Genomic DNA, 119,128 nt, shown 5'->3' with positions numbered 1-119,128 from the left:
TCAGCCAAGACTACACAGAGAAACCCTGTCTCAAACAAAACAAAACAAAACAAAAACCCAACAAAACAAATCTTTTATTTTACCAATAAAGACTCAGGAGCCAGATGCTGGGGTGAAAGGCCGCTAGCCCAGAGAGGCAGAAAGAAAGCACCCAGCTGGCCTTCCTCCTCAGCTCATGTCCTGATGGAAAAGGCCCAAAAGGCTCATTAGCTTAGCTGACAGCCCAGGAGGAAAAGGCCAAAACCCCTAAGGCCAAAGGCTTGCTAGCTCAAAGCTCAAAAAACCCAAAGGCCAAGGAGCTCAGGAACTGCAACTCCTGCTACTTCTACCAGTTGTCCTAACTACCCTTCAACTCACAGCCCCTCCTTTAATCCCTGTCAGGTGGTTTCCTGCTCAGCCTCTTGACCTAGGGCTAATTTTATCAAATCCTTGTGTTCAGAAAGCTCTTGGATTAAAAGTGGGTGTTAAAGCTTGGCCACACCAAACAAAAGACAAGTTTTTACAGTTCACAAACTCAGGGATCACAACAGAATCTCAGATCGTACAACAGTATAGATTATACAGTAAGATGTTATCTCGGAGGGGCAAAATAGAAAAATGGAACTACTAACAAATATGTAAAGGAACTGGCTCTGAAAAATAATTTCAAAATAAAAAGAATTTAAGCCAGTTAAAGAAATAAAATCCTCAATAACAAGGAAATCTTGACATTTGCAGGCAAATGGATGGAACTAGGAAAGATCATCCTAAGTGAGGTAACCCAGACCCAGGCAGACACACATGGTATATATTCATAAGTGGCTATTAGCCTGACTTAGATGTCCTCTGAGAGACTTCACCCAGCAGGGGTCGGGACAGATACTAGGACTCACACCCAGACTCTGGGGGAAGCACTGCAGTTGTATGGAAGATTGGGGCATGGAAGGTAGTGGGGTTGTCAGGAGCTCCACAAGGAGACGATCAAGCTGGTGGATCTGAACCCACGGGGGCTGCACAAACTCAAGCACCAACCGAGGACTTTGTAAGCAGAGGACCTAGACCCCCTGTTCAGTTGTAGCTGATGGACAGCTCTTTCTCCATGTGTGTGTGTGTCTGACATGAACCCTGATGCCCTTGATTTGATCACTGCTCCTTAGGGGAGAGGCCCTGTGGAAACACAGAGGAAGAGGATGCAGGCTGTCCTGATGAGACCTGACAGGCTGTGGTCAGACAGTGGGGGAGGAGGACCCCACCTGTCAGAGGGCTATGGGAGGGGAACAGAAAGGAAAAGGGAGGGAGGGAAGGAACAGGAGGATAAGAGTGAGGAGGTTAGCCGGGCGTGGTGGTGCACGCCTTTAATCCCAGCACTCGGGAGGCAGAGGCAGGTGGATCGCTGTGAGTTCGAGGCCAGCCTGGTCTACAAAGTGAGTCCAGGACAGCCAAGGCTACATAGAGAAACCCTGTCTCGAAAAACCAAAAAAAAAAAAAAAAAAAAGAGTGAGGAGGTTACAATGGAGATATAATGCGAGTAACTTATAATAAAACAAACAAAATTTTTAAAAAAGAATAAAATCCTAAACTGGATCTGGTGGCACATGCCTTTAATCCCAGCATGTGGGAGGGAGAGACAGGTGGATCTCTGTGAATTCTCTGTAAGTCCAGACTGATCTACAAAGTGAGTTCAGGACAGCCAGGGCTACACAGAGAGACCCTGTTTTGAAAAACAAAAGAACAAAAAGAAAATCCTATCTTTCCAATCAAACCAAAATGAAAAATATACAGAATGTCATAGTTCTTTGGGCTGTTAAGATGGTTTAATGGGCAATGGTACTTGCATTAGTCCTGAGGACTTAAGTTCCATCCGCAGGACCACACTGCAAGAACCCATGCTGCTGCTCAGTTGCCGTCTGATTCCCATTCCCTGGCCCCTACACCTAAATAAAATGTAATGAAATACAGCTTCGGGGCCAGGTGTGGTGGTGCACGCCTTTAATCCCAGCACTCAGGAGGCAGAGGCAGGCGGATCACTGTGAGTTCAAGGTCAGCCTGGTCTACAAACCGAGTCCAGGACAGCCAGGGCTACACAGAGAAACTGTGTCTCAAAAAACCAAAAACCAAGCCGGGTGTGGTGGCACACACCTTTAATCCCAGCGCTCGGGAGGCAGAGGCAGGCGGATCGCTGTGAGTTCAAGGTCAGCCTGGTCTACAAAGTGAGTCCAGGACAGCCAAGGCTACACAGAGAAACCCTGTCTTGGGAAAAAAACAAACAAACAAACCAAAAAACTGAAACACACACACACACACCCCAGAAACAGACAAACAAAAATCTGGTTTCATATTTATTTAAGATTTATTTTTAATTATTGTTATTTGTCTGTGTTTGTGTATGTGGGTACAGGTGCCTGTGGAGTCTCGAATTCTATGTCAGATCCCTTGGAGCAGGAGGTACAGGTAGCTGTGAGCTGCCTGAAACAGGCCGTAGGAACTGAGCTCAGGACCTCTATGAGAGTAGTACTTGCTCTTGACCATGAGCCAACTTTCCAGCCTCTGGTTCCACTTATAATAAGATTTAATGACCTGGTACATCACTTTTCAATGGAGTACATCTCTGTAGTCTACCTTTCTTTCACAACTCCAGCCCACTCCCTCCAGAGGCTGCACTTCAATTTTCTTTCTTCAGATCTCTTCCTTCAGAGCTTTACAAGATGTTTGTTCCTCACATGAGTGTTGTCAAGGAGGTTTGACTAGGAGGCCAGTGAGAGACCTCAGGCAGTAAACTCCTTGCTAACACAAGCGTGAAGACCTGAGCTTGGATCTCCCGAAAGCTACGTATAAGGCCGGGCCTGGTGTGGCACACTTCTAATCTTGGCACTGGCGTGAGAAAGGGACAGGCGGGTTCCTGGAACTTGCTGCCCCACTGGCCTAAACCAATTGATAGAGCTCTAAGTTCAGTGAGAGACCTGTTTCAAAAACTAAGGTAAGTGTTCTGATGAGGTGGCCTGGCAGGCAAAGGCTCCACCAAGCTCCCCTCAAGTTTGACCCCCAGCGCCCCCCCCCATGGTGGAAGGAAAGACCCAACTCCTACAAGTTGGTCTCTGACCTCCACACAAACACTGCGGTACATATGCACCCACTTATCCCTCCCAAACACACAAGTGCACAAATAAATAAATGTAAGAAACAAATTGAAAATAAGGTAGAAAATGATTGAAGGAGACATTCAACATCAACACCCATAGGCATACGTGCACACATAAACATATATATTCAGTCAGTACATATGCACACAGATTTGGGGTGAGTAGCTTAGTAGCTTGATCTCTTAGGATATATAATTGTTACACGAATACACACATATTAAAAACAATAGTATATAGTTAAATAAAAACAACTCTGACTTGGCACTCACTAGGAATTGACTATGACCTCTTCCTAGCCTCCTTGGTATAGCCCTGGCTGTCCTGGACTTGTTTTGTGGGCTAGCTCGAACTCGGAGATCTGCCTGCCTCTGTCTCCCTGAGTGCTGGGCTTACAGGCGTGCCCCACTGCCCCTGGCTTCTTCCTAGCCTTTTAAAGGGCCCCTTACTACAACTATATCATTTAGGGTTTTCTAATTTCTCTCAGAAATGCGTATGTATCTATCTTCTACCCCTACCTAGTCCCGAGGAGCAAAATTATTTTTTCCTGACCTGTTCAGTCTCTAACTAGATGCCGTTTACTTCACTTCAGAATGACAACCACTAGAGGGTTCAGAACCAAGTCTGAGAGTTACAAGCATCATTGAAATAAGCAAATAAAGCAATCAGGTAGGCAGTGGTGGCACACTTTTAATCTCAGCACTTGGGAGACAGAGGCAGGAGGATCTCTGTGAGTTTGAGGCCAGCATGGTCTCCAGAGTGAGTCCAGGACAGCTAGGGCTACACAGAGGAAACCCTGCCTCAAAAATGCAAAAACAAACAACAACAAAAACAAAACAAACTACAATAGAATTTAGGAGAAAACATCAACCCACACCGCACCAGTCCTTATTTAGAACTTAGAGTACAGCTGTTGAGACTAGGGTATAGGGCAATTAGGCATGGCTTCATGAGAGGCAAGTCCTTGGTATTCATGGGACAGACAGCCCAATTTTGCATTATCACAATGCCCTGCCACATATATAACTAAGCACATGAGACTATTGTTTGCTGACAGAAATCTCAAATTTTTCTATTGAGTTTCAGGGGGGAAACTATGTTTTTTGGAAAAGATGCCATTAATATCATATGTATATGTCAATAATATTATTCAAGATACTAGAAATTGCTCTCAAAGAGGATGTTTTATTACAAAAAGAATACAAGTCAGGTACAGTGGCATATGCCTTGAGACAGGGTTTCCCTGTGCAGTCCTGGCTGCCCTTGAACTCTCTCTGTAGACCAGGCTGGCCTTGAACTGACAGAGATCCGCCTGCCCCTGCCTCCTGAGTGCTGGGATTAAAGGCACAGCCACCAGGCAAAGCTTATACTTTCAAAATTCATAAGATAGCTTGGTGTGGAGGGGTATATCTATAATGACCTCATCACCTAGAAGGTGAGCTGGAGTGGTCAGAATTTCAGGAGCAGTCTTAGCTATACAAGTCTGAAAGGAAAGTAAAACACACCTATAACTTCATTAGGATGAGACTTTCAATAGGTCCTTTAGATAGGTTCTTAAAATGTAAAGTCATTGGTATAACTTCTCAGGTAACGTAAATCTTAAAATGACAGTATTAATTGCCTGCTGATGTAGCAAAAGAAAAATGGATCATATTAAGGGTTGAAAACCAGCCAGGTATGTTGGTACATGTCTTTAATCCCAGCACTAGGGCAGCAGAGGCAAAAGGATCTCTGAGTTCAAGTCCAGCCTGGTCTACATATTGAGTTCCAGGACAACCAACTTGTTGAGAGCCTGTCTCAAAGAGAAAAGCAAAATAAAACAAGAGCAACTTCTTCATTCAGCACTGATGGATATGGTGAATATGGTACATATGTTTTTTGCCAAATAAACTAGTCAAAGACTTGTTCTTGGTGACATCACAATCTAAACTGTTACTTCAGAGCAGTAACAATGAAAAAATATCAAACACGTTTATGAATATATATATATATATATATATATATATATATATATCAAACCAATTTTATGTAATTATTACTGTCTGTGTAGGGAAACATATTCACAACTAGAAATTAGCATTCAAACAATTCCAGGTCAACAATATGATTCCTTAGATACAGGCACTGGCTATGCAAGCCTGGCCACCAGGAAGAACAGACTCCAGAAAGTTGTCCTTTGACTTCCATCATTGTTTTTACTCTATGCTACACAGTAAGGTACATTATAGTGTGTGTGTGTTGGTTTTTCGAGACAGGGTTTGTGTGTGTGTGTGTGTGTGTGTGTGTGTGTGTGTGTGTGTGTGTGTGTAGCCTTGGCTGTCCTGGAATCGCTTTGTAGACCAGGCTGGCCTCGAACTGAAAGTAATGTGCCTGCCTCTACCTCTCAAGTGCCGGGATTGAAGGTGTGTGTCACCACTACCCAGCTCTCTGTGTGTGTTTACATACTGGGTTCTAGTTGTTTTCTGAGACAGGGTTTCATTCCTTAGCTCTGGCTGTCCTAGAACTCACTCTATAGACCAGGCTGGCCTCACACTCACAGAGACCCACCTGCCTCGAGTGCTGATATGAACAGGTTATGCCACCAATCAGAATCTACTTCTTACTGTAGTCTGAGGTCCAAATTATTGGGATGCACCCAGCAGATGGTGTTGGGTGAGGGTATACCCCAGAAGAGCTTGGCTCAGGGACAGACTGCAATCTCTGGGATGAACTGCAGAAACTGAATACAGGTTTAGTGCTCATGTTGCAGGTCAATTGGAAATGAGATAGAGAATGATACAACAGAAAGTGTTTCAGGAACAATTATCCCACTGTAAATCTGGCAGAAGCAGAGTCTAAGGGCACAAAGGTCACTTAAGTACTACTAAGTCCAAAATATGAGACCTCAATCAGAGTCAGTAGTGGAAGGAATGATGAAAGTAAAACATGGCGTCAAGGAAGTATTGCAGCATCTTAAAGCTAGAAGAGAGTTTCCATCATCTTCTTCTTGTTGTTTTCATACAGGGTCTACCTGTATAGATCTGGCTGGCTTGGAACTCACTAGGTAGATCCCCTCTGTTTCCAGGGTGCCACCTGGCACCATTAAGTGCTAGCTGGCCTGGGGCTGGTTATGTAGACCCTGTTGAACAGTTTGCCTCTTCCTGAGATTAAAAGCGTGCACTTCCACACCTGGCTTAGAGCTGGGGGGGGGGGGGGGGAGGGGAGATTCGGAATAACATTGCATCACCGTTTGCTACACGTTTGGAAAGGAACAGAAGAGCAAATACCAACCTATTAAAAATGTCTATGACGTCTCTTTGACTCAGCTCCTCAACATCCAATATAGCTAATGCAATTAACGAGCTTGGGTTTCCTTAAGGATGTGTACAGGGATCCTTAAAATTCACTTTCTACTGAATAGACTAAAAGGGCCTGTAAATCTCATCCGTTAAAATCTGAACTCCAATTCGTTGCCCACAGATGCTCCAAAAAAGCCTAACCAGCGCTCCTTCCCACTCAGAAATGAGCCATCTAACAGTTTTTTTTCCCCCGTGCGTTCGCTAAAACAACACCAAACCCTGCTGAAACGTTCACGTCTTCGCGAACTGTTTGTTCGTTTGCCAGTTCGGTTTCCCAATTGAGAGTCTCCCCGCCGTGCGCAAAGCGGCTAGGGAAAAGAGTGGGTGGCAGCGGTGTGGGCGGCAGCGTGGCACTTTCGGGAGGGGTCTGGGGCTGGCATAGTCTTCGCCTTTCTACCCTGGACACCTCAGGCGACTGGGCACCGCATGGGCAGGCCCAGGGGCCGGCGGCGAGTCCTTCACCCCTTTCCAGGGTCCTCAGCTGACAACCCTGCTCCCCAGCGCTAAGAGCCAGAGGCCGACGTCGGGCGGGACCCGGCGCCATGACTGGGTCGGTCCCAGGCACATCGCAGCGCTCACCCTGAGGGATCCGTGAGCGTGCCTCGGTTTCCGGGCGAGAAGAGGAAATCACTCCGGGAACCCCAAACCCCTCCTTTGAAGCCAAAGCCTAGCTAGCGTCCCCGTCGCCACGGAGACGGGGCTGTCGGTGACGTCACTTCCGCCGGGCTGTCTGGACTCCAGACTGTTGAGGGGAAAACTGAGCAACAGCCACGACTGTGGACGCGAGCGTCTCCGGTGTGCGCATGCGCCCGCTCAGCGGCCTGGTTCTATTTATGTGGGGGATCCAACATGGCGGCCGCGGCGACCCTGGCGATGGTGGCGGAGCCCGTCAGAACGTAGTAGCAGGCGCGGGGACCGGGTCCGCGCTCACGGTGGCGTCCACGGAGACGGCTGAGGGTGCTGGAGGGAAGAATAGTGACGGAGAGCGGAAGGGAAGGCGGGCAGGCACACCGTGCGGCGTCGAGGAGAGAGCCGCCGGCTCGAGCGAGCGCAGAGGGCCAGGACAGTGGGGATGGCGGAGCCGCGCAGAGTCGCGTTCATTAGCCTGTCACCGGTGAGGCGGCGCGAGGCCGACTTCGCGGGCGCCGAGCGCGAGCCCCCCCGGCTGGAGCCGCAGCCGTACCGCGAGCCGGCCCGGGCGGAGCCGGCCCCCCGCGCTGACGCGCAGCCCCCGGCGCGCGACAAGCCGCTCCCCCAGCGCGAGGTGAGCCGCGCCGAGCCGCCCATGGCGCTGCAGCGCGAGCCCCCGCGGCCCGAGCCGCCGCCGCCGCCGCTGCCGCCGCTGCTGCTGCCGCCCCTGCAGGCTCCCCCTCCGCGGGAGTCGGCTTCCCGGGCGGAGCCGCCGCCGCAGCCGCCGCGACCCCCGAAGGAGACGGTTCGCCTGGAGCTGGTGCTCAAGGACCCCACGGACGAAAGCTGCGTGGAGTTCAGCTACCCGGAGCTGCTGCTGTGCGGAGAACAACGGGTACAGAGGGTCCCTCCCTCCGGGCCGCCCCACAACCCGGGCGCCACCGGACCCGCCGCCTGCCCGGGCTGCTCTGCACTTGGCTCCCCCCGGGGGTGGGGTAGCGGGGGGGCCGGGCGGCTAGACCGGGTGGGAGCTGCGCGGCTCGGCCCACCTAGGTGGCTGAGGCTGCCCCCTCCACACCGCGCCGAGCCGGTTTTCCTGTGCACCTTTCGAAACCTCAGTGTTTTTTTTTTTCCCCCTCCTTTTCCTTTCTGATTCCCCCCCCTTCACCAAATCCCGAGGCCCCGCGAGCCGTGCGGCTAGCTTCTTGTGGCACTCCATCTGTCGTTCCGGTAGGAGGGAAGCGAAAAAACCTTGGGGGACACGCCCCCCGGTCTGAAGCGGAGAGATTGTGTGACCCCGGCTCATCCTCATCCTTCCTCAACCCAGCTGTACCGGGCGCCAGGGATGCTGAGTGGGCTCGTGGCCGGGTGGTTTAACTATTCCTTGATTGAAATTAAACATTTTCAGAAACTAAAAATTACACGTTAGAATGAAAAAGTGGGTTCGTTAATGTGGTTACACTCGTGTTGGTAAATATTGTTAGCTTTGTGTGTGCTGAGTTTGTGCGTATTGCCTTTGAATGGAAAGGTCTCCTGTTTTACCCGGTGGCTGTCCAATCATATTTTTTTTTTTTTTTTTTTTGCCTCTCATTAGTTTGAATTGGGGTTATTTGTCCGTTGTGGTCTTTTGGAGAATGATGGAAAAACGTTGGCTTTGAATTAAAAAAAAAAAAACTTAGGAAAATACATAGGTATGCCTTCTGAAGAAAGCGGTGAACAATGGGGATTAGGACAGCGGTTTGTCGGTGACTGTAATTTTTATTGTTGTGGGTTGGTGATCTTTAGGAGGGGGATGGGGGCAGACAGACAGACATTGCCCTCTTGTTTAGCGACTGTGCTCTTTAGTGGGCTCGGCTTTCGAGCAGGTCTAATGGACTCTAGAATTCATTAGTTCCTTTCATCAACTATCTTTGTTGTTGCAGTGAAGGACTCTTTAGTCAAAAGTCTCACATTGAATAATATCATTAGTTTGTGGTCATTTTGTGCCAGATAATCCTTTGATGGCTAGTTCCAAGTATTATTGTGTGGCCATCATTACAAAATGTTTTCAGGGAAATTGAATTGTTAGTGGCAGAGACCATTTTCGTCACTTTCACATAACATTTTGCCTGTCTACTCAGTTCATTCAGAACTCACATATGTCATCTTTTGTTTATTAAATTGGAGCATTTTTCAAAAGAAAATTAAACTTGACCTGCTAATATAAGTAGGTGCGCAATTTTTTTTTTATAATTTTCATAAGTTACAGATGTAGAACATTTTGTAGATGGGCATGCTAGTCTGTAACCTCAGCACTCTGGAGGCTGGGGTGGGAGGATGGCGAGTTGGGGGCCACATATGAGACCCCGCGTCAAAAAACCAAAACAGAATGAAGGACTCACGTGGTGGAAGGAGAGCCATCTTCTGCAAGTTGTTCACATGCACACCAGTTAATAAGTGTAATAAAACCGCAGGACAAAGCCATCTTTAGGTAAAAATACATAATGCAAGTTAGTGTTTTGTCATTGTACAAGCACCAAAGAAAAGTACCTACACTGACCTAGGTGTGTTTTGGTTTGGTTTTTTGAGATAGGGGTTATCTGTGTAGCCCTGGCTGTCCTAGAATTCACTCTGTAGTGAGTTTGTCTCAAACTCAGATCCCTCTGCCTGTGCCTACTGAGTGCTGGGATCAAAGGTGTGCGCCATCATGCGAGGTGTTTTAATACATTATATGATACTTACCATTTAACTTGCTCTCTAGTTAGGCTTTGTGGTACTTACCAGTGTGTATGTGATCTTTACCTGACCCTTAAAGCAGTGTTTGGTATATGGCTATACTTTTATGTTCTAGGAAACAGATGAATTGGGTTTAATTTTTTGTTTGCTTCTTACATACTGTCAACTTAGGGATTTATGTACTATCAATTTAGCGATTTTTTTTTGGTCCATTTTTCTCATTGTATATTTAACCATATATCTTTTGTAATTCCACAAAAGAATATATTCTGTTTTTAATGTGGTATACTTTTATAGGAAACATTTGCCACATTTTCCTATGACTAGTCCTACTTAATATATTTATCACCAAAGAATGTATAAATAACAACTCTGTAAGTGACCAACTGGAGAATGTGTGGAAGTGGTTTTCCTCTTCTGGGAAGTCTTTTTTCTTTTTTCAGTGCTGAGTACGTGTTCAAGGTTCTTCAACACGATAGACCAGCGATATGTTGTATTACTGACAAGCCTCCAAGTAACAACCCAGTTCTTTGTTTTTGAGACAAGATAATGTTAAGTTGGGCAGGCTGGGCTTGAACTTACTTTGTAGCTATATTGGCCTTGAATTCATAATCTTGTTGTTTCAGAATACTGAGTAGCTGGGATTATAGTCCTGTACCACCAGGCCTGGCTCAGATGAATTTAGTTTAGAGTTATACTTTTTCCAAAATAATTTTAATTTTGAGCTACTGTACTTGAATACTCTACCTGTCTGTGGTAGGCTAAGTAAAATTAGGAGAGAAAGTTTCAATTTTTAAATATGTCCGTGAACAAGGTTTGTCAACTGGAAGTTGTTGAAAGCAGCAATATGCGTAAATACCCTCTGCACTGAATAAGCCCCTCCCACCTGTAATATGTGTAAATACCCTCTGCACTGAATAAGCACCTCCCACCTGCAATATGCGTAAATACCCTCTGCACTGAATAAGCTCCTCCCACCTGCAATATGCGTAAATACCCTCTGCACTGAATAAGCCCCTCCCACCTGCAATATGTGTAAATACCCTCTGCACTAAATAAGCCCCTCCCACCTGCTAAATGAAGTATGCAACCCCAGTGAACAGAAATTCAGTTGGAATGTTTCTGTATGTATGAGCAAAAATATAGTTTGGCCGGCTCTTAAAAAGCAAGATTACAGCTTGAGCTGGGTGGTGGTGGCGCCTGCCTTTAATCCCAGCACTTTGGGAGGCAGAGGCAGGTGGATCACTGCGAGTTTGAGGCCAGCCTGATCTACAAAGTCCAGGACAACCCTCCCACCCCCACCAAAAAAAAGCAAGATCTCCTTGCAGGTTAGATTAGCCCTTTGCCTTGCTCCATGTGGTATGATGTCATGCTGGGGTTCAGGTGGTGAAGGTGGCATCGTAGTCACCCCTGAGAGATTAGTCTGCTCACCATTGCTGTCAGTAGTGCACTGTGAAGTAAGTTTTGGATGTGACCAATACATAAGAAAAAAGTTCATTTCTTAGCAAGCCAAGAAATCAGATAACCTGAGCACCCATTTGAGAACATAATGAATGAAATGGTTCCTGTAAAGAGAAAAAGGAGTGACACCGGCGGTGATGTAACCATCCTGTTACAGAGCTCTGTGGTATTCTCTTGCTTGTCACTTGCATGTGTTGGAGAAGACTTGGGAAGATTTGAACATGCTACTAAGATCAAAGGAGAAAATCATTGCATTGACTTCACACATAGGCAGCTCATAATTTGCAGTTTGTTTCACCTGAGGGTGGGGTTTCTTCTTGAGTTTTTATTGGGAAAAGAGATGATTATTTGTGGGTGCTTGTTAATTTGAGGTAAGGTCTCTTGTGTAGCCCAGGTTGGCCTCAAACTTCTGTCAGACTTCATACCTGAGCTTCCTGAGTGTTGAGAGTGCCACCATTATTCTTAACTGTAAAGGAGGGGTGCGTCCATTTTAATTTTGTAGACCATATCTCAACAAGAGATATGCCTGTACTAAGTACCCAAGATACTTTAAAACAGCCTGGGTATGGTGATAGGTCTATTTATCAGTTACTAAGGTAGGGTTGTGAGTTTGAGGCCAGCCTAGACTGTGTAGTGAAATCCTGTCTTGAAAAAAAGTTTAGAATGACATTTAAAGGTGATTCTTAGTAAAACAAAGCAAAAACCCCAGAAATCTTCGTGTTTATATTTATATATGTAAAATGAGTCTGGCTGGATTGGGGATAAAGCTCAGTGGGAGAGCTCTTGACTAGTGTGTGAAAGGTTCAGGGTTCAATAAAACTCATAAGATCCCCATCAGATTGGTAATAAGGACCTAGTATTTGGACTACACAGTGATGGGAGGGAACAATCTATAACAACAAAATATGTTGTTTGCTTGCAGTCCTTTGCATTAGATTTAGGGGACTGCTGTACCCGTAATTTAGTGTTTACCTTCTTTACCAGTCTGATTTTGCTAGTTTGTTTCCCCATGGGTTATTTATGCTTTTCATTGATAATGCAATCAGGATAAGAAATTCTATGAATATTTATTATTACATCTAAAAATTGATTCTAAAATTAACTCCTTAAAATCTTAAGGAGTCTGTCTCCCTCTATTCTGCTGTGCTGGGCAGGGTGAACCTTTCTGTCTTTATCCTGTTCATGTTTCCCTGTCATGTTTTAGGCTGATTATGTGTGTTGGTCTTCAGATCTAGGGTGAAGTGCCTAAATTCCAGATTCAGGTCTTTGTCCTGGTTGTAATATTTTTAAATTTATTTATCATTTTTTATTTATTTAAAGCTGCTCTATCAGTTTTAAAAAATTAACCCTTTAAAAATTTACTTTCAGATGGGTGTGGTTGTACACACATTTAATCCCAGCACTAGGGAGGCAGAATCAGAAGGATCTCTGAGTTCGATGCCATCCTGGTCTACATAGTGAGTTCCAGGTCATCCAAGACTACATAGTAAGACCCTGTCTCCAAAAAACAAAACAAGCAAACAACAAAACCAAATTTACTTTTAAAGTAAAATTCTAAAATTGGATAAAAATAGTATTTTTAAAAGTAGCTTTTCAATTTTTTTTTAATTTTTTACACTGAGAAGCATACGTATAAAATTTGTCTGCTGAAATAGTAAGCTGAGGTCGATGCAAGATTGGCCACATGAGTTCTATCCCCTGAATCCACAGAAAGGTGCAAGAGAGAACAGACCTCACAATATTGCCCTATAACCTCCACATGGATGCATATGCCTACCCACCCCCATCATGCAGCACACAATAATAAAGAATTTTTTAATAATGGAAAACGTAGTAACATCAGAAAAGGATATAAGTTTATCTGTTTTGGCAAGTGGGTGGTGAATGGAAGATTCTCACTTATTGTGTGCGCATGTGTCTATGTGTTTTAGACTGTATTTTAGAACAGTGTTTCATTCTGCACTGTTATAAGGAAGCTATGATGAGCTCTTGCACATTTTTTAGCTTTGTGTATTCCTTGAATGGATATGCATTGATTGGAGACAGGTGATAAACTATTGATTCTAAGTCTCAGCAGAAAGCCAAGACCACTGCAGAATCTCAAGTAATAATGTAGAAGCATATGATGAGTCTTAATAATTTGAATACTTTTTAAGGGATATATCATGACTGAACCAATTAGTCCTTTTTAGGGATAATATCAAAATAAAATTTATATTTTCATTTTTACCTAATGTTGGCCTGGAGGAGAGATTGCTTTATTTTGGATGGGGCCATTTTGCAAGTGGAGTAAATACAGATTGCTGAATTCTTGGCCATAAAAAAACTGTACAATGTGTAAGTATTAACTGCAGAAACTTTCCTAATGTGAACCATTATTATTTTTTAAAGGCTTTTAATGCTTTTGGCCTGTTTGTTTACATTAGGAAAAATTGACTGATTGAAATTTAAAGGTATATTCAAGTCTGGAAAATAATACAATAGGTAAAGTTATATAATATTTAATACCTATTTGATACACTATCAAATATACATTTGGCTATACTAAATTGTGGTTGATACATGATTAGTATATAGCAGTGTAGTTGAAGTAGTGCTAACTTGTGTTTCTTTCCCCATTTCCTTTGAATCAGAAGAAGCTTGTTCATACAGAAGACCCATTTACTGATGAGCATAAGGAGAGGCAAGAAGTGGAAATGTTGGCTAAGAAGTTTGAAATGAAATATGTGAGTATAATAGTGTCCACCTAGGTAATTTTACCCCGCTGGCCTGTTTTCTCTGTGCAGTTCGTTGGGAGGGCCTATAAATAGCAACTGCTTACTTATCTTGATCTCACAAATTGAAGCTGAATGAATGGTTTTGACAGCCAGACAGTTTTACAGGTTTGTCCTGACTGTGTTAATAGGCTGTGTTCACTATAGTCAGTCCTTCTAGAATCTAGGCAGTTTGCTTAACAAATTTTACAATTAAAACACACACACACACACACACCTCTAAGGTAAGTAATAGTTACCATATTTATAGGTGAAGAGAATGAAGCTCTAAGCCCAAGGTTAAGTGACTGGTCCGTGGTCATGCAAGGTCAAGGACAGGCAACACCTCCGGCTGTGTGGCACTCTGACCCTGCTCCCCTCCCACTGCTGAAGAGAACTGTGCTCCTGGCGTGGCAGTTCATCACCCTTCTTCCCTTTCATGAGAGTTTACAGACTGTACTTTTAAGAATTCATCAGAATCAGTATATCATATGTATATCTCTCTTTTAATTTTATTTTTATTTTATTATTATTATTATTTATTATTATTATTATTATTATTATTATTTTTTTGCTTTTTTGAGACAGGGTTTCTCTGTGTAGCCTTGGCTGTCCTAGACTCGCTTTTATAGTCCAGGCTGGCCTCGAATTCACAGCGATCCGCCTGCCTCTGCCTCCCGAGTGCTGGGATTAAAGGCGTGCGCTACCACGCCCAGCTATTTTTTTGCTTTTTCGAGACAGGGTTTCTCTTTGTAGCCTTGGCTGTCCTAGACTCACTTTGTAGACCAGGCTAGCCTCGAACTCACAGAGATCCGCCTGCCTCTGCCTCCCAAGTGCTGGGATTAAAGGCACGCACCACCATGCCCGGCTCTCTTTTATTTTTTATTATTTTTCGAGACAGGGTCTCTCTGTGTAGCCTTGGCTTTCTTGGACTCACTTTGTAGACCAGGCTGTCCTCGAACTCACAGAGATCTGCCTGTTTCTGCCTCCCGAGTGCTGGGATTAAAGGTGTGTGCCACCACGCCCTGCTGTCATACTCATCTTAAATATTCATGTATATCCTATATTATATGCAACAATATATCAGTTCTTATTTTAATAGAAAATATATAAATAATATATTATAAAAGTATAATATAATTTTCATATTGCATTTTTCTCCAATTTTTAGCATAGTTGTCTGTAGAAAGCTCTTAGTTCAAAGCCCTGATGTCCTATGGCTTTAACTGCTCTTGCTGAGTTGAGGAGTGAGGTTGCATTGTTTCCACTCTGAGCATCAGAAGTGCTTCACAGAGCCAGGACACCAGCATTCACTCCTTGCCTCCCCTGTTATCCTCAAAGTGCAACTCAAATTAGAGTTGACACTTGGCTCCTGCATGAGACAAATACCAGAATACAGTGGAAATCGAGTTGGGCTTTAGGCTTCTCTTTGCCACCAACAAATTATGCCCTTTGGGTGAAGTTATTTTGCTCTTTAAACCCCAGCTTTCATATCTGTGAACTGAGATTTTTTTTTTTAAGAGTCCTTCTGGGTATATGTTCTGTGGCTCTTCACTAAAGCAGATGAACTGGTAGGTGTTCTAAAAAAAAAAGATATCCCCCGCCCAAAAAATTATGCTTATTTGTAGTGAGGTGTTTCTCTGTTGGTTTTTGGTCTGTCTGTTTTGTTGCTTTAAGATGGTCTCACTCTGTAGCACTGAAACTCATGGTCTTCCTGTCTCTTACCTCCTGGCTCAGGTTGTAGGTGTTAAGGGTAAACATACCAGCTTCTGGCTAGGTTTTAAGATAGTTTCTAGGTGGTGTATGCCAGAGCAGGGAACAAAGTTTTAATTTTAGTGGATTTAGATTTGGTGTAGGACACAATGTAACTTGTGATGCCCAAAAGATTACTCTTGGTAATTTCCCTAGCTTTGTTACACTACATGTCTGCAGAACTTCTATGTCTAGGATTGGGCATAAATTTAGTCATCTCTGTGAAGGTGACCAGCACAATGCCTGGTGCCTCACTTGGGACTCAGCTAACTTTGATTCTGAGCAATTCCGTGCCAAGCAGTTACTACCACTGATGAATTGCACCTTTAAAGTTGGTGTACTTAAAAAGAAAAACATCTGCGTCCTCTACCTACCTTAGAGACTTGAGTACCAATGTTCATGCTTATGTCAGAGTCCTACGTAGCTTCAGGATATGTGTGTGTGTGTGTGTGTGTGTGTGTGTGTGTGTATGTATGTATGTATTTAGGGTCTTTTATGTAGCCTTGGTGGCCGGAACTTACCTCACAGACTAGCTAGCCTGCCTATGCTTCCCAAATTCTGGAATTAAAGTTACATGCCACCATGCCTAACAACAACAAAAAAGAATTGAGTAAACACAATCAATACTTTCAACAGTTCCCTTGGATATGGCACTGGGAAGTGGATATTGCAAATACATGTAATTGTTTTAAGACTTGCATCACTCACTGGTCCATTAGTGAGCTGTAACAAGGCGGGATGTGGTGGCTCTCTACTAGTTTCAAACTGGTCTAATAGCAGCACTAGGACACCCAGAAATACATAGAGAGACCCTGTGTTCAAAACAAAACAAAACAAAACATAAAATGAAAAAATAGTAGTGTGGAACAAGCTCATCATAGTTGTAGATTCTGCCTCCATGGATTCAAACAACTGAAGATTAGAAATACTCAAAAAGAAAGAAAGAAAGAAAGAAATGTATACTCTATTATACATGGGAAGACTTTTTTCTTAGTATTACTCCCTAAAAATACAGGTTTATAGCTACAGACCATTCACATTGTATTAGATGTTATAAATACCTAGAGATAGAGTAGAAAGCAGGATACAAGTGAGTTATATATAAAGATATGATGTTTTATATGGATAGTTGAACATCTGGAGATTTTTGAACCAATCTAGGGTCGAGTGTATATTAAAATTATAAAATTATCTTTTAAAATCTTTCAAGGAAAACCAGGTGTGCACCCTAGCACTCAGGAGGCAAAGGCAGGTGGATCACCATGAGTTTGAGGCCAACCTGGTCTACAAAGTAAGTCTAGGATAGTCAAGGCTACAAACAAACAAACAAACAAACAAACCCTCTTAAGAGGATAGGATAGTTTTGTTTTTGTTTTTGTTTTTTTAAGGACAGGGTTTCTTTTGTGGTCCTGGCTGTCCTGGCTTCACTTTGTAGACCAGGCTGGCCTCAAACTCACAGAAATCCGCCTATCCCGGTCTCCTGAATGCTGGGCTTAAAGGTGTGGGCCACTGCACCTGGCTGATAGGATAGTCTTAAAGGAAAATGAAATTCTTTTTCAAAGAGCACTTTTTTGTTTAATTCTGATCATTTGTTTTGTTGAGCCTTTAAAAGAATTTTTTTTTTTTGAGATAGGGTTTCTCTGTGTAGCCTTGGCTGTCCTAGACTTACTTTGTAGACCAGCCTGGCTTTGAACTCACATCAATATGCCTGCCTCTGCCTCCCAAGTGCTGGGATTACAGGCGTGCGTCACTGTGTCTGGCTGCTGAGCCATTTTTATCCTGTGGCCTCTGAGCTAAATAAATTTTCAACCTCCCTGCAGACCTGTTGTGAAACAGCAGTTTTAGGACATGTGGAAGATCTGACACCCATTTAAGGATGGCTGTCAAAGTGTGTGTTAGTGTTTCTGTCCTGGTAACTGTCTCCACTGATGGAAAACTGTAGGCTTTTTATTAGAAGGCTGAAATCAGCATAGATATAAAAAGATGTAATTGTAGAGGGCTGTGGTACAAATTGAGAAGCTTTGTAACCAGGGTGTTTTCTTCTCAGCTGTAGGACCAGAGTCTTACTATTTAATGTCATACTTACTCTCTCTGCCAAAAGTGACCAGTGGGTGTTGATGCTTTGCTCCATTTGCTGTCACAGAGGCAATGGGGTCCTGTCCTAGGAAAATCTTGTTTTTAGTTTACTAATGCTGTCATCACTCAGCATTGGCTTGAGATACTGATTATCAGGTTAAGCCAGTACTAATGACTCAGTACTGATGGCTGAGTCATCATGAAGGAATACTTAGAACTTTAAGACATTCTTCAGTTGAGATGGGACAAAATGGAAGATTTTTTTTAATTCTATGCAAGTAAAAATTGATTTTTATAAGGTCTATTTAGTGTGTAAACTGTACAGTTTTAAAAGGTTCAGAAAATTGTGAATTAAGACTGATTCTGTTGTAGGGAACAGTCTTGCTAAAGATACTGAAAAAGAGAGTGATTCAGAATAGGTCTGTCTAGTAGGGAGGACACATGGCCAGTCTGTCTTGAGTTCCTTTAGGTAAAATTCTAATATTTAAAATTTGCATTGCATATGCTCCTTTTAGGCATTTGTTGAATGTGTTGTTCCAAGGCAGACATGGTGCTACATGCCTTTCATCTTGCATGCTGAGGCAGGGAGATTACAAGTTTTGAGAAGAGCGTAGGCTACATAGCAAGTTCTAACTGTGGGCCTGAAGTACAGATGAGCGTAAACTGCTATATGGTTGCTAGAATCAAACCCCAAGGGTCCTCTGCAAGTCAACAGTTGCTCTTAACTGTCTGAGCTATCTCTACAGCCACCTGCTTTTAAATTTTAAAAATTACTTATTTATGTATTTTATGTGGTGTCTGCTTGGGTGTGTATATGCACATTACATGTGTGGATATCCGAGGACAACTTTTGGGTGTCTGTTTTCTCATTCTGCTATGTAGATCTTGGGGAATCAAGCTTTGTTGTCTGGCTTGGCAGCAAGTGTCTTTACCACTGAACCATCATTGTTGGGCTAAAATGTTTAATAAACACTCATAGTAACCTTTCTGTGATTAACCTGAATGTAAATAAGGTTTAACAAACTGCTTTTCTTACTCCTTATATACCCTTTTGGGTTTTTGTTTTGTAGTTTTTCAAGATAAGGTTTCTCTCTGTGTAGCCTTGGCTGTCCTGGATCAGGCTGGCCTCAAACTCACAGAGATCTGCCTTCCTTTGCCTCCTTAAGTGCTGGGATTGCAGGCGTGTGCCACAGTGCGTGGCTGCCTTTTGTTTTGAAATGGCTGTTAACATTGAATGGTTTGAGATTATACACACACACACACACACACACACACACACACAATTTGATGCTTATTGATAGGATTTTTAGTGAGATTATAGATTAATATTATAATAAAAGCTTTAGTTAGTTCTTTTTGATAATCTCTTTAAGATTCACACTTAAATTTAAAAAATTCACACCTATTTAACAGCACTACTATTTTGCTCCATTGAGTGCCAACAATAACAGTCAATTTTAGTGGCAACAAGCTGGTAACCTTGACTAGACACATATGTTCCTATATTTAATTACAAATAAGCTATATTTGCTCATCACAACAGACTGAATTTGTTGTTTGTTTTGTTTTAGATTTCCCCCAGCAAATTATAATCAGCTAATTAATTGTACCTTGTGCCTCTTCCTGAAAGTATTCGATGAACAGAAAAGAGTGGTTGTGATTTTAATTACCATCCTAGAGAAGAATTTAATTCAGGCTGAGCTATGAGAGACAGTAGGATTCAGTGAAGAGTAAGATTCCGTATAAAGTGAAAGCCTGAGGAAAGATGAGCACATGTGCCTAGGGAGGGGATCTCAGTGCACCAGAAAGTTCACGTTAGAAAGTCAGGGATGAAAGGTGGGCAGCCAGGCACACGTGCAGAAAGCCTTGAACTTGTAATGTTAGTGCTTTTGCAGGTTTTGTAATAAGGATTCTTCTGAGGCAGAAGGCTATTATTTTTGAAATATTCATTAGATACAGTAAGATACAATAATAGACTTGAGGGAAGTGAGGCTAGCCAAGGGATAGAATACATTTAGGTAAAAACAATGATCAGCTTTCTAGACCTGGAAAGGAAGCTGGAGATGTGACCAAACTGAAGCAAAGGGTCGTGGGAGACAGACTTGAAGTAGAAATAATAATTCTTAGTTTGATTCCCTCCCTCCCCAAGCTCTGGCAAAAATTTTACAATTAAAAGGGGAGAGATTGAGGAGGAAGGAAAGTAGAGAAGAAAGAAATGAACGACAGACTTTGAAGGTTATAATTTAACTACAACTCATCAATTTTAATTGTGCAACTTGAGTTTTAATAAATGCATGCAGTCTTTAAGCGTGAATGTACAGTCTTGGTGTAGGCCAATTTTATCTCCCCACAGAGTTTGTTTGGATATCTTGGTAGGCAGTCCTCTCTACCACTAGCCGAAGCCCTAGAAACTTCTGGTCTGTTTTTGTTTCTGTAGGTTTTTTGTTTTTCTAGACTTTGCTGTAAATGAACCTTGTCTCTGTGAGTCTTTGGTTTAGCATGGTGGCTTTGAGAGTCATGCATGTGTCTCCTGTGTCAGTGGGTCTCCCAGTGTCATACTCATTCAGCACATGCAGGACATTGTACTCTTCTCAAAGCTTGGAGGTTTTATTATTTTTATAAAAGTGTTTTTCTATTTTCTCCTCATGTCGAGGTGAGAGGAGAGCATGCAGAAGTCGGTTTTCCTCCTCTACCTTGTAAGTTCCAGGGACCAAACTCAAGTCATCAGACATGGCTGCAGAGCCTCCACCATCAGAGCCATCTCACTGGCCCCAGGTTTTAGTTTTTGACTATTACACATAAAGCTGCTCTTTAAAAAAAAAAATCACAGCATATATTTTATATTAATATATATTTTCAACCTGGGTGTAGCGACTCAGGCCTGTAACCTCAGCACTTGGGAGGCTGAGGCAGGAGGATTGTCCCAGGTGTTTAGGTCACCCTTGTCAGGTAGGGTTTCTCTGTGTAGTCCTGGCTGTTGTGGAATCTAAACCAGGCTGGCCTTGAACTCAGAGATCAGCCTGCCTCCGCCTCCAGTGCACTGCCTGGTGAGATAACTTTTTCTTTTTTTAATGTGGGGACTGGGCGAGGAGGGCAACAGGGGTGGGAAGCACTTGCTGACAAGCCAGATGGCCTGAGTTTGACCCCTAGAACCTGCATGGTAGAAGAAGAAAGCCAACTTTTGAGGTTGTCCTCTGGCTTCCACATGTGTATTATGTTGTGGACCCACACAGAAATAGTAAATGTAAAAGGAAAAAGCCATACATTTTTATTGTGTGTATGCTCTTTCATGTGCATGTTTGTGTTTGTTGTGTACACAAGTGTGCTCTCAGGTGTGCGTGAAGGCTAGAGAATCTTTTTTTTTAAAGATTTATTTATTTTTATTTTATGTACAGTGGCGTTTTGCCTGCATGTACGTCTATGAGGGTGTCAGGTCCCACGGAACTGGAGTTACAGATGACCATGTGGGTGCTGGGAATTAACCCAGGTCCTCTGGAAGAACAGCCAGTGCCCTTAACCACTGAGCCATCTCTCCAGCCCCCCCCCTCCCCTTTTGAGATGAGATCTTTCACTGTATTGGCTACACTGGGTGACCAGTGAGTGCTGAGATCTGTCTCCCCCTCTCCACCCTGCTCTGGTGTTACATACATCACCACTGTGCCCATTCTTACAAAGTGATTGTTGGGTTTGCTCCCTTTAAAAATTTTTTTGTTTTGAGACAGGGCTTTTCTATGTCCTATGGTTGTCCTGGAGCTTCCTATGTAGACCAGGCTGGCCTCAAACTCAGAGATCTTCCTCTTTCTGAGTGCTGGGATTAAAGGCAGGTGCCACCAGGCCTGGCCTGTTTGGGTGTTTGTTTCTGAGGCAGTATCTTACTCTGTAGTCAAGGATAATCTCAACTCATGATCTTCCTGCCCCAGCTTTCCCAAGTGCTGGGATTATAAGTGTAGGATTTCACACTGGGCTATTATATCCCTTTGTGTCTCCACAAGAGAAATGGGAGATGTTTAGTTCCTCTGCATTCTTGTTAACACGGGCTATTATCACTTTAATTGTGTCAGGTAATGAAGTGTGTGTGCTCCTGAGTAGATAACTGCATGCTATACCATGTATTGTGGAGGTCAGAGGACAACACTTAGGAGTTCTGTTTCTCCTGCCATGAATGGGATCTAGGGACTGAATTTGTGTGTAAGTGCCTCTAAGCTCTGAGCTGTCTTGCTAGCTCAGTAGAGTAAGTGTGAAACTGGGTACTGTGTGGGAGAAGCTAATCTGAAGACATGTGACAATGTGGGCACTGATTAGAATTCTGACACTGAGTGGAAGGCTTTAGCTGAAAAATGACCCCACAGGCTCTGTAACATCTCTTAACCATTTTTCTAGGTAGAAATGAGTCTTTTTAACTGTCTTAGTTTGGCTTTTATTGCTGTAAAGAGACACTATGACCACAGCAACTTTCACTATTGAGTACAAATCTTTTTGTGTTGTTTTGGTGTTTGGTTTTTCTTTTCTTTTCTTTTTTTAAGGTTTATTATGTATACAGTGCTCGATCTGCATGTACACCTACATGCCAGAAGACGGCATTAGATCATATTACAGAGGGTTGTGAGCCACCATGTGGTTGCTGGGAATTGAACTCAGGACCTCTGGAAAGGCAGTCAGCGTTCTTAACCTGAGCCATCTCTCCAGCCCAGGTTTTTGGTTTTTCAAGGCAACGTTTGTGTAGTCTTCGCTGTTCTGGACTTACTTTGTAGACCAGATTGGCCTCAAACTCAGAGAGATCGGCCTGCTTCTGCCTCCTGAGTGCTGGGATTACTGGTGTGTGCCAGCTTATAATGGGTGTTCAGTTGAGGCTGGCTGACAGTTTGAGAGGTTTAGTCCATTGTCATCGTCATAGTGGGAAGGATGGCAGTGTGCAGGGAGACATGGTGCTGAGCGCTCTACATCATGATACACAGCAGCAGAAGGAAGACTGTTCTTACACTGGCCAGACTTGAACTTGTGAGACCTCACAGCCCTCCACCAGTGACATACTTCCTCCAACAAGGCCACATCTCCTAATAGTGCCACTCGCTATGGGCCACATATTCAAACACATGCGTCTCTGGGGTCCACATATGTTCAAACCACTGCAGTAATCATTGATGCGTTACCTCTCTTTCCTAAGCATTGGTATTTTTTCATTTGTGGAATGTGAGATAAGATGGAAGTGCTTAGTGTCAGATGCAGGGCAGATCTGCACTCTGTGAGTAGTAGCTGTCCTCATCATGATCTATCTAATTACAGAATTAGGGGAGTTAAATACAGATTTTATGCCTCCAGTAACTGGTGATATTGAGATTGCTGCACTTATTCCTTTTAAACTAGTTAAATTGGGTTTATTTCCCGTGTATTAGCCAAGTGATTTCTATTAAACTTTTATCTTGGAATTACTCAAGAGCTCCCACAAGTGTTTCGCTGCATGTGTTTTATCTAAGAATAAATGTCTTAGGAAAAACTTGGTTAGATCATCTGTTAAAAAGGACTCCATACAACCTTCATGTAATTTCCCTTTTTACTGTTTATCATTAGTGTAGTCATTAATCTTTCTGGCTGCAGTACTATACAGTCCTCAAAGGCTGGTGCAGTGTAGGTGCTTGGCAAATTTCTTAAGCAGATTATCTTGCTTTTAGTTCTTTGGGAATAAGAACTTAAATTCTGGGGTGGTGGAGGAGGAGGGGGAGGAAAGGTGGCTCCGTAGTTAAGCTAATCTTGAGGAGGACCTGGGCTCAGTTCCAGCACCAGTATGACAGTTTACAGCTGTCCAGAACTCCAGTTCCAGAGGGTTCAGTACCACCTTCTGCACTTCATGGGCACCAGGCGTGCACATGGTATACCTATCTAAATGCAAGCAAAATACTCTATGCAGAAAATAATAATAAAAAATTTTAAAAGAGCTTAAGTAACTTCTGCTATTTTAACATATTGCATCTTTTGGGGGGTGTTCCTCCACCACCCCCCAGACAGGGTTTTTCTGTGCAGCCGTGGATGTCCTAGACTCGTTTTGTAGACCAGGCTGGCCTCGAACATACAGCCTGCCTCTGCGTCGAGGGTGCTGGATTAAAGGGTGCGCCACCATGGCTGGCCAGCATATTATGTTCTTAAACTCACTGTGGAGAAGCGTGTCGTTGACTTTTCAGTTGTCTTATCTCAGCCTCCTAAGAACTGGAGTTGCAGGCGTGGTCTCCGTAGCTTCAATTCTTGACATATGTTTTGGGAAGACTGCTAGAAAGAGAATCCAGGACTGCACATATGCTAAGCATGCACTTGGTCTTTGAGCTAAGCCCCAAGCCCTTAGTAGATACTTTAAAATCTTAAATACTGGCGTAAGATAATGTATGTAATTCTTAGTAGACTTTTACAAGTTGTTTGTTTTTTTTTTATTTAGCTTTATTTTATGTGCTTTGATGTGAGGGTGTCAGATCCCTTGGAATTAGAGTTACAGAGTTGTGAGCTGTCATGTCGGTGCTGGGAATTGAACCCAGGTCCTTTGGAAGAGCAGACAGTGCTCTTAATCACTGAGCCATCTCTCCAGTCCCTGAATTTAAAAGTTATAACATCTCTCTTTTTTCATTTACTTTTACTTTCTTTTTGTTTTTTTAAGACAGGGTTTCTCTTTGTAGCGTTGGCTGCCCTGAACTCACACTTTGTAGACCAGGCTAGCCTCGAACTCATAGAGATCTGCCTGCCTCTGCCTTTTGAGTACTGGGATTAAAGGGGTGTGCCACCACAGCCCAGCACCCATTTAGTTATTCCCCACCTGAGGGTTTATTTGGAGGGAGGCATGGATTGAGGCAGGGTAGATGTTTCAGTATTAGTGTATATGGCAAACAGAGTTGCCTTTGGAAGTTACTCTGAAGAGAGGGTACTGCCTTAGAGACATTGTTTATAATTCTGATGTAGCCCTTCTGGCCCTCAAGTATCATTTTCTTTGCATTTGGTTTTTATTTAAAGATACATTGGATTAAATGTATCCCTCTTTATAAACACTAGACTTAATTTGCATTAAAGTGGGCCCTGTGAGAACTGGAACCAAGTGACAGTAGAGAGTCATATCTTCCTCTTCCTCTTTCTACAAAGCCCACTGTGGCTTGGAAGTAAGTAGTTTACCAGCCAGATGCTTAGTAGCTCTCTCTTCCTCCTCCTCCCTCTTCACAGGATGAGGGGATGGTGCAGGGATGCTTAGAAATCATAGTTGTGTTTGAGTCTGTAAATGGAAATATCCGTAATGAGGCTCAGAAGCAGAATTCACACTTGGTTTTGTGGTACAGAGAAAGGTTGCTTCCTGTTTAAACTCCTTATCCCAAGCTTCTGTGAAACTTGTATCTGAGATACAATGAGCTCCTTAAGCTGTCATCAGCGAGGGACAAAGTAAGGTATAAATTGAATAATGCAATCAACAACTGGTTTGTGTTTGCCATTGTTTTGCTTTAGAAATACTGCATTTAAAAACACTTATAGGTTCACAAGTTTCAAAGACAGCAGAAGGGGCTCTTGCGGTCATCACCCAGCTACACACTCAACAGGAGTTCTACTTCACGTAACTGCAGTCACCAAAACTGGAGCGGGGACCTTGCCACTGTACACGTGAGAGCAGGTTAGACAACAGGCCATGATCTGTCTTCACCAGTTCCTGTGTGTGCTTGGTTTCATATTCTTGAATGTCTGTGTGTACAATTATATAGCATTTATGTATAGCTTTTAATAATAGGTTTTGGGGGCTGGAGAGATGGCTGGGTGACTAAGTGCATGTAGTGCTCTTGCAGAGGACCCGAGTGTGGTTCCCAGCACCATGGCAGGTAGCTCACCACTCTAACACCAGCTCCAGGGTATCTGATGCCCTCTTCTGGCTCCTGAGGGTGTGTGTGTGTGTGTGTACACAGTACACACATGCATGCATATATGTGTATATTTACATATATGTGCACACACAACTAAAATTTTAAATAGTTCTTTTTTTCTTTTTCAAGACAGGGTTTCTCTGTGTAGCTCTGGCTGTCCTGGATTCACTTTGTAGACCTGGCTGGCCTCAAACTCACAGAGATCACCTGCCTCTGCCTCTGCTGAGATTACAGGCGTGTACCACTGTTCCTGGTCAAAAAAGAAGTCTTAAATAATAAAAAGGCATGACATGGTGGTGCACGCCTTTAATCCCAGCACGGAGGAGGCAGAGGCAGATGGATCTCTTTGAGTTTAAGGTCAGCCTGGCCTACAAAGTGAGTCCAGGAGAGTCAAGGCTACACAAAGAAACCCTGCCTCGAAAAACAAACACCAGAGGGGATGGGAGAGAATAAATAAAATCTATAAAGGAGAGAAATGGCTTAGTAGTAATTAAAATCACTTATTGGTGTTACACACAACACAGGTTTGGTTCCCAGCACCTATCATTAACTCCAGTTTCAGGGAATCCAGTGTTCTCTTTTGACTTCTGAGGGAACCGGCATGCACCTATGCACATACACATATGCAAGCAATACTCATATATATAAGATATAATAGATATTATTTTTAAAAATAAATTATTTTATTTGCATTGGTGTGTAAGAGGGTGATGGATCCTATGAAACTGGAGTTACAGACAGTTACAGTTGGTGCTGGGAATTGAACTCAGGACCTCTAGAAGAGCAACTAGTGCTCTTAACCTCTGAGCCATCTCTCCAGCCCCCATAATAATAAAATTTTAATTTAGTGTGCGTATGTGCATACTCATACATGAGACACATTCACATGCCCATGACACATATGTGGCGGTCAGAGGATAACTTTGGGGGTGGTCCTTGCCTTTGGCTTATCTAGAGTTATTGTTTTTTGTTTTAAATATAGAGTACTTCTGGCTGTTTTAGAACTCACTATATACACCAGGCTGACCTTGAACTCACAGAAACCCACCTGCTTTTACTTCCCAAGTGCTTGAATTAAAAGCATGTGCTACCATGCCCAGCAAGAGTGATTTTTTGTTTTCCTTGGCTTTTGTAATCATGATGGCTTTGCAGAACATGGATCACTTATTTTATAGATTCATGGCTGAGCAAAGGTCACAGGTTTTTGAAAAGAAGATCAGAGTTTGAAAGTAACTTTTATTATGTCAAAGATAAATGCCATCGATTTGACTTACTAGTGACAATTATTAGTGTTGATTATTCAGTTGAGGAAGCGTTGACAGATTTTCTACTTTACAGCTACTTTGTCTGGCTTATTCTACTCTGAAGAAGCAGTCACTAAGTTTACGTGCAGGATATAGGGAGATCCAGTTGCCTACAGAGGGCTTCTCTACAAAAATTATGTGTATTCTTCTAACAGGTCTTTTTCCTTGTAATTTATGCAAACAGCACAGTTACTGAGTAAGTCTAACATATCTCTCTTTGCAGGGTGGGAAAGCCCGTAAACATCGGAAGGATCGGCTACAAGATTTAATTGATATAGGCTTTGGCTATGATGAGACAGATCCATTTATTGATAACTCAGAGGCTGTGAGTAATATATCTTTAATATGGCAGTAAGCTTTTGGCAGTAGAAATCAGGCATAGTAACTAAAATATTTCAGTGAATGTTTATTTGTGTTTTCTAAAGCTGTTTGTATAGCTTGAAGAATTTTTTTAGTACTGTAGATTTACATTTTTGTAATGTTGGCTTGTTCATGGTAAGTTGTTACTATATTCCTGTCATAGGCCAGGTTTTGGCAAACTCTATAAAAGGCCATGTGGTAAATATTTTAGACTGTGGCCATATGGTGTCTCTTACAGCTCTTCTACTGTAGCTGCAGCATGAGAGCAGTCACAGAGAATATATAAAACTGAATTAGTGCAGCAATGTTAAGAGTAAAACTACTGATAGACTGTGAAATTTAAACTCATGTAATTTTCATGCATCACAGAATATTTAATTTGATGTTTTCCCTACCACTTAAAAAACGCAAAATTTATTCCTGGCAGGCTTGGTAACAAACTGTTAGGCTGAGCTTGGCCAGGAAGTCCTGGTTTGCCACAAGGTAGTTTGTTGTGCTTTCAGTCCTTCAAGCATCTTTTGAGGAGCCCAGTGGTGGTGCTGCTGCTGGAGGTGCTGGTGGTGCTGGTGGTGCTGGACACTTTTAGTCCCAGCACTCGGGAGGCAGAGGCAGGCAGATTTCTGTGAGTTCGAGGCCAACCTGGTCTGCAAATTGAGTCCAGGGCAGGCAAGGCTACACACAGAGAAACCCTGTCTCGGAAATAAAAAAGAAAAGGAAAGAAAAAAAAAAAAGAATGTTTTGAGGTTAAAGTTGCTTATTTTCAGGTGCATAATTATCATTAGTTCCTGGAAAAAAATCATTACTCCTTGCCCACACTGAGAAAGTTTTTAAAAGGCATGATATTGTATACCTGCAGTCCCAACATTGGTGAGGTAAAGACTGGACTCAGGAACTCAAGGTCACTCTTGAGTACATAGCAAATTGAGGGTAGTCGGGAATATATGAGACTCTATTTAAAAATATGAGCACACACAAGCACACACTGTCATAAGCACAAAAGCACATGTACTCACACAAGCACGTGCACGCTCTCCAAGATGTGCCCTTTTGCTTCTACACCTGTCTTAAATACCCCTCAACCAAAAGTCCCTCCTACTGTTTAATCCCTGTCAGCTAGTTTCTTGCTCCACCTCTTGACCTAGGGTTAACGTAATTGAATCCTGTGTACAGAAAAGTGTTGGATTAAAGGTGTGTGTTAGGACTGAGCCACACCAAATGACAGATTTTTAGAGTTCACAGTCTCAGGGATCACAATGGGATCAAATATCCTGCAACAACTTAGCAATTGCCAAGTTAAAATTGAAATGTTTCTATCTAGAGTATTAACTGTTATTTGGAACTCAGTGTAAAAGTCCTGGGTTCAGGTTTTTTTCCTTCCCCGCCCCCTCCAGGTTCAGTTCTTAATTTTGTCATCTGATCAAGAAAGCATGTCAGTGTTACCCAGTTTTCTGTGCAATTACTATCTCCCAGAGTTGCTTTGAGATTCAAATAAAGTGAATTTAAATATGTTGAAGAGCATTAACAAGTATCAAACATTGGTAATAATGCTAATATGTAGTTTGAAATTCTGACTTAGTCAAAAGGAAATTCAGCCATGGCCATTGCATGGACTCATACTTTTACATAAATAGCCTTTTGGGTTAATACACTGTATTTTATAATAGGGATGTGTGTGTGTGTGTGTGTGTGTGTGTGTGTGTGTGTGTGTGTGTGTGTGTGTCTGTCTGTGTCTCTGTGTCTCTGTCTGTGTCTATGTCTGTGTATGCATGTAGGTGTGTATGTATGTATGTGAGGCAACATTTTGTGTAGCCTGGCTGTGTTGGAACTCACTTTGTAGAACAGATTGGCCTTGATCTCTGAGTTCTGCCTGCCTCTGCCTCTGGTGTGTGCCATCCCCAACCCGGCTTTTTTTTTTTTTTTTTTTTAAGACAGGGTCTTACTGTATAGCCTCGAACTCAGAGATCCATCTGCCTCTGCCTCCCGAGTGCTGGGATTACAGGTATGTGCCACTGCACCTGGCTTTTAAAAATCACCTTGTTCTTTTTTTTGTTTTGTTTTGTTTTTTTTTTTTTTGGTTTTTTTCGAGACAGGGTTTCTCTGTGTAGCCTTGGCTGTCCTGGACTCGCTTTGTAGACCAGGCTGGCCTTGAACTCACAGCGATCCGCCTGCCTCTGCCTCCCAAGTGCTGGGATTAAAGGCGTGCGCCACCACGCTCGGCTACCTTGTTCTTTTATAATTCAAACATAAAACAATTATAATACAATCAAATGACTTTATTGGTTTGTTTCAGTAAGCTGTTCATGTTAATAAATTATTTCATAGAGACTAAAAAAATCATCTATTCCAAGTGAATATATAGAGTCTTCTGCTACCTAAAGGCCTACAGTCAGTCTCACCTTTATCTTTCCAAATTGTAAAAGGACTGAACTTGTGTAACTGCCAAAAGTTAATATTCAGAGATTTTTCCAGGTTCTTTTTGGTCTCTGGCAAGGATCTAGAACTAGGATATCCTAAGTTCCTTCTTTGCCTCTTAAATTTGTTCCACTTGAATGGCTCAGTTACGTATGTGTACGTTTATTCTGAGCAGTCAGATAGAGAGAGCTCAGCAGAAAGCTTGGAGCCCTGAATCTCTGGGTGAGTGTTTCCCTCATGAAGAAGTGCTTTGCTTTAGCAGATGGTTAAGGAGTTGGCTGGTGACTTTACTATGTGCATAAAATGGCTTTGGATAGATTCTTACCTGTTTCCACTGGCAAAACAGGAATAATGTTTGCCTTCCCTGCCTTGCAAGGGTGTCATGAGGACCAGAGAGAAGCATCCATGTGAAGAAGCATTGAGAACTAGCAGTATTTTTCTGTATATGGAATCAAAGATACAGGGATGTTCATCTCATCATGTGATGATTTTTACTCTTTCACTTGTCAGTAATACCAGCCTTTTTCTGTGGGATATGAAGAGTAATGTGTCTAGTAAATCAAAAGAGTAGTTCATTTCTCTTTTCTTCATTTCTCTTTTTAAGAGTTAAGCATAATTAAATCCCTTTCTATAACTTTTTAAAAGAATCAGCTTAAAATCACATCTTTTATGCTTAGCCTTAATAATTTTGTTTCTTTTCTGTGTAGCTCTGGGTGTCCTGGTACACTCTATGTAAACCAGGTTGACCTTGAACTCACAGAGTTCCAATTTCCTTTACCCCCTGAATGCTGGTGCGTGCCATGGTGCTTTATATTTTTATAGTGACCAATAGAATATGGATTTTTCTTGCCTGTGACATGATGTTTTCTTTGTTTTTAAGATTTATTTAAGGTTTTATTATATACATAATATATAAGATTTTAATATGTACATTTATACATACGGAAGAGTGTTTTGCCTGAATGTGTGCTTGTGCATCACATGTGTTCCTCGTGCCCACATAGGTCAAAAGAGGGTATTGGGTCCCTTGAAACTTGAGTTAGGGATGGTTGTGAGCTGCCATGTGGGTGATAGGAATTGAACCAAACTGCTAACCCATCATCACTCTACCCCCAAGAATGTTTTCTTTAAAAATAAACAGAGTGGGGCTGGAGAGATGGCTCAGAGGTTAAGAGCACTGCCTGCTCTTCCAAAGGTCCTGAGTTCAATTCCCAGCAACCACATGGGAGATCTGGTGGTGCCCTCTTCTGGTGTACAAGCATACATACAGACAAAACACTGTAAACTAAGTAAATAAATAGATATTTTAATAAAATAAAATAAAACAAACTGTAATCTGAAGAATCCCAGGAGTAGAGTAGAAAGGTGCTCTGGTTACAGGTATCTTAGTACTGCTCAGTACAGGATGTTTTCTCAAATAAATACTTTGATTGTTTACGATTGCCCTTCATTCATTAGCCAGGTGTGGTGGCGCACGCCTTTCATCTTAGCGCTTGGGAGCAGAGGCAGGCGGATCTCTAAAGTTGAAGGCCAGCCTGGTTTACAAAGTGAGTCTAGGACAGCCAGACAGCCAGGGCTGCACAGAGAGACCCTGTCTCAAAAAACCACACACACACACACACACACACACACACAAAAAAAAAAAAAAAAAAGAAAGAAAAAAAGAAAGAAAGAAAAGGAAAAAATTGGCTTCTTTTACAATTTTGCTGTTTGTCCATCATACTGGGTGAAATAATGATAAGCCTTAGACTATGGGATTCTGGGGACACGGTATAAGATTCCCAGCACAGTGTCAGGCTCATGCTGAATCTTCAAGTATATCTTTATTGACTGTGTAGTCGGTTTTCTTTCCTTAAAGATGTATGCTTTTTTCTTATAAGTACTTAAAGATATGTTTCTACTTATACATAGAGCGAAAATAGAATTTTATTATTTTGTATTATCTCCTTATTAATACGATCACACATGGATGGAGTTTTTAAAGACTTGCTTCTTAGCTGAGTGTTTAGTTCTCTGCTTTAGTTTGTTTTGGCTTCTCAAAGAACTGTTGTCATGAAGGATAGAGCAAGGTATTCTATAACCCTTGGTTTGTATGAGATGCTTATAAAGGCCACAGGTAAAAATAATTTTTTTCTTTGTCTATGAAGCTACTGTTTATTTCCTGTTTATTTTTGGCTTGTTGGATATGTGTTTAGAACATCATCCAACGATTTCGGGTCTTGGCTCCAAGATGACCAAAAAAAGGAGAAAAATGGCCGTGCTAAAAAGGGCTGTGGCCACGTGCAGCCAATTAGCTGCACGAACTGCGCCCGCCTTGTGTCCAAAGACAAGGCCCTTAAGCAGTTTGTCATCCGGAACACTGTGGAGGCCTCTGCTGTCAGAGACATCTCTGAAGCCAGCATCTTTGACGCTTATGTGCTTCCCCAGCTCCACGTCAGGCTGCATTGCTGCGTGAGCTGTGCTGTTCACAGCAAGGTGGTCAGGAACCGATCCCGGGAGGCTGGAAGGACCGAACACCGCCACCACGGTTTAGACCTGCTGGTGCTGTACCATGACCTCCATCAAAGCCCGTGTAAAGGCAGGACGGAAGAAAACAATACTTAAGACAAATAAAATGAGAGTTACACTTTAAAAAAGAAAAAACATCATCCAACAAATAAACTGGAATTTTGTTTTGCTGACTTATAACAAAAAACAAAAGAATGGTAGCAAAGGGAAGGGAGATAAAGAATAGTAGTCCCCTTGGTCCTAACTCTTTATCAGCTAGCATCAGTCAGAATTCTTCCAAAATTCAAGTCTGCTGAATGATCACAACTACCTTTTATTTCAGATCTGAACTTTTTCTAAACTTATTCTGTGAACAGCATTCTTAGAGTTTTGATTTCATATATTTTAAATTAACCAAAACTAATTGTACATATTTATATGGTACAGTGTAACACTTTTTTGGTGAGAACATTATAAAAACTTCTCCTAGCTATTTTGAAATACAAAGTTTTTTAAACCAGTATCTTCTTCATCCCAAACCTCTGGTATCTAACGTTGTGCTTTGTACTTTAATCAATTCAGCATATTTAGAGTCCAGATACAAAGGATAGTGTATGGTATTGGTCTCTCTGTGCTGGCTTATTTCACGTAACATGTCTTCTACATACGTTTTTTGGTTGGTTGGTTTTCTGAGACAAGGTCTCACTGTCTAGCCTGGCTATCCTGGAACTCTCTATGTAAATCTGGCTGGCCATGAACTCAGAGATACACCTACCTTTCCTTCCATGTTGTGGGATTAAAGCTGTGTACCACCACCACCCTGCTTGGCTTTCTTTTTTTAATGGCAAATAGTGTTTCACTATATAAATAAATGTACCACATTTTAATATTCCATTCATTTATTGATGGACACTTAGGTTGCTCTAGTGCCTTGACTTTTGCTAATGATGCTGTAGTAAGCTAAGAAGCACAGCATCTCTTTGTCATACTGATTTCATGCTCTTTGGGAGTGTGCAGAGTAGTGGGATTGCAGTTAGTATTTAAGGAAATTGTCGGTAAGTGCTGTTCTTTGACCTTTGTAGAATTAATAGACATCAGAGTATATTTGAAACTTTTTTTGCTCTAGTATGACGAATTAGTTCCTGCTTCTCTAACAACAAAATATGGAGGCTTCTATATCAACACTGGCACTCTGCAGTTTCGCCAAGCTTCAGATACTGAAGAAGATGATATTACAGATAACCAAAAGCACAAGCCACCCAAGGTGAGTTTGACATCTCAGCAGTAAGGAGAGCATAGAATTACTGTTATGCCTTCTGTTTTATTCTGTTTATTTTTTGCTGTGCTTGCTAAAAATTGAGCCCAGGAGTTCCTGCATGCTAAATGATCATTCCACTGCTGAGCTGAACTCCCACACCAGGGTAGTGCTTTTTGATTATTCACTTTTTAAAAAAGATTTATTTATTTATTTATTAAGTATACAGTGTTTTGCCTGCATTTACACCAGAAGAGGGCACCAGATCTCATTATAGATGGTTGTGAGCTACCATGTGTTTGCTGGGAATTGAACTCAGGACCTTTGGAAGAGCAGCCAGTGCTCTTAACCTCTGAGCCACCTCTGCAGCCCTTGATTATTCACTTTTTATTACTACTCTATGTGTATACATGATGTGTGTGTACAAGTATAGGCATGTGTATACCATACTTTTGAGAGTTGGATTTCTCCTTCCACTATGAGCTCTGGGGATTGAACGTGGGCCATTAGGCTTGCATAGCAGGCACTTTTACCTGCTGAGCCATTTTGCTGATTACAGGATATACTTGTATCACTGACTGGCCTGGAATTTGCTATGCAGATCATGCTGACTTGAAATTCACAGAGATATACCTGCTTTTGCCTCCTGAGAGCTGGTATTAAAAGCATGGGCCACCATACCTGGACTTAGGATAGGCTTTTTCAATATTATTTGTGCCACAGACTAGAACATGAGGAAAAGTAAAATACTGTTGTTTAGTGAAATGTTACTTAATTACATTTTGAAATTATATTGTGTGGGCAGGGGACATAGCTCTATGCTCGAGTGCTTGTTTCCTATGCATAAGACCCTGGATTTGATCTGCACATTATTTAAAAGAAAAAAAAAACCAACCAAACAAACAAAATCTTTAATGTCAGCATTTGAGAGGCAGAGACATGTGGATCTTAGCCTGGTTTTTATAGCCAGTCAGGGCTACAGAGTGAGACTTTGTCTCCAAAAATAAAAAACAAAGCTGGCAAACAAACAAGAAAGTAAGATTTTCTATACAAGAGCCATTCATAACCATTAACTTCTCTCAGGCCTAATCTGTAACAACTTCTGTTGTTGTGCTATAGCCGTAAAATGAATATTGTCCATAGCTGTGGGCCAAAAAGACTTCATCACTAAAATCCTTATTCAAAGTGTCAACTTAAAGGCCCAGTGAGCTGAATCAAAACCACAGTTGAGATGGCTCAATTGGTAGAGTTGATATCATTGTATGAGGAACTGAGCTTGGATTCCCAGCTCCTATTTAAGAAGCCTAGTGTGGTGGCGCATTCCTGTAATTCTAGCACCCATGTAAAAAGCCTAACATGGTAGCGTACACCTGTAATCCAAACACTGGCATGGCACAGGCGGAAGGATATCTGGGCTTGCCCACAAGCTAGTCTAGCCTAATTGGTGAGTTGCATGTTCAGTGAGAAACCCTGCTTGAAATAAGGTAAACAACTGAAGGACGTACCCATTGTCCCCCTGCCTTCACATCATCTGCACGCACACACCTACACACCAGCAGCAACAACAAGAACCAGGCAGGAGTGCACATAGACCCCAGGAACACATACTTTCAGCAAGTAATAGCAACACTGACATGTTAAAACCTCAGATGCTGCGTTACCAACATCAAAGAGGAGAATATTGGTATATTGATAAATGATACCTTCACTTATCATTTTGTAGGTTCCCAAAATAAAAGAAGATGATATTGAAGTAAAGAAGCGGAAGCGGAAAGAGGAAGGGGAAAAAGAGAAGAAGCCAAGGAAGAAAGTACCCAAACAGCTGGGGTATGCTAAGTTAAGCCTGTTAGGAAATTAGGACCATGAACATTGCAGTTTCCTTTTAAAAACATATATTCACCACTAATGTATTTACTTACATCTAATTTGATAATGACCTACTGCATTTTAATTCTATTGTATTTATTATTAATAAGCAGGAGGCTTTGTCATCTTAAGAGACTCAGGGTGTTTCAGATTACACTTAGAGAGTTTTCATTGACTGTTTTGTTCATTATAGCTTTTTTTTTTTTGAGGGAATTTGATTTTATTTAAAACCATTTTAAGAAAATGTAGGTTGAGGTGAAACTGAATATTCATCAAGGTTAACAATAGTCCAGTTTTATGATAAAATTTAAACTACTTTCTTATTAAATAGTTTTTATTTTTTACATATAGATTTGTATTATTACACATATATACAATAACTACCTACAGCAAGAAGAACCATGACACAATCAGGAAAAAGTATGGAACACTTCATGAATTTGCATGTCATCCTTGCAAAGGGGCCATTCTAATCTTCTCTGTATGGTTCCAATTTTAGTATATGTGCTGCCAAAGCGAGCACTCAGTACAACTTTTTAACCTGGAAGAATTAGTGCTGGTCCATATCTAATTCTAGGACTTGGGAGGTTGAAGCAGTTGAAGCACATCCAGAGGATGGGACTTAAGGAGCTGGAGGCCAGCATAGGCTCTGTGAAACCTTGACGTATCATCTAGAAGATGGTGAAAAAGATGCTGTCATGAAAATATAATTTAATAAGAAACTAAGAAGACAATTTTGTTCTGCCATCTCCCACATGATTTAATTATCTTACTTACTAACTTATAAAATGATGCAGCCTAACCAGTTTTCCCCCCCTCCACAGAGTTGTGGCTCTCAATTCACACAAGTCTGAAAAAAAGAAGAAACGATATAAAGATTCCCTTTCTCTGGCTGCCATGATACGAAAATTTCAAAAAGAGAAGGATGCATTGAAGAAGGAATCTACTCCTAAAGTCCCAGTGACCCCATCCACTTCCTCTCTGCCTAAGCCCCCTTGTGCCGCCACAGCCTTGGGGGATGACATCCCGGACTTAAGTCTGAACAGTGCTGATCCAGATCTCCCTATTTTTGTTAGCACAAACGAACATGAATTGTTTCAGGAAGCTGAAAGTGCCCTAGAGATGCTAGATGATTTTGACTTTGACAGATTACTGGATGCTACTTCTGACGGGAGTCCCCTCTCGGAGTCAGGGGGAGAAAATGGAAACACCACCCAGCCCACCTTCGCCCCTCAGGCCACACCCAAGGTGGCACCTACACTTCCCGATGGTCTGCCTTTGCTTCTTGAGAAACGCATTGAGGACCTTCGTGTAGTAAGTGTAATGATGCTTTTGGTTTTTATTGCTACACAAACATGTAGTTTAAAGTTTTAAGACAAAAACAGCCCACAGTCCCAACAACTTGTCATTTTCCATAGTCTCTTTCAGACGTTGGCTATATATACATGGTAGCATTGTGGAAGTGTAACTGAACTTACTTGGTCCAAACTGTTTCATCATGCAGCTAGCTGTTCTGTTGTACTTACTTACTTTTGCAGTTCTAAGGGATGAAATCCTGGGCTTCATATAACCTACCTAAGGCTCTACTACTAGCCAGGTGGTAGTGGCACACACCTTTAGTTCTGTCACTAAAGAGGCAGAGGCATGGTGGATCCCTGTTAGGTTGAGGCCAGCCTGGTCTACAGAGCAAGTTCTAGGATAGCCAGGGCTACACAGAGATATTCTGTTTTGAAAAAGAGTTCTACCTCAGAGCCATTTCGAGACCCTAGTTATTTTCTGGTCTATTTTTCTAGTTCATCAGATGCTATCGTAAGCATTAGCTGTATTGGCACTGTGGCAGCTGTCACATTACGTCTCTTGTCATATTGGACTCATTTGTTAGTTAACTAGCTGAAAAACCCAGTCTCATACATCCCCTTTCTTCTGAGATACAGAATAGTCTGTGTTCAAATTTGGCAGGCCTGGCTTAAATTGATTTTTGATTACTTTAGCATGCATGCCTAAATCCATGCCTTATTTTGGTCATTTTGAATTTTCTTCCTGTGATTATAAAAATAATATAAACCAGATGTGGTAGTGGATAATTACAGTCTCAGCAATGGAGGCTGAGACTGGCTCATCTACTATAAACAATATAGACTGTACTTCATACATAAGGAAAAATTTGAATTACTTACCCCTACCAGAAGTATCCATTATTAAACTAGAGGGGTTTATGGACTTTAATTCATGAATTTGAAGATAGGTTTTTGCTAAGAATCATTCTTGGTAACCTAATGTATGAGCTCCCCTCTATTCTGTGTTTTTCTCCTAAGACTTCTCCATTTAAGTCACCCGTATGTTGTGTTTATTCTCTTGTTCCCTTAACTGTCCTGTGTAGGGGGGCAGAAGGGTTCTCTTCTTTTGTCAACTGGCCCTTTAGTTTTATTGATTGATTGTTTTGTAAACTCTTTTTCTTGTTATTTAATGTTTCTAAGGTTGTGATTTACTAATTAGCTGCTTTCTGTTTTTACTTATTTGAATTTCTTTCCTCACTCCAGGTTTAGAGGAACTGTGTTAAAAGAGCTCATTGTCAGTGTTAACTATATTTCTAAAAGTGTTCCCCCCTGCCCCCCCCCCATTCCCCCCTCAGAGACAGGGTTTCTCTGTGTAGCCTTGGCTATCCTGAGCTTTGTAGACCAGGGTGGCCTCAAACGCACAGAGATCCACTTGCTTCTGCCTCCTGAGTCCTGAGATTAAAGGCATGGGCCACCATGCCTGGCCTCAGTTCATTTTTTTTTTACAGCTGAATTTTTTTTACGGTTAAAAGTACCGTGGTTTTACTCCTCATTCATTGTTGATTGACATTAGGCTATCTGCTGGCTAGTATGAAGAGGAGCAATAGCTGGTTGCTTGTTTTCCTGTTGTTCAGATTTCTCTTTATTTGAATGATGGTGTTCTTGGCTATAAAGAGAATTTTAGTTTCATGAGGTCCCATTTGTTAGTTGTTGGTCTTAATTCCTGAGCCTCCAAAGTTGTACAAGTCTTTTACTTCTTTTCTTTATTTTTAAAGGTTTATTATTTATTAAGTATATAGTGTTTTGCCTGCCTGTACACCTGAATGCGCGTGGCAGTTTTGCGGTTTGCACAAAAGGCCTTAGTCTAAATCTTGGCTGCGCAACTTACTGGCAGTTTGATTTGGGGGAGTCTTGTGTAACTTTTCTAAGTTTTTGGCTCCTTATTTGTAAGATTGGGGAGCAGATATAATACCAGCATCTAGTTGTTTATGCAGATCTATATGATAATGAATATAAAGTATATAGACTACAAACCAAAATAAATAGAAAATAGAAAATTAATTAGTTCATAGACACACCATCAAGGGCATTCTATAGGAAGCAAAAATAATCTTGTTTTTAAAATATTGTGGTTTGAGGGCTGCTTAGCTTGGGAACTTGCTTAATATGTACAGGGTCATGGTTTTGCTCAGCACAGAAAAATATGATGCAGGTTGTCTTTTCATTAGGTAAAACCCAGCAGTTTAAGCAATGAAATAAAATGAAAGTCCTAACATTATCAAAGACAAGAGAAGAAAATACTATTGCCTGGCATGTTTGTGACATTTAATATTAAGTTGGATTTTTGGCTAAGTTTACTTTATTTATTTATTTATTTATTTTAGCTTTTTTAGATAGGGTTTCTCTGTGTAGTCTTGGATTTCCTGGACTCACTTTTGTAGACCAAGCTGGCCTCAAACTCACAGTGATTCACCTGCCTTTGCCTCTTGAGTGTTGAGATTACAGGCGTGCGCCACCGTGCCCAGCCTAAGTCTAATTTTTAATCACATTAAAGCTCTTAAGATTACAAAGTTTGGGCTGGAGAGATGGCTCAGTGGTTAAGAGCACTGTCTGCTCTTCCAGAGATCCTGAGTTCAATTCCCAGCAACCACATGGATGCCCTCTTCTGGCCTGCAGATATGTATGCAGATACTCATCTACATAAAATAAATAAGTCTTTTAAGAAAAAAGGTGATAAAGTTTAAGGTAGACATGTGGCAAATGCCTGTAATCCCAGGAGGATCACCAAACTCAAGATTAGCCTGGAAGCGCGCATGCGCGTGTGTTCGCACGCGCACCACACATTCTTACATGTTTTCACTCAAAGGAAATGTTCATTCTGTACTTTAGGCATTTTGGCAAGGAGACAGGATTGATAGTTTTTAGTGTCATTCTTTTTGTGATCTTTGATGATTAAGTCTAAAAATAGGTAGTACTAGTGTATTTTCGAGTTGCTGCTTCTTTTGTTTTTTTAAGTTTTTCAAGACAGAGTTTTTCTGTGTTATCTTGGCTGTCCTGTACTTGAACTCACAGCAATAGTGATCCACCTGCCTCTGCCTCCCAAGTGCTGGGACTACAGGTGTGAACAACGCACTTCTTCTTTTTAAGTACAGTATGTCCCTTTGGTTGTCATGTAGTGGCCCTAGCAGGCTGCTTTATTTTAGGCGGTACTTCAGTTCCATGTGCCATTCTTACCCACTGTGTGCTTTGCCTTTAACTTTTTGGAGCATTTATCTTTCTCTTTTTAAAAAATTCTCTCGGAAAGAAACTATACCTGCTGTCACTTTGATTTTAGCATACCACTACTGATTTTGAATATCCAGGTGAGAGAAAAGTCTCTTAAGCCACTAAGTCTGTGTTGGCTATTACAGCCACTGCAGAAAACATACATGATAGCCTCTTTGATTTGGATCTCAAATGGCTTTGCTTGACTCTAGGTCCAAGTTTGTGGTAATTTACTGATATTGAAGTTTATTATTATTGTTGTTAGATAATTCATGTCAGTAATTGTGAATTATGTTGTCTGCTTTTCTTATGTTTTTCTAGGCTGCCAAACTTTTTGATGAAGAAGGAAGGAAAAAATTCTTTACACAGGATATGAATAATATTCTTCTGGAGTAAGTGATTTTTATCTTTTTCTTTTTAAACCTGGCCTGGGAGTAAGTCCTAATAATAGAATATTCGCCTAGTGTTTGTGAGGCCCTAAGTTCAATTCCTACCTCAAAAGAAAGAAAAGAGAACCAGTGGCTAACCCTGCAGGCTGCTGAGCATTGTCAGGAAAGTGCTAGCCTGGCCTGCGTGAAGCCCTGGATTTGGGTGAGCTGGGTGTGGTGGCCCCATCTGCAGTTCTAGCACTTCAGAATGAGAGATGAACAGCTGAAGGCCAGCCTCAGCTGCATTGTGAGTGGAAGGCCAGCCTGGGCTACTTGATACGCTATCTCAAATAAACAAACCAATTCATTAATAAAAACCTTGCAGAGAGTGGTGGTGCCTGCTTTTAATCGCAGCACCAAGAGGCTGAAGCAAGAGAACTACAAATTTGAAGCTAGCTTGGGATGCAAGTTGAGAGCCAATGAGATGATTCAGTGGGTAAAAAACACTTGCTATGCAAGGTTGTTCTTAGCTTGAACCCCAGAACCCAGATGAAAGGAGAGAACCCACTCCCAATGTAACTTGCCCCTTGAGCTCCACACACTGCAGCTTGCATTCACTCACATCTGCACACATCATACACACATTATAATAATTATAAGTCGGTGGTTAAGGGGCTGAGGATATAGTTCAACTGGAACAGTTCCAGATGCCCTAGGACCGCACAAAACTGCCAGTGGTACTTTATACCTGTTATCCCAGCACTGTAGAGGTGGAGGCAAGAGAGCCAGGAAATTCAAAGTCACCCCCAGGAATAATACTAAGTTATAGGCTAGCCTGAGTTATATGAGACTTTGACTTTAAAAACAGACAACAACAACAACAAAAAAAACTACATACATACACATAATTGACCTGTGAAAACCAACAGATGGCTCAATGGATAAAGTGCTTACCATCAAATCTGATGACCTGAAGGAGAGAGCCTCCTTACAGGTACTCCATAGTACCATATGTATACATATACACACATGGTATCAGATGTATACACACACACACGCACGTGTACGCACACCTACGTAAATGTTAAATATTTTATTAATTGACCTGTAAGACAGATGATATTTGTTTGCCATACAACTTAAGATAGTTACAGCCTTTGATATTCCTAGTTTTTAAAGCCAGGGACCACTGTGTAGACTTATTGATTATTCAGCTATTTCTAGGTGTATTTTGTGTCACCTTATATGAAAACGCCTGTGAGTTTAGAATATTTACTCAAATTGGTATAATTGTCCACCTATTTCCATTACTTAGAATTGAGACATGATTCTGTGGTTATAGTGAGGTTAATTATAATTCATACAAAATTTATAGCCAAATGGAAACTATAGTTCAAGGAAGAAATCTTGGAGTCAGGTGTGGTGGTACAGGTGGGAGGCAAAGGCAAGCCTAGTTTACAGAGTGAGTTCCAGGACAACCAGGGCCACACCAAGAAACCCTGTCAAAAAAGAAAAACAAACAAATCTTGCCTGTAAGTTTATATTAACTTTTATAAGTTTATATTAACTTTTAGAAATCAGATAAGGAGAAAAAGGTGAAGGCTCATATATGACATGGATTATACTTAAATGAGCAGATGTTTAGCTTTAGTGTCAGTTTTATATGCAGAGTCTGATACTAATGAAGCTTCAAATTTGATGGTTGTAGCAAAATAAGATGTAAGTGGTTGTCCGAGATTTTACCTGTTGATTATAGGGTATAAGCATATAATTGACTGCAGACAGAACTAGACAAAAGTGTAACCAGGAGGAAAGAAACACATTATACTTGTGTGGTGAAAATAATTGATCTGGCTGCTCATGGTGATGCACACCTGTAATCCCAGCACTCAGGAGGCAGAGGCAAGCAGATCTCTATGAGTTGAAGGCCAGCCTGGTGTACAAAGCAAGCCCAGGACAGCCAGGACTACAAGAGAATGCCTGTCTTTAACCCTCCCCATCCCTCATCCCCACCCCCCAAAAATTGGTCTGCTCTGGTATTACATAGTATCAGAAAGATACAAGCAAGCAATGTTTCTGTGGCTCCTGTCTTTTAAAGCGCCATAACAGAAATATTAGATATAAAGTTTGTTTTTTCATTATTTATAATTAGTTGCAGTCTCTGCTATCCTGATACTTAAAAAATAGACTCCTGGAACACAAGTGTGCTTCCTTCCAGTGCAGCTGCAGAAGAGCTCTTTGTTTCAGCCAGGGATTTTCAGGTTGAATGCAGGTGCCTGGAAGAGATCCATGGTTCTTCAAGTCTGTGCTGCCACCTTTACTGACTACCTCTAAACTCCAGGTTCATGAGCCAGTGCTGCTGGCACTCATCATCTTCAGGCTTGTCCCCAATTCATAATCAGATCTCACTAGCCATTTTTCTCTTTCCCTGTACACTAGTTCTTTCCTCGTGGCTAATACTGGCCTTTTTGCTCTCTCCCTCTTCCCCTCCCCCCTCCTTTCCTCTGTTTCACTCTTCTATAAGAGGGGAAATCTATTTTTACCCTGGGAGAGCCAGTAGCCCATCCTTTCGCTTCGGCAGAGCAGGTAAACGCACTATTGTTGTTCCATTAATTGACTTCTCTTTTCATTCTTTCCCCATCTGTCACAAAACAAATCTCTTCATTGGGGAGCTCATCTACTCTTGTTTCTCTTTTATGAATGTTTTTATTTTTATTTTATATGTATGGGTATTTTGCCTGCACATATGTAACTGTATCATGCATGTGCCTGGTGCCCAGTGAGGTCAGAAGAGGGTGTCAGATCCCTTGGAATTAGAATTACACAGTTGTTAGGCTCCATATGAGCATTGGGAATCACACCTGGGTCTTCCAGAAGAGGGGCAGTGCCCTTAACTGCTGAACCATCTCTCCAGTGCCACTCTCCAACCCCTTCTACCTTTTAGTTCTTCAAGCCCTTAGGCTCAGAGTTGAGATTTCCTCCTCCTAGTCACTTTATTACCGTTTTTGCCCCTCTTTTTCCCCCTCTCCTCACGCTTTTACTCTTCTGGACAGAGTTGGTGCTGTAATAGCATGTGATGGTGATTGACGTAGTAATCCTATGACATTACCCAGGTATAGTAGCCTCATTATGTCTTCCTTTTGTTGAAGAGGAAAACATTGGTTTCTCAATTCACTTTTTTAAAAAAAAATCTGAATTTGACCTGAATTAAGAAGTATACAATATACTCGCTTGATTTTCTTTCCCGGTACCTGAAGCATGCATTCCTAAAAGGTAATAGGCTTCTGACTGCAGTTCCACTCAGTGCACTAGGCAGGCACTCAGTTTGCTGAACCCCCCACGCCCTCACGAGACCTTCAAGCTAGCTCTTTGGTGCTTTTTGAATGAGTAAGGACTTAGCAGAGGACTTAACACTTGGCTTCTCTCCAAGGAGTCAGCTTTTCCCTTATCTGAGGTAATATTTTTGGAAACCAATAACTTTTTAAACTGTCTCCTTGAGTCACTAGACTTACGTGGAATTTCTTAGTACTTGGAGAGTTTGTATTTTATTTTTAATCGCAGCTAACTTTTTAACAATAAGGCAAGTCCAGAAGTCCTTCTACTAGGAGTCTAGGCCCTTAGTAACTGTCTAGCCAAATGCGACCAACCAAGCATTTCTGCATAGCATTCATGACTATGATGTTGTTTTGCTGTGTGGGCTCTTGAATTTAACCTTCTATTAGCTATCTAGTTTTTCTAATACTGGTAATCTTTCTTTTTACCAATTCTAAAGAGTGTGATTTTGTCTGTTCTGTTTTGTTTTGTTTTGTTTTTCTGAAATTACAGTTTTTTTGTTTTTTGTTTTTTCAAGACAGGGCTTTTCTCTGTAGCCCTGGCTGTCTTGGAACTTGCTTTGTAGAGCAGGCTGACCTCGAACTCAGAGATCTGCCTGACTCTGCCCCCTAAGCACTGGAATTAAGGGTGTGTGCCTCCACTGCCACTACCACCACCCGGTTGAAATTAATAGTATATCTTAGAGGTGATAAATTCATTTGATATAGAGGGTTTTCTAATCTCCCTGTATGTTGTCCTATGTCCTATAATTATCTGTGGTGACTTGACCATAATTTGTTATCAAGAGCCCCAATTTGCTTTAATTTGTTGGTTTTGTTTTGATACAAGGTCTCGCTCTGTAGCCTTGGCTGGCCTGGACCTCCTATATAGAACAGGCTAGCCTCAAATTCAGAGAGATCCATGCCTCTTCTTTCCAAGTAGGATCAAGTGTGCACCACCAACCCAGCTAAGAGCCTTCAATAATGGCTGACATCTGTTGTTATTTTTCTTCAGTAGCACCTGTAGATAGTAATCTTTTTCATTTTGAGAGACACCTTATTGTTTCTCTATGCAACTTGTTACAAGCTTTGCTGCTTTATTTAAAAGTGAAATCAAGAGAGAAGAGAAAAAAAAATGTTAATTTCAGTGAATGAGACTTAAGACCACTGACCCAAATTTTTTGGTCAAGGTACGCAAGCTTTATTTTCTGTCAGACAGGGCTAGCTCCCTAGAGCGAGGTTTGAGAAAAATAGCATTGAACACAGGAGAAAGCCAGGCATATGTAGCCTAAAAATCTACAAGACTAGAAGGTTTTGGCTACATGGGAACTTGGCAGAACATCTCCAGATTATTTGGCAGAACGTTTTATCATGAAGGAGGTCAGGCTATAGGGTGTGGAACATGTCAAATTCTAGAAAAATGGGTCAAGACATGGTCAAATTTAAGTCTTAAAGAACAGGAAGGAGCCGGTGGTGCATGTGTATAATCCCAGCACTCAGGGAGGCAGAGGCAGGTGGATTTCTGTGAGTTCAAGGCCAGCCTGGTCTACAAAGTGAGTCCAGGACAGCCAAGACTACCACAGAGAAACTTGTCTCAGAAAAAGAAAAAAAGAAAAGAAAAGAAAAAGAAAACAGGAAGGACCCTATTTTGACCTTGTAACAAGATGGCTTCTAATCTTAGATGGAGTCAGGCTGGTCCATCATTTCCCCTTATTTTATGTGTCCCTTTCAAATCCTTGATAAGGGATGGTCATTTCTATCTGTTGTATAGACTGATAATGCTGACAGGAGCAAGTATTTGCAGTTTTTATATGTTGAGGAACCAAATATGTATCATGGCTAGGTCTCTCTAATTATTTTTGATGTTAGTTTAGGACATAAGCATTTCTTAAGCTTCTTCTTTTTGTTCTGTATAGAGCAGGTGGAGTCCCCTATCATATTGTAGAACTATTTCAGGTAGTGAATCTACCTGTTGATAAATCTTGGTCTGTTTGGTTTTAACAGGCACCTTTTTGACAATGAAGGAGCCAGGAATGTCAATAGGCATTATATGTTGCCATTTTGTCACTTTTGCCAGGAAATTTCCTTTGGACCTAACATCCCAACCTTTGTTGAGGATAAGTAACAATGTATTCTTTCCTGTAACAGCTTCTCAGCTGAAATTGTCAGGGCCCAGGAAGGCTGGGCAGATAGTCAAAGGCCAGGAGGAGATTTAGGCAGTGGGGCACTTGTTAGAAGTGTCTGGCTTATTGACCCAGCTGAAGAGACAGAGAGCTGTCCTGTCTGCTGGACTGATTCAAATCAGCTTTCAGCAAGTCCAGGGCTCTCAAGTTTTGTAGAACTACTTGGGTCCAGCATGTGTAGATCATCCTCAGAACAATTTGTAGTGCACAGTTTGGCCTCAAAGTAATTCCAGCAATCTGCTCTACTCTGGCTTCTCATTTACTGGCTAGCTTGGTCTTCACCTGAGTTCTCTCTCTCTTGCAACCTGTCAGTCCATTACTATCCTGGTAAAACTGCCTCCGCCCTGTCCCTTCTCTCTCTGTATTGCCCCTTGACCCTTACCCTTAAGTACTACCTTCTCTCTCCTCTCTCTTCTCGTGAGAGTTGGCTGTATCCTATTTTGTCTAGTCTTTCTCTAGTTCATCATGTTTTCTGCCACATTACTAGACATCACTTTCAAACGTGGGTGCTTCCTTCTACAGACTAACTTTACCTTCATTGTTTGGGATTAGAGGCATGTACCACTACACCTGGACCTTTTCTTTTCTTTACTTTTCTTTACTGAAACTTGCTCTATACCAGGCTGGCCTTGAACTCTGGTCTGCATGCCTCTGACTCCAGGATTAAAGGTGTATTTGTATTCTAGCCAGATCACACAGACCTAGTAGGTCTTTGGATGTGATCTCTTTCTAGAACAGCCATGTTCTGAATTAAAATTTCTCTACAACTTACCCCTTTCTGTTTAAGCTAAAAATTGTACACAGTTTAATTTTCACAATAGAAGCTATTATCAACCCCATAACCTTAACAGTCCAAATGTCTTTATGAAGATCACTCAGCCATTGGTGCAGTGATCCTCCCTAACTGCAGTCCTGATCATTGGTCCATCAGCAAAAGTCCATTTCAGCATCAAGGTTTTCCAGTCTGCCAGTCTGCTGGTTTGTAAAGCTCCCTCCATGCAGAGGGATTTGCTTTCTGCATTGTCTGTGTTGCTGCCTTTCTTCCTCTCTTCTTTGAGTCATGCCTTTCATGTGGAAGCTTCTCTTACTTGGATTGGATCTTTATCAGTTTTGATGCAAGCCATAGTCTCTCTTTACTGTTGGAAATATAGACAAACCCTCTTCCCCAACCTACCATATTGTCTGAGTTCCATCCTGATGGTAAAACATCTTTAGAGTGTACAGGTTGATCTAATTAGTCTTTCAACTAATCTTATTCTACCTTTCTGTTTATCAAGGTACAATTAGATCTATATGAACCCACATGGAAGCTAAACATTTAAGTACTCTCATCCCATGCCAGTGAGCTGGGCTCCACTTCAGCCAGCCAGGCTTCTTACCCATTATCAGTGGGCTGCCTACCTTGATCCTCAATATCATTAGGTATCACAGGTTCACAATTAAACATCATTTTCTGTTCTTTTAGTTCCTTTGTCTCTTGTCTCTCAAGTCTTTGTATCATAATAGCTAACTTTTCTTGTACAGTTATTTTTATCAATCTTTTTTGAGAGGAAATATATAAAGATTGTAAGTGACAGTAGAGAGGGGTTTACTCCGGATGTCATAATTGCAATGAGTCTTACTTTGCCTTTTTCAAGCAACATTTCTATCCCCCCTCAATCCCCACCCTGTTCTCAAGGAATCTGAAAGGTAGTTTCTCATTTTTAATGTAGGAAAAGTCTGTCTCTATAAGTAAAATTGTCTTTTGGGGTGGCTTACTGTGATTCCCTGTCTCATGGCTCTTTTGTCATTCCTTGTTCTGGGCTCGAGGCTCCCACTGCCCTGAAGTCTCCTGTGTCTCTCTGGGTATCCAACCTAACTCAAAGAACTGAATCTTCCTCTGGAGATAATCCCAGACCGCTGTGGTTTTCTGTCAGATGTTTCCTGTCCTCTGCAACATTTCTGGACTTCCTTCTTCAGTAACATTGGGTTTTCTTACCAGCCACTTGAATGCCACATGCAAAATGATCTTTATTCGCCTGTTTCAATTGTTGCCTCGGAAGATTATTTACCAGCTTGTCAGAACTCCATTGATCAATGTTAAAACTCTGAACCTTTAAAATCTTACTATGGCAATAGCACAGAGAGGGAAAAAAATCTGAAACTTTTATTTTAAATCACTTTTTAGGCCCTTATAAGTTATTTAAGTTTTCATATCTTTAGATGCTTATGACTTGCACTTTAAATTATTTTTAACCTTTATAATTTATAAAAACCTTAATATTTATCTAGTTATTTGCTATTAAATACATGGTTGACTATTGATGGCACCCCCACACTGCAGACCTTGAGCGGTCCTAGCACCTGCCCTGGCTTTCTGTGTAGTGCCCCATCACAGCTAGCTCCTAGGTCAGCTCCTAGCAGCTGACCCAGATCTTGCTTGGATGAAGAAAAAACAAAGCAGTGCAAAAGTTATCAGGCTTCTGAGATGGGGTGTGCCCCTGTGGTAGCAGCAGAAGTTGCAGATTTAAAGAGATAGCAATAATGAAACTAACAAGCACAGAATATAAAACATTTAAGGGATGGAGACAGCAAAAAGCAAAGCCAGTAAATAGAACATAGACTGTTCAGTAGTTAGAGCACTCAAAAACAAAACATGTGCTAACCATCTTCATGCATACATTTAACTGGACTTGACCAAAATTTCTGTCTTGGCTTCCATTATCCAAGAACCAAGTGGGCACTGTGACTTCTGTAGTGCCATAAGCAGGAGAAATAAAACACAAAACAAGGCAGGTGTGGTGGTGTGCACCTTTAATCCCAGCACTCGGGAGGCAGGGGCAGTTGGATCACTGTGAGTTTGAAGACAGCCTGGTCTACAAAGTGAGTCCAGGACAGCCAGGGCTACACAGAGAGACCCTGTCTTTAAAAAACAAAACAAAAGAAAAGAAAAACACATGAAACCATAGGGTACCAAGAACCAAGAACCAGGAGCCAAAACCCAGATGTGCAGTGTGAATCTCACTAGAGCCCTGGACAGGAGTTCATGTGCTCATCAGGTGCTCCACTGTCCCAGGCAGGATCCCAGCACACCAGTGCCAGGTGTCGTAGAAGGAGATGCCTTACTATGAGGCCTCCTCAGGCAGGGGCTTGCTGATTTCTTTCTTTTCTTTTCTTTTTTTCTTCCTTCCTTCCTTCCTTTCTTACTTTCTTAAGATTTATTTATTATGTATCCAGTGCTTTGCCTGTATGACAGAAGAGGACAGTAGATTACATTATAGATGGTTGTAAGCCACCATGTGGTTGATTTATTTTTGTGTGTGTGGCACTTCTCTCTAACAGTCTGCCAAATAGAGAGCATGCCTCAGGACCTTGGTATATCTTTAAGGTACACATCTCCTGGGGCAGCATTCTGGTCCTGGAGTCCCAGAGTAAAGTCCAGCTTCAGAATTTGTGCTTGAGTTGTGATCTTGCTGGGGCAGTTAATCCTACCTAATGAGAGTAAAGACCACTGAACCAAATTTTTTGTTCATATTAAGTAAGCTTTATTTTCTGTCAGCTAGGGCTATCTCCCTAAACTGAGATTGAGAAAATATCATTGAACATAGGAGAAAGTAAGGATTATATGGTCCAAAAAGATGGAAGTCTTGGTGGTTTCCAGGGGTTTTAGTTACAAGAGAATTTGGCAAAACATCTTATCAAGGTGGAGGTTAGGGTATAGGGTATGGAACATGTCAAATTCCAGAAAATGGGTCAAGACATGGTCAAATTTAAGTCACACCGGAAGCAGGAAGAAACTTATATTGATCTTGTAGCAAGATAGCTTCTAATCTTAAAATGGAGTCAGGCTGGTTCATCAAAATGGAATAGCTTCTAGGCAAAATGCAAATTTAACAATTAGTTTTCTGTCCCAAAAAAGGAAGTGAGTTCCAGCACTTGGGAGTCAGAGGCAGGTGGATCCCTGTGAGTTTGAGGCCAGCCTAGTCTACAATGCGAGTCCAGGACAGTCAAGGCTACACAGAGAAACCCTGTGTCGAAAAACCAAGAAAAAAAAAAGGAGGGGGGGAGTGAGGACTGTTCATTTATAATAAATGGAGTAAAGCTGGGTGTGGTGGTACACACCTTTAATCCCAGAACTGGGAGGCAGAGGCAGGCGGATCTCTGAGTTCGAGGCCAGCCTGGTCTACAGAGTGAGTTATACAGAGAAACACGGTCTTGAAAAACTAAAAAAATAAAAAATTAAAATAATAATAATAAATTGAGAAAGCTATTAAATACACAGCTGTGTCACAGGTATGATAAAGGAAACAAAGATGAAGAAATAGAATAGCATGTGTGCATAGCTGAGTAGGAGGAGCTTTGCCCTTTCAGATCCTTAAGGGAAAGTACTGTAGGGACTATGGTGAATGTAATTTTGGAAACATCTGCCTTTGCTTGCTTGCTTGCTTGCCTTCTTTCTTTCTTTCTTATTTTGTTTTTGTTTTTGTTTTGTTTGTTTGATTGATTTTCAAGAGAGAGAGAGTTTCTCTGTGAAGTCGTGGCTGTCCTGGAACTTGCTTTGTAGACTAGGTTAGCCTCAGACTCCAAGGTCTGCTTCATTCTGCTACTAGGATCCACCACCACCACCACCACCACCACCACCACCACCCAGCTTTTTTCCAGCTTATATGGTGCTGTGTAAAAAGGATTCTATGTTGTTTACTGTTGTGTGGTTTTTTTTTTGTTTTGTTTTGTTCTTGTTTTTTGTTTTTGTTTTTGTTTTGTTTTGTTTTTTGGTCAGCATCGAGTTACAGCTACAAGAGCTAGGCCCTGTCATTCGTAGTGGCGTCTACTCCCATCTTGAAGCTTTTGTGCCGTGCAATAAGGAAACACTGGTAAAACGTCTAAAGAAGCTACATCTTAATGTTCAGGTAAGTGGAAGAGTGGTACCTCCATCTTTGAGCTGTAACCTGTAAGATGTTTGCCAAGAGCTTTTGTACCCCCTCACTTTACAGTCATATCCCGTACATTAATACGCATAGGGTGTTACTAAAGGGGTTTGAGAGCCCCTTAGGCTTCGTGGCTAGCAAGGTGGCTCAACATGCAAAGAAACATGTCAGGCAAGCCTACCAAAACTGTCTTCTAAGTTCCACAGATATACTATGGCATGAAAAACAACACACACAATATTTTAGAAATTTTCATTCAGCAGCTGATAGATTTAGATGAAAAGCACTGGATCCTGTGGCATACATTCTTGAACTAGAAAGTCAGTGTGTAGGTACACAAATAGGATTATTTATTAAGGCACTGATTTCTGTTAACAAAGACTTTTTTTGACTTGAGAAATTATAATTCCTTCTTGATTCAAAGCAGATTAACGAACAAAGAAATTGTATTACTATCTCTTGTTTTGTGCAGGGTGGGTTGGTGTTTTTTGTTTTTTGTTTTGTTTTTTTTTTTGGTTTGGTGGGGGGAGCTTTTCGAGATTGGGTTTCTCTGTGTAGACTCGCTTTGTTGACCAGGCTGGCCTCGAACATGCAGCAATCCTCCTGCCTGTGCCTCCCAAAAACTGGGATTAAAAGTGTGCACCACCATGCCTGGCCGGCTCTTATTTTCTGTTTTTACTGGCAACTTCAGACATTGGCATTTGGAGCCAAAATTCAAATGACAAAAATTCTGATAAAATAGAACTAGAAATAGAAACACTTTTTAGTTTTTGTTCTTTGAGACAGGGTCTCACTATGTACCTTGGCTGGCCTGGAGCTCACAGCAGGTTGACCTTGAACTCACAGAGATCACCAGCAGTGGTGGGATTCAAGGTATGCACCACCATACCCAACCCAGAGGAGTACTGGCGTAGCATATAAGACACTTTGCCTTTTCCTTTTTGAGAAGTCTAGAACGTACCACCTAGACTGGCAGGTTTACGTTTGGTGCTGAGATTGTAGGCCTTCAATGCTTTATGTTAGATTGTATCCTTACTTTCTGTATGAGTGCTCTTCCTGTGTGTACATCTGCTCATGATGCCCACAGAGGGCAGAAGAGGATGTTAGCACCCCAGAATTGGAGGTCAAGGTTGTGTTAACTGCCATGTTGTGGGTTCTTGGAACAGAATCTGGGTTTATCTCCCTATGTGTTTTTGTTTGTTTGTTAGTTTTGGTTGTTGTTTTGTTTTGTTTGAAACAGGCTCTCCCTGTTTCATTTTATCAGCTCTGGCTAGTCTAGAACTGGCTATATAAATCAGACTGGCCTGCCACTATCTCCTGAATACTAAGGTTAAAGACATGCACAGCCGTGACTGGCCTCACCTCACCTGGTTTTATGTCTTTCTGGGAATCAAACCTAGGCCTAGGGCTTAGTACATGTTAGGAAAATGTTCAACCAACGGAGCTGCATTCCCATTGCCAGATTATAACATGCTTTGGGCCAGCTGCCGTGGTGCATACCTTTAATCCCACACTCTGGAGACAGAGGCCGCCTGTTCTATATGGTGATTTCCAGGGCAACCAGAGCTATATAGGAAGACCCTGTTTTGAAAAGAGCAACAACAAAAACAAAACCCAAAATATTTGCAAAGAAACATGTGAAGTTATTTTGTGTTTCATTGGCTATGGGAGAAAGACATCATCGATCTTGTCCTTGTTGGTCCTAAGCTTTGTCACACCGTTTGTATCCCTAGACATTGTATTGTAAGCTTTAAGTTGTTTGAGCTTCACATAAATAGAAACAAATGGTTTTCTTCTGTAACTTGCTTCTAACACTGTTGTGCCTCAGATGTGTGTCTACATATAATAGAAATCCATTTCTGCAGATCTGTATAAAGCTCTCTATTATATGCATGTATCTCATTTAGCTTATCTGATGGATATTGGAAATTTTCCAGGGAGATCATCTTAACTACATAATTATTCCAAAAACTAAATGTTGAAAAAAAATTAAAATAGTATATTATGTCAGACACTATTATATTAGTTTATTAATTGGTATCCATGAATAGGTTAAAATGCTTTCTAGTCATAATTTTTATGTTCTAAATACATCTTTTATCAGAGTTTGTATAATGATGTTTCAGGACGTGGCTCAGAGTGAAGGTTTGCTTGGTATACCCGAGTCTCTGAGGTCAGTTCTCATTTGCTTCAGTGGAGAAACAGCTAAGCTATTTCTGGGCCTATGATAATAATAAAGATTTAATTAGTAAAGCAGTTAACTATATGTTATTTGTAAGATCAAAATGCTGTTGGCTGATTTAAACTGTCAGATGCAAAACTCTTATTACCTTTCTATGCTGAACCCATATGGAGAAGAGTTTCAGTTTCCTCTTTCATTTGGCCTTGAACTTAATTTTTACTTGCAGCATAAGTTATAATTGCTAGTAACCACTGGGGACAGAATCCCCACCTCCCATTGGTAGCCACCAAAGCAGACTGTATGGTGTAGTGCGTGTGTTCTTTGGGTGTATCTTCCAGCCAGCTGCTAAACAGTAGTCTGGGCAGTGTCTGTCTCACTCTCTAGGGTATTTGTGTTTCCATTTGTTCATAAAGCTGATTAGCCAAAACTTGGGCTCATCCTCAAGAAAGTGAAGTAGCAAGCAAACACTGGGACTCTGATAGGTATATTGGGAAATGCAATCATCCTAATTTTGTATCCAGTGTGCCTTTTGACAAGTCAGTGCTATAGAAGAAATAGCCATGTTAGATAACACTTCAGGTCTGTAATCAAAATGTAAAGTGTGATTTCACCTATTGAGGATCTGCTTATAGAATAAGTTTTGTTAGGATGTTTTTTAAAACTCCAAATATATCCCCGTCCCCCAGGATGATCGTTTAAGAGAGCCACTGCAGAAACTGAAGCTAGCTGTTAGCAACGTCATGCCCGAACAGCTGTTTAAATACCAGGAGGACTGCCAGGCTCGCAGTCAAGCTAAGTGTGCCAAGTATGTATCTCTACTTTGGGCTGGCTTTGGAAAGTCTACTTTTAGCTGATGTTCTTTTTGGTGTTTCGTTTGGTTGCTTTTGGTTTTGGGCTTTTTTGTTGTTTTCCCACCCCTCCCCCACCCCCCAAGACAGGGTTTCTCTGTGTAGCCTTGGCTGTTCTGGACTCAGTTTGTAGACCAGGCTGGCCTCGAACTCACAGCGATCCACCTGCCTCTGCCTCCCAAGTGCTGGGATTAAAGGCGTGCGCCACCATGCCTGGCTAGCTGATATTCTTAAGTACTCCTTATCCTTGAGAAACCATATATACCATTGAAAGATGTCATTGAATATATTCTAAATGACATATCACTTCCCACTCAACTACCTTGCTGTCAAAAGCTTTGTCTGGTTAGTGCATGGATATAAACAAAACAAGAACCTAAGTAGCCATGATGGGACATGCCTATAAACCAGACATCTCCTAATTTTCAACAGGATCATTGATCCAGGGTATAGGCTACCATGGCTTCATAATGAAACCCTGTCTCAAAAAGAAGGATAAAAGGGCTAAGAGCTGATGCTGATCAGGCATTTCACATGTTGACCAATCTGACTAAGCTGGGGCTAGACACAAGTAAATGTTTTGATCTAAAGGCTAAGCATTTGTCTTCTCTATTACAGTTCGAAGGTCCACTTTATACTGGTTCCAAATTCACCATATTATGTGGAAATATAGCTTCCTGTTTGTTCTGTTTGAATAAAGATTTGACTGAAGTATTGTGAATTCTGTGTTAAAACTAGGCTTCATAAAAAGGTTTTCATTTCTTAGGTTGCAAGCCGATGAAGAGCGGGAAAAAAATGGATCCGATGATGATGATGATGAAAAACCAGGGAAACGAGTCATAGGCCCACGAAAGAAATTCCACTGGGATGACACCATTAGGTGAGCTTTGTTACTCAGTCTTCATTGATAGTCAAAGATAAGATGAGAAGAAGAATCTGAGGAAAGTAGAAGACTAGATTGTAAACAACCAAAGATTAGTGTGTAAGAAAACATACTCAGGCCAGGTGTAGTGGCGCACGCCTTTAATCCCAGCACTTGGGAGGCAAAGGGAGGTGGATCACTGTGAGTTCTATGCCAGCCTGGTCTACAGAGTGAGTTCCAGGACAGCCAAGGCTACACAGAGAAGCCTGTCTCGAAAAACCAAAGAAAGAAAGAAAGAAAGAAAAAGAGAAAGAAAGAAAAAAACCATACTCAACAGTATTAATGTGGTGTAGTTTCCTCAGGATGTTGGTGTTTTCGTTTTTATGTAGCGCATTTAGTCAGCTGTTCAGTCAGAGTCACCCTGGATGCAGAAGGATAAGCATACAACAAATATACTTATGGGAACTGTTTGCTTTGCTATACCCCAACTATCCCTTTCAGTCTTCACTCAAAGACTGAGTTGTTTCATGGTGGGGATTGACTATGCAATCAATAGTGTTAGAACTCTTATCATTGTCTGAATTCTTTAGCTAATATTCTTTATTGCCACCAGATTTGTGTGCTTCAAAAGTAACCTCTTTTGAATCTTGTTTTTAGTTTCACAGTTCAGAGTTCTATACTAATATATATATATATATTTAAATCTATTTAGAACTTTGTTATGTAACCTTGTTGAGATCAAATTGGGATGCTATGAATTAGAGCCAAATAAAAGCCAATCTGCTGAGGATTACCTTAAATCCTTCATGGAGACAGAGGTGAAGCCACTGTGGCCTAAGGGCTGGATGCAGGCAAGGTAAGAAATGTGCCTTCCAGGATTTTGTTGTTTTTTGTTATTGTCAACATTATTAAATATATATTTGCACAGAAAAACATATCATATTGATTGTGCTAAGAATTTACATGTTAGCCAGGTGCAGTGGCGCACACCTGTAATCCTAACACGCTGGGAGGCGGAGGCAGACAGATTGTTATGAGTTCAAGGCCAGTCTGCACTACTAAGCAAGTCCAGGAGAGCCAAGGCTACAAAGAGAAACCCTGTCTTGAAAAAACAAAAACAAAACAAAGCAACAACAACAACAACAACAAAAGAACTTACATATTTAGGGGTTGGTTAGTACATAGGGAGGTTTTGATGGAGGCAAGGGAAAGGGGCAAATTTTAATCTCAAAAAATTAAAAGTGTATGTGGTGGCGCAAGCCTTTAGTCCCAGCACTTGGGAGGCAGAGGCAGGCAGATCACTGTGAGTTTGAGGCCAGCCTGGTCTACAGAGCGAGTCTAGGAAAGTCAAGGCTACACAGAGAAACCCTATCTCGAAAAACCAAAATAAAATAAAATAAGAACTTACATGTTCAACATCCAGGCCTACATTGAGAGATTCCACCTCAACAGAACAAAAATGTGCGTGCGTGTGTGTGTGTGTGTGTGTGTGTGTGTGTGTAGTATTTTATATCATTAGCACTTAAAGCAAAACTTATGTCTTTGTGGAAATATAGATAGGTTAAGTATAAAGATTTTGTTTTTTAATTGAAATTAATTTTCTTTTTTTGCTTCTGAGTTTAGTAGATGGGAAAAGGTTGAGGATGATGGTTATAAACTTGAGGGGCTTTTAATGCATAGAAAGGAATCACATGCTGGATTTAGTGGCACACACTTGTAACACAGCACTGGTAAGAATGATGCAGAAGGAGTACAGGTTGAGGCCAGCCTATAGTAGAAAGTTCCAGCCTATAGTAGAAAGTTCCAGCTTCCACTATGTAGTGAAACCCATGTTAAGAAACAAAGTCACTGTGGGTCATGATGGTACACACCTCCAGTCTCAGGGTATGGGAAGCAGAGGCGAGAAGGTCTCTGGTGTCAAAGCCAGCTGGATCTGCATAGACCACTAGCCTAGCCTTGAGCTCATAAAGATCTGCGTGTCTCTGCTTCCTCAGTACTGGAAGTCATTAAAGGCATGTGCCACCATGCCTGACTGGAGGAATTTTGAGAGGGAGAGGAGAGAGAAAGAGAGAGGGGGGAAAAACCAACAAAACAAAACTTGGATATAAGCCTATTGTCTGTCTTGTTTGGTTTGGGGTTTGGGTTTGGTTTTCTGAGATAGAGTTTCTCTGTGCAGCCCTGTCTGTCCTGAAACTCTTCTCTGCAGACCAGGCTTGCCTCAAACTCAGATTTCTATCTGCCTCTGCCTCCTAAGGGCTGGGCTTAAAGGTGTGCACCAGTGTCCACCTTTAGCCTATCATCTTAGAGTAACATAAACTTTTCTGTTAATATGTTAAAACTTCTACATACATAGAAATAATACAAAACATTTCATGAAATATATTATTAAATATGTTAGTACTTTTTCTTGGTAAATAAGCAAAAATCAAATGGCTGAGGATTTTGAGTTCAAGGTCAGCCTGAGCTGTAATACTAAGTTTGAGGCTAGTCTAGGCCACACAGCAAGATCTTGTATGAAAAAAAAGAAAAAGAAAGTGATGTCATTGCCATGTTATTTATTGTAAGAGATAATTTTGTCTTTTAATTTTTCCAGAATGCTTTTTAAGGAAAGCCGGAGTGTACATAATCATCTTACTTCTGCTCCGTGAGTAAATACTGATTCTAGATTTCTCTATTTGTTTTTATTCATATTGCAGCTTTAAGAAACAAAAATATTAGCCGGGCAGTGGTGGCTGTCCATGACCAGGCATGTTGGCGTGCGCCTTTAATCCCAGCACTCGGGAGGCTAAGGCAGGCGGATCGCTGTGAGTTCAAGGCCAGCCTGGTCTACAAAGCGAGTCCAGGACAGCCAAGGCTACACAGAGAAACCCTGTCTCGAAAAACTAAAAAGAAAAAAAAAATATATTACTTACTAAAATGCTGATTGACATAGGTAAGACTTAAGTATACTTTTAGGCCATCTCTGTATTGCCACCCTTTGTTTGATGTTGTTACGATTGCTGACTGTAGAAACTATCCTGAGATACTCTGCAAACCTTCCCAGTCTAGAGTGGTGTTCTGCTGTAGGGAGCCATGCAGCAGGGAGCTTAGGTTAGCTTCCCCTGTTCTCACTGTCTGAATTGGATGAGTTGAGCTTAGAGTGTTCTCCTTGTGTACACAGAACTGGCTATTTACTTAGTAAAAATAAAAAAACCATTTCTTCAGGGTTAAGGTTATTGTGTAACCCAAATGCTGATTTCTATACCTGCCATATCTGGTTCCAATCCTTGTTCTAAGACTCTCCTGTCTCAATGTTGTGTAAACACTGCTCCCCAATTGTTCCCTGGTACACCAATAATGCAGCATACAGCCAATGCTGAGCAGGCGAGAGAATAGGGCTGGACTTCCTGCCAGACAGGGGAGGAGAAGCTAGAGGAGAAAGGAAGGGATTTAGCTGGGGGAGAGATTCATGCCATAAAGTGCAAGTTATCTTGGGATTTTGGCCAAGAGGAAGCCAGATTAGTTTAGGGGGTTAACAATAGAGAAATAACTGCTTAGTTATTGTGTTGTAAAGCTTATTAAACAAGTATAATAGAGTTAATAATTTTAATGCCAGCTGGGATAAGAGAGAACCTGAGAAACAAACACAGTTTTATAAAAATAACTAGATTTCTAGGTCTAAGAAATCATTCAGTGGATAAAAGCACTTGCCATGTAAGCCTGAATTGGAGCCCTAGAACCCGATGGTGAAAAGAGAAAACTGACGCCTAGAAGTTGCCCTCTGACCTCTGTATAGGAACTGAGGCATGTTTATATATAGATACACAATCACTTGCAAATAAAAAAATCAATATTTTAAAATGTTTATAGGAGAAGTTAAGCACATATGCTAGGAAGCACTCTCCAGTAAGCAACCAGTAAGACTATTAAAGAGTGGCCATTATCCCCCTAACACACAGCCAGGTGTTGGGTTTGTTTCTGGGTGGGGGGTACGTATTGATTCACCAGGAAAGTAGCTCAGGTGGTAGAAAACTTTACCATGTATAAGGCCCTTGGCTTCATTTCCAGCACTTTAAAAAAAGCTATTGAAATACATAAAGTTAAAAAGTTACAGATAATTTGCTGAGGACTTTAATGTGCTTTTAATTTAATTTTGCTAAGACATCAAATTAGTATTTGGGGGATATTATAAAATTCTTCCTTTTATACAGACAGAAGAAATGGAAATTTTTTAGTGTTTAGACGCTTTCTTAGCATATCATTAGAGATCATTGTTTCGGTTATGCTTTGTGTTTTCTTTCAAGACAAAGGCTTGCTTTGTTGCCAGTCTGTTCCTAAACCCCTGGGCACCAAGTGATATTTCTGCCTCTGGTTCTCCTTGTTTTTTTTTTTCTTTTTTTTCTTTTTTTTTTTCTTTTGGTTTTTCGAGACAGGATTTCTCTGTGTAAGGCTGTCCTTTTTGTAGACTAGGCTGGCCTCGAACTCACAGAGATCTGCCTGCCTCTGCCTCCCTAGTGCTGGGGTTACAGGTGTGCACCGCCACTCTGGGCCTGCCTCAGGTTCTTAAATAGCTTGGATGAGTCCTTGGCGTTATGTCTTGCTCCCCTCAATGCTGGACATTGAGCCTAGGCTTTTATACCTGCCAGACAAATGTTCTGCCATTGAGCTACATCCTAGCCCTTCCTTGGCTTTGTAGAGATCGTTCCATTGTTACTGCTATCGTTGTGATTGACTGATTGACTGACTGACTGACTGACTGACTGATTGATTGAATTGTGTCAAAAAATAGGATAGGTAAGCCAGGCGATGGTAACATACACCTTTAATCCCAGCACTCAGGGAGGCAGAGGCAGGTGGATCTCAGTGAGTTAGTTCCAGGCCAACCTGAACTGCAGAGTGAATACTATGACAGCCAAGGCTACATCGAGAAACCTTATCTTCAAAAATCAAAAGAAAAAAAAAAGCTTCTTATTTTTATCTATTTTGAGACTGGATCTCATTATGTAGCTCAGGCTGCCCTGGAACTTACTTTGCAGACCAGAGTGATCTCAAACTCACAAATCTTCCTTCTTGCCTTTTAATCAAATAGCTAATTTGCTATTATTCTAACAATTTTATTTGTTTTTTTGCAATTAAATAATTTTCAATAAAACCTTAATTTTTTTCTTAAGTGAAATGTCATCAATAACCCATTGCCCTGGTTTGTATTTGTCATACGTTGAAGTTGTTTCCCTACAAATAATTGTGAGTTCTTACCGATCCTTTGAAGTAAGTTTCCTTAGGCTAACCTGTTCTGAGATATTTTATGTTTTATATATTTATGTGTAGTTTTTAATTATTTTCCTTATCTATATTTGTTTTAATAATTATTTACCTTTTAGTCAATCTGAATTAGAAAAATATTGCTGGCAATCGCCAGGCAAACTGAATATTTATATGTAGTTCCTGCCTTCAAAGAGGTTTTCAAATAGTGGAAAGAATTAGGGTAGTGTGCTGTAATTCCTGAGACACAACTGCTTTTGAAATAACCTTCATTTTAATCTTTCATTGTAGGGCAAAGAAAAAGGTGATTCCTGCATCAAAACCCAAAGTTAAGGTAAGAGTCCTGCAAATCTGTAGTTGGACCTAATTGGTGAATGTTGGGATAGACTCTTAAGATGAAAAGGACACATGCTGTTTAGCAAGGATTAATACTATGCTAAGTTGATTGTGCCAGCTCATCCTGTCCCCATATCTATCTATCTATCTCTCTCTCTCTCTCTCTCTCTCTCTCTCTCTCTCTCTCTCTCTCTCTCTCTCACACACACACACACACACACACACCTCACCCATCCCCACCCCACCCCACCCCCTCACAAACATTTATTGAGGTTCAAGCATCAGTCCCATGGCTGCCAGCACATTGCTAAGCTCCTCTTCTTGGCCCAGATGGGTGTACCCACCCTCTTGTTGATGAACTTGACTTGTCCTTAGACACCTTGAGCAGTTCCATGGCGCACCGCTCATAGGGCGCAAGGCTGCACACCTTCTTGATCATGTCCTACGGGTGTGCTTGGTGAGCACCCAGGGCTTTGGCAGAACCTCAGCTCCCTGATGTTCTTCCTCACCTTGTGGCCCTTGTTGAAGTCCATGCCGTGGAGTAGAAGTGCTTGTTTGAAATTTCATAAAAGTCCGTTTGAGAAGTAGATGGGTTTTTGTTGTTGTTTTTGTGTGGTTGGTTGGTTTTGGTTTTTCGAGACGGGGTTTCTCTGAGTGTCCTTGGCTGTCCTGGACTAACTTTGTAGACCAGGCTGGCCTCAAACTCACACAGATCACCTGCCTTTGCCTCCCAGAGTGCTGGGAGAAGTAGATGGTTGTAATTTACATACATTAATTCTATATAAAAATATTGGGCCAGGCGTGGTGGCACACGCCTTTAATCCCAGCACTCGGTACAAGGTAGAGGCAGGTAGATTGCTGTAAGAGGCCAGCCTGGTCTACAAAGTGAGACCAGGCCAGCCAAGGCTAACACAGAGGGACCCTGTCTCGAAAAACAAAACAAATAAACAAACAAACAAAAATATATATATATATATATATATGATATCCATATATATAATGGATAAAATGGAACAAACATTCTTTAAAAGCATAATTGACTGGGCAAGGCTGTACATGCCTTTAATCCTAGAACTCAGGAGGCAGAGACAGGCGGATTTCTGAGTTCAAGGCCAGCCTGGTCTACAGAACAAGTTCTACCACAGCCAGGGCTACACAAAGAAACCCTGTCCAAAAAACATAGCTAAGATTGTAAATACAAAGGAGAAATTCCAGAGTCAAAGAGGAGCTACTGAGTTGATGGTCTGCTGCTGCGGCCTTCACTGCCCTTGAAGAGACTACCCACCATCACATTGTGTTTATTTTCACTCTCTTCTCAGAATATAGCAGGTTGGATTTTCTGGGGTTAGTACAAGTCAAAAATAGAAGAAGCCTGTGTAAGGCTGAAAGAAGAGCATCTCTAGTTATAGACAGAGAGGAGAGCATCTGCCTACCAGCAGAGAAACAAAGAAAATGTTTCTGTCTTGGCCAAAGCTTCTAGATTGGAGAAAGACAGGCCTGCTTGAAAATGTCCCCTTTGTTAAAAGTTTAATTTGCATTCCTTGAGCAGTGTGACAAAGCCCTAAGGTGAGGGCAGCAGGCAGAAGCAGATTTTGTGCTGTGTGCTGTTCCACATCCTAGGCCTCCCTACTTAAAAGTCACACACACACAGACTGTAGGTGGAGCTCGGGCAGAACATAGTATACTTGGCATACCAGAGGCCCCCTGCTTATCTCAGCACCATACAAAAAAGCCCCCCAAAACAAAACAAGCCCCATGAGCTTACTGTCTGAAATATAGACAGTGTGGGAGGATATATTAGTACAGATTAGAATCAGTGGACACCACAAACAATTAAATCCCTAACAGATTTGTTAATTTAGAACATAAAATTACCTGGGCGTGGTGGTACTTATCTGTAATCCCAGCACGGTGGAGGCAAAGGCAAAAGAATTGCAGTAAGTTTGGGACCAGTTGGTCTTCTACATAACTCTAGGCCACTCAGGGATATATAGACCCTGTCTCAACCTGCTCTCACCCCCAAGAAAAAAGAACATAAAATAACCTTTGTTTGTTTGTTTGTTTGTTTGTTTTTTGAGACAGGGTTTCTCTGTGTAGTCTTGGCTGTCCTAGACTCACTTTGTAGACCAGGCTGGCCTCGAACTCACAGCGATCCGCCTTCGTCTGCCACCCGAGTGCTGGGATTAAAGGCGTGCGCCACCAGAGCCCAGCTAGCTAAACATAAAATAATCTTAACAGTGTTTAGGAGTAGCTGGATTATGAGCCCTCCCACATTTCTTCTATTCTTTAGCCAAGAACAAGTCTTCCTTCACTGCCAAAATTAATATATATGGTGGATAAGGTAATACAAATATTCCTGAAAGCAGACATAGCTGGGCCAAGAATGTAGCTCATTTGATTTGTGCTTGCCTAGCATGCGTGAAGCCCTCATAAAGCAGTCATGTGGAGCATGACTATAATTCCAGCACTCAGGAGGTGGAGACAAGAGGATCAGAAGATGATCCTTGGCATGATAGAGAGTTGGAGTTAACCTGGGATAATGAGATGCTGTCGTCCCCAAAGAGAAACTTAAAATTGAAACTTTGCTGTAAACCTTATTGCCCCCACCTCAGTCCTATCCTCTTCCTAATGATGGAGTTTTATTAAGAGTGTGCTTGGATTGTTGATATGCACAAATATAGGTCTCATGTGTTACCCTCTCATCTTAGCAAAGTATGACCCTAATTGGGTCATACCCATGATTCTACAGGTAGAGAGATTTTCAAGTTGGAGTTGTTGGAAGAAAAGTTTAGGACAAGTGCTATGGAAGTTAGAGTATAACAGCATTCATAACAGCTTACTTACTGTAACACTGTAGGAGGTGATGGTAAAGACCCTTCTTGTCCGTTCTTTGCCCGCCATGCTGAAGGTAAGTGATGTGGCTGTATGTATCAGTATATAAGACTCTAGGTTTGGGACCTTTTCTTTCTAAAGAGCTAATAGAGCCTCTGAGATGATTTATCTGTGTAGTAGTTGTGTCTTTTTCTTAAACATGAAATCTAGTACTTTGTTTACTTTCAACAAATAAATGGTTGCTCTTTAACTTGCTATTATTTTTCCTTTGCTCTGAATATTTTGAATTCTCTTAACTATTCTTGAATTTTAAGAAAGTATTCACTTTCTAAGTATTCACTTAGATGTCTAGCATTTTAGTCACTGATATCTTATTTCCTTAGGACAGAGCCTTACTCGTAGGAGATACTAAACACGTATCTGATAAATTACAAATGATGTTCATGATACTGAGTAGACATGTGATTAAATATGGTTGAATAACTTACTAGTTTCCTATGTGCTGGTGGTGGGCAGCTGGAGGAATACAAGGAGCCAGAGAGCAAGAGTCAGCATCCCACAAACGATATTAGACAAGAGTCAGAGTCTAGATAGAAAGGTGAAGTCCCTCCTGGGCCCCAAGAGAATAAAGCTTCTGTTAAGCTCACATTGAAGTAGGTTCTGAATAGTTGATAGAAGTGGAGTTGACAAGTGATGTCACCCTCAGTAAGTGTCTTTTAGCCCCATTTTCAGGTCCTGGCAAGATGACTTGCAAGGACATGGTAGAACAGTGTGTCACACACTGTGTTACAAGGAGAGCTGGGTGGCGCACTATCTTCTCAATATTATTTTGGTTTTGACAGTCTTCTCAAGATTTTTAGCTTGAAGAGAGGGGGAGTGAGGATTGGGAGAGGAGAGGAGAGAGCTAGTACAGTGGTGCATGCCTTTAATACCAGCACTTGGGAGGTATTGAGGTAGGATCTTTGTGAGTTCAAGGCCAGCCTGGTCTACATAGGGAGTTTTAGGACAGGCAAGGCTATAACCAGACCTGTATCAGAACAAGCAAAATAACCAAAATATAATTTTAGTCATCATAAGAATTTCTTAGTCTTGCCAGGCGTGGTGGCACATGCCTTTAATCCCAGCACTTGGGAAGCAGAGGCAGGCAGGTCGCTGTGAGTTCAAGACCAGCCTGGTCTACAAAGTGAGTCCAGGACAGCCAAGGCTACACAGAGAAACCCTGTCTCAAAAAACAAAAATAAAAAATAAAATAAAATAGAGAATTTCTTAGTCTTATAAAAACTAAATTTAAAATTTGTAATTAACTCTCTGTATTTTTTTTTCCAACATAATGCTACTTATGTTAGGAATGTAGCCCAAAAAAAGACCCAAAAGCTCCTGCATCCTTGGTGGCTTCCATTGGTGGTCCTTCCACAAGCTCCAGCACATCCATCATTGCCTCAGCCAGCTCCAGCTCAACACCAGCTCAAGAAACCATCTGCCTTGATGACTCCCTGGATGAAGACCTTTCTTTCCACTCATCTTCACTGGATCTTGTCTCTGAAGCTTTAGCTGTGATCAACAATGGCAACAAGGGTCCCTCAGCTGGCTCACGGCTGCATGTGCCAACTCCAAAGCCTCGTCCAGGGCTAAGGGAAGAAAAACTAGCAAGTATCATGAGTAAGTTACCACTGGCTACTCCCAAAAAACTAGATGCTACTCAGACTGCGCACTCATCAAGTCTTATTGCTGGTCACACAGGGCCAGTACCAAAGAAACCCCAGGATTTAGCTCATACTGGTATTTCTTCAGGCCTTATTGCTGGTTCTTCAATTCAGAACCCTAAAGTTTCCTTAGAACCTTTGCCGGCCAGGCTCCTCCAGCAAGGACTGCAAAGGTCAAGCCAGATACATGCTTCTTCCTCTTCACAGACTCATGTCTCCTCCTCCCAAACCCAAGCTGCTGCCTCCTCTCATGCTCTGGGAACATCAGAGGCCCAAGATGCTTCTTCGCTAACACAAGTCACAAAGGTGCACCAGCACTCAGCTGTCCAGCAGAACTATGTGTCTCCATTACAAGCCACCATTAGTAAATCACAGACCAACCCAGTGGTGAAATTAAGTAATAACCCCCAGCTTTCCTGTTCATCCCAACTTCTCAAGACTTCAGAAAAGCCACTGATGTATCGCCTCCCTTTGTCTACCCCATCACCTGGAAATGGTTCTCAGGGGCCCCACCCCCTGGTTTCTAGGACAGCACCGAGCACCACTACCTCCAGTAACTATTTAGCCAAGGCTATGGTGTCACAAATCTCTACGCAGGGTTTCAAATCTCCCTTCTCGATGGCTGCATCTCCCAAACTTGCTGCATCTCCCAAACCTGCTACTTCTCCCAAACCTTTGCCCTCACCTAAGCCTTCTGCCTCACCCAAACCCTCTCTGTCAGCTAAGCCTTCAGTATCCACTAAACTTATTTCTAAATCCAACCCCACTCCCAAGCCTGCTGTATGCCCAAGTTCTTCTAGTCCAACCACACTAGTAGCCCAGAGTAGCCACTCCCCAAGTAACAACCCTGTACATAAACAGCCCAGTGGAGTGAACATCAGCAGACAGTCGCCCACTCTAAATTTGTTGCCCTCAAATCGCACTTCTGGCCTTCCGACTACAAAAACTCTTCAAGCCCCTTCTAAACTAACAAACTCATCATCCACTGGAACTGTTGGGAAGAGCAGCTTGAGTGGAATTCCAATGAATGTACCTGCCAGCAGAGGTAGCAACCTTAACTCAAGTGGACCTAATAGGACTAGTCTATCTGGGGGAACAGGAAGTGGAACACAGGGTGCTACTAAACCGTTGTCTACTGCACATAGACCAACCTCTGCCTCAGGGTCTTCAGTGGTAACAGCCAGTGTGCAGGTATGTATGTACTGTGTATATGATAAATGTATGATTGCACAAACTTCCTGAGTCAATGACTTTCCATGTGATATGTACAGCATATAGTTTGTCTTTATAATAGGCTGATAACATAGGTTTATAAACTGATATAATAGGTCTATAAAGGTCGTGGAATTTTTTCAATGTTGACATCATAGAGCTGGGTGAAGTTTTGTTGGAGTGTGAGATTTTTTGTTTGTTTGTTTTCAACCACATATCATGTTAAGCTGTGTGTATGGTACTATACACGTGTAATCCTAGCACAGGAAAAGATGAAGCAGGAAGAACTCAAGTTGAAGGCCAGCCTGGGCTATATATATAGGGAAGTCTAAGCAAACCTGGCTGCATGAAATTAAAGCCATAAAACCTTAGAAGGTAGGATGGGAAAGTGGGGGTGTTAGTTCAGTGATAGTCTCTCTAGCATGTGTGAAACCCCAAGTTCAATCCCCAATACCAGGAAAAAATACACATTTACCTAATCATTTATTTTGAAAAAAAAAACAAAATTTGAGTGTATATTTAAAACTTTATCTCTTAGCTACCCAGACATGGTGGTATACTCCTGCAATCCTAACTTTTGCAAAGTGGAGACCAAGTGACCATAAGGTTACACAGCAAGTTCAAGGCCAGCGGGAGCTTTGTAACACACTGTTGAGGGGGAAAAAGTGTCCACACACCCTCTCTCTTATTAAAAGCAAGAACAACGTATTAGCAGCACTCCCCAAGTAACAACCTTTATTCGCATATACTCACTTGTCTCCCTATCTTCTGTCTACATAACTGTATGTGGCGGCATGGTGTGCATATTGGGTGCAGTGCTTGAGAAGGCCAGAGGAGCGTGACTAATCTCATGTAGCTGGAGTTACAAGCAAGTAATAGCTCCTGATTTGGGTGCTAGGAACCAACCTCTAGTCCTCTGAAAGAGCAGCAAGTACTTTAACACCGAGCCAGCCTTTTTTGTTTATTTAATCAAATTTATACATTTGTATTCTTTAAATTTATTCTCTCCAAATTTTATTTTACATTAATTTTTTAGTTATTCATGTATAATTTTGTCTGCTCAATGTTCTAATGCCTATATACCACATTTTCTCAATTTGTTAATTTTTAGTTTAAACTTGCCGCTCGAGTAGCCAAGGACTCTTTGCTGGAAGGGACAAAAATAGCATTTACTTTATTGTTGCTTTTGCACACCTGATTACTTCTTTCTGTGTTGTATCACTTACGTGAGAGTTGCCTTTCTGGCTCACTAACTTCCACTCACTATTCCTTGATTAGTATTTGGGATTATAGAGAAGTCTGAGGCCATGCTGTCTTATTCCCTTTAATAAGTGATGTGTTTTGTCTGCTGAAATGACTAGAACATTTACCTTTAAGCCCCAGTCTCCTTAGACTATACTGTGTTTATCTAGTTTCATAATTTTTGTAGTTAGAACATAATGAACCTCAGACCTATTTTATTCTCAGCCAGTGAGATGGCTAACTGGGTAAAGGTGCTGCCACCAAGCCTGACGACTTGAGTTCAATCCCTGGTAGAAGGAGAACAGACTCCCAAAAGTTGTCCTCTGGCCTTGACACCCACGTAACGATGGCACAGTCCCCCTACCCAAGAATAAATGTAATTTTAAGATTTTTTTTTAAATTAAAAAATAGATTATGTTATTCTATGTTTGGTAGTTATTTCTGATTCAGAGCTATGTTAGAGAGTAGACATTTGTAGATAGGCCTGATTGGCTAGGACTCTGGTCCTGAAGCTGAGATTCCCAGCATGTGTTGATACACTCCACTTAGCATAAGGTTATTTTAAGAAGTTGGTTTGGGTGTTCTTTTGTTTTTTGTTTTTTTGAGACAGGATCTTACTCTGTAGCCCAGGCTAGCTTCAGACTTGTAGCTGTCCTCCAACTGTAGTCTCCCAACTGCTGAAGGATAGCCTTGGACTGACATGTCTGATTTGCTCCTCATATATATCTTGGCTCTGACTTCTGGGTTCTCTTGTATTGTGTTCATTTCTCTGCCTTGTCTATACTCTGAGGCTTTCAGAGACTTGTCCTTCACATTAGTGGTGTGGCTTCGTTTTATTTTTGTCCTAGAAGTCATATATATTCACTGTGAACAAGTTCAGAGACAAGAAGAAAAAAAAAACACACCTGTGCCTACTGTAACCTTTTATTTGTAAGGTGTCTTAAGGCTGTTTTTAAAAAAAAATGGTCTTATATAATATAGTGTTGCAAATGCCTTATTAAAAATACATATTTTATAATGTACAAGTACTTGGTCCTAAATGTTTTTATCATAAGAAGATAAAGCTCAGTGGAGTGCTCTTCACCTACAGCCCAGCACTGAGGCAGGAGGATCACTTGAGCCCATGAGCTCAAGTCTAGCCTAAGCAAAGTAGTGAGACCTTTCCTCAAAGAAAGGGGGAAATAACAAAACTCAGATGCTCTATAATGGGGACTGTTCATTAAAATGGTTAACTGTAGATAAGATCTGGGAATTAGCCTTTATTACTGTTCATAGTTGCTAGAGAGATGACTCTTTCTAAAATTAACCTTTAATTTGATCAAAGAAAAAAATGAAATTCTAATAAAAGTGGTAATTTGTGTCCCCATACCTTCTTTTTTACCATCCACATTTTTGTTTTTTCTGAGACAAGGCCTTCTTCCCATGTGCTGGGGTTACAGGCACACACCACCGTGTCCAGCTCGAAAGAATGAGTGGCGATCAGGTGTGGTGTGGCTTACCTTTAATCCCAGGCAGAAGCAGGCAGATCTCTGAGGTTGAGTTCAGCTTAGTCTTTATAGTGAGTTCCAGATGAGTCAAGGCTACATAGTGAGACCCTGTCTCAAAAAAGAAGAAAAGAATGATTGACAAGCTCTTAATTTTGTAAATGTTACCATTGTGTTATCTTGTGACTTTCATTACAAAAAGAAGAATTGTCGTTCTCATATAGCTGTACCATCTTGCTGAAATAGTAGTCAGATTTTGGCTAAATCTCCCATGACGTAAGTATTGTCCCTATTGCACTGTCAGAGGTATAACTTCATTTACTTTCTTATTATAAAACGGTAGGGGAGTTTTCTACGCTTAAAAATTGGTTTCATGTTTTGTTTTTTACCTCATTGCCTTCAAATGTCTGGTTAAATTGTCCTTCGCTGTTTTTCACCTCTAAAATCTGCCTGGCCTTTCTTGTATTTGATAATCATTTATCCCAAAGGAAGACATTCACTGTTGTAAGAGTAACTGATCTGTCATCAAGAAAGCTGCATGACAAAATTTGTGTTCCTGACAAGTTCCTTCCTGGTACTCTTCCACTCCCAAGTGGCTTTATGACATGGAAAACCACAAGGTGCCTGCCCTCTCTGATCTCTTTTTCTCTGTCTTACTGGTCTGACTCAGGAAAAAGTCAGCAGTTGATTAACTTTACGTCGCCTCTGCCACTGGGTAGTTTTCATGTGACCGCATCTCTGAGGTCTTCTCAGCTGCTTGTGGCCTCCAGATGTCTGTTGAACCTAGGTGCTGAAAGCAGATGTTCTTGTTGAGGGACTACATTTGGGGCACATTGCTGGTGAAGCCTGCACCTCCTGTCTACAAGGGTCTGTAGCGCTAGCTGCAGCACAGTGAGAGAGAGAGAGAGGTCATTGAACAAAGGTTGAAAATTCAAATCAAATTTTTAGCTCTATTTTCTACTTAATAACTTTCCTTCCAGAGCGTTCTTCCTCTTTCTTGACTGTCAACTCTGACTTTGTACAACCACATATTTGCCATTTTATGATTCTAAAAGCCATCATTCAGTAAGCAAACTGGGTAGTGTGTTCCAGGCTTTTTTCTGTGAGCTGGGGAACCAAGGGAAACAACACAGTATGCCTGCTTTCCTGGAGCAGATCTTTTAGATAAGCTTTATTTAAAGATAAGTTGTTGTGGGGTTTTTTTCGTTTTTGTTTTTTGTTGTTGTTTTTAAAGCATGTGCTATGAAAAATAAACGTTAAGAATTGGTTATTGCTAACATCAGAGACTTCAGAAAGCCTGTTAAAGGAAATACTATTTGATTTGATCTGAAAGTTGGAAGAACAGAGCACAGGCATGTATAGAGAAGACGGGAAGTGGGTGTGGCTATAGGAAACAGCAGTATACAAATGTCAAGGGAAAGAGCCCTCGTGTGCTGTGTAACCAGCTATTAGGAGACTAGGTCTCCCTAGGTCAAGGGGGCCTGGTAGGGCGTAGGGCACAGTAAGGATTTGAGGTTTACTCAGTGTGGAAGGGAAACTGTTGAAAGGAAATCTGTTTTTTTAGAGACTGGGTTTTTTCTGTGTAGTCCTGCCTGTTCTGGACTCACTTTGTAGACCAGGCTGGCCTTGAACTCACAGAGATCTGCCTGCCTCTGCCTCCCTGAGTGCTGGGATCACAGGCGTGCGCTACAGTGCCTGGCTTGAGAGGAGATCTTAACCAAGAGAGTGGTGTGGCTATATTTCAGAATATTATTCTGGGTGAATGGGAAATAGCTCTCTCACCAAATAGAATGGTTGCTTTTTAAGATCAAGTGCCTGCCTGAGAAAAGCAGCTTCCATTCATAAAGAGAAAGCTTAGAAAACATGTCTAATTGTGGACACTATCTATATATTCTGTTGACAGCTTCTCTGTGCTCCCACAAGTTACACACAGTAGGATTTTCTACTTCCTGAAGTGACTCCTAAATGTCAGTGTAGCGTTGAGGTTACCTGGCATTCCACTTCCATAGAAAGTGTCAAACATTAGTTATAGCTTTTTTTTAAATTGCTGGTATGCACTTTGTTTGTTTGTTTGTTTGTTGTTTTTCAAGGCAGGGTTCTCTGTTTAGCCTTGGCTGTCCTGGACTTGCTTTGTAGATCTTGCTGGCCTCGAACTCACAGTGATCTGCCTGCCTTTGCCTCCCAAGTGCTGAGTGCATCACCACTCCCAGCATTCACATTATTTTTTTTTTTAAATAGGAACTTGTTCTAACTTATCTTCTCCATCTGTTGTAAAGCTTCAGTTAGATTCTTAGAGAAAGGCTTTGAAAGGGTGAACTCATTTGCATTATTTACTGTTTTCACAGAGAGAGTCCATTCAGGACAAATAGCCTTGCATACTATCTTGAAACTATAATAGGCTTAGGTTTAAAGTGAAGAAGCTATTATTGCTTACTTTTAAATTGATACAGGATTCTTTTTATCTTAGTTTCTTTAAAAAATTTTTTTTGAAGAGTATTATTTCTGGAAAAGCCAAAAGGAAAAAAAAAGTATTCTTTCTAACTGGGTATTTTTTTCTTTTTTCTTAAATGTACTCACTGTGTATCACAATTGACATAGTAAAGAAAAAGAGTGGCAGCTCTTCAAAGTGTCACTTAACAAAATGTTGAGGATTAGTCCTTAGGTGTAAGGAGAAAGTTAGGTGAAGAGGAACCCGTCCTTCAGTTGGTAGGCCTGCAGACACAGGCTAACGTCTAGGGACCTGAAAAAGAAGGGCTTCCTGACAGCAGGACAAGGTGGGCCTGGTGGTGGTTCCAGCCTTGGTCATGTTAGGTTAGTCGAGTGTTGGAAACCAAAGTAGTGTTATTCTCTAAACTCTGATTGATAGGATTAAAATTGAGGTGACAGGTCAGAACTCAGGTTATCAATATCAGTGATAACAAAGGAGGAAAGTGGAAAGTGGAGGAAATCGAGTAGTGGAGTCAAACTAAGATGGCTTCTGGAAACCGCGCTCACTTTCTATTCAGTGGTGGTGTGGACACTGGAGTATATGATAATATGCAGTATGCCACATATGTGTTGCAAAGTTACATGTATTTTCTAACACATAAAGAAATAAGACCTTAGCGGGCTGTGGTGGCGCACGCCTTTAACCCCAGCACTCAGGAGGCTGAGGCAAAAGCAGATCTCTGTGAGTTCAAGGTCAGCCTGGTCTACTAAGTGAATCCAGGACAGTCAAGGCTACACAGAGAAACCCTGTCTCAAAAAAACAAAAAAGAAAGAAAACCTTTACCCTTACTACGTGTGGTGGTGTCCTCCTGTAATCACAGTCCTTACTAGGCTGAGGCTGGAAGAGCTGATTTCAAGGTTAGTTTGTGTTTCATAATGAGTTCTAGGCCACCCTGGGCTACGCAGAGACCCCGTTTGAAAAACTAATTAATAGAACATCAATTCTTAATTAATGGGGTGTTTTAGTAGAAATAGCATACAAAACTAACAATACCTCATACGTATTACCAACTAAAAAAAACTTTTCGGAAGTTCTAGCTGGCCTGAAACTTGCTATTTAGACCAAGCTGGCCTCAAGCTCACAGAGATTTGAAGGTCACGCCTTCTAAATAATTTTTTTTTTAATTGTCCTGTTTTGTTTTTCAAGACAGGATTTCTCTGTGTAGCCTTGGCTGTCCTAGACTCGCTTTGTAGACCAGGCTGGCCTCGAGCATGCTGTGATCCACCTGCCTCTGCCTCCCAAGTGCCGAGATTTAAAGGTGTGCCCCACCATGCCCGGCTATTTGTGTATATGAATACTCCATTTGCGTGTATTGCATGCATGACAGAAGAGGGCATCAGATACGTGGTTGTGAGCCACCATGAGGTTGCTGGAAATTGGTTAGGGATCTTAACCACTGAGCCATTTCTCCAGACCCCCATTAAATAATTTTTAAGATTTAATTTTATTTATGTGTCTGTATGTGTGTGCTCTCATGTTCATAAAATACTTAGGTGCCCTTGGAAGCCAGAAGAGGGCATTGACCCTCCCCTAGAGCTGGAATTATAGACTTTTGTGAACCTGCCTGATGTGGGTGCTGGGAAATAAACTCTGGTTCTCTATAAGAGAACCAGAGCTACCTCTCTGATCTCTAAATTTTAAAAAAAAAAAATTTTTTTTTTAAATTCCATTTTCCTAAACACAGTTAAAATTGTAACATTTTAAAGGAAACCTTACAGGCTACAAAAGAAAACTCTTAGTGCCAGGAGTGTAATCTGTGATGTTTGCTTCTAAGAAAGTTGGATGTAGCAAATAATGTTTGATAAGTGCCCATAATGAAGAAAGATCAGAAGTAGAAAAATCATTTAACTGCTACATAGAAAGTCATTGGAAGAATTGAATGTGCTCAGAGTAAGAGCCTCGAACTCACAGAGATCTGTCTACCTCTGCTAACCAAGAGCAGGGATTAAAGGTGTATGCCACCACCTCCTAGCAAGAAAACACTTATACTTAGGGAGTCTAATTTTAGAAAAGTAGCTCAGTGGAAAGCAGTTCTGGATAAACTAGGTAGTGCTGAAAATGGAGGCTGTTGTTCAGTAAGTTTGATTTTTAGAAAAGGATACAAATAATATTAGATTATTACTGGGAGGTGGGAAGAAATCTACAAATAACAGTGGAGCTATAGAAAGAAAAAGGAAAAAAAAAGAAAACTGTGAGGGAGGGGTGCAGTGCTAGCTCACAGTTGGAGCCCTTTGTGGTGTGTAAATTGGGCAGTTCTCAGTTTGGGGTGCTTTCAGAGCCTCTGCTGCTTCTGGTGCTCTGTTGAGAGCAGCAGATGAGGACAGCAGCTTAGGGCCAGGAAAGGAGCCTGCAGAGTCCAGTGAAATTGGTTGGAGTTACTCGTGTCTGTGCTTTTGGAAGGAGAAGCAGAGAAGGGGAAATATAAGTTTTGGACTTTGAGGTTTACAAGCAATAATACCTAAGAAGCCGTCTACAGTGTTGATGTAAGAGCTGTGTGTTCAAAATTTTTGAAATGTCATTTGCAGGTTTTCAGAGCCATTCTTAGTAACTCTTTGGATTGTATTTTTTACCCCAGTCTTAATTGATCTCTCTCATTTGTTAGAACAGATAAAGGTGCAGTCTTGCATCCATGAAAATGTTAGATCAATTTAGGTACGATGCTTTATTTCTTAATCTATTTTGATCCCTGGTTTCTACACAGTCCACAGCAGGAGCATCATTATTGGCTAATGCCTCACCTCTGACTCTCATGACATCACCTTTGTCTGTAACAAATCAAACTGTGACTCCTTTTGGGATGCTGGGTGGCCTTGTTCCAGTGACCATGCCCTTCCAGTTTCCCTTGGAGCTCCTTGGCTTTGGAACGGACACAGCTGGAGTGACAACCACCTCGGGATCTACCTCAGCCGCTTTCCATCATAGCCTAACTCAGAGTAAGTGGCTCTCTATTTAAATGAACAACTGAACCATCCATACCACATTTCTATTGTACTGTAGTATGTAAGCGAAAGCCAGAGTCTTAGCATACTAAGGACTGTTTACTTAAGTCACCTTTTTATAAATAAGGCGCGCTGCAGTATTAGAAGCTCTTAGAGCTGGGGCTTAGGCTGGTGGTAGATACAGCATTATTTCTGAGTTTAATCTAAGGGGTTGGTATCTTAAAGATCACTGACAAGTGTGTTTTCCTCTCAGATTTACTAAAGAGTTTACAGCCAGGAACTCAGCATGCAGCAACACTTTCCCATTCACCTCTGCCTACACATGTACAGCAAGCATTTAATGGTAAGCAAGCTACTGGTTTCTGTTGTTTATAATCATTATAGATGCTGGTTAAACTGTCTTCAAACAGTATGAATGGAATAACAAAACATTGGGGGAAATTTTTTTTTCATTTGACTTAGTGGCAATGAGCACTTTTAAAACAAAGGAAAATGGTAAATGAGATGTTAACACGAGAAGACTTTTAAGAAGAATTTTTTGAAGAATTTTAATATATTGATGTGTATCCTAAAATGGATTCATAAAATAATTAACCAAAATTAAAGACATTGACAAGAAGGCTCAGTAGGTAAAGGCGCTTGAGTTCAGTCCCCAGAACCCACAAAGCGGTAAAGAGACCAACTCCACAAAAGTGTTCTCTCACTGCCACATAACAGTGCACATGAACATTTTATTACATTCATATTCAAGGGCTCATTAGTTAAAGTCACTCACTGCTCTTACAGAGAACCCAAGTTCAGTTCCTAGCATCAATGTGGCAGCTCACAGCCATTTTTAGAGGACATGATGCCCTTTTCTGGCCTCCGTGGACACCAGGCACACATATATGGTGACAGACATATACATAGGCAAAACACTCATACATATAAAATTAACACTAAAATAAACTGTCTTTAACTGGTCTACTCTTGAGCTTAGGGCAGAAATTGGATCTGTGCAGCAGTCTTGGGACAATAGGCCATCATTCACCCTGCAGTGAGCTGCCCAACACTCATTCTGATCTTCCCGAACTTAATTTGGCTTGAATATATTGTAGTTGGGGGCATGTGCTTTGGTGATTGGTGTGAATGTGACCCCTACCAGGAAGTAGACAAACAGGACTCTTCTTGTTCAAAAGACCCCAGTGTTCAAGCTCTGTGTGAACTTTCTGTTTACTCAGCACCACTCTCCCAGAATGAGAAAAGGAATACTAAGTATTTTCCAAATAACTGAAATTTAAGTTCAGATTTAATTAACTTTTCACTCAAAAAGTACAATATAAGGCATTAACACTTGAGTTTGGATTTAAATTGTAGAACTGCCAGTTTGAAAAGCTTCAGTACCACTTCTCTAACCCAACACTGAAGAGAAAAAAATGTGTGTGTGTGTGTGTGTGTGTGTGTGTGTGTTTAATAGACAACCTATTGGAATCTAATAAAAGTAATTGATTGAAAGAGTCTCATCTGCGGACGGAGAGATGGCTCAGGGGTTAAGAACGCTGACTGCTTTTTCAGAGGTCCTGAGTTCAATTCCCAGCAATCACATAATGGCTCACAACCATCTATAATGTGATCTGATGCCCTCTCTTGACCTGCAGGTGTGCATGCAGGCAGAGCACTGTATACACAATAGTAAATAAGTAAGTCTTTAAAAAAAAAGAAAGAAAGAAAGGAAAAGAGTCTCATCTGGTAAATAGTTGATAGTAAGAGCCCATTAGTGTTTATTCTCTTAATCTTATATAAAACAGAGGTCAAAAAGGGCTTTTTTTTTTTTCTTTTTCTTTTTTGTCTTTGTGTTTTGAGACAAGGCCTCACTATATAGACCTAGGCTGGCCTGGAACTTGCTGTGTGCTACCATGCCTGGGTAGCACAAATAATAAACATTTTGGACTTCACAGTCTCTACAATCTTTTTTTTTTTTAACAACTACCCAGCTTTATCATTGTAATATAAAATAGCCATAAATGACTTATAAACAAATAAGTAAAGTAGACTTCCAATAAAACTATACTAAATAAATAAATAAAGATGTGGGGCAGATTTGGCCATGGCCATACTGCGCCAAACTCTGCTATGAAGACATTCACAGTCCAGTTAATAGGATGCTTTAATTTTCATAATTAAACAGTGTTACTGTGAGTGAAATCCTATTTTAATAGTACCTTATTTTAATAATTTGGTTATATCATAGATCCAAATATTTCCCTCTACAAATGTGTGTGTGTATGTGTATCTATCTTACTATGAATGAAAAAAGCCCTGGTTATTTAGTAGAACTGTTAATACAATTTTGAAATGATCATTAATATCAGTACACCTTTTCCTCCAAGACAATCTTTATTTTTATTTTTATTTTTTTTTAATGTTTTTCAAAGAGGCTGGAGAGATGGCTCAGTGCTCAAGAGCACTGGCTGCTCTTCCATGGGTCCTGAGTTCAATTCCCAGCAACCACATGGTGGCTCACAACCATCTATAATGAAATCTGCCGTCCTCTTCTGGTGTGCAGGTGTACATGCAGGCACAACATTCTATACATAATAAATAAATAAATCTTTTTCTTTTCTTTTTTTTTTTTTAGACAGGGTCTCTCTGTGTTCACCTTGGCTGTCCTGGTCTCACTTTATCGACCAGGGTGGCCTTGAACTCACAGCGATCCACCTGCCTCTGCCTCTCGAGTGCTGGGACTATAAATCTTAAAAAGATAAATAAATGTAAAATGTTATTCAAGGTGCTTGGATATGACATGAGTGGGACTAGCCGTGTGACTTAGGATCCGCATTCATTCCTCTTCTCTTGAAGAGTTTCCTTCCCTTGCCATTTTCTGTCAGGCCTGGCTTGTCTTTGGGTCTTTGTTTTCCTTACTAGTGCCCTGAGCTGATAGAGCCTGTATTCTCGGGCTTGCTGGGTCCTACTCTTGGCCTGGAGAACCCCATTTTCTCTCCCTCTTGGGTTGGTAGAAGTACTTGGCTGAGGATTGCGTAGAATGGCTGCGTATTTTCTGTAAACAGTGAAGGGAAGCAGCACTGGTAGATGTTGAAACTAAGCTGCTCAGCAACAGACTTGCAGCCTGCACTACAAGGCCCGGACCCAAGCTAAGTCAGAGCTGGACTGTCTTCACTACCAGTGTCCTGTGTTCATAGTACTTGGGAATTACCTCATGTCACATGATGGCAAAATATTTAGTTTCACTTATAAGAAAATAAAATTGGCCTAATCTTCCAAAGGAATTTTTAAAAACTGTAGTAGGTCCCTTAAAGATGGACATTGTATAATCTGGTTCCTTTATGACCCAGCATTGGACATGGTTATGAGGTAAATAAAAGGTAGACACCTCTGGAGTAGTTTTCAGTCACTGAGTTTCTACCATTTATGTTTAATCAGCTTCTGTAATGCCATCACCTTGTGAGATAAAGGTTATATTTTTAGAAATGTAATTCACAATAAACTGGTTTTACTTGCTTTTTCTTTTTTACAATATGCAAACCATATCAATTTAATTTAATTTTTTTTTCTCAGATGGAGGCCAAAGTAAAGGGGACACTAAATTACCACGGAAACCTCAGTGACTTTCCAGCAAGCGAGAGAGGAAACACTTGGCTGGCTGACAGGACCTACTGATGAGAAGTCTCATGTGGTCACAGGGCTGCTGTTTCTGTCGATGTTTACATTCTCGTCCCAAGCACTGTGGTGAGGAGGAAAAGGAAAGACAATGTTACTTGAGCAAAGCCAGGTGCAGGAAGAAGAAATGCTTTTGTGCAGTTAGTGACCTTTGGTCTCTTAAAGTCAAAATTCCCATGTTGACCTACTTAAAAGAGACTCAGCTGTCAAACCCACAGAAGTATCAATTTTATTTTATTTTGTTTTGTTTTGTTTTGTTTTTAACGTGGGGGGGGAGAAGGAAGGAAGTTAGGATTTGGGTAAATGGCCATCCATCTTGGGGTTAGATCTGAACACGCTACATAGAAGTGCATAATAAAAAGTAACTAAAAGTAGAATTAGCCCAGTTGGAGGAGAATCAGTCATGTCTCTTTAGTGGACAGATTTGCCACAGTCAATTGCATGATGCTCTCCAGACAGTAGCCGAAGAATACTGTACCCTCAAATGTCCTGAGCAAACTTGAATCTTCTCCAGTATGTAGCCGTTCCCCGTGCAAGTCAGCAGACTGAAGATGCTTCAGCAAAGTTGCTGCAGCACAGTGATATATATTACTGTAGCTTCTAGATTTTTAAAGTCAGAAAAGTGAGCCTGTTGTTCTTAACAGACAAAATGTAGATAATCCCTTTTTGTAAAAGGGTGGATTTCATCCTCCATTCAGAAGTAGGTACTGAACTCCTCTGCAAGTCACTGTCATCTGGTATTGACTGGTTAATATTTATTCTAGTCCTGATGCGCAGAAGTGACTGCTCACATTTTCTCTTGAGATGTGGGGTCTTTGTTGTTGGGCTGCTGCTTTGCTGCTCATCTCTCTTACAGCCTGCCAAGAGCCGCACATGCCTAGTTCCCTCACTCACGGTGCAGTGAGGTACTTTTCCTGGCGGTACTTCAGGTGACTAGAGCTGTTGATATAAATAGGAGTGTGCACAGCATCTGTTTCTTCATGAGTCAAACAAGTAGCATATATATATATATAATAGTATACTGATTTTCATTCTGAGGTGGTATTTTTTAAAGGGATGAATTCCAGTAGGAATACTGATATGCACAAAGGATCACCTTTTATAACTATCACAATGAAGCTTTATGGCCATACCCAGTGTAGTAAAAATGTTTTGAGCATTTGGAGTCTTAAAGTTTTAGTAGGATTTACCCAGAATGTTAATGTTCAAGTCAACCTACAGATAATAAGACTCTTTAATTCTAGTTCCCGTGTGCGGACAGAGGCCATGAAGGATGTGAAGGGGAACATACAATTCTCTTTGGGTACATTTTATTTTGCCTCAACTACACTGTAGAGTCCCTTGAATTTTCAACTTCTGAGTATTTTCAAACTATCCAAGAATAACATAAGCTCTAAGTGATATGTTAGTTTATTTATGATGACAGACGAGCCTGAAAAAACCCACTAGCCTGGTAATAACAGGATTGTTTTTATATTCGCGTTACATATTTCCCTGTACCATTAAGTTTATTCAGATCAGAGTGTTAACCAGACCTCATTTTTTCCTTTGATAAGCAAAAGTCCCAAGAACCCTATAGGACTATAATAACCAACCACAGATCTGCTCATATTTTTATGCCTATAATTTGACTTCAGAGTCACATTGGCATGCTTCATAGCAAAAAGTCAGTGAATAATTGAAAACTATAGTTCCAAATGATTGTTTAGAAGAACCACTGAAGCTGGGGGTAGTGGCGCATGCTTGTAATCCCAGCACTCAGGAGACTGAGGCTGCGGGATCTCAGGTTTGAGGCCAGCCTGGAGGATGTAACTGTGAGTCCCAGGCTAGTCTGTACTGGGCTGACAATGAGACCCTGTCTCAAAAAGAAAGAGGAAAGGAATCATTGGTTTAATTTCTTGACTGTAGGAATTTAGTTTGTCAACAAGACACATACAATGCTATGTGAGCCCCAGTAGTTATTTTAGAAAGACACTGGGACTTTGTAGAGAGGTTTGACTTGAATTTTGCATGTTAAGGTTCATTTGAAAGGTCTCTTAAGAGAAATTTGCTCAGCTCTTGGCTTACTCCAGCACCGGGTAACTTCCTTTCCCGTGCCTGCTCACACTACCTGGGTTGCTTTGCTGGGGGTGTCTGTTTAGGAAGCAGCCTTGTGCTTTATTTTCTCTGCCCACGGAAGAGTCAGTGTGTATTAGTCTCTCTTCCTGCTGATACCTGTGTGTTTGTGTGTTTACATATGCACACACGTTCATGTAAATCAATTGCTATTAAAAGTCAAACAATAACTGTAGGGTCTTAAATCTATCAATTTTGAACCATGCTATATGAAGACCGTTGATGGTTCTTTGCCATCATTAGAAAAGAACAAGATTAATAATTCTCTTTACTGTGTCATATTATAAAATTATCCTGGGCTCTGAGAATATGACATGTAAAGTATATTCTGTTCCTCTCAGTCTTGATTCCTTAAGGACTGCTGTCGGATCCCCACCCCAGCAACCCTTTCATGTTAGACAAATGAATCAAAGTCCTTCCTACATGTAAATACATTTCTTCTATATCATAACATTGAAAATGGTGTCCATACTTTATGGTTACCTGTCTTTACAGTTTTTATTACTAAACTAGCATATAAGTTGGTTATTTTTTAACAGAGACTTGCAATTCATACTGTATTTTTGCACTTAAAGTCAAATTATGTTATTTTTAAAATGGTAACTGGAAAGGATATCTGTAGAGAGCAACGTGTATCACTAAAGAACATTAGCAACATCCAAATGCAAAAATAAATCAGCACACTTAGGGCCCACTCATGGGGTACGTGATTCAGGAAGATTAAGCTATCTGTTTCCAACTGTCTTATTTTGAAATTGCCTTCACTATGTCTAAGCTGTTACTGTACACACAAGGTGATCCTCAGTATTCACAAGCAATAACAGTCCACAGAGCTGTCTTCGGTCAGCAGTGCTGGACCTCAGTTGGAGACTGTTTGGGAGCAAAGTGTCAAGCTCATTCAGAGCCTCCGAAATAAATGCAAGCAATAATTTCTATTAAAAATTGAATTATAATTTTTCTCATACTTCTGAGAACAGAGAGTGAGAAATCATGGTTTTGAAACAATCTGGAGAAAAGATTTGGGAGAAAGAAGCCAAGTTAGTCTATAATAACAAAATCCTGATACTTTGAACAAATAAAGAAGATTCAATTAGTACATTCTTTCATGCCCACCACCCCTTTGATGGATGTTATTAACCCAAATTATGTTTTGTGTCATAGACACCAAATAAGGCTTATTTGGGTCCCAGCACTGGGGAAAGAACCGGGCATATAACTATGAAAACTGTGGGTTTGACACCTGCTTGGAAACAGCTTATTGAAACTGATTTTATCCCAGGATATTTTTTTTTCCCAAAGCAGATTTAAACTGTTTACTATGCAGAGATAGAAAGGGTAGGCCCCCTGTTCTCTCTCCTCTGGTTGCCCTCGCCCACAGCCCTTCCCACCTCTACTTGGTTCAAGACTTTCTGCAATGAAAATTCTACTGTTGTTGTGACTGCCATTGGTTTTGAGAACTCTGTCCTTTGGGATCGTCTCTAGAACTCATTGTTTGTCCTACTTGCTGCTACGTTTGGAAGATGAACTTTGCCTGTATTGGTTGACTTTAACTGCTTTATTTTATTTGTAGGAGATTTTGTCATGTCCTTTGACCCCTGTGTAGCACTAGGGAACTAAATTTTAGGAGTGTACTATAAAAGCACACTGGTCCTTGTATTGTTGTTATTATTAGGTTTTGAATTTGTGTGCTTTGTTGGTTTTTGTTGTGTTTTATTTTTCAAATTGAAAATAGAAGAAAGAAAAATCTATAACCCAGGCCAACCTTGAGAACTGCCGTGTGCTTTCGCACGAGTGCTTCTGCCGCCCCAGTGTTCTCTGAGGGGCACTTTACCTGTAGCTGTGCATGTGTGACTGTGTGCTTTTGCTTTTGGTTTTGTAAAGACAAAGCAGGAAAAGTATAGTAGTAGATAAATGATCACAAACATGTTATGCAATTTTATTTTATAAGATTTTAAGGGAAAAGTTTAATTCCTTGTAAATAATTTCTTATCTCTGGTAAAATGCTTATATTATTCCTCTAAACCATGCTCAATTCAGGCCTTTGTCTTTGTTAAGTGCCTTTTATTTCTTTCTTTTCTCCCCTTTTGAAACTTTTCAGACACTCTCAAGTACAGACTGATTAAGTCAGGGGATTCAGGAGAAAGAATCTCAGACTTGCCAAAATCATGTGATGTTATAATGCTGTTCCCTCTGCTTTGTGTGTGGACACAAGGATGAGACGCACAGTGTGCACGAAACCAGGAATAGCTGTTCTGTGGCGATCTTTTTAAGCACTGCCCTTTTGACATTTTAGAACTTCTGCCTTGTTTATTCTGTTGCTCTCAGTTGATTCAGATGGGCAGATCGGGAAGCAGTGTTTGCACATGATGCTGGCTTCCCCTTCTGAATATCTGTAAACGTTCATACATATATATATATATGTGTGTGTGTGTGTGTCTCATACATATATATGTGTGTGTGTGTGTGTGTTGGTTATTACAAGCATAATAAACTCGGTGGACTCATTGACTATTTCTGGATGTAATCCACTTCTCTCTAGCCTTCACATTTGGCAGAAGTAGTGTATGAGAAAGCATCAGAATCACTAGAGTATCTTGTGGGTCATGTTGCTGTGGTGCCCTATGCAGACAAGATGCAGTCCATGGAGGCAAGAGCTAGACCCATGGGTGCTATCTGAATACACTTTGAAGGACGTTGGCCCTGTGTCAATACTAAAAAAGGTGTTTTCTTCTGGAAAATGATCTTTAAATTATATAGCTGAATACCTTTTAAATTTTCCACAAACTGAAATTTTTAGATAGTGAAGAAACAATCTGTGACATACTTGAGAATTTTTTAGTCTATTTATTTGCCCAATGATTAGATTTTGCTCTGATTTCATGATTGTTTAAATATCTTTATTGAGCAAAATAACAACTTTTCAGTATCTAAGACTTATGGGGTTTTATTTTTTTGTTTAGTTTAGTTTAGATATGACATGTTGAAAGAGACTAGGTTGAACTGATCCTTTAAATAATGCAAATATATCTACAAAGGACCTCCTATTACGTGAAATTTTAATTGGAAAAGGAGACTTGTGACTAAAAGAAGAGACTCCTGGCAGCAGAGCTGCTGTAAGGCAGCGAGGATCAGTAGTGAGTGTTAATTCCTAAACTCCTTTATCTAGAGGGAAGTCACTTAACCTTCGTGCCTCGGATTACCCATGAGATAATTGGGTATAATAGTAACCACCTACCTCCCAGGGATATCAGAGACTTTACTATTTCAAAAATATTTTGCTTTTCTAGAACATCCTATATAATTATAATATTATTTTCCTGCAGAGGTTGAAAAACAAATGTTTTCCTTATAGTAGATATAAAGAACACCCTATGGTCTTTAAGTTTAAAAAAAAAAATCACTGGAATTTTAATTTAATGCATATTTGATATTTAAACATACCATATTTGTAGTGTGATAGAATTAATAGTTTCAGATCAAATCAAAGGGGGGAGTGTGGTGACACAAGTTTCTTAACTACCAATAGATTTTTAAAAAAGCTTTTATGATGTTATTACTCATAACGTTGTTTGCGAAGGTTGTGAAAGTAAAGCTAGATAAGGTTTGAATTAGTGATAAATGATTTTGAAAGGCTATTATAGCCTCTGTCTTCTACCTTCTGAATCTAGTATCTCTGTAGTACTTGCTTGGTGATGAAAAACGAAGTTTTTTTCCTTTCTAAGAGTAAATCAGACCCTGCATATTACTCCGGTGTCTGCCCAGCTTTGCCTTGGGGCGTGGGCAGCTGCGTACACTTTTAACTCTGTGTTTCATGCTGCTTCACCTGTGAGCAAGTCAGCCAACAGCTGCTCAAGTTGTAGAAAGAAAAGTGGGAACAGGAAGACAGGAGTCACTTTCCAGCTAGGCAGAGGTGAAGATGATCAGGATAGAAGGAAACATGATTCCCCGGCTCCCGGGAGGAAATAGGGATCGTTTTATCTCACCTTCCACTCATGCATAGTAAGTAGTAATACGTAAATCTTTTCTCTTTAAAACAATAACAATAAGGACAAATGGATGCTGCAGTTTCGTTAGGGTTAAATAGCATGTGTGAGAGTGTGTATGAGTGAGCTTAAATTACAGCACATATTCAGGGCCAGCAAAGAGAATGCAGGGTGTTGAGGAGATGTGCCCAGCTCAAGAGAGTTAGGAGACAGCACTAGGCCTGAGCAGCCTAACACCCAGGCTAACCCCACAAATGGCTCGGACCTGGTCACTGTCTAGTCCTAGAGGATTTCCTGGTATTTGTTCTTGTTTTTCTAAAATCATTTTGGGAATTTTTTTTTCTCTTCTCTAGATAAGGCCTTGATTTGTGGCCTCTGCATATCAGCTATGCAGATAAGCATAGTCCTCATTTTTCACATTACCTTATTACTCCATTCCTCAGTAACAAATGTTAAAATTTCAACCCAAAGTTGTAAGACGTAGGGTTTGGGTTTTTTTGTTTGTTTGTTTTGGTTTTTTGAGACAGGGTTTCTCTGTGTAGCCTTGGCTATCCTGAACTCACTTTGTAGACCAGGCTGGCTTTGAACTCATAGCGATCCACCTGCCTCTGCCTCCCGAGTGCTGGGATTAAAGGCGTGCGCCACCACGCTCGGCTCCAGACGTAGGGTTTTGTTGAACATGTGTGTTTCCTCTGGGGAAGAGTAACAGAAACCTAAAATAGATACAGTCATCTGTGTCCACCTGCCCTAAAGTGTGAACTTTCCATAAAAAGCTAGCTGGAAATCCTTTAGCCTGTGCAGACCAAGCGTCAGTGTCATGGGACATGTTTGCAATCTTATGATGAAGTCACCCCAGTGTGATGCTGAGAAGCTTACGTTAGTGTTCAAGTTGACAGAGCTGGAAATTGCCTCGGGCTCTGATTGTAAAAGAGCTTCAAATATGCGGAAATATTCACATAATGACTTTTTCTTCATTTCTTTCCATCTTCATTCTTGCCTTTGGTATGAGCTCTTAGGTTCAGTCACTTGTTCCACCACAGTTTATGTTGCTTGTTGTTAGATCTGGGGAGAGAAAGTAAGTTGTTTGCACATTCTGCTCCTCCTCACTTTGCTATCTGCCATCTGTCCCATCAAATGCAAAGATAGTGTAGAAGATGGCTTACTTCTTAGTAGAGGATACAAGCATAGGTTATCTTAGAGTTCAGTTGAAATGCCTTTGACTAGCCTGATGCTAAGTGACACTTTTCTTATGCACACTCAAAGTACCGCTTGCTTTAAAGTGGCTAGTTGTGATCTCCTGGTGTTGTGATGTTTCCACTTGTCTGTCTTTCCTATGTATTTTCCATTTCATAGCATTTAGGATTGAGACTTCACATACTTTTTGCACTGCTACCTAAGCTAGTCAGTAACACATTTTGAAGTCTCTCTAGTACAATTAAGGTTCTATACATAGTCCAGAACTTAGGGATCACTGATGATTGCATTTTTTTCTTTCCATTTATATTTTTTTAAAAAATAAATTTCATAGGCTGAGGGTGTACCTCAGTGCTAGAGGTCTTACTCAGCACATGCAAAGCCTGGAGGTCCATACACAACAGTGCAAAATTACGGTAAACAGATCTCACTTTTATATATTCTGGTAATACCTTCCAGAGTCTTCGGAAGAAATACAGATGTTCGCTAGGAGCTCACTAACAGTCTGCCTTGCCTGTGTTCATACCTCCCCTAGAAAAGAGCTCTTTTGCCAAGGTCTGAGCGAAGCAGACCGTCGTCAAATCCTTAGTTTAAGTTCCTCAGAAAACCATTGTTTGCCTCCACTTTGATACAGTGTTCTGTTTTATCCTAATTCTAGCCATTAGATGCTTATTTATAGAGCTCTAGATGACACACAGGTAAGATTACTTACCTGAGACAACATGAAAGTCAACAGCAACCAAGGCCAGCCACTGTTTGTCTGTGTGACAACCTGTGCTTAAAATTTCACAACCATATTTTATTTTCTGTACTTATAGCCATAAACTTTGCTCCTTTTTTGTTTACCTCTACTACTTGCAGAAGCATTATGCCCTGTCACAAAGTTGTTTTTTCTTTCTCATTGGCAAAATTACTGAGGATTTGCCCAATTTTGCCTAGTAACATAAAAAGGAAAATACATTTTTGTCAATTGAGAAAGGTATTTGTTTTAAATAGTTAGAAAGTTGAGCCAACTTTGGTCAGCTCTCTTGACATTTCGCCTCTGCCTCCATAGTAGGCTGTATGTATCTTTTGACATTTGACCATCAGGGGCCTCCTCCCGGGAAGGATTGATTTCCCTCCCACACAGCCTCCTCTAGTGTATACGTAGCCTCCAGAGAAGAGAGCCAAGCTTGTCAGTGACCTATTGTCAACTGTATGGAAAAACTGTCTTGTTCTCGAAAATACTGGAGTGCTACACTGTTCTTGGAGGGAAGGATGTTAATTTGAATCTCCCTATGGTTTTTCTTATTAAATGGTATCAAACTTTAAGGAGAAGAAATCAAATCTCTGGCTGGTGAATTCTGTGCCCCTAAGTAATGAACTTAAGCCTAACCAAGGTAACTGAGAGATGGGTGTTTTCTCTCTCTACTTGTAAGCAAGGGTTATTTATGACTGTAAGATTTACCATGGAACTGCAGGCCTATTTGCTATAACTGGAAAACCAGAGTCTGAGTTTTAGTCTGGTTAAGCACATATTTCCAACCCTACAGTAGAAGTTTAGTTAAGAGGAGACTTCTGTTAGTAGCAAAAGGAAACACAGTTATTCATACAGTGAGTGTCCACTCTGCAAAGCTGCTTCCCAGCAGGGGACAGCGCCTCTGCTTCGCTTTCTCACCTCTACCCTGCACCAAGCTACCATGTTTGCAAGCCACTCTCCAGCAAGGAGCCTGAGGAGGTGATGGTCCTTTAGGGGAAAGGCCCCAGTTACTGTGTTGCTTCTGCTTCCAGGAAGTTGCATTTTTGCTCACTTGAAGGAATATATGCTGTATTTTCAAATAAGTGTGTGACTTAATACTTTGGGATTTTATTTTTTTTCCTCTAAAAACTGGACCTGAACACAGCTTTGAGTTGGTATTTGTAATAATCTCAGGACCTGAAAGATTGTAGCATTTAGTGTGTCTTAAAAATTATGTACTGTACCAGCCATGGAGTTTTGTAAATATACCTGTCTCCCTTTTTTTGTATTATTTTAGTAAACAATAAATAAATAAATAAATAAATTTAATAAAAGGGGGTGGTGATGACGTGTGTGTGTGTGTGTGTGTGTGTGTGTGTGTGTGCGCGCGCACGTGTGTGAGTGTGAGTGAGAGAGGCTCTTTTGAGACAAACTGGTGCTTGTTGAATTTCTGGTTCAGCTCAGTAGGAATATGGACAATCTGCTGCTATTACCCCGCACTGAGCAAGGACCTCTCCCGTGGTCCATGCTGTCCTAGCAGATGGGATGTAACGTCTGAGCCCCTCTCCCAAGGCCATATTGCCTTTGAGTACTTGATCTAGTTCCAGCATCCTTTGAACTTTGGGACTAAAGCTTTCACGCTTTGGTGATTACCGATGTAGAGCTCTTATAACTTCCCTAAGGAAGGGGCGGGGACAGGTTAAATAAACTAACAAAACAACCCCACATTTCATAAGACCCCCAGTAAATTTTGGACTGTGAGAGCATAAACATTCCTAAACATACATCTGTGGACTTATTAAACTGGCCCATGATACACTCCTTCAGTGCAGGGATTTTCGTGTGTTTTATCTTGCAGCAACCTTGTTCATATTCCAGGTGTAGCTAGCAAACCCATTTTGAAATGAGAGCCTTATTTGATTCAGTGTACATGTTTCCTGTCTACCCTCCATGACAGGACCTTTTACATGAGTGGTTTTTTTTTTCTTTTTGTATATGTTATGTGTTTGTTGTATTAAATAAAGAGGAATGTAAATATTACTCTCGTGTCTCTTGTGTTATTGGGTTAACTTGGGTTTAAATGTTCCACTGTCAACAGGGCTTGAGAGTCTTATCTGTATTGTACTGTACCCAGTCACAGAATAATAATAAAAGAAAGGGCACAGCCCACTCATTGTGTTCCTAAACAGTTTACAGTCAGTTGACAATGTGCAAAAAATTATTCAGACTTTATGTACAAAAATGTGCTCCCTTGCCTTGCCAGCAGACATTTGAGTTGTGCTCTGGAGCGCCGCAGGCAGGCTCTGAAAAGCAGAGGGAGCTTGAGGTAGACGTCTGAGGACAGGCCGTGAGTGAGCAGTCAGGAAGACGTGCTCTGTAGCTATGCGGGGAGGTGCCTATTTGAGTGGCTGAGGAAGGCAGTCAGAGTCCTAGGATCCAGGCTCACTAGACCCTTCCTGTGGGCAACAGCATGTATGTGTGTCAAATAAAATTATCTATGCATAGGAAAAATACAAAGAGTGGTTTGAATGCTTGTTTTTACCCTTTTTCCTTTTACATTGTGTGGTTTCAGTGTCTTGTATTGAAGATAAAAAGGACTTGAGGGGTTAAAGACGGGTGTATCTGTGTTGCATGTTATTTTTACTGGCCCTGAAGGCACTTATCACCTCCCCAAAACTCCAAAACACCTGCATTAAATAATTTGACACATTAATGTTGTCAGCCTTTTGTCAGGCACCATCGTAGTACTCTTTTAGAGATTTTGATTTTTACTTACATGTAAGAGTGTGTGTCCACCTATAGGTATATGAGTGTGCATGTAAGTGCCCATAAAGGCCAAAGAGAGTTGCATCCCCTTTGGCTGAAGTTACAGGCAGTTGTGAACCAGCTGATACGGGTGCTGGGAACTGAATTTGGGTCCTCTGGAACAGGAACAGAGTGTGCTCTTAAGCACTGAACCATCTCTCTAGGCCCCAAAGATGCCCTTGTCATCAGCCACAGTGGTGACAAGTTAAAAGACCAGCAAGATGGCTCAGCGGGTAAAGGTGCCTGCTGCCATGCCCAATAGCCTGAGTTTGACCCTTGACCCACATGGTGGTAGGTGAGAACCAACTCCCAAAAGTTACCCTCTGACCTTCACATTCTCTCTCTTCCCCCACCCCCTCTCTCCCTCCCTTTCCCACTCCCTTCCTCCCCACCCCCACCCCCATCTCAAAATGTACTTTTTAAAAACCCATTCTTGGGGCCTGGAGAGATGGCTCAGTGGTTAAGAGCACTGCCTGCTCTTCCTAAAGGACCTGGGTTCAATTCCCAGCACCCACATGGCAGCTCACAACTGTCTGTAACATCAAAATCTGACACTCTCACACCAATGCACATAAGTTAAAATTAAATAAAAATATTTTTAAAAAAAAATTCTTGGTTTGACACACTATCTTACACAAAGCAGTAAATAAGCAATATCTTTACTATTAGTGACAAATACTTTAAAATTTTTTGAAGGAGTTTCTCTTTGTGACCTGTGCTAGCCTTGAACTTGTAATCCTCCTATCCCACACTCCCAAATGCTAGATTCCAGCTGTGTGCTGATGTGCCTTGCATAACTGGAACTCAGAAAAGTTACCCAACGAGTTCAGTGAGTCAAGAAATAAGTGGGTAAGAGTGATTCTGGCATGTAGAGCTGAGTGAGGACCAGGTGCTTAGAAGGAAGTGTTACTGGAGTGTGGTTGGGGCAAACCTTTAATGCCCGCAGCATATTAAAGACGTTGAGTGTGGGGCCACTGTGTTCTACACAGTGAGTTTCAGGCCAACCTGGGCTAAATAGTATGACCTTGTCTCAAAAAAGAAAAGAAAAACTTATGTTTAAAAGGAAGCAAGTTGGGGCTGGAGAGATGCCTCAGAGGTTAAGAGCACTGACTGCTCTTCCAGAGGACCTGGCTGGGTTCAATTCCCAGCACCCACATGACAGCTCATAACTGTTTGTAACTCTAAGATTTGATAACCTCAGGCTGGAGAGATTGCTCAGTGGTTAAGACCGCCGCCTACTCTTCCAAAGGTATGGTGGTTCACAGCCATCTGTAATGTGATCTGATGCCCTCTTCTGGCATGCAGGTGTACATGCAGGCAGAACACTGTATACATAATAATAAATAAATCTTTTTTTAAAAAAAGATCTGATACCCTCATACAGATATACATGAGGGGAAAACACCAATGCATATAAGATTTTTAAAAAATTTTAAAAAATTTAAAAAAAGGGAAGGTTTTATTCTTCATCATGGAGGCAACAAAATGGAAAGTGGCTTAGGAAGGGGTCTGGATGGAATTTCAGCCAGAGTTAACAGACTGTTGATGCATGCAGGGGTGGGAGTGTGTCTCTAACGTTAGAGTAGCAGTATAGGAGTGCGGTCTAACATAACATTGGCTGGGTGAATCAAATCAGCATGTCATAGCATTGCTTACAATGATCAAAAGCTGAGCATGCCACTGCATGTCTGTAACCTCACCTCTTGGGAGGTGGATAGGAGTTGAGATCATCCTCACCATGTGATGAGGGATACAGGAGACTCTGTCAGAAGAAGCAAGAGTGGTGCTGCACTGTAGGAGAGATCCTGTGCTTTTCCAAGGCTAATGACTGTCACCTCGTCTCCAGGGATATAGTATATAGAATGTACAATATACTAGTCTTGTCATCTCAAAAGCGTGATGTCATCCACACGTGCCTTGGTGTGGGTATTCCTTTTCTATGTGTACTTACCGCTCCGTGTCCTGGTGTGTGTCCCTTCACTGTCTGCCCAGTTATTTTTTTACTAGTAGAGTGGCATGGTATGAAGGAGAATAAGTTGTCATTAGACAGACTTGGGGTCACATGGCTCCACTACGAAACGCTTACGTCATATGTGTGCTTGCCTGTTTTTTCCCCCACTGAGAGCAGTTGGATTAGAGACATGTAGACTGGCCAGCAGAGTGCCCAGCACATACTAATGAATGGCAGCTGCTTCAGTCGTTCTTTTTCCCCGTCTTTGCTTCTCAGTGCATGCTCCCTCTCTGTTCTCCCGTTTCCCCAAAACATAGAAATGAATCAGTGTTGTGAAAAAATCTGCTGTGATCGCTGCTTAGCATACAGGCATGGATAAAACGCAGCTAAAATGCTTACATCACAGGTGTCAGACACTCCTGACTGACAAAGTAAGAGGAATCTTCTTGTGTACCTAGCAGTCTCTCAAAGGTTACATCTGGCTCAGGTGACATTCATGTGGTGGTCACTTAAGTTCTCTTCACAGGAACCCTACCTGCTGTTGGCCTCAGGCCTTTGCTTCATAGCCAATTGGCTACTGCAGTTCCAAGCTATATATAAGCATGTACGGCTTACAGTGTGTCAGTTCCAAAGCATTCTCTTCTCTGATTAGACACTTTGTCCCTCTGCCCATCCTTAGTCTGGCACCCTATACTTCCCTGTCCTACAAACACCTATTACCTTTTTGATAATGTTCCCTTGTGCATGCATCGTGTAAGTGGCATTGCTTTGTATACACGGACATTTAATGTATACAGTTGATACTGGGCTGTAAGTGTTGCCTGCCTTTTCTGTCGGGTTATCTATCGTTCTGTGTACTTGTGCGCTGCTACGTATGTTGTGTCATTTTTCCTAAGTGTGTATCCTGCCCTACTGTAAACTGCTCATCCCCTAGAGGTGGGCACCCTAGTTTGTGTTTAATTCCTTATTACCACAGAAAAACTTCAAAACAACTCTAGTCAGTCGCCCCTTCTGGGACTCATTCATCTTTGCTTGTCAGTTGTACTTTCTGTCTTCATTGTAGGCACTGTTCTCTGGTCAGTCTTAGATGTCATATTTTTACGCATTGCCTGTCTTTTAACTTTATGAATGGCACCCTTTACTGAACATGAATCTTTGCATTTTAATAGTAAAATTCAGCAAGCAACAGGTGTGGTGGTACACACCTTTAAGCCCAGCACTCAGGGAGGCAGAGGCAGGCGGATGGATCGCTGTGAGTTCGAGGCCAGCCTGGTTTACAAAGTGAGTCCAGGATAGCCAAGGGTACACAGAGAAATGCTGTCTCAGAAAAGGAAAAAAAAAAAATAGTAAGCATGGTAGCACACACTCAGGAGGCCGAAGCAGGAGGATTGTGAGTTTGAGACCAGCCTGAGTTACGTAATGAGACCTTGCCACAGAGAGGCTGGGGGGGTGGGGGGAGGTAGGAATGATACTGTTTAGGTGTCTTCAAGGGTTTTTAACATGCTTCCCTATCCTAGACCACAGATTTCCTCGGACTTAGCTTACCTTTCTCTTCTGTCATCCATCTGCTGTCTATTTCATTTATTGAGGCATTTCACCAAACCACCTAGTAAATCTGCTCCTATTAGTTGGTCCACTGCCCAGTTCTCATGTACCACCTGTGCCTCTGCGCTCTGTTCTGCCCCTTGGGACCGCGGACTTCGGGATGAGCACCATATTGCTAGTCTGTCTTTTTGGTGTAGAGCTGTTGTCCTCTGTCCACCTGTGTTGACTGAGCTACCTGTGGCTCTTTACTGTCATGCACGTTTCACGCAGTGCAGTGCTGGGGAGGCGGCTCCTTCCACCTCGCCTCCTCTCCCACTGCTCTTTTGATGGCAGAATCTGGCCTTGAACAGACAATCCTTCTGACTCCACTTCCTAATGCTAGGTTACAGGTTTGTAGCAGCACACCCAAACAGCCACTGATTTTTCAAATGTGATGATATACCCAGCACCTTTGCTAAATGGTCTTACTTTTGGGGGTGGGAGGTTATTTGGGATTGAACCCAGAACCTCACACGTGGGTAGGCATGAGCTCAGGTCCCTGGCTACCTCCTGGCGCTAAGCTTTCATATTGTAGTAACTCACTTCTGTTGTGTCTTACTAGATTTCCAGGGGCTCTGGGTATTGAACATACTCAGCAAGCACCACGCCACTGAGCTCTCTTCCCTAGCCCAGCTGAAGGTGGTATCCCCCAGAGCAGTGATGGTTTTACTTCCTCATGCAGTTCCCTGGGTGTCTATCAGGATGCTAAGCAGTGTTCAAAGTAACATCTATATACCTTAATGATAACATTAAAACCTTTACTCTGTAGTAACATTTTCTCTACTAAGTATGGTACGTGCTCTATTTTTGTTGTGTTGTTTTATGAGATCGGGTATTGATAGGTAGCTCAGGCTGGCCTGGACCTCAGCTGTCTGCACCTCCCAGGCCAAGGAGCCCAGACTTGTACCATCATGCCTGGCTTACAGTTTTGATGTATGGTAGTTAACGAAGTTAAAGTTGCTTAGGAATGGGGATCCTATGCACAAGTTGGATTGTTTCAAGTATTTCCCCATAATATTTACATGTAAGCAACACTCACAGAAAATTCTTAGAAATATACTCACAGTTTCCCTTATTTGCATAATCTTTTACATCTGTGTTTTCAGGTTTCACACTCCATTTTGCTTATGTACATCTTCTCCCTCTTGTTCAGGCTTGTTACTTCTCTTACTAATTTTCCAAAGAACTCAAGAGTGTTACTGGGCACATGCTCAATGTAGTTGTATTTGTGTGGGGGGAGGGTTGTATTTGTTTGTTTGCTTGCTTGCTTGCTTGGTTTGGTTTGGTTTTTCAAGACAGGGTTTCTCTGTGTGTCCCTGGCTGTCCTGGATTTGCTTTGCAGACAAGGTTGGCCTCGAACTCACAGAGATCCACCTGCCTCTACCTCCCCGAGTGCTGGGATTACAGGCGTGTGCCGCCACATGTGTATGAGCACTTTCCTTCATTGTATATATGTGCACCACATATATAGTAACTACTCAAGGAAGCCAGAAATTTTCCAGGTGAGCTTTTGTGGTATAAACTTCCCAAGTCTCATGTTTAAATAACAGTTGAAAGGGCCGGGCGTGGTGGCGCTCGCCTTTAATCCCAGCACTCGGGAGGCAGAGGTAGGCGGATCGCTGTGAGTTCGAGGCCAGCCTGGTCTACAAAGTGAGTCCAGGACGGCCAAGGCTCCACAGAGAAACCCTGTCTCAAAAAAACAAAAAAAAAAACAATAACAACAACAAAACCCAACAGTTGAACTGCATATAATTGTTCTTCATTTTACGATTTAAAAGTATAATTTCGTTGCTCCCCTTCCCTGCCTGGTCCTTCTGTTCGGAAAATCAATGTTGTTCTAATGATGCTTTGTTAGTTTTGATGCTCTCAAATTCTACTACTTTGTTTCCAAGTTTAGGGTTTCCTCTGTTTATGTGGTGCCAGGAGACCCTTGAGTCCATACTTTTCCCTGTTAGTTTTAAACATTCTTAATTACAATTTAGTCTCTTTCCCCCTCCCACGCCCCCCATCCCTCCCCAGAGACAGGGTTTCTCTGTGTATCCTTAGCTGTCCTGGACTCACTTTGTAGACCAGGCTGGCCTCTAACTCACAGTGATCCTCCTGCCTCTGCCTCCCGAGTGTTGGGATTAAAGGTGTGGGCCATCACACCCAGCTACAATTTAGTCTCTAATGACATTATTTCCTTTTTGCTGAGACTTTGTGGTTTTTTCCACCTCATATTTTCCATGTCTTTCTTCTGGTTTTGTTTTTGTTTTGGGGGGGAGTTTGAAATAGGGGTTCAGGCTGGCCTTGAGCTTACAGTGTTTTCCTGCTTCTGTTAGGATTATAAAGGTGTGCACCGCCATACCTGGCTATTTTAACAAATTTCTGAGTTTGAATCTTCCAGAGTCTAGGGACACTACTAACCCAAGTGACACAGAAAAATCTCCTAGCAAAAATACAGAGGTGATAGGGATTTTTTTTTCATTTTGTTTTGATACTTTTATTCCCAGCAAGAAGGTCAGTCCCCTAGCTCCAGTGCTCTGTGTGGGTCTGTGACGTGACTTCCTCCTGCTTTCCACTTAGTACAGCTCTATCAGGCTTCAGGAAAGTGATTTTTATGTTAAAGTTTTTACAAATACTTTAAGGTGCTTTATATTGACAGAAATCTCTGTCCATCTCATTGTATATATATGAAAACTATACATCCTCCTATATTTTTTTATTTAAGTACGCAGATAAGAATACAATATAACAATAGTTAATAGTTCTGTTTAACTATTTCCACACAGCCCAGTTCATAAGGCAAACTGTTGTGTGTCACCTCTGGTCCGTCAGATAATCTACTTCAAGAACAAGCGTTCCATAAGGAAGAAAGATTACCCGTGGTAACTCCACTTACTAAAACGGGGCTCTTTCTGTGTCAGTTTCACCAGAGACCCCAAAGGCTGAGAACAAAACAATAGGTGCCCTTCTGAGTTCTAAAGGGAGGAGGAGCTGGATGACCTGTGCAGCCCTTAGCTCCGCGTCCAGAAGGATCGCTAGCATCTACCTCCAGGCTGTACCATGGACCAGGAGAGGATTTCTGTCACAGCGGCTCCTTTTCACCTCAAATCCAACAAGGGGCCTTCCAGAGGACCTCGGCAATGTAGCCAGCACCCCTCCTAGAGTGGGAGGGGCTTAAGAGATTGGTATCAGACTTGCTCCTAAAAGTCCACAGCTGGACAGCCGGTGGCCAGCACCTTGGCAAGACAGCAGCTCACGGAATCATTGGCGTTCGTTCTCAGAGTCTCCATGTGCCTCGTGAAGGAAGGGAGGACAACTGGACCATTTTCAAGAAGAAACCCATGTGAGACCCTGGATCCGGGGCCCAGTTCTGCTGGGGTGGGTGGGGGTAGGGGGTAGGCGGGGCGGTGTTCAGCCAAAGGGAGTACACAGAGGGATGGGATGGCCCAGTGGAAGGGAGAGTTGCTGGCCGTTGAAAGACTGGGGCCCTAGAGGCGCTAGGAGCTGGAGACGGGTTTGTGACCCTGTGAGAAAGTGCAACAAGAAGAGAAGCAACATTCTGAATCTGCCATTAGAGCCAGGGTCCAGCTCTAACAGCTAAGGGAGAGCTGACCTCTGCCTCGTTGGCACAGGAAGCTAGCAGGTGGGGAGGAGGGAGTGTGAGAGAGGGAAAGGATGCTGACCCACCGCCCTTCCGCCCCAGACCTCGCACCTGCCATAGCAAAGTTTTCAGTGGCATGACGCTTGACGTTTTCATCCGACAGTGTATAAGACTTGATAGCTAGGAAAAGAGACTTTCAAAGTAATGATAAGAATTAAAACCAACAAAAATCACAAAACTTGTGTGTTACCCAGAAGAGCCTGCTAAAAGCTGGAAATTTCATCCAGGTGTAGGAAAAAGGTATTTCCTGCAGCAGACTTGTGAGAGCGGTCATGAGAAATGAAAGCGGGCTCACTGCTGCTGTCGAGCCTGTTGAGCAGAAAGCTGTATCTGCAAAGCTCAGCCAGGCAGCTCGGCTCTGTTTGGAGCTCTTGGCTACAGTGCAGCCTGGGGCACCCCAGCAGGCAAAGGGAAACAATCATCCAGTAAGGTGAGGTGTTTAGTGTGATAGAGACTGAACTTTTTCAGAACCAAAGATGGTCTGGCATTTCCTGGAAACGCTGTCTTAAACAGCCTCCAGTTTATGGCAGTAGAGGAAGGAGTTAACTCGGAGGTTCCTGGTGGCTGTGGGGCAAAGAAACAGCATGTCCCTGCTTGCACCCAGCATTTCCAGCTTGCTTGCTAATAATCATGTTTTCTTCTAATTATAATGTTCTGCAAATGTAAATGTCAACAGGGTGCTATCACCACAGTGAAGCTGATGAAAAGTAAGACCTCGGCTGGGCATGGTGGCACATGCCTTAAAATGGAGGCTAAGGCAGGAGAATTCCCGTAAGTTCGAGGGCAGTGTGGGGTACAAAGTGAGTTCCAGGCCAGCCTGTGTGGGCGGGGGGAGGGGGTGGGAGGTTGGTTGAAAGTTAGACTTTAAGTAATTGTAGATACCACAAAGTGATGGGGAATGGACGTGAACCTCTCCAGAGAGCTGGCAGTGGGAGAAGGAACTCACCTATTTTATTTTCACATAAAGACTTCTCTCCACCACCACCCTCATGGCGGAGGCTGTCAGGGGTGGGGTGCTGCAGCACAGTTTTGTAGTTTGGGGATCCAGCCTTCATTCCATGTCCTTACAGGCTCCTCTGCATTACCATAAGAAGGAAAAGTATAGAAACTCCATTTCCCAACTCCCTACCTTCAGAGGTTCTGGGTGTGATGTCTTCTTGCTAGGGCACGCAAGCAAAGCCTCAGGCAGGAGGGAAAATGGTGGCCCTGGCTGGTGAGTACTGAGTGGATGCGGACACTGTGGTAGACTTGACATTCTTTCCTAGCCTCCAAGCCACTGAGACCAACCACAGACACCTCCTAGGCAGCAGCAACAGCCGAGCTCCTGTACTCTGAAACACTGTGGCTGCAAACATTCCATAGCCCCTAACTGATGCCCTGCACGCAGCTGCTCCCTGCTTCAGGGTCCTGCTGTGCTTTCTTTTTTTCCTTTCTTTTTTTGTTTTTGTTTTTTGAGACAGGATTTCTCTGTTTAGCCTTGGCTGTCCTGAACTCACTTTGTAGACCAGGCTGGCCTCGAACTCACAGAGATCCACCTGCCTCTGCCTCCCTGAGTGCTGGGATTATAGGCATGTGCCACTTTGCCTGGCTCACAGTGGTTTCTTGTTTTCTCATTGAATCTTAATTGACTTAGCTATCTAGTTGATACACAGAAAGAAAGAAATGTACTTCATGGGTCTCTTTAAGTTAAAGGTGGGTTTTTAAAAGCTATAGGAGATAATAACTGACATTTTAAGAAAAATATGCTATAAAAAGAAACTTGACAATGGATGCTTAGAAATGTTTATGACTGTGATTTTTGTTGTCCAAAATAATGTGATAAAACAATGATTTTTCAAAATGCTGAAAATATTGAATTACATTGTTTTCAATAAAATAATCTTTACTGAGAAATTAAGACTTTTTACCTTTAATAAATAAAAGTATTTTCCAAATATTGTTTACTTTTGAAAATAGCCCTCATTTCTGCCTTGTGAATGCTTTAACATATCCATACTATGATGGCTCAGCATGGTTCACTTACTACATGCCTGTAATTTAAAAATACAAGTACTTGAAGAAGAGGGGACAAGATTTTGCCCCCCCCCCAGGAAGTCTAGAACTGCCTGCTGTAGGGTGCATGTAGCAGACAGACAGCATCACAGTTGAAGCAAATAGATTGTGTGCGTGCGTGCGTGCGTGCGTGCGTGTGTAGTACAGATGCAGTTACCGACAGCTGTGGGGGCGTAGTGTGGGTAATCAGGAAGCTGAGCCATCTCTCTAGCCCCCCACACTCTGTATACAATTTCCCCGAGTCTTGAATGGATACTCACTGCCATGGTTGCACATGGTAAAGATGAGACCGACAATGACCTGTTTCCAGGGTATGAAAAGCTGATGTTCCAGAACTTGTACAGAGCCGGATGGACAGCGCGCATGTGAGCACACCACTAGGGTAGGAAGTGGAGGGAGACCTCTACTTAAGTACCAACAGATCCGTCTAGAAAGCAACTCCCTCACCCTACAGCTCAGGAAACATTTTGGAAGAAGGAGCAGAAACATTAAAAGAGCCAGAGCTGTGAGAGCGCGTCTGTTAGTAATACCCTAAGATGTACCCGTAGGGCTTTGTGACCCTCCCCGCCCCCAGAGATTGTTGATAGCGGTCCACAGGCTGTGGGAGTTCAGAAGCCCCGAGAGTACAGGTGGAAATGACTTCCGGGACCAGCTTGGGGAGGCAGATCAGTTTTATTGGGGTGAACAAGGATTATATAGATCTTTAGGAGGGGGTAGGGATTTCCAGGGTGGGCAGAGATAATTGACTAAGGTACTGAGGTGCCTCATTTACATGGAGAGGAACTCCAGAAACCCCAGGTGCTTGCTGAACGAGTTCTTATCTGGAGAAAGGGAGTTGGGCCTGAAATTTCCCTAAGGACCTCTGACATTCTTCAGGTAGAAGGTGTGGGTCGCTGGGCCTCCGGGCAGAGAAGAGGAAGCCTCCCGGACAAAGGGAGTCCTCCAGTTTTCACCAAGCTCAGGGCTTTCCGGTCATACCAGACCGCAACCTTAGCAGCAGGGTTTCCCAACAAATCCTAACCAACAGGACTGCCTAAATATGGGCTGAGCAAGGACTGCACGAAACATGCCAAAGTGGGCAGGGCAGGCGGTGGGTGGCGGGGAAGACCACGAGGTCTTTCCCAGGGAAGACCGCGCCAGTTGGTTATCCAATATTAAATGGTCAGACTAAGCCGGGCGTGGTGGCGCACGCCTTTAATCCCAGCACTCGGGAGGCAGAGGCAGGCGGATCGCTGTGAGTTCGAGGACAGCCTGGCCTACAAAGTGAGTCCAGGATGGCCAAAGCTACACAGAGAAACCCTGTCTCGAAAAAAACAAACAAACAAAAGGTCAGACTGAGCAGGTTGTATGCAAGAATACACACACACACACCAATAATGAAAAAGAGGCCATGAGCTCAGGAGGCAGAAGCAGGTGGGTTTCTTGAGTTTGAAGTCAGCCTGGTGTCTACAGAGTGAGTTCCAGGACAGCCAGGGCTCCACAGAGAAACCCTGTCTTGAAGGAAAAAGGAAAAAGTTCATGCCTTTGGAAGAGCTAGGAGAGGTATATGGGAGGATTTGAGGGAAAGAAAGGAAGGGGGAAATGATGTAATTACATAATTTCAAAAAATACAGGCATTGTCTTTCACACACACACAGCTGAAAACACTGTGTAGGGTGGTGCATCCCCACAGGGAGCAGTGGCTCTGTGCTCAATGTCACCTTGTCAGTGACGACCCTGAGCACCTTACAAAGCCCCAGATCCCAACAACCCCAGCTATATCTCCTCAGCAGAAACACTGGCACTCACGTGTTTCACACTTTGCCTGGTAGAGCAGCCGCTTTCGAGTATAGCTGTTAACTGCTTTGCTTGCTTTTGTTTCCCGGCCCCAGAAGAGGAACAGGACTCACAGCAGCTGCTTCGTAAAATTCATCAAATGATAAAATATTTGCTTTCTCATCTTCCCCCCAAAACAAGATGTGGCCAACGACCCGTGCTGCAGCAGCTAAAAACACCCATCAGAGGGTATGACTTTAGTAGGGTAATGACTTGATTCTGAGAAAAGCCAGCTTTAGCCATTACTCTTGAGTGTTTGTCAGGTGAGCAGGCTAGTTGTATGTCAACTTGACACAGCTGGAGTCATTTGGGAAGAGGACTCGGTTGAAGCAATGCCTCCATAAGACTGGCCTGCAGTGCATTTTCTTGACTGGTGACTCATGTGGGAGGGCCACACTACCCTGGGCTGGTGGTCCTGGATGGTATGAGAAAGCAGGCTGAGGGCTGGAGAGATGGCTCAGAGGTTAAGAGCACTGCCTGCTCTTCCAAAGGTCCTGAGTTCAATTCCCAGCAACCACATGGTGGCTCACAACCATCTATAATGAGATCCGGTGCCCTCTTCTGGTGTGCAGGTGTACATGCAGGCAGGACATTGTATACATAATAAATAAATAAATCTTTAAAAAAAAAAAAAGAAAGAAAGAAAGAAAGCAGGCTGAGCAAGCCTTGAGGACAAAGACAGTAAGTAGTAGTTCTAATGGCTTCTGCTATAGGTCCTGCCACTAAGTTCCTGCCTTGACTTCCTGTCCTAACTTCCCCGGATGATGTACCACACCCAGAAAGATGAAATAAATTTCTCCCCAGGTTAATTTTGGTCATGGTGTTTTATCACTACAATAGAAGCCCTAGGGGCTGGGGAGATGGCTCAGCCATTAAGAGCATTGGCTGCTCTTCTAGAAGACCCGGGTTCAATTCTCAGCAACCACGTGGCAGCTCACAGCTGTCTGTAACTCCTGTTCCAGAGGGTCCAACACCCTCACACAGATGATGTACATGCAGTCAAAAACAGCAATGTACATAAAATAAAAAACAAAAAGGAGCCCTCGCTAAGAAGGCAGGTGACCGTGCCTGCCAGTGCCCTTGTTAGCACTGTAAGCTGCAATGACTACATGCCTAGGATGTTTTCACTGGATCAGATCCACAGTAGGCCATCAAGTCATCGGGCATGTAGCTTCTAAGCTTGATTTCTAAGATCAGTGATTTCTGGCTGTGTGGTGCCTTACACAGGCAATGCCAGCACTTAGAAGACTGAAAGCTCTAGCCAGGCTGGGCTAGAGTTGAGATGTTTCAAGAAAACAAACAAACACAAAAAGCCTACCACCAACAAAACTCCAGAGTTGTGATAGTGTTTTTATCTAGTTACTAACATGTAAAGGGCACTTAGCTGTGGCTAGTGTCAAAGCCTGTAATCCGAGCTAATTGGTGGTGGAGCAGGGTGCGGGGTTTGGGGGGATATAGGAGGTGGGGACCACTAAGGCAGGAAGCTTTAATTTTCAAGACCTGCCTGGGTAATTTCATGAGCCACTGTTTTAAAAAGTGAGGGAGGCGCCAGGCGTGGTGGCACATACCTTTTAATCCCAGCACTTGGAAGGCAGAGGCAGTCAGATTTCTGTGAGTTCGAGGCCAGCCTGGTCTACAAAGCGAGTCCAGGCCAGCCAAGGCTAGACACAGAGAAACTGTCTCAAAAAAAATAAAATAAAATAAAATAAAAGTGAGGGAGTTGGAGAGCTAGCTCTTCAGAGGACTAGAGCTGAGTTCCTACCAGCCACATCAGGCTCCTCTTCTGGCTTCTTCATACAAGCAGACATACACACAATTTTTTTTTTCTGCTCTTGGGAGGCAGAGGCAGGATTGCTATGAGTTCGAGGCCAGCCTTTGCCTCCTGCATGCTGGGATTACAGGTGTGCACTACCACCCAGCTCCATCTGTCATTTTTTATAGACTCAGAAACTGCTTGGTCTGCACTTTCTGCCTACTCAAGGTAAAATATATCCTTTTCCAGTCTTTGATATGTTTGAAAAGTGTATCAGTTTAACAAAAGAAACAAAGGTCTGCTTTTGCCTCTGGAGTGCTGGGATTAAAGGTGTACTTCACTACATTGACAGTCTATTAATTAATTAATTAATCATTTAATTAATTAATTTAAATCAGAGTGTTATAAATGCATCTCAGTGGTAAACCTCTTGCCAAATATGCCTAAGGCCCTAGGTCCTATCCCCATACTGCAAAGAACCAGAAAACAAGTCAGGCACTTAAATTTTTTTTTTTTACAGCTTCTCTTGAAAATCAGAAGTTCTGGCAATACTAGGAGCACATTCTTGGTGGCATTAAAATTAGCCGAAGCTGGGGGCACTTAGTGGAACAAGGCTTGCTGTGCAGCACGAGACGATTGGGAGAGGTTAGAAGATCCCTGAAGCTCATTGGCCAGCCAGACTGTCTGAACCAAGTAACTCCAGGGTCTGTGAGAAACCCTGTCCCAAAAACATAGCAGGGAGAGTGATGAAAGTAACAGACTTTGACTTTTTTTTTTTTTAAGATTTATTTATTAGTATGTATACAGTGCTCTGCCTGCAAGTACACCTGCAGGCCAGAAGAGGGCACCAGATCTCATTATAGATGGTTGTGAGCCACCATGTGCTTGCTGGGAATTGAACTCTGGACCTCTGGAAGAGCAGTCAGTGATCTTAACCTCTGAGTCATCTCTCCAGCCCCAGACTGACTTTTAGCCTCCACTTGCACACATACCCAAAGATATGCGTGCGCACACATGCATACACTGCACAGAAGAATGAACTGAAAATCTAAAAGACTCTTGGAAGAGGTAGGAAAATTTGCTCATATTTCCTGCCTGGGTGTTTTGTTCTGTTTTGTTTCAAGACAGTGTTTCTCTGTGTGTTAGCCTTGGCTGTCCTGGAACTTGATTTGTAGACCAGGCTGACTTCGAACTCACAGAGAACCGCCTGCCTCTGCCTCCCAAGTGCTGGGATTAAAGGAGTGCACCACCACATCCAGCTTTCTGCTTGGCTTTTAATGTAGGGCTTAGAGCTCATTCGCCTGTGCCAGGGATAGAACATGGTTGCAGAATTAAACACCACCAACATCTGGGGAACAAGTGCTCATATGAGACATCTCATTTTCAAACCAAGCACTTTAGCTATCTGAGGAAAGTAAGATGGGTGAGGCACACCTTTACTTTTGGAAGGCAGAGGCAGGCAGATCTCTTTGAGTTCAAGGCCAGTCTGGTCTACATAGTGAGACACAAATCCACCTCAAAATGTCATGACCCCTCCAGTGGAGTCTGTGTGAGAAAACGCTATCACAGAACGGAGGTGACAACCACTAGTCATTTGGGAGAGCCTCCTGGAAAATGGGTTTGATGTTCTCGCCAGGAGTAATAATCACAGCCCCTCCTTCTCACTCATTTGTTTTAGGAACATTTCGCTTTTGTTTTCACTTGTCCTATCTAGGAACTTTTCAGATGTAACTGTGTTGCTAGGCGACCCTTACCTTGAAACTGCAGCCAAGGGTCATTCGGTCAAGTTTACCACTAAGTTCAGTTCCACTTGTTAATGTAAACATGGCTAATAATTAGTCACCAATGAATAGTTTATATTATGACTTACAAAAAAGTTTTGAGTATGACTCCAGATAGTGGCAGATGAGCTAAGAAAACAGACTGTCCTGACTCACAGATGTTTGGCATAATGAGAGAACATTGACCTTTGATAAAGAGGGCACATGCATCGACACCAATCTGATGACTTGTGAATGATTGTTCAACATTGATGACAACATAATTACGCTGCATCCTGTATTTGATTTGTATGAGAAAACAAGTAACCGTGTGTAAACGGCACCATTTTAAAATGTGTATAAAAACCTGGCTTGCTGGTCTCTAAGACACACTCAGAATCAAACAGCACCTCTGCGCTTGTTTTCTGTTTGTAACTCGCCTATCTTTGTCCACCGACACTTCGAGAACTCCCGACCCAAGGACCGATACCCGACTGAGATGGTCCGCGGCAAGAAGAGAGAGAGAGAGAGAGAGAGAGAGAGAGAGAGAGAGAGAGAGAGAGAGAGAGAGAGAGAGAGAGAGAAACAGATAACATTCTCTGTAAACTTCCTGCGTATTTCCCTTTTCAAACCAGACACTATGAACTGGAGGTTGATAAGATGGATTTGTCATGTGTGACAGACAGGGAGAGATTATTTTATGTCCCTTTTCAGGTAGCCACAGCAAGAGGCATCATAACCCGACAGAGACCTAGCACAGAAGAGCTACTGGCAGTGGGAAGTCCTGCGTCTGCGCAGGCGCATGTGAGCTTAAGATGGCAGAGCTGTGATACAAATAGTCTAGCTGGGCTGGGCAATACAAAGATAAAGCGTGAGCCACAGCAAAGATGAACCAGGGTCACAATAATAGAAGGATGAGGGGGCAATCTGCACTTCTCTTGCCTCGTTGCTGTGAGCAAAAGATTATTTACAAAGATAAGAATGATTCCCAGGGAAGACCTGCCGCTCTCGAGCGGCCGCCTGGGAGACCCGAGGCGAGGGCTGACCAACTGGGCGACGGTCTGGACCCAGATCCAGCTTCTAATCGGTCCACCACAACATCTACTCCATCTACCAGCTGCTAGAGCGCATGGAGCAGAACCAGATCCAGGAGCAAGTCCTCGCCATCAAGGATGAAAACTTGAATCAGGGCTATGACTGAGCCGGCATCCGCCACCACAGAGCACCTCGGAAGAGCCTGAGAGACCCTTGGAGGCTCAGAGGGGAGACCAGGCATACGCAGAGCTCGCAGTGTCCCGGGAGAAACTGGAAAAGGGTAGGTCCGTGCAAAGATGCTTTTAAAAAGAGGACTCGCAGAATTGGAAGGAAAGATGGTGGAACAGGGAATAGCAAAACTACAGAGGGTGATGCCATGGTCCATGCTGTAGCCAGAAACCATGATTTGTGCTGCCCTGACTATAAGAGGCAAGGAAACTTCTTTTGCAGTGGTATTTATTGATGAGAGCGACAGACATAGGAAGAAGGATTCTAGGACAACTTCTCTCCCCCTACTTCCCACCCCTCCCCCCCAAAGAAACAAGTCTGGTCAGGAAGCCATTGATGGGGGGCTGGAGAGATGGCTCAGCGGTTAAGAGCGCTGTTTGTTCTTCCAGATAGATGGTCCTGAGTTTAATTCACAGCAGCCACATGGTGGCTCACAACCATCTGTCTGTTGTGTGATCTGATGCCCTCTTCTGGCCTGCAGGTGTACATGCAGATAGAGTGCTCATATACAATATATATATATATATATATATATATATATATATATATATATATATATATATATTTTTTTTTTTTTTTTTAAATTGTGGCAAGGATGCTGAAGTGTAGCTCTTCACAGTTGATGGCTTCTGGCCCCATAGGATAGGGGAAATCAGTCCTCTTTAAGGGGCCATGTTAGCATAGAGGCGATTGCGCGGGCCTGCCCTCAGGGCTCTAGCAGCATCAGCAGCTGCACCAGGTACGCCCACTCATCATCATTATAGATCTTAACATTGGCGCCGTGAGCTCGGTGACCTCTCCTGGTGCCTGGACACACTGAGATCCCTTCTCCTGCTACACCCAACCGGCAACAAGTCTGCTTTCCAGCCCACCCATCGCGCATCACCCAACCCACCACTGACAATTAGGTAAGCGCCCCGCTTCCTGATCTCTTCTACCACCTCCATGTCCGAGCTGCCTGTAACTCCCACAGCTCCTCCAGGCCCTCGCAGCTTTTGTTTTCCTCAACCCTTTCCCCGTGGGTGAGACCCTGACTACCAGAGCTTGGTTTTCATGCCTGCCTTCTAAGAAAGTCCTGGTACCAGGCTAAGCCACTGACCCCCATAAAAGTGTGGTGATGACTCACTTCACGGCTTGGTCCTCCCTGAGTCCTAGCGTTGCCCAGGACTACAGGCTGCAGTGACATTTTCCCCCCTCATCCACTGATGGTGCCTTCATATTTTCTCATCCCCCTTGGGATCCCTCTTAGAAAACCTGAAAACTAACTTGAAGGACTCTAAATGCATTTACCTTTTGAATCAAATTTCTAATTTTACTCCGGACCTTTACAGGTGCTAAGAGGGATGGAGGAAACGGAAAGCGATTCCTGATCCCCTATTTTTCTGGTTTCCACGCTTTGTTTCTTTCTGTCTGGTCTCCCACCCCACGCCACTTAAGTGTCTTCTTTGTAAGTTGCGACATGGGAACAGGGACTGCAATGCGCGTGCATACACAAACACACACGTGCGCGCGTACACACATACACACACACACACACACACACACACACACACACACACACACACACACACACACCTCTTTAAGGCTGCAGCAGCCGCTCTTGAAACTCCTAAAATATGTATGGATGACTTATTGTGAATTTGATTCCAAATTCTAACTAGAGCCCGATTTCCCCGCTGGCTCTAGCCTTGGGCCTGCCCATGTGGACCCACTCACCCCACCCCACGCCCACGCCCACCCCGTGAAGTGGAGCGCTCTCTCCTCTCCCTTCATGGATTAGAAATAGGCACACCTGATTTCCAAATTCTCACCACCACAGACAAATGACTCCCAGACACCTAAACTTGCTCTGCTCTCCCCTTCCAAACTTTCTTAGATCTAAGGCTCTACTTCCCAACTCTTAAAAAATCATTTTTCTTTGCACTGTGCTCTCAAAAGAAAAATACAATCTTAAGATTATGCTGTCAACTCTAATCATTTATAATTTGCTCATTGGGTATGGTTTAAAGTCTATATAATCTACAGCAATATTTGACTTTAAACTTATAACAACACTTATTAAAAATCTACATATAAAGCCGGGCGTGGTGGCGCACACCTTTAATCCCAGCACTCGGGAGGCAGAGGTGGGCGGATCACTGTGAGTTCGAGGCCAGCCTGGTCTACAATGTGAGTCAGGACAGCCAAGGCTACAGAGAGACCCTGTCTCGAAAAACCAAAAAAAAAAAAAAATCTATACATAAGAATATATATGTGTATATATATATGAGACATTGACTTGTATACACTGCTATTAGAACTTAGTCTTGCAGCCAGGCATGGTAGCACACACCTCTAATCCCAGCACTCTGGGAGGCAGAGACAGGTGCATCTCTGTGAGTTCCAGGCCAGCCTGGTCTACAAAGGAGTCTTAGGACAGCTAAGGCTACACAAAGAAACCCTGTCTCGGAAAACAAACAAAAAACAAAGAACGTGGTTTTGCCTTCTGAAAATTATAATTATGCTGTCTTCACTCTTAAAAGGTACTTTACTTAACATTACAAAACACAATTGCTAGATTTTAAGCTTCTTTTTAAGTATTTTGGAGGTTTACAACATTAAAAAGCTTAAAAATCACTGCCTTAAAATATGCTTATCCTTGTTTTTGCTACTGTTGTTAAGCTATAAGATAGATTTAGATTTGTGTAAGCTATAGCTTTTATTTTTATAAATCAAATCATATGGGAGACTGTTATACTCTGTAATGGCACATCACATAAAGGTCAGAAAAGTTCCCAGTCTCTTTATGGACTATGTTTATGGCTTAAAACTTTTATTTTGATACTAGAAGAGTCCAATTCAGAATTATGATTTTTGGGACTCTAAACCTAAAAGGGACAGGACCCAAGTCCTAGTCTTTAATGATAATTAAGAAATGCAAGTTAATAGTCAGTCACCTTATAAGTGAACAAATCCTTTAATGTGTACAGAAACATATTTGTAGTCACGCTAAGAACTAATGTGATCAATTACAAGATTTAGCTGTATTTAGGCTCCTGTACATGTTTTCAAAGTTAAGCAGAAACTAAGTAACAAGCAGCAAGTGAAGTTTATCTATTTAGATCTATTTAGATAGACTTGCGGTCCTCAAGCTCATCAGAGACCTGCTAAATGTGGCATTTACAGTGTTTAATAAAAAAAAGCTTTCCAGTGATAAACATGCCAGTTCCTGACAGCACCCGTAATCTCTTCCAAAGAAGCCGATGGGCACAGAAGAAACTCCACCTGGAATTTGCTCTAAGTGTGACAACGCTGGCCACTGGGCCGTAGACTGTCCTTTGCCTTGACTGCTGACAGCACACTGTCCAAACTTTGCTAAGACAGATGTACAACAGCCCCTTCAAGTTTCTGCTCCACAGAAAAGTCTGTCAGATCTTCAGGGAGTGGTGGCTGAAGACAGATGCCACACCGACACAGGGGGACCTTGTGCTGTGAAGTGTATAGTGAAACCTCCGTGTCTGACTTTAAGTGACAACATGCTTCTGCAGGGCCTTTGCTGTTTGCGCTAGTCACTAGAGGCTAAGGAGAAGTTGCTTTGAGGGTGTTTGAACCTTGAAGAAATGTCTCTTTAGAGAATCTGCACTTGGCATTTATTACGGGAGAGCTCGCAGCTGCACAGACCTTGGTCCTGAGATACTCCTGGCAAACCTGGAGTTGTTGCTTTTGGTTATGGTTAGCCATAGTGCAAAGGGACCGGGATTCCTGCAGGTTGTCAGCTCTCAGGCACCATGGGCAAGAAAACTCTGATTGCTGACACCTTTCCCAGTCCCAGTTATCCCTCTCTAATGTTTAAATAAAATAACTGCTGTGAGCTCCTGGGTGTCAGTCTTTCACGAAAGGCTGAACCCCTCTGCTCCTTTGGGAAATTAAGGCTTAGCATCTTGGTAAGATTCTCTCTCTACTGTGGCATCTGTGACCAACATCTACCAATACCTTGGGTGACAATCCAGGTGGCTGGTAAGCCTCTGTCTTTCTTTTTGGTATTTTTTTTTTCAAGACAGGGTTTCTCTTTGTAAGAGTCCTGGCTGTCCTGGATTCACTTTGTAGACCAGGCTGGCCTTGAACTCACAGAGATCTGCCAGCCTCTGCCCCCTGCATGCTGGGATTACAGGTGTGCACTACTGCGCCCGGCTGCCTCTGTCATTTTTGTTTTTGGGTTTTTTGTTTTTTGGGGTTTGTTTGTTTGGTTTGGTTTGGTTTGGTTTGGTTTGGTTTGGTTTGGTTTGGTTTTTCGAGACAGAGTTTCTCTGTGTAGCCTTGGCTGTCCTAGACTCGCTTTGTAGACCAGGCTGACCTAGAACTCATAGCGATCTGCCTGCCTCTGCCTCCTGAGTGCTGGAATTAAAAGTGTGCGTCACCACGCCCGGTGCCTCTGTCATTTTTTATAGACTCAGAAACTGCTTTGCCTGCACTTCCTGCCTACTCGGGTAAAATATATCCTTCTCTAGTCTTTGATGGGTTTGAAAAATGTATCAGTTTAACAACAGAAACAAAGGTTTCAGATGTCTTCTCTGTCCTCTTCATGTGTAAAACTCACATGCTCTCCTAGAGCTGTTACCACTAGGTAGACACAGTCTACCTTGTTAGCAGACTCAGAAAACAGGCAATTAGCTCCTTAACCCCCAGGTAAGCCACCGCCATGTTAGTTCATTAGTCAATTCATTAGTGAGTTAAAACTACTAGGTCTTTTATTAAAAAGAGCAAACAGGTTTGCCTTGCTCACAGGCTTCATGTTAAGGGATAGATAGGTCTCGGATGTGGCTTTCTATTGTCCCATTATTTAAAGGAACTGCTTACGGTGCCTGCTCCCAGTAATCCCACCTGTGTCTCATGGTGAATAACTGGATAGGAAGAAAGTGTGAAGCTTACGTAAGGTCTGAGGACCTAAGAAAGTATCTTAGGGTCTAACAAGGTGTTTTAAGGCTGGTAAATCCAAGTGAAAGCCTAAATGGTGATAAAGTGGTTTAAGGTACATAAAAGGAATGAGAAATGCTTCCGCTTTCTACCTGTTGATATGCTACTGTTGTAATAAAACAGCAAAGCTTAGAGCTACAGCACTGATCAATGGGGCTCTGATCTATTAGCCTAGCTCTGGTGAAACATTGCACTATAGGGTCCACTGTCATAGTTCCAAGCTCAAGATTTTAAATTTCCTTTGTTTTGCCTGGCAGTGGTGGCACACGCCTTTAATCCCAGCACTTGGGAGTCAGAGTCAGGCAGATCTCTGAATTCAAGGCCAACCTGGTCTACAGAATGAGTTCCAAGACATACACACATGCGCGCGCACACACACACACACACACACACACATGCACACACACACACACACACAATCCTTTGGTTTGTCTTTGTTTGTTTGTTTGTTTTTAGTTTTTGGTTTCTGGAGTCAGGGTTTTTCTGTGTATCCCTGGCTGTCCTGGACTCGCTCTGTAGACACCAGGCTGCCTCTGACTCCCCAAGTGCTGGCCTTACAGGCGTGTGCCACTACACCAGGCTCCTATTGCCTATTTCAGAGGGTGGGATTCCTCCCCCTTCCCCTGGTTTTGAAATACACACACACACACACACACACACACACACACACACACACACACACACCCCTACCAAGACCATGGGATTAAAAGTTTCAAATGTAAGCCTAAGAAAAAGTTTTCTCCCTAACCTACTTAACTTTATCTTCTGCCCCTAATGTATGTTTGTGTGTGTGTGCCAGTGCATATGTGCATGCGTGCATGCATGAAAGTATCCTGTCCAGTCCAGGTGTTTCCTGCACCCAGGACAGCTCCAAAGCAATTACCTATAGATGCTCCAGCTCAGCTCCACCCACTGCTTCTGCTGGGCCACAGGTGTTCCCATAGAGCCCGGACAGCAGTGAAACAGCCAGCTGTCCCAGGACTTGGCCAGCATCCTCCAAAGATATAATCATCCCCAAGTCAGCAGGAAGCAGTCCAAGGAACACACTGCCCTCATTCCTGCCCCACCATTACACCTTTCTAGTTCCTTGCCGGAGGAGGGTTGTGTGTGTTTTGTTTTGTTTGAGACAAGGTTTCTCTGTGTAGCCCTGGCTGTCCTGGACTCACTTTGTAGTCCAGGCTGGCCTCGAACTCACAGAGATCCACCTGCTTCTGCCTCCCAAGTGCTGGGATTACAGGTGTGTGCCACCACGCCCAGTTTTCTTGTGTGTGTGTTTGTTTGTTTGTTTGTTGAGACAGGGTTTCTCTGTGTAGCCTTGGCTGTCCTGGGCTTACTTTGTAGACCAGGCTGGCCTCTAGCTCTCAGCAATCCACCTGCCTCTGCCTCCCTAGTGCTGGGATTAAAGGTGTGAGCCACCATGCCCAGCTCCAGCTCTCATTTTTTTAATTAAACAAAAAAGGGAGGAATGTTAGCATCCAGGCAATTCTAATGACCTGCCCTCAGGGCCCTAGCAATGCCTTACACTGTCACCTGCTGCCACCAGGTCCACTAGGTGTGTGTGGGATATAAGGACCTCTGCCAGCCCAGCGCTCTCTCTGTTCCAGCTTTTCTGTTTCTCTCTGTCCTCGGCACCTCTTTTTCTCCCTCTCTGCCCTCATGGCTCACTTAGTGTCTCTACCTCTTCTCCAGGTCCCCCTCTTCCTTCTCCCAATAAACTTCCTTATTCCAGAACTGTTGCATGGCATAATTCCTCACGGGGTACACCTTGGCACGGGCCTGCCATGGTACCCCCTGGCAGCATCATTATTATAGATCATAACTGGCTAGCCACAGGGAGTTTGACCACGCTCCAGTGAGTATGTGGGCACCACAAACTGGACTTGATAATTGTTTCTTTGTTTTGGGGAAGGTCATAAGAGCTGGGAATGGACCTGGGAGGACTGGGAAGTGAATGGGATGGAGGAGCATTATGTGAAATTTCCAAATAACCAATAACAATATTAAGTTAAATAAACAGAGAAATGAACTAGTCCAAGCATAGTGAATTCTAGGTCAGACTGGTCCACAGATCAACAACAGGATCCTGCAGCTACACAACCCAGAGATGGGGACATCTCCTTAGCAGCTAAGCAAGAAGCTAATGAGTGGTGGGACTGAGAGGTGCTCTGACTGGTGCAAATTCAAGGCTTCATTTGCATGCCGAGCTGTAAGGTGCGGGAAGGGATCAGTCTATTCACTCTGCCTTAGTAGGAGACACCAACCTATGGTTCCCCTGCTGTGGAAAGCAGGGCCCAGACTTCTCTAGGATGTTTATTTCTTAAATACTTGTAGATCGAGCTACTGATAAAAAGAGAGGATCTGAAGCTGAGTGGAGGTGGGGGGAGGGGTGGGGGGAGGGGTGGGGGGAGGGGTGGGGAGAAGTTGGCAGTTTGAGGCCAGCCTGGTCTACAGAACAAGTTCCAGAACAGCCTGGGCTGAGCAGAGAAACCCTGTCTCAAAAAAGAAAGGAAGAAAGAGAAAGAAAGAAAGAAAGAAAGAAAGAAAGAAAGAAAGAAAAGCACAGTTGAGATCCGCAGAGACAACAAAGGAGGCTGGAAACATTGAGAAGGTGAGGAGCCTTCTCACCTCTGTAAGAAGGCATCTCGGGTTCACCTAGTCCTGCATGACAGCAGCACGCCAGTGATTACCAACATGTATTGTTTTGAGACAGGGTCTCGCTCTACAGCCCAGGTTAGCCTCAAAATCACCAGAATCCTGCCTTGGTCTCCCAAGTGCTGAGATTACAAGTATAAGCTGCCACATTTGTTAACCATTGCTACATACTAGCCTTTTTTTTAATACTAATTATATGTGCAACTAAGTGGAGTATGTTTCTCTGCTTCTTCTCTTACTGTGACAGTATAACTTTTTACATACACACACACACACACACACACACACACACACACACACACACACACGTGAGTTCTCTGTACCTTGTTCAAAAGGAAATAACTTTCTTTGAATTGGTATGTAGCCATGGCAACCAATTCTGACCATACTGATAAACAGTAGGAGCAGAGGACGGCAACTGAACAAGGATGAAGTCCCTATTGATATTTTAGTTGCCCTAGTAACCTAGGACAAGCACTTCTGAGCATCATGTCAAGAGCGCTGTGAGCTTACAGTGAACTACAGGCAGAGTGCAGAATGTTCATTCCACAAGCTGAGCTGCCAGAAGGGATTACACTAACTTTGATAAGTGAATACACTTGAAAGCAAGGACAGGAAGGTGATGCCCTGGCACGGCCACATTATCTCTGTGAGAAAGGCAAAGGCCTTGGATAAGATATACTACCAGGTGTATTCCCTCCTACTTGTACTTGCTTAAGCTAAGTGTAAAACATCACCTCATGTTTGCTTGCATTAATAACAAACACAAGAAGTGCATTCTTTGTACTCTTTTTTTTAAAGATTCATTTATTTATTACGTATACAGTGTTCTGCCTGCATGTGCGCCTGCAAGCCAGAAGAGGGCGCCTGATCTCGTTATAGATGGTTGTGAGCCACCATGTGTTTGCTGTGAATTGAACTCCGGACCTCCGGAAGAGCAGTCAGTGTTCTTAGCCGCTGAGCCATCTCTCCAGCCCCCTCTTTACACTACCTTTGAGATCAAACCCTTGAAGTCTCCTGGCACCCCATGCATGCCTTTGGAATATCCTCTGATCCACAGAGACTTAACCTTGCTGGCTACAGGGTGGGGTGAGAGCCGTGTAAGGAAGACAGAATACTTTACAGTTTAAGTTACTGTGCTTCAGATACCCTGAATGGGAAGACAGTGATTTCCCCCAGGAAGACGTGGGTTAATAATGAAAATGCCAGGACCATATGTGGGATACCTCCCTGCTAGCTATTGGCCAGGAAGGTCACAGAGTCAGAACAGCACAGTCTACTGCTATTGCTCTTGGTCGCCCACTGCCACCACATAGTAAGGCCCTACTTGTGGGAGGAAGAGGAAGCCTTGGGTGAATGAAGCCTTGAGTAATGTCTGCTGTTGACAAGGGCACAGCCATGTCAAGGACCAGAGCCTTAGACCCCTGGGAAATTGGGAAAGCCTCCACATCTTGAGGCAAGTCTCAGCGGGATAGTGAAGCCTTCCATTGGTGCACATGTGGATGTTGACAGTGTGTGCAAAAATGTCCTGTAAAGTTTTTCTCCCCTACAGGGACTGCTCTGCCACAGACATGAGAACACGTCATAGAGGCTTTGCTTGACAAAGTTCCAGAGACTTCCACTGATCACCACTGCCCCTAAATATTATGTATGGTCCAGGTGTAATGTTGTTTAGAAATCTATTTCGCCTAAAATTGTTTTTTTTTCTCTTTATTTCTCAGATCTAAGGAAAGTCATACAGAGAAAACTTTTTCCCACAGAGAATGTTGAAAGAGGGCATCTGGCCAAAGGCTTGAGACAATGTTAGAGTTTTTTGCTCTGACTGTGAGCATTCAAGCAGAAATTGCATGAAAGAAAGTTAAGACCTTGACAAAACAGTACCTGGCTAGACACTGTCAGCTGTAGAAGTTTCCTTAGAATCTGCTTCGAGAGCAATAGAAGGTGGGCTTGGAAAGTCATGCTTTACAGATATTTTACAATAAAGGACTCCTTGGCAGTTAGCCTAGGCTTGCATAACATACCTGTTGGGTTGCGACTGGGAGTAAGTCAAGTTTTTTCTTCAGAGAATATTAGCTCAAGGTATATTGCTATAACACCCTTGTAAACACATTGGCTTTAGCCTGGGGAAATTTATGATTAAACTTTCCCGTGTACTGTTTAAAAGATAACAATCAGGTCATGCTGCCCGTTGCTTCAAAATTGATTAATCTTTGTTGTTTGCTTTGTTGTAAGTTACAGAACTTTTTGTATTTCTTTGTTACTCTGTTGATTTTTTTACTCCCCAGTGATTGTAAAAGATGAAAAAAAAAATCATGACATCATCTGTAATGAAAAAGAATTGAACTTCATTTCAATAATGAAAACAATTGAACTTCATTTCAATAAAATACTGGACTTGGCCCAAGGAAAGCAGCAAGCGAACAGCAGGCACGAGAGAGGCAGCTAGAGTGAGATGGGCAACAGCAAAAAAGGTCAAAAGATGGGCAACAGCAAGCAAGAGGTTAGACAGAAACCAGCAAGCAAGAGGTTAGACAGAAACCAGCAAGCAAGGAACAAGGAGTCAGACAGACAGTGAGCCAGAGATGGAGACAGAGAGCCAGAAGAAAAGTTCTCCCGGGCTTTAAGACCTTCAGCTTGTACCACATATGCCTGAGTCTCAAGGATTTCCTTTTCTTCCGTTCTTTAACCACCTGTTCACTGCCTGCTCAGTCCTCACTACCGCGGATCCACCTCTCTTCTCTGCCCTGTTCCTGGAGCTGGTCCTGCGGAGCAGCACTGTCCCTACCAGGATCAGCTAAGCCTGTCTCCTTGTTCTGTATAAAACATAACAGCCCTGCCTCCTTGTCTAGCTGTATGTGCTAACCCCACCTCCCTGTTCAATTGTACATAATAAACACGCTGAGCTTCTGGGATGCTGGGCCTTGTCCAGGCTCATGAAGGCTTCTTTAAAAGAAAACAATTATTATTTTATGTGTTTGTGTGTTTTGTCTGCACACGTGTCTGTGCCTAGTACCCACATAGGCCATAAGAGGGCATGAAACAAGTGCATGTGTGTGTGGGAATTGAAGCCAGATCCTCTGGAAGAGCAGCTGTGCTCTCAACCACTGAGCCATCTCTTCAGCTTCTTCATTCATCAATGTATCATTAATATGACACTGGGGCCAAATGATGTAAGTTCCTTTGAGATGTCAGGGTCAGTTCTCTTGCTCCCACTAGATTCTGTTCTTGCTCTCTCCATGATGCAATTGGAAAAAAAAACAACAACAAAAAAAGAAAATCAGGGGGTGAACAAACAAGGAGGACTTTTTTTTTTTTAAGATTTATGTATTTAGTATACAGTGTTCTATCTGCATGTAACACCTACAGGTCAGAAGAGGGCAGCAGATTTCATTGTAGATGGTTGTGAGCCATCATGTGGTTGCTGGGAATTGAACTGAGGACCTTTGGAAGAATAGGCAGCACTCTTAACCTCTGAGCCATCTCTCCAGCCGGATGGAACACCAGGTGGCCACTCAGGCACTCAGGGTTGATAACTGGAATGCAACAGTGAGGGCTGAACTCTTGTAGCAAAAGCAAAAGTGTGTTAGCCTAGAGCGGAGCAGCTTTGAGAATACCACAGATCCCCCCACAGCCTCAAAGCCTGGAGTCACAGGTCTCAGAAGCGGTGGGTCTTAAAAGGCAGGAAGCCCCGGCGTGGTGGTGAACGCCTTTAATGCCAGCACTCGAGAGGTAGAGGCAGGGGGATTTCTGTGAGTTTGAGGTCACCCTGGTCTATATAGAGAGTTCCAGGACAGCCAGGGCTTTTACACAGAGAAACCCTGTCTCAAAAAACAAAAAACAAAAAACAAAACAAACAAACAAAAGGCAGGAAGCAGCAGTGGGAATGAGTGTGCCTCTGCCTGCAGCCATGGCTGCCTCTTGGAGACTGGAATACTGGGAGTCTGACTAAACTCTCTGACTTCTGTCTCTGGCAAGTCTGGAAGGCAGTCTTCCTTTTCCTCTTTGTCCTGCCCGCTATGAGTGAGCTCAAGAATCTCTGTCCAGACTTCACACACCCTGACTTACATATATATGTGTGTGCGTGCATATATAAAAAAATATATAAAATATATATGCAAATGCAGTATAAAAAGGGACTAAGCAGGAAAGAGCTATCAAACCTGGAGGGAGAAAGGCAGAACAGTGAGCCCACAAAAACTTCCCAATTAGGTACGTGGCTCTGCTTCCTACCACATCGGTGGTGGGAGTGGGAGAAAGGTGATACAGGACAGTTTATCCAAAAGTTTCCACCGGTTTCCAGTTACTATAGCACCATTGCTATGGTTGGTTCCAATAGATTGGTTCGTAGGGCGACTTGATCTGCTGTGGAACACAGCCTGTTCCCACTCCTGATTCTCTCGGAGCTTTTTCACGTCCATCTTGGTCTATCTAGGAGGTTTTGTTCCTGGGCGCCTCCTTGCTCAGAGGTGAAGTGGAGGGCCCTGAGATCGAGCCCCACCGCCCCCAGCCCCCTGCTCTCTGGCCTCTGCTCCCAGCTGCCACAAAGCTCTGAGTGTGAAGCCCCGTCCATGTCTATCACTTTCAGATGCCTCAACCTAAAATGTCATGTTAGACCATGTATTTCTCTTAGGTACAGGGTTTTCGAGGTGGACAAGTCTCCCAAATGAAAGACCAAAACAGACAGCTACAATAGGATTAAGTGTGGTAAAAAAAAAAAAAAAAAAAAAGGGAGCCAGGAAAGATGAACACTTACTGGTTTGGGGCTCAAGGAGACATTGGGGTAGACGATTCTTTTGAGTAGGGAATTTATTTAAATTATTAATGCCACAAATCCACAGACATGGCAGAGAACCCAAGGGAGTTCAGGCCCAGATATTAGCGTGGGTAATCCCTTTTTGGGTTTTCTTTTTTTAAAGGCAGGGTCTCTCTGTGTAGCCCTGGCTGTCCTGGACTCACTCTGTAGACCAGGCTGGCCTCGAACTCACAGCGATCTGCCTGCCTCTGCCTCCTGAGTTGCTGGGATTAGCGGTGTGCACCACCATGCCTGGCCCTTTTTTTTGGGGGGGGGTTATCCCTTTTTATAGGTTTCAGAGGAAAAGGTGAATGATTTCCATGTCAAGACTCCATGGTTGTGGGGCTGGAGCGATGGCTCAGCGGTTAAGAGCTCCTCCAGAAGACACGTGTTCAATTCCCAGCTCCCACATAACAGCTCACAGCTGTCTAACTCCAGTTCCAGGGGATCCTCCACACCCTCACACACGCATATGTGCAGTTAAAACACCAATGCACATAAAATAAATAAATAAATAAACAAATAATCCATGCTTGTAAGTAGACTGCCTCTCCTGGTTGAGCGGGGGCTGGGGGAGGGGGGGGAATCCTACATTCCAAAGAAGTAAAGTGTGATCGTGAGGAAGAATCTGTTTAGTTAATGTGTATCTGTCCTGCAGTGTGTCACTGGTAGCTCCTGATAGCTTAGAATCAGTTTGAGGCCTCTATACAAAAGCTGCCACTTGGAAAGAGAGACACACAGTTGCACTTGCGTTCTAACGGAAGGGAATATATATATATATATATATTTTTTTTTTTTTTTTTTTTTTTTAAAGTAATCGTGGTGCACACCTGTAATCCCAGCACTTGGGAGGCAGGCAGATCTGAGGCCAGCCTGGTCTCCAGAGTGAATTCAGGACAGCTGGGGCTATCCAGAGAAACCTTGTCTTAAAGAAACAAAGACAACCAACCAAACAACAAAAATGCTACTTGAGACAAGGTCTCATGCAGGCTGTCCTGGAACTATACGAGGCCAGGACTGCTTCCAACTCACAGAGATCCTCCTGCCTCAACCTCCCCAGGGCGCCACCAGGCATGACAAGAGTAACTTTAGCCTTGCTATATAAAGCAGAAGGACCCGGAGCAGCTTCCGACACACACTTAGCACGTGAGAAGGCCCCGAGGGTAAGTAGGAATGCTAAGGCAATGCGCGGGCTGGTGGGGTTGGAGAAAGAGGCTAGCTCGGCTAACTCAACAGAGAGTAATGAGGCGTGATGGGCGGTAGCAGGCTGAACTACCTCTTAGAAAATGGAGGGCACTCGAGAGGCGGAACCCCGAGTTCAATGCCAGTCTACAGAGCGAGCTCCAGGCCCTCAGGGCTACACCGAGAAACCCTATCTTAACGCCCCGGTCCCCGCACCCCCGCCCCGAAAAAGAGTGGTTTTGTCCAAGGTATACAAACCTAACTCTAAATTATTCCTAACTCATTTCTAGCATAACAACTACCAACTTCTCGCCGTCCTGTGTCTACAGCCCACTCGAAACAACCATTCTAACACGTCAGTGGCTGCGTAAATGGCCCTGGCCCTGAAACCGGAAGCAGAAACTGAACAGTACACACACGCCACCTAACGACCGGGTAGAGCAAAGGCAAACCTTGAAGGCCTGAAAGTAGCCCAGTTGAAAAATCTCAATGGAATCAGAGCGAGTCACGAAGAACAGGTCAAAAAATTTCAGCCCGATTGGCTCTGAATCCCTGCAGACAAACTTTTGCGCAGGCGCAGAGCTAATTCGCTTAGACACAACACGTAAGCAAACGCGGCAGCCGGTTCTGCTTTCGTTGCATCTACAGTCTGCAGGGTGAACTGTGGTTCTTGGTATCTAAACTACATTTCCCAGCAGGCATTTATTCCACACTGACAATAGATTTGGTCCTTCGCGATAGGATAAAAATTTAAAAAGTGATGACGTATAAAACAGGAAATGGGTTGATTATGTTATTTCAGCGCCTCACCAACAGAAGCCCCAGTGGCCTAATGGATAAGGCATTGGCCTCCTAAGCCAGGGATTGTGGGTTCGAGTCCCATCTGGGGTGGATGTATGCTTTTTGCTCTTTTTTGACAATTAGATCATCGTCTTTGTATATTTATTTTGGCACAGGATTTCTCAACATAGCGCTTGCAATCTTAGGAACAAAAAATGTAGACCAGACTGATTTTGAACTCACAGAGATCCTCCTGCCTCTGTCTTTGTCTCCCGAGTGCTGGCATGAGACTCGTGCACCACAACGCCCTGCCATTTTGTCTTAAAACTAGAGAAATTGATGTGAGGCTTTACTAGTTGAGGGGCTGCAGTTTGCCGAGCCCATTTTCTTCC

At 42.4% G+C, this 119,128-nt stretch overlaps 1 protein-coding gene, 1 long non-coding RNA gene and 1 pseudogene across 11 annotated transcripts; 2 read left to right on the top strand and 1 right to left on the bottom strand.

Moving 5' to 3' along the window:
* The first annotated feature begins 7,210 nt into the window (after nt 1-7,210).
* Nucleotides 7,211-97,621, top strand: UBN2 (ubinuclein 2). Of its 9 annotated transcripts, XR_014779933.1 has the most exons (20): nt 7,211-7,979; nt 13,894-13,986; nt 27,246-27,347; nt 33,408-33,545; nt 35,260-35,363; nt 36,227-36,722; nt 40,265-40,335; nt 50,565-50,694; nt 53,581-53,699; nt 54,509-54,622; nt 55,317-55,460; nt 57,198-57,248; nt 60,137-60,179; nt 63,039-63,089; nt 64,360-65,907; nt 73,844-74,075; nt 74,335-74,424; nt 77,637-77,807; nt 94,995-95,416; nt 96,411-97,621. XR_014779933.1 is itself a non-coding variant. In XM_084785516.1 (18 exons), exons 1-18 carry the CDS (start codon nt 7,527-7,529, stop codon nt 77,684-77,686), a joined length of 4,026 nt encoding a protein of 1,341 aa, XP_084641642.1. In that variant the 5' UTR covers nt 7,211-7,526; the 3' UTR covers nt 77,687-77,958. The 9 variants fall into 9 exon arrangements, 6 of the variants coding, with proteins under 6 accessions (XP_084641642.1, XP_084641641.1, XP_084641643.1 ...); XR_014779934.1 differs by lacking the exon at nt 96,411-97,621 and having other exon boundaries at nt 94,995-95,429; XR_014779935.1 differs by lacking the exons at nt 94,995-95,416; nt 96,411-97,621 and adding an exon at nt 94,860-94,956.
* Nucleotides 29,445-32,370, top strand: LOC311599057 (small ribosomal subunit protein eS26-like; annotated as a pseudogene). The gene has a single exon. The product of its transcript is annotated as a small ribosomal subunit protein eS26-like (transcript).
* Nucleotides 81,560-89,774, bottom strand: LOC311599558. The gene is made up of 2 exons (XR_014779940.1): nt 83,082-89,774; nt 81,560-83,035 (listed from the first exon to the last, which is right to left on the bottom strand). It is a non-coding gene; the product is annotated as an uncharacterized lncRNA (long non-coding RNA).
* Nucleotides 97,622-119,128: the final 21,507 nt, after the last annotated feature.

This window comes from Acomys minous (genome assembly GCF_964271855.1).
Source record: "Acomys minous genome assembly, chromosome: 6".
Lineage (NCBI taxonomy): Eukaryota > Metazoa > Chordata > Mammalia > Rodentia > Muridae > Acomys > Acomys minous.
The sequence above is the reverse complement of the archived record's forward strand: the minus strand, read 5'-3'. Positions and strand labels throughout refer to the sequence as shown.

Bases quoted from the DNA above. Each gene is read 5' to 3' on its own strand.
- UBN2 (XM_084785515.1), top strand. From the start codon at position 7,527: ATGGCGGAGCCGCGCAGAGTCGCGTTCATTAGCCTGTCACCGGTGAGG. The intron at 40,336-50,564 runs GTAAGTGATTTT...TTTTTTGGTCAG, and splicing joins ATGAATAATATTCTTCTGGA to CATCGAGTTACAGCTACAAG. The intron at 57,249-60,136 runs GTGAGTAAATAC...CTTTCATTGTAG, and splicing joins AATCATCTTACTTCTGCTCC to GGCAAAGAAAAAGGTGATTC.